The sequence below is a fragment of the Rhodamnia argentea genome, chromosome 4, assembly GCF_020921035.1.
Source record: "Rhodamnia argentea isolate NSW1041297 chromosome 4, ASM2092103v1, whole genome shotgun sequence".
Lineage (NCBI taxonomy): Eukaryota > Viridiplantae > Streptophyta > Magnoliopsida > Myrtales > Myrtaceae > Rhodamnia > Rhodamnia argentea.
Genome location: NC_063153.1, coordinates 24,384,468 through 24,525,273, shown reverse-complemented (window position 1 = coordinate 24,525,273; position 140,806 = coordinate 24,384,468). Strand labels below are relative to the sequence as shown.

The following is a 140,806-nucleotide window of genomic DNA, read 5'->3' as shown; positions in this document are numbered from 1 at the left end:
CAGGAATTGCGGCCTCATCTGCAGCCTCAACATCTGTTACCTTTGAGGTCTCCGAAGTCTCCACCTAAAGCTCCACCTCACTACTAATACCATGATATGTCCGCCTTGCTGGTTGTGTCTCAAAACTCCTCTGTCAAAGCATTGCGGTCTCGTCGAAGATTACATCTCTGCTGATTAGAAATCCGGGTGATCCGGGATCGATGCACTACAACCAATAGCCTTTCACCCCATATGCATAACCTAGAAATATGCACTTCTTTGACCTCGGCTCAAGCTTACCATCACTCGCATGAGCATACATAGGACATCGGAATACTCGTAATTCGGAATAATCAACAGGTTTCCCCGACCATACTTCCTCTAGAGTCTTCCATTCAATAGCATATGATGGAGATCGATTAATCGGGTAACATGCCATGTTCATTGCTTCGGCCCAAAATTCCTTGCCTATTCCGAGATGCGAAAGCATGCTCCGAGCCCGCTCAAGTAAAGTTCCGTTCTTCCGTTCTACCATGCCATTCTGTTGTGGTGTCCCGGACACCGTACGGTGTCTCACAATTCCCGCTCTCTTATAGAACTCGGTAAAAACTTTACCACGTAACTCCATGCCATTATCGGTTTTCGGGCATTTGATCCGTTTATCCGACCGCTTCTCAATCATTGCCTTAAATTTCTTGAACCGATCAAACACGTCAAATTTGTGCTTCAGAAAGTGTACCTATACCTTCCTGGAATAGTTGTTGATAAATGTCAGCATATAACGAGCACCTCCTTTCAAAGGAACCGGAGACGGGCCCCGGACATCCGAATGAATATATTCTACCGATTGCTTGGTCGAATGAATACATGTAGCAAACTTAATCCTACGCTGCTTCCCAACGATACAGTGCTCACATAAGTCTAACTTACTTATCTTTTGACCCTTTAACAACCCTCTATCACTCATCATCGTCATATCTGCCTCATTCATGTGCCCTAGACGCATATGCCATAAACAAATTAAATCGAAATCTAACTCACCCGATGAAACTGCAGCATCTCTTGTCATGGTCTCTCTTAGTAGATGATAAAGAGAACTCACTTTCTTCCCTTTCATCACCGTCATGGCACCTCGAGAGATCTTCAGCACTCCACCTTCAGCGGTGTACTTGCACTCGATATCATCGAGTGTCCCTAGAGAAATAAGGTTCTTCTTGAGCTCCGGTACATGCTTCACGTCCGTCAATGTGTGCACTACACCATCATACATCCGAATTCGAATCGTCCCTATCCCTACAACCTTGCAGGCTGCATTATTCCCCAACAAAACTCTACCACCATCTGCAGTCCGGTAAGGGGTAAACCAGTTCCTATGAGGTGTTATATGATAAGAATACCCCGAATCTAGCACCCATTCATCTCTTGACGAACCTGCGCAAACACACAAGACAGCCTTTGCATCACTAGTGCTCTCTTCAGCAACGTTCGCTACATTGGTTGTGGCTTTACGCTTATCACCTCTATTTCTCAACTTGGGACAATCTCTCTTGATGTGCCCCTCTTCGTGACACTCAAAGCACTTCACGCGTCCTTTGGACTTCCTATGGCGTGACTTAGATCCGCTTTTACCTCTGTTGCTACCGCACCCTCATTGTTGCTCTCTACCCCGAATCACTAGTTCTCGTGCTACATCCCGCGCTAGACTCGCATCTCACAACTTTCTCTGCCACTATTTAGAAAATAAGGCGGATTTCACCTCTTCCGAGGTAATTGTAGTACGTCCCCGCAACGGTGAATTAGTAAAGTGCTCCCATGACTCTGGTAGGGAAGCCAACAACATCATGCCCCGCTCTTCATCATCAAGTGTTTTACCAATGTTCTTCAAATCCATCATGAGTTTATTAAATTCATCTAGATAGGTTTTGATTGACGTAACTTTAGCATATCCGAACTGGAACATCATCTTCAACATATATAAGCGATTGTTCAAACTCTTCGTTACATAGAGCGCCCGAAGTTTTGCCCATAATGTTAAAGTATCTTTCTCCTCGCCTACCTCTATTAACACTTCATCCGATAAATTCAACAGGATTAAACTTTTACCTTTCCTCATTGCCACATCCTTTTCAAGATCTGTCATCGTTTCGGGCAACTTAGCCTTACCCTCTAATGCTTCTGCTAAACCTTGAGTTGTCAATATCGCCTCCATCTTGAGACTCCATAACCCAAAGTTGTTCCTCCCGTTAAACTTCTCAATTTCAACTTTCACTTCTGACATAATTATAATAACAGAATATCCAGATAATAATCAAACAAGCACAAGCCCCAAATCACAATCCGTAATATATGAACGTAGTTCTGATACCAATTGTTGAATTATAACGCGAGAAAACTAATCGGGATCTTGCAAATAAGTCAATGCGGAAGCACAGAGAAATAACGAAGAACGATAAAGGACACCAGATGTTACGTGGTTCGGTCCGAATATCGGTACCTACATCCACGGGGACATCCAGCAAGAACAATCCACTATAATCGAAGAATCGGAATTACAATCGCTCAATACGCTCATGTTTCCCACACCTAGATTATACTCAAACCTAAAATATTTACATATAAAACAACTTGATTGGATATATAAAACTCACGAAGAAATCGTCTGATGTTCAAAGCGTCACGCTAAAAGAGAACTTCTCTGCAGATTCTCGTACGGCGGCTCTAATGCATCGTCTCAAGCAAAAAACAGAACTCCACGCCTTTATTTTGCGTGCCCTATTGAAGAAGTCAACAAATTATCTTTGACTAGGCCCACAAAATATTCTACGTGGGTTTTAGATGATATCTTCAATGCTTGTGCGGTTTCTACAAGAAAGAGGTAAAAAGCAACCTTAACTTTTGTCTTCTTTTATTTATTACTCCATGGGCCCACAAGCTTATATGCCCTTCCTTTTATTTGCCCAAAAAGAAGACCCCAAAGAGAAGTCCACGAAGTCAAATCTCGTCAAATCTTGCATATTTATCTCCGTAGAAATTCAAACTCGAGATATAATTAACAGAAAGTATGCATGATTGTCTGAAAAAGAACGTATTATACTCACCATTGAAAAGAATTGATCTTTTTACTGACCAACTTTTCTTACTTTGTCGTACCAGAAAATCATAGGAAATCACATTTAGGGCGCAAATGATAATCTTTTTATTCATGGGAACAATTTTTGGCAAGAGATAGATTTTTTAATTTTTATTCTCTAAATAAATTTCTAAGCAGAAAAACGCGTTTGATAACGTTACAAATTTTTTTGTTCCTCATTTGACAACAATATAAAATTAGAAATTTGTTTAATGTCAAATGGATTAAAATCACAAAGAATGCACATATTCAGTGATTTTTCCTTTTTTTGGTCACTCATATTCAGTGATTCAAACGCATGCATATGGACCACTTTTTGTTTCACACGGCGCTTCCTTGGCTATGTGTGCTCGGTATAACTGCCTACATTTCCTCCAAAGACCGCCATCATTAGTGAAAACCCACAACGAATGTTCAGCTAAACATTTCATCAGATTCATTCCTTTTTGTTTTCTGGTGGACAGACAAGTTGTTAGTGAATCTAAAGGCGTGCATGACAACACTTCTGGAGCATTTTTTTGCTCTAGAAGCAATATTGGAGTCACTTGAAGATGTAAAAAAAAAATAAATGCTTCTCTCCAAAAGTTGATTTCTAGAGCGAGCAATAGTGTTGCCATGCGCGCCCTAAAATTCTTGCACCGAGCTTGCCACTCAAAACATTTCCTCAAGAACGAAAAGACAACGCCCATTGTTATCTCCCCCTAAAACCACACACCCCACACCAAAGACACAAGGGCCGAAACCGAGTCAAAATAAAAAAGACCGGAATAATCATCCAAGAGAGAATAATTTACCGCCCTGAGTTTCCCAAAAGCCCACCCATTGGAGACGAACTCCTTCATCTTGGCCGTCCTGGAGCGATGCATCCACATCGTTCGTTAGTGGTAGTTATTGATTAGTGCCAAATTTAGTCCACATGCGTGCTCACATCTTTTCAATGTGGGACAATGCACTGATTAGTTTGTTTTACAAACAAACTATCAATGGTTCCAATTTTCGTCGGCATGGTTAAACAGTAGATAGAAAGAAACTCTTGATTCGTTTTATGCTGTGAGTCGGAACGGGGGCTCTTTGAAGCATTGTTCATGTGACAGAGATCTTCCTTATGAAGGCAACAAGGGCGGCGTTGAAACTGCCTGTTACCTTCACGGTTGGCTGAACTAGGTGGCAAGACTTTGGCAACCATCTTAAATCTCAATCAACTGAACAGGGCAATGTGAAAAGCATTGCCATCGCTCTCGACTCAAACTTACTGTATTCGATATACAATGAAATAGTGAAAATTATGGGAACAGTGCTCGCTTCTTCCGACAGAACAAAATTAAGAGTAGACAGTCATGTTCTGCGTAAACTCTTTTCAAAAATCAAGATTAGACAAGCGCTCTTCTACAAGCTTATTGGTGGCTAGGAGGTGGCCTTTTGTAGGATACCGTGGCCGATACGACATTTATGGTTCACCGAGAAGTGCAAGTTAATTTTTTCGTAACTTGAACTATGCACAATTACCCAAAAAAGAATGTTTGTATATTCACCATTAAAAAAAATGGCTTTTTCATTGACCAATTTTGCTTAGTCAGTTGTACTAGAAAACCGTACGAAATCAATTTCATAGATATGAGAAAAGTGCATTGAAAGTCCTAAAACTTTCAAAAAAATATAATTAAGTCCTAAAACTTGTTATTCAAGTACATTCGAGTCCTAAAACTTTCAAAAAGTACAACCAAGTCCTAAAACTTGTCATATTAATCCAATCAAGTTCTTTCATTGATTGCATGTTTTGAAAATCTTAGGACTTGAGTGCACTCTCGTGACAAGTTTAAGGATTTCATTACAGTTTTTTAAAGTTTTAGGAATTGAATGCACTTTTGTAACGAGTTTTAGAACTCATTTGCATTTTAATGACGAGTTTTAGGACTTTCAGTGTACTTATCCACATAGACATTTACTCTGGGTGAAACACAAGCCTGTGACGCTCTTCTTGACCACGCTTCGATCTACAAAGGTGAAAAAAATTTGGCAATTATGCTCGGTTCAGACACAACAAGACCCAACTCAAAGTGTGGCGTCGGAACTAGGTGCCGAGACGAGGCGGTCGGACATTCAGACTTCTGTTTGACAGCTCGCTCCATGATTATAACTTCCCGTTCTTGTCTAGTGCTACTGAGACTTACTTAACTTTTGCTAGAAAGAAAATAATAGCTGGTCATGGTTCGTAATAGCCCCCATCAAGAGAAATTCAGGTTTTCGCGATGATTGGGAAGAAACTTCATTAGCTTATATAGCCCGATTTGTGCGGATACTTCCTCTAAGAGTGCGGCCGGCTTCTATATTGAGGAGCCACCATTTTGCGCAGTTGTCAATAACCTTTTTAAGGATGGAACAATCCATGCCAAGTCCTAACACTTTTGGTGAATCTGATGGCATTGGCATTAGCAACTGGGAAATAATACGCAGCAAATTGCTCTTGTACTGCATTTACTTCTTATCGTGATGACGGTAGTAGATGTCAATTTTAATCACAACTATTGATTGCTACACCAGATTTACATATATTGAAACGACGGTTTTTTTTTTTTTTTTGTCGAAAAGATACTTTATGTATAACTTTAAGAGCTCAAAGTTGAACGGCGCAACGTAGGTGCATCCAAACAAATAACATCCCAAAGGGGGATAGGGGGGTTTTGACAACCAATATGAAGAAAGTGAATCCACACAGCAGGCTTTGGCGATGAAATCACCGACCCGGTTGTCCATTCGGCTGCAGGGGGCTGAGTAAAATCCTTGTAGAGGCCGAACAGAGATTGGGCCTCCAACATAATTGCATCAATCTCCCACGGAGCCTTCTTCGGTTCTCCCCGCGCTTAAAGAGTCAGAGAACAAAGTACGGTGTGTCGTCTCTTCTAGATCTAAGGTACTTCAAGGCTTCCACGGGCTCGACGGCTTCAGCTTGAATCGGTGAAGAAGCTCTGATTTTTTCGGTAAATCCATCAAGCAAGATTCTAGTAGCGTCTTGGAGAACGCCCGCGATGGCTCCTTCCTTGCATCCAACAACGACTGGGCAATCCACGTTGATACTCAGCTTCTTCGAAGACTGCGAGCTTCGTTTGCGGTGTAGTTGAGATCTATTCCCAGAAAGTTTCGAGCTTTTAGAGCTCGATTTGCTATATAGCTTTGAATAATCGCCTCTGCCTCTGATATTAGGGTCCCTAATTTGTTTTTTTTTTTTTTTTCTGTCGGAACACATAATCGTTGCGAGCTTTACACATGAGTCAGAGGTGAGCCGCAATTTTGTCCGAGGAAGGTGCGATTCCAGGCTGAGTAAGTTGATGTTCTAGCCATTCATACATGCGCCTAGCATACTGACCTGGGTTTTGGATTTTCAATGATGGATCTCGCCATATATTCTCAGTCCAAGGGCAAAGGAGGAACATGTTTTCTGCCGTTTCAACCTCTGTGTTACAAAAAGGGTCGAAGAGGTTGAGAGATAATATTTTGCCTCAATAGATTTTCTCCGGTAGGGAGTGCGTTCTGGCATAGTCTCAGAGAAAGATTCTGACTTTGGAGGGGGAGCTTGAGCGCGCCATAATTGGTACCAAAAACTCCTTGTAGGTGGAATGATGTCGACCCTTGGCTTGAACTCTGCTTAAGCGAAAACAACAAATTTTTACCCGAACCTTATGATTTTTCAATAGAGGATGATCGAGTGCCGGTTGTTTGTTAATATCAACACAATCAATTGTCTCTCCTTCTTTAGTCTTGAGAAAATCAAACACAGTTAATGGCTTGTCGAGCAACAATCGTACTACGAGGATTAACCAGATAAATTGCAATATTTCCATGAAATTTAAATGGGGCTGTTGCGGAAAAAGGGTTTGAAGGAAAATTACCATGAAAGTCTTGATGGATGGCTTGTTCATTGCTCTAACATGTCTTTCCAACTCTAAATCATCCTCGTTTGAAATATTTACCATCTCACATAGAGAAAGACCGAAAAATAGGAGCAGCAACCGCACAAGTTCCACATTCAGCTTCATGGTGATAAAAAGAAGGGTAAAGAAAGGCTCTATTTTCCTACAAGATCGTAAGTCGGAGCACTGCAGTGAGCAAATCGCTATTCTGCAAAATGAATATATTTGCTGTGGGATGTGAGAGGGATAGACTTTCTAAAACACCCATTTAAGAGACTACGAAATTGTCTCTCAATAATGCATGTTTGCCACTTGTCTCATTCTTCAATGGTCATACATGCATAGTCATTTCCACAACCAACATTATTTGCGACGACCCAATATACATATAAACTTCAAAACTACAAATTTATTCATTAAAGAGATAGGCAGTTGAGGTTTGACCGAAAACTAGAGCATTGAAAAACCAAAACTTTTTTCCTAAATTAATGCATGGCTGCCGTTTAAAAAGATACATGTTAGACATTTGTTTGTGAACTCCTTCCACGCTCATTACATGCATAACTAGTTCTAAGGCCCATCTGTTTTCCATGACTAAGTTGTTATGTAATCAAGGTTACAAATTGAAAAGGCAAATGAAGCTAAGAAAATAGAGAAAGTGAACTTGAAAGAAGAAACTAGAGAAACGTGATAAATGACGCAAGGTTCTTCTGGGTAGGAATGGATCCAAAAGAAATTTTTTGGGAGCGGCCGGATAGGCTGACAATAGATCATGAATTTTTTTTTTTTTGAAACGAAATATATGAATTTTAATTATATGGAGACGAAGTTTTTAATGGTTTGATCTATTCGAGAAAGGGAATTTTAATTTTTGTGAAGTAGTGGATTATTTTGGAAACAAAAAGTAATGGACTGTCTAACTTACGGTGACAGATAAGAATATCCAAGTAAGTTTGGAAGGTGCTCTAACTTTTAAGGATATCGATCAAAGGCAAGGATACCAAGTGACAGTTGAGTAGCCTAGTGGCTTTGGAAGTTATAAGCGATTATAGACAAAATCGGCATGTGAATAGGAGGCTTGAAATGTCGCGAATGCAGTTGTAACCGTACTTAGTGTAATAAATCCCAGTGAACAATTTTAATTAGGGGTCATATAGATGGCGATGTGTAATTATAAAAAAGAAACATCAAACACATATTCCGAATGTAGTTTTTCAGTGCATTAATACGATCGTCTTTTCAATTTCCATTATTATTTACGGTCTTTTATCTTTAATTTCGCAATTCATCTTCATTACAACGACGGAATGAATTCCTATCCAAATCACCACGGAATCCATTCCATAAAAGCCGAAAATTTTTACTTTAGATAAACTATTGTTCGCTATTTGGGTGAAAGACCCGTTTTTGGTGAAACAATGACATATTTAGCGTGATCCTCAACATTCCATCGGTCATGAACCGATTAATCGCAACCATTGATTGTCACGTGAGATTTACATGAATTGGAATCGTGTTGATATTCTATCAAAATGCCCTTATTTGTCGATATGTCCCAAGTCCAGCATAGGCCCAAAAGAGGCCCAAGGAATCCAAATTCAGATCAATTGCTACGACTTTTTGCCCTCGCGAAACCAAGTCAATGTCAACTCAAGCGACCCATGTGTGCCTTCGACCCCCTCCATTTTTGGGTCTCTTTCAGATATACGAGCGATTCCACCGCACAATGCCTTATGTCTAAACGTAACTTTGTGCAACGGCGGAAGACGATACCTTTTCGTTCACTGCAAATGAAGGACTGTAGTCTCGGCACCATGTTTATGATGTCCAATTTTTCTGAACATTTCCCAGTTCATTCGCAGCTGCCCAACGATGTTGGATGTTGCGGAATCTGATTTAGAGTCACCCGCGCTGCTGTAGTGTTTGGACCCGGTCCGACAGAGCAGGAAAGAAACAGCTCGAGGCTTTCGTTTTGTGCTCCTTGCACGCTGCTACAACAGAACCAAACAACTACTTGGTTTTAAACAGACTGGACAAGCTATTCCTGTCGCACCAGAAATGGCGGCCTCTCTTCGTTAAGTGCAGGAATCAATCCCATTGTCGGACGACTCATTTTCGCAAACTGGGCTATGTTTGATCCCTAGTCATATTGATTTTATGCCCATGAAAGTGCCACACAGACCAGGTACTATAACTTTTGCCATCAACGGAACCGAAATATTCCTCATCATCATTCGACGCGTTAAGCAATATTATGTAGGTCGGATGTGTTGGTGCTAGCCTTACCACCTAGAATAGGTGAATAGGTGATCATAAGAACTTGTTCATAAATATCACGGAATTAAAACGAACAAGTTCAAAGGTTAATTCAGGGTGTGATCAAGAGCAAGATCGGAGATGACATCAGAATCTGATTGTGCACAATTCAACTATTACATATAAAGCACAAAGAGATTAAGGGATATAGAATTTTGCACGTATAGTTTATAGTAGTTTGATTTTGTTTAAGCTTACACCCAGTTCTTCACACCGATAACCAATCGATTTTTTAGTCAACAGACTTCCCGTCTACCACTCTCTCACTTGGATATAAACCTCTAAGAATTACAGTGTTTGGATTAAGAATATTTGAAGGACGTTGAAGCTTTCTTGAACTTTGGAATTGTAGATTTTGGACTCTCTCTTATTATCTTTAGCCTTGAGATCTCCTTTGGTACTCATCAACCTTCAAACTAGCCATTGCAAGGTCTCCAGATGATTACTTTTGAAGCTTTTCGTTTGGACTAGTTTGTGTAGAAATGGATTCGTAACCCGTTGAGAATAATAAAAGAAAGAATCTCCCTTTAAATCGGATCGCCCATACAATCATGATTGGGGTTTCTAAAGATGAAATACTTCATTTGGTAAGTCGTCCACGCTCTTGAATGATCTTTGTGATAGATAATCTCTAAGAACGAATTCAACTCGATTTGACAGAAGTCGTGATAATTTAATATCTCATATAAATTATCTCGGGGATGTATTATAATTATATGGTCGTTGCACTTTGAAATACTCCCCCATAGCATGAGCTTTGCGACAGAATAGTAACTGAGCTTCCCAACTAAATTCAATCCTATGTAACTATTTTTTAATGATTGAATATACTTGAGGATAATTTCCAAAATAATATTTCATTGCATTAACTCAGATATTAGAGAATGTAGAATTGTTTTGTCAACTTCAAAATCAAATAAGGCTTTTCTCAATAGGATGAGCTGTTGAACAGGAATCTGCATTGACGGCTATCTCAATTACTGATCACTCGTGAGGTTTTGGAGTACCGCACCTGCACGCCTAGAGCTTGGTCTCTGATTAGTTTTTTCTTGGCAAAAATGTATCAGATGGATAAATTAAGCTCACTCAGAAAGTGCTCTCTCGTTCCACCAGAACAAAACTAAGACTAGACAATACTAGGTCATTGGCGGTACATAGGTAGTGGCAGTCCGCTAAATGACGGTGGTGGCCGATGCGAGGCAAGTTACATTTCGTAACTCAAAGGAGGCGTTATGGCCCAAAAAGATGTGATGCAATCTCACAACAAAACTATTCAGCAGAAAGAAAAGTAGTTGCTAGCTGACCAATTCTACAAAACATCGTTGTACGCGTTTACTTTCCAGTTGAAACATATGCATACGGCACCCTTGCTAGCCACTCCTCGGTCAGTTTGACTGTGATTTTTTTGTGGGTTGACCATCGATTTTTCTAAATGGAATTACTAATACCACAGACTACTGCCTCTCTCTCTCTCTCTGAGAATTTTCTTTTCGATGGCCACAACAAGTTTGTTTTCCCTCTCCAAGAAGTTAATCAAGTCCTCTGTTCTTCTCATAATCTTCAGCTGTTTGTTGCGGCAATCCGAGGCGACCAACAATCTTGTGCCTGGTCTGGACCTGAGGGACAGCAAGACTTTGGTCTCAACCAATGAATTGTTTGAGCTAGGATTCTTCAGGACTGGTGGGTCTTCCTCAAGCAACTACTACTTGGGCATTTGGATCAAGGATGATCCTTACAAGAAGCCGGTCTGGGTCGCGAATCGAGAATATCCGCTTCTTGATTCTTCTCGTGTTCTCTCCATCAGGTACGATGGGAACTTGGTGATTTCTGATCAAAGGCAGTTTCAGTATTTAGTCAATGCTCAGATGTTATCTACTAGTAATAGCACAAGCGCCATATTGCTTGATTCTGGCAACTTTGTTCTGACGGAAGGCAATAGCACAGTTTGGGAAAGCTTTTACCATCCAACAGACACATTCCTACCCGGCATGAAACTTGGGTTTTTCGATATAGGCACTGATAAGGCGAGAAACCCCTACCTAGTTTCGTGGCAGAGCCCATCTGTTCCCTCCACTGGTTCATTTGTTCTCACTCTGCCCGGAAATAATAAGACCCAATTCGGAGTGTGGTACCGTGACGAGGTTTTTCGACAGATCGGTTACTATGATGGTCGGAGATTCAGACTCCTATTCAACAGCTCGCTCGATGACTACAATTTCACTTATGTGTCTAGCATTACTGAGATTTACATAAGTTTTGCTACTGAGGGAAATGACAGTTTTTCCTGGTTCGTTATATCCCCTTCAGGCGAAATTCAGGCTTTCTCAAAGATTGGGAAGGAAATTTCAGTAGTGTATAGTCCGGTATGTGCAAATACTTCATCTGACAATGCTGCTGACTGTTATATCGAGAAGCCGCCCTTGTGTGCAGATGGTAACAACTTTTCGAGGACAGAAGGGTTGATGCCAAATCCTAATGTTTTCAATGAATCCGATGGTCTGGGCATAAGTGACTGCGAAATAATGTGTCGGAGTAATTGCTCCTGCACTGCTTTCACTTCGTATCGTGATGACAGCACCGGATGTCAGTTTTACCACAGAGATATAGAGTTTACTATAGGTGAAACCGGCCAAGGAAACAGACCCATATTTGTTCGTGGGAATTTTACTGAAACAACTTATCTGCTTCCAAGGAATTCTGGTAGGTTTGGTAACTTATTTAATATTTTTCATCTGCAGGGATCGTCAGATTTTATCTTAAACATCAAGTAACCATGTTGACTTCTAAAACAAGGATTACAAGATTATTACTTGCGATTTCGTTGAATAACTTAGCCTAAATAAGCAAGTAACCATGCTTACATCCCGTGCTATCGGCCTCCATTAGTCACACATATCTACTGAAGTTCACAACTAGATCGATCTGCCAAATGCAATAGAATCAAACCTTAAACGAAAAATGTTCGAATCAGAGTATGTCGCATGAATTTTGCCTTGAACGTGTGATAATTCAGTTTCATTTTCAGGTCATCGGAGAAAGATGCTGCTCTGGCTGATACTAACCATTTCCCTACTTGTATTCATCATTTCAGCTTTAGTTGCTATCTCAAGATGGAAAAGTAACACCTGCATAGGTTCTGATCTAATCATAAGTAAAAAATGTTGGTTCTTTTCTTTTTCCGACTCATTTCTCACTGAATAGCATAATTCTTGAAGCAGCATGGAATGGGAAAGGGAAAAAAACGAAAAGGAGCCTGGAGTTGTTCCTGATGCAACTGGAGTCTGATGTCTCATTGGACAATCGAGACAGCCACACTAGTAAACTAAAATCTGGCAGAAAGAGAGACCATGAGCTACCGATTCTCGACTTTTCTTGTGTGTCAGTGGCCACAAATAATTTTTCCCCAGCAAATGAACTGGGCGAGGGTGGTTTCGGGCCCGTTTACAAGGTTATTCGTCAGTCAGTAATGCAATGCAAATACTTTTTCTTCTCATTGTTTTGATCCTAGTCTTCTCGAGTGTAAACATGAAAATGTTCTAATTCAAGTTGTTGCAGTTTCCTACATGCAATATCTTAGACTAAATTGCCCCAGTTTGTAATGCAGGGTACGTTGTTGGGGCATGAAATTGCTGTCAAGCGACTTTCTAGGAAGTCTGGACAAGGACCAGAGGAGTTCAAGAATGAGGTTCAGTTAGTTTCGAAGCTCCAGCACAGGAACCTTGTCAGGTTGCTGGGTTGTTGCATCGAGAGAGAAGAGAAAATCTTGATCTACGAGTACATGGCTAACAAAAGCTTGGATTCCTTTCTTTTTGGTATGTCATAACTTTTCTGATTGATCGGTGCTATCAATCATGCGTCCTTTGTGATTTAGACTGAATAATATCGGCGCAGATCCTCACAAGAAGCCGCTTCTAGAATGGAAGAGACGAGTGTTTATCATCCAAGGAATAGCTCAAGGACTTCTCTATCTGCACCAGTATTCCAGATTAAGGATCATCCATCGCGATCTGAAGACCAGCAACATTTTGTTGGATAAAGACATGAACCCTAAAATAGCTGACTTTGGGATGGCAAGAATTTTTGGAGAAAATCAGGTGCGGGCGAAGACAGCTAGGGTCGTCGGGACATAGTAAGTTTCTTAAGACACAAAAAACATGGTTCTCATGTATTTTTCCCAAATGGTTAATCAAATTGTTCCAATGCAGTGGTTATATGTCTCCAGAGTATGCTGTGCACGGCCTTTTCTCTACAAAGTCGGATGTATTCAGCTTCGGAGTGATTATGCTAGAGCTCATTAGCGGAAGAAAGAACACAACCTTCACTCATTCGGATCGCTCTCTAAACCTGCTAGGATATGTAAGTTGCAATCTTTTTAGCTTGGCATTATGAAATACATATGCAAATAGCCTAAAACTTCTTTGTACACAATCCATGAGCTGACTTCAAGATGATGTATTTTATTTTAGGCTTGGGAATTGTGGAAATCTGGACAAGGGGGTGAGTTAATGGACCTTGTATCAGCTGAACCGCCTTTCTTGAGAGAATTTTCTCTGTGCCTACACATTGCGCTGTTGTGCGTACAAGAGCGGCCGCAAGATAGGCCAGACATGTCGGATGTTGCTTCAATGCTGAGTAACGGGAGTCCCAATCTGCCTTCACCGAAACAAGCGGCGTTTTCTTCACAAGTAGGGTATCGTGGTTCACAAGAGCACCAAGATTGCTTGTCGAGGGAGATAACCTATTCCACGGTGGAAGCAAGGTAGCAAGTCAAATTCATAAACAAGATCCTTGTACAGAAAACTGGGTATACAGCACCATCATTCAGCTAGTTGTTGCAATATTTTGTTCTGTTCTGATCTTAGTCGGTGTGGTTAATCAGTAGATAGGAAAAAAACGCCTGATTCTTTTTATGCTGTGAATCAAAACGGGGGCTCTTCGAAGCATTGTTCATCCGGCAGAGGCCTTTCTTATGAAGGCAACAAGGGGGTTGAAACTGACTGTCACCTTCATGGCTAGCTGAACTTGGTGGCAAGACTTTGGCAACCATCTCAAATCTCAAACAACTGAACTAGGCAATGTGAAAAGCACTGTCATGACTCTTGACTCAAACTCACTGCATTTAATATACAAGGAAATAGTGAATACAATGGTAATAGTGCTCTCTCCTTCCGCCAGGACAAAATTCAGACTAGACAATCATGTTCTGTGTGGGGTCTTTTGAGAAATCAATATCAGGCAACCACTCTTCTACAAGCTTATTGGTGGTTAGGAGGAGGCTGTCTACAGGACACGGTGGTCGATTCGAGTTTGAGGTTTATTGAAGTGCAAGTTAATTTTTCGTAATGTAAAGTATGCATGATTGTCCCAGAAAAACGTATTATACTCACCATTGAAAAGAATTGGTCTTTTTACTGACCAGCTTTTCTTATTTTGTCGTACCAGAAAATCATAGGAAATCACATTTAGGGTGCAAATGATAATCTTTTTATTCATGGGAATAATTTCTGGCAAGAGATAGATTTTTTAATTTTTATTCTCTGAATATGTTTCTAAGAAGAGAAACGTGTTTGATAACGACACAAAATTTTATGTTCCTCATTTGATAACGACATAAAATTTCTATTCTCCGTAATAGAAATTTGTTTAATGTCAAATGGATTAATCTACAGATAAAATCATAAAGAATGCACATATTCAGTGATTTTTCTTTTTTTGGTCACTCATATTCAGTGATTCAAACACATGCATGTGGACCACTTTTTGTTTCACACGGCGATTCCGTGGCTCTATATGCTCGGTATAACTGCCTACATTTCCTCCAAAAACCGCTATCATTAGTGAAAACCCACTACGAATGTTCCGCTAAACATTTCATCAGATTCATTCCTTTTTGTTTTCTGGTGGACAGACAAGTTGTTAGTAAATCGAAAGGCGTGCATGGCAACACTTCTAGAGCAGAAATTTGTTTGGTAATGCAACTTCATTTTTCTACTTCTGGAACATTGAAACAATTTTGGAGTCATTTGAAGAAGTTAAAAAAAAAAAATACTTACTCTCCAAAAGTTGATTTCTAGAGTGAGCTATAGTGTTGCCATGCGTGCCCTAAAATTCCTAGATGGAGCTTGCCACTCAAAACATTTCCTCAGGAACGAAAAGACAACGCCCATTGTTACCTCCCCTCAAACCACACACCCCACACCAGAGACACAAGGGCCGAAACCGAGTCAAAATAAAAAAAGACCGGCATAATCATCAAGGAGAGAAGAATTTACCGCCCCACGTTTCCCAAAAGCCCACCCATCAGAGACGAACTACTTCATCTTCGCCTTCTTGGGGCGATGCATCCACATCGTTCGTTAATGGTAGTTATTGATTAGTGTCAAATTTAGTCCACGTGCTCACTCACATGTTTTCAATGTAGGGCGATGCCCCGATTAGTTTATTTTATAAACAAACTACCACCAGTTCCAATGTTCGTCGGCATGGTTAATCAGTAGATAGAAACAAACTCCTGATTCATTTTATGCTGTGAGTCGGAACGGGGGCTCTTTGAAGCATTGTTCATCTGACAGAGACCTTTCTTATGAAGGCAACAAGGGCGGCCTTGAAATTGACTGTCACCTTCACGGTTTGCTGAACTTGGGGGCAAGACTTCGGCAACAACCATCTTAAATCTCAAACAACTGACCAAGGCAATGCGGAAAGCATTGCCGTGGCCCTTGACTCGAACTTACTGGATTTCATATACGTGGAAATAGCTAGTACAAACGGTAACGTTGCTCTCTTCTTCTGACGGAGCAAAATCCAGACCAGACAATCATGTTCTGGGTGTGCTCTTTCGAACAGAATTCGTCCGATTCGAGAGCGATTAATTGACCCGGCTCAAGCCCAAGTGACTCAGCCCCACCAAGGCGACCAGATTGATTTAGCTGGTATGGACACACATAAAAAGCTGGCCCACACAACATGATCAAGTCGTTTTCTTTGATGCTTGTAATGAAGGTCAATTAATGGCATTTCCCAAAGTCAAGTAATATGACTTTTGTCCTTGTGAAACCAAGTCAATGTCAATCCATGTTTAGAATGCAACTCATGAATAAAATTGCATTTTCTTCTTCTTCTTTCTTAAACAATTTGAATAACAGATTACCTTGAACCAAAAAAAAAAAAAAAAAAAGAAAGAAAAAGAGAGGCGTGCTCCAGTCGAACGCTACCTCGCTTCAATAGTGGAACAGGTTAGATTGTCGGTCACATGTTCTTGCCGCTCTTGGGAGCTACAATAACCTACGTGCGAACAATATGCTGGCGGCCTTGGCGAAGGCAGATTGGCTCTCTTGTTGCCTAGCATCTGAACGACATCGGACGTGCTCGGTCTATCTTCGGGATGCTCTTGTACGCACAGCAATGCGATACGGAGGCACAGAGAGAACTCTCCAAACGAAGACGATTTGGCCAATGTTAGAGTTGTTCCAACATTGATTATGGAAGGGACTGATAATCGGTTTTTAGGACCGATTAGTACTACACCTGCACGCTCGGAGCTCGGTCTCTGACTATTTTGCCACGCTTACTCAGACAACACACTCTCCTTCCACAAGAACAAAATCAATACTATGTCTTGTGTGTGGGCTCTTCAAGAAGTCAAGGTTAGACGAGCCCTCTTCTTCTGGCTGTCGATGCGAAGGTGCAAGCTTTACGCAGAAGCGCAAGTTAATTTTTATGACTCAAAAGTAAGCTTAAGCCCCAAAACAAATGTAATGTAATCTCATATGAAAAATGTACGTCTACATCAGAAAGAAAAATGGTTCTAGCTGACCAATTTTCCTTACTTCTTCTAACCAGGAAATAAACATGTAAGACGTGACACCCTTGTTGACCGCGCCGCGGTCCACAAAAGTTACGATATTCATTTATAATAGGAGTCAGAATGAGTTTTTGTTTTTCTTTTATTGACGAAGATTTTGATTCGGCTTGATTGTGATCTTTCTCGTGTTGAACGTCAATGTGTCTAATCGGAAATGCATTTCACGCTCTCCCTCTCGCACTTCAAAAGATTGATGATAAACGATACATTCCAGTTTTCGAAATTCAATCCTCGCCCAACTTTTCGGACAACGAGAATTCTCTCTCCGATGGCAACAACTGCTCTGTCTTCCCTCTCCAAGAAGTTAAGCAAGTCCTATGTTGTTCTTCTCATGATCTTCTTTAGCTGTTTGTTGCGGCCGTCGGAGGCGACCGACATTCTCGTTCCTGGTCAGGACTTGAGGGACAACAAGACTTTGGTCTCATCCAATAAAGTGTTTGAGCTGGGATTCTTCAACACTGGTGGGTCTTCCTCAAGCAACTACTACTTGGGCATTTGGTTCAGGGACGATCCTTACAAGAAACCGGTCTGGGTCGCGAATCGAGAGTACCCACTTATTGATTCATCTGGGGTACTCTCCATCAGGTACGATGGGAACTTGGTGATTTCTGATAAAAGGCGGATTCAGTATTTAGTCAATGCTGTGATGCTATCTCCTAGTAATAGCACAAGCAGCATATTGCTTGATTCTGGTAATTTTGTTCTGATGGAAGGCATTAGCACAGTTTGGGAAAGCTTTTACTATCCAACAGACACTTTCCTACCCGGCATGAAACTTGGGTTTTTCGATATAGGCACTGATAAGATGAGAAACCCGTACCTAGTTTCGTGGCAGAGCCCATCTGTTCCCTCCACCGGTTCGTTTGTTCTCACTCTACCCAGAAAGAATAAGACCCAACTTGGAGTGTGGCACCACGACGAGGTTTTTCGACAGATCGGTTACTATGATGGTCGGAGATTCAGATTCCTATTCAACAGCTCGCTCAATGAGTACAATTTCACTTATGTGTCTAGCATTACTGAGATTTACATAAGTTTTGCTAATAAGGGAAACGACATTTTTTCCTGGTTCGTTATATCCCCATCAGGAGAAATTCAGGCTTTCTCAATGATTGGGAAGGAAATTTCAGTAGTGTATAGTCCGATATGTGCAAATACTTCATCTAACAATGCTGCTGACTGTTATATAGAGAAGCCACCCTTGTGTGCAGATGGTAATAACTTTTCGAGGACAGAAGGGTTCATGCCAAATCCTAATGTTTTCAATGAATCCGATGGTCTGGGCATAAGTGACTGCGAAATAATGTGTCGGAGTAATTGCTCCTGCACTGCTTTCACTTCGTATCGTGATGACAGCACCGGATGTCAGTTTTACTACGGAGATATAGAGTTTACTATGGGTGAAACCGGCCAAGGAAACAGAACCATGTTTGTTCGTGGGAATTTCACTAAAACAACTTATATGCTTCCAAGGAATTCTGGTAGGTTGGTAACTTATTTAATAATTTTCATCTGCATGGATCGTCAGATTTTATCTTAAATATCAAGTAACCATGTTAACTTCTAAAACAAGGGTTACAAGATTATTATGTGCGAGTTCATTGAATAGCTTAGCCTAAATAAGCAAGTGCAAATGTTGATGCTTCCATCCCGCACTTTCGGCCTCCATTAGTCACACATATCTACTGAAGTTCGCAACTAGATTGATCCGACAATTGCAATAGAATCAAACCTTAAACAAAAAAGGTTCGAATCAGAGTATGTCGCATGAATTTTGCCTTGAACATGTGATAATTCAGTTTCACTTTCAGGTCATCGGAGAAAGAGGCTGCTCTGGCTGATACTAACCATTTCCCTAGTTGTATTCATCATTTCAGCTTTAGTTGTTATCTCAAGATGGAAAAGTCACACCTGCATAGGTTCTGATCTAATCATAAGCAAAAATATTGGTTCTTTTCTTTTTTTTACTCATTTCTCACTGAATAGCTTGATTCTTGAAGCAGCATGGAAAGAGAAAGGAAAAAAACCGAAAAGGAGCCTGGAGTTGTTCCTGATGCAACTGGAGTCTGATGTCTCATTGGACAATCGAGACAGCCACACTAGTAAACTAAAATCTGTCAGAAAGAGAGATCGTGAGCTACCGATTCTCGGCTTTTCTTGTTTGTCAGTGGCCACAAATAACTTTTCCCCAGTGAATGAACTGGGCGAGGGTGGTTTCGGGCGCGTTTACAAGGTTATTCATCAGTCAGTAATGCAATGCAAATACTTTTTCTTCTCATTGTTTTGATCCTAGTCTTCTCAAGTGTAGCCATGAAAATGTCCTAATTCAAGTTGTTGCAGTTTCTTACATGCAATATCTTAGACTAAATCGCCCCAGTTTGTAATGCAGGGTACGTTGTTGGGGCATGAAATTGCTGTCAAGCGACTTTCTAGGAAGTCTGGACAAGGACCAGAGGAGTTCAAGAATGAGGTTCAGTTAGTTTCGAAGCTCCAGCACAGGAACCTTGTCAGGTTGCTGGGTTGTTGCATCGAGAGAGAAGAGAAAATCTTGATCTACGAGTACATGGCTAACAAAAGCTTGGATTCCTTTCTTTTTGGTATGTCATAACTTTTCTGATTGATCGGTGCTATCAATCATGCATCCTTTGTGATTTAGACTGAATAATATCGGCGCAGATCCTCACAAGAAGCCACTTCTAGAATGGAAGAGACGCATGTTTATCATCCAAGGAATAGCACAAGGACTTCTTTATCTGCACCAGTATTCCAGATTAAGGATCATCCATCGTGATCTGAAGACCAGCAACATTTTGTTGGATAAAGACATGAACCCTAAAATAGCTGACTTTGGGATGGCAAGAATTTTCGGAGAAAATCAGGTGCGGGCGAAGACAACTAGGGTCGTCGGGACATAGTAAGTCTCTTAAGACACAACAAACATGTTCCTCATGTATTTTTCCCAAATGGCTAATTAATTGTTCTGATGCAGTGGTTATATGTCTCCAGAGTATGCCGTGCACGGCCTTTTCTCTACAAAGTCTGATGTATTCAGCTTTGGAGTGATTATGCTGGAGATCATTAGCGGAAGAAGGAACACAACCTTCACTCATTCGGATCGCTCTCTAAACCTGCTAGGATACGTAAGTTACAATGTTTTTAGCCTGGCATTATTAAATACATATGCAAATAGCCTAAAACTTTTTTGTACACAATCCATGAGCTGACTTCAAGATGATGTATTTTATTTTAGGCTTGGGAATTGTGGAAATCTGGACAAGGGGGTGAGTTAATGGACCTTGTATCAGGTGAACCGCCTTTCTTGATAGAATTTTCTCTGTGCCTACACATTGCACTGTTGTGCGTACAAGAGCATCCAGAAGATAGGCCAGACATGTCGGATGTTGTTTCAATGCTGAGTAAAGGAAGTTCCAATATGCCTTCACCGAAAGAAGCGGCGTTTTCTTCACAAGTAGGGTATCGTGGTCCACAAGAGCACCGAGATTTCTTGTCGAGCGAGATAACCTATTCCACGGTGGAAGCAAGGTAGCAAGTCAAATTCGAAGACAAGATCCTTGTACAGAAAACTGTGTATACAGCACCATCATTCAGCTTGTTGTTGCAATATTTTGTTCTGTTCTGATGTTTGTTGGTGTGGTTAATCCGTAGATATAAACAAACTCCTGATTCTTTTTATGCTGTGAATCGAAATGGGGGCTCTTCGAAGCATTGTTCATGTGACAGAGATCTTCCTTATGAAGGCAACAAGGCGGCGTTGAAACTGCCTGTCACCTTCCCAGTTTGCTGAACTAGGTGGCAAGACTTTGGCAACCATCTTAAATCTCAAACAACTGACCAAGGCATTGCGGAAAGCATTGCCATGGCCCTTGACTCGAACTTACTGGAATTCATATACGTGGAAATAGCTAATACACCGGTAACGGTGCTCTCTCCTTCTGACGGAGCAAAATCCAGACCAGACAATCATGTTCTGGGTGTGCTCTTTTGAACAGAATTCGTCCGATCCGAGAGCGATTAATTGACCCGACTCATGCCCAAGTGACTCACGGCCCCACACTAAGGCGACTAGATTGATTTAGCTGGTATGAACACACATAAAAAGCTGGCCCCGTGCAACCTGATCAAGTCGTTTTCTTGATGCTTGTAAAGAAGGTCAATTGATGGCACCACGCAAAGTCAATGTGAAACCAAGTCAATGTCGACCCATGTTTTGAATGCCGCTCATGAAGAAAATTGCATTTCGAACACTTCCTTCTTCTTCCTTTTTGTAAACAAAATGAATAACAGATTACCTTGAACAAAAAAAAAAAAAAAAAAAGGGTATGGTCCAATCGACCGCCACCTCACTTCAATAATGAAATGCGGGCTCTTTGAAGCATTGTTCATCTCACAGAAACCTTGCTTATGAAGGCAACAAAGGTGTTGAAACTGACTTGGTTTCTGACGCCCAAAAGAAGTCATAGTAATGCGATCACTCCTTTCTTCTTCAGCGTCACCTTCATGGTTTGCCGAACTTGGTGGCAAGTCTTTGGCAACCATCTTAAATCTCAATCAACTGAACAGGGCAATGTGAAAAGCATTGCCATCGCTCTCGACTCAAACTTACTGCATTCGATATATAAGGAAATACTGAATATTATGGGAACAGTGCTCGCTTCTTCCGACAGAACAAAATTAACACTAGACAGTCATGTTCTGTGTGTGCTCTTTTCAAAAATCAAGATTAGACAAGCGCTCTTCTACAAGCTTATTGGTTGCTAGGAGGAGGCATTTTGTAGGATACCGTGGCCGATACGAAATTTGTGGTTTGCTAAGAAGTGCAAGTTAATTTTTCCGTAACTTGAACTATGCACAATTGCCCAAAAAAGAACGTTTGTATATTCAACATTAAAAAAAAAATGGCTTTCTCACTAACCAATTTTGCTTAGTCCATTGTACCAGAAAACCGTACGAAATCAATTTTATAGACATGAAAAATGTGCATTGCAAATCCTAAAACTTTCAAAAAATACAATTAAATCTTTAAACTTGTTACTAAAGTACATTTAAGTCCTAAAACTTTCAAAAAATACAATCAAGTCCTAAAATTTCATATTAGTCCAACCAAGTCATTTCATTGATTGCACTTTTTGAAAATCTTGGGACTCGATTGCACTCTCGTGACAAGTTTAAGGACTTCATTGTACTTTTTAAAAGTTTGAGTACTCGAATGCACTTTTGTAACAAGTTTTAAGACTTAATTGTATTTTTTGAAAGGTTTAGGACTCATTTGCATTTTAATGACAAGTTTTAGGACTTTCAGTGCACTTATCCATATAGACATTTACTCTCCAGCTGAAACACAAGCATGTGACGCTCTTCTTGACCATGCTTCGGTCTACAAAAGTGAAAAAAATGGGGCAATTTTGCTCAGTTCAGACACAACAAGACCCAGCTCAAAGTGCGGCGCCGGAACTAGGTGCCAAAACGAGGCAGTCGGAGATTCAGGCTTCTGTTTGACAGCTCGCTCCATGATTATAACTTCCCGTTCATGTCTAGTACTACTGAGACTACTTCCTTAACTTTTGCTAGAAAGAAATAATAGCTGGTCCTGGTTCGTAATAGCCCCCATAAGGAGAAATTCAGGTTTTCGCGATGATTGGGAAGGAAACTTCGTTAGCTTATAGAGTTTGATTTGTGCAAATACTTCCTCTAAGAGTGCGGCCGGCTTCTATACCGAGGAGCCACCATTTTGTGCAGTTGTGAATAACTTTTTAAGGATAGAATGCTCCATGCCAGGTCCTCACGCTTACGGTGGATCTGATGGTATTGGCATTGGCGACTGCGAAATAACATGTAGCAAATTGCTCTTGTACTGCATTTGCTTCTTATCATGATCACTGTAGTGGATGTCAATTTTAATCACAACTATTGATTGCTACATCAGATTTACATATATTGAAATGACGTTTTTGTTTTTTTTTTTGGTCGAAAAGATACTTTATTTATGACATTAAGAGTTCAAAGGAGAACGGCCCAACGTAGGGGCATCCAAACAAATAAGATCCCAAAGGGGGTTAGGGGGTTTTGGATTTTCAACCTGTGTGTTACAAAAGGGTCATAGAGGTTGAGAGATAATCTTTTGCCTCAATAGATTTTCTCCGGTAGGGAGTGCGTTCTGGCATAGTCTCAGAGAAAGATTCTGACTTTGGAGGGGGGACTTGAGCGTGCCATAATTGGTACCAAAAACTCCTTGTAGGTGGAATGATGTCGAGCCTTGGCTTGAACTCTGTTTACTATCTTCTGCTCGAAGCACATTATATGCGCTCTTAATAGAGAACTCCCCTGTTTTTGTCGCCCTTCACACTAGCTTATCACTATCTTTTGGGGATTGAAGGGGATAGCTGGTATTTCATCTGCTAGATTGTCATCGAAGAGTTGTCTGATCGTCTGCTCGTCCCACTTCATTTCCTCCTTGTTAATTAGATCAGCGACTCTTTCATTTTGATTTGCTAGTCCTCAAATAATTCCATTTTTCAGTCATCCGTCTTCTCTGATTTTAATATTTTCCCCTGTTCCTACAGACCAATGAACCGAATTAGAAATAGTATCTCTCCCAGCCAGAGTACTTTGCCATCCCCAAAAAGGCCTTGTTCCTTTGTCTGCTTGCCATAACGGTTTGTTTTGGAAGTAAACGCCTTTTAGTGTGCGACACCACAAGGGGGTTTGATCTTGAGCAAGGCGCCAGGCTTGTTTTCCTAGCATCGCTCGATTGAAAGTCAACAAATCTCTGAAATCCTTCCCCGCCCCTTCATCCTTTCGTTTCTTTATTGTTTCCCAATTCTTCCATTGAAGTCCATACTTTGATTCGCAGTTCTACCACCAGAAAGATGCGATCTTCTACTCGATAGCTTTACAAATAGATACTGAGATTTTGAAAATGGACACCGCACATTGAGGGAGTGCTTGTGTTACTGTTTTGAGCAAAATCTCTTTCCCAGCTTTTGATATGAGGTTCTCCTTCCATTCTTTGAGTTTCTTATTCACTCGAGCTAGTACCCCACGCAAACATTTGCTTTTTCGAATCTCTCCAGTCAGAGGGGATACCTAGGTACTTGCCGTTTTATTCATCACCTTCACCGTTAAGGCATTGGCCATATTGTTTTTCAAGGCTGGTGGGCAGTTAGAGCTGAAGTAGATCCCTGACCTGTTTAAGTTTATAGCTTGTCCAGAAGCATAGCAATATTGATTCAAAATCATGGCAATATTCTGACATTCTGCTACCTTACCATCCAAGAAGAAAATTGAATCATCCACAAACAAGAGATGAGAAAGGGTATGACAATACCTATTCATTTTTATCCCCATGACAGTGCCTTCTTCCATGGCTTTCCTCATTAGGACCGATAATATTTTCGTCATTAATATAAAGAGAAAAGGAGAGATAGGATCTCCTTGACGAATTCCCCTTGATGGTTGACAGTACCTTAATGGCTCCCCGTTCAGCTTTGCACTTAGAGTAGCTGATGTCACACATTTCATTAATCTATCCACCCGAAGATCACAAAAACCCGTCCTTCGAAGGCACGCTTCCAAAAATCCCACTCCAATTTATCATAAGCCTTTCTCATAACTAACTTCAGGATGGCTTGGAACTTTTTCTTTCTTTTTCTCGCTCTCAGCTGGTGGAGAACTTCCTGCACAATGAGGATGTTATCTCCAATTTGCCTCCCTCCCATAAATGCACTTTGTTCTTCCGCTATGATGCTTGGGAGCCAAGGTTTTAATCTATCTGTCAACACCTTTGATATAATCTTATAAGCAAAACTACAAAGGCTGATTGGCCTAAATTGATCAAGACTTTTTGGATTTTAACTTTTGGTACCAAGGTAACATGAGTTTTGTTTAGCTCAGGACTCAGGTAACACATACTAAAATAGTCCTTTACCTCCTCAAAAATGCCCATCTTGATGTTTCCCGAAATATCCATTTAAGCCACTGGCCCTGGAGCTTTTAAGGCCCCCAATTGGAATACAGTATCTTGAACCTCTTTCATCCTGAGCTTAGCTACTACGGAGTTGTAGATCTCCTCAGTAACTGACAATGGGCACAGGTTTAGAACAGGGTTGAAATCCCGAGGACCATGTGAAGTGCAGAGTGCTTTGAAATATTCTGTTGTCATCTCTCTGAGTCTCTCTGGTTCGCGAATCCAGGTATCATCCTCCTTTTTCAGCATGGAATTTCTATTTCTCTGTCTTCTTTGGATGGTCATGACATGGAAAAAATTTGTGTTTTTATCACCACAACGCAGCCGTTTGATTCTGGATCTTAAACTCCAATACATTTCTTCTCTTCTCCATAATTCTTCTATTCGTGAAATGATAACCTGCTGTTTTTCTCCGTTTGGGGGTAAAACCTGGCTGTTTGTGATATCTTGAAGCTCAGTTTTCAAAAGGCTAATATGTTTTTGTCTATTTTTAAACGTATTTCTACTCTACTTCGCAAGAGCCAATGAAACAGCCCTCAATCTTTTAGCGAGACTTGCCTCCTGGAGGGTGGGTGAGTTCCATGCTTCCTTTATGATGTTCCTATACTCTTCATTCTCCATCCAATAAGCTTCAAACTTAAACTCTCTCTTTCTTTTTACTGGTGCAGTAGAAAGATTGAGTAAAATAGGACTATGATCCGAGCCAATCAGAAGGTGAAGATGCCAGTGTCAGGGAGTTCAACTCTCCAATCCAAATTGCTTATAGCACTATCAAGCCTTTTCTTAACAAGTTCCTCTCCTTCTTTGTTATTGGCCCACGGAAAAGCACTCCCCTTGCTCTCTAGATCCATAAAGCCACATACATTCATAAAATCTTGGAAAGCCTGAATTCGGTAGTGCTCTGAATCTCTTTTTCCTACCTTCTACCAATAGTAAAGGGTCTCGTTAAAATCGCCAATGCATAACCAAGGTAAGGAGTTCATACCACCGATCTGCGCGAGGCTCCTCCAGTTTTGAAGTCTATCTTTGAAATTTGCTGGAGCATGGATGAAAGAGGCTCTAAAGAGAGTTTTGTGAGCACTGTCCTTATATAAAACATCAATCAAAGCTTCAATTGCCAAGTTCACTGTTACTGAGATTCCTTCCTTCCACATCACAGCCAAGCCACCCCCAAATCCCCTTGGATTCACAACATAAACAAACTGAAACTTCAACTTCTTACGTATCCGATGAATGACTTGTTCTTGATTTTTTGTTTTACTCAAAAACACCAAGTTGGGCCTATCTTGAGCCACGATGGCTCGAAATGCTTGAACTGTCAAGGGATTGGCCAACCCTTAGACAGTTCCAACATAGTAGACTCATTTGTAATCCGGTGGCTTATTAGAGCCAGCCACCAAAGCCCAAAATTCAGAGTTCCTTGCTTCACATATTGGGGTGTCTAACAGTTTTTCTTCATCAATAAACTGCCCTTTTAGCAACTCTTCATCCATAAGAAGGTAAGTCTTGATTTTCTTTGCTTCTCTCCCCCTTGTTTTCGTTCTGAGTGCCCTACTTTGGGGTGAGGTTCGCTTGGTAAGAAGGGACCTCCATCATCAAAGGGGCTACAGTATCCACATCACTGCTGACCTTTATCAGTTGGGTTTTAGTTATAGCCAGGTCATCACGGTCCACCATTTTCCTTTTCCCTCTTTCTTCTTGTGATCTGCTGTCCAAAAACATTAGGCTGTCCTGGATCTGCTGAAACATATTATGGCCAGCATTAAGGGACTCCGGGATATGCTCCTCTTCTATATTTTCCTCATCTTGTGTTTCATAAAAAGACTTCCAGAAGGGGCTATGCGAGTGTGACTCAGCTTTTAACCAAGAACCACACAACATATTTTCATTCATTGCAAAGGCTTCTTCAACATACGGAATTTCCTTGCAGCTTTGGGCGTAGTGTCCCAGTTTTCCGCACGAGTAACAAAACGTTGGCAATCTTTCATAGCTAAAATCAAGCCAAAGCTCTTTACCTTTGAAACTAGAGATGATTCCTGATTCAAGGGGAGAGGAGAATTTTAAAGTGATTTTTGCTTTTGCTACACTCAGATCAGTCATGCCTTTTTGCTCCATTTTCACATCTATTACCTCTCCCACTTACTTGTTCAGCTATGTTTTTAATCACCTCCTCATTCCTTCCTTCTATTGGCAGCCCATGAATGTGCATCCAGAAAGCGCCGGAGTCAAAGAGGATAGTCTCCAGGGGGTGCTTACTTCCCAAGGCTTCAGGATCAATAGATGTCGAGAAAAAGACCGTCGCCCAGAATTCATGATTCTGTTCCTGTCCTCTATCGTAGGAAATACAAAGGAAAACAGTCCTGGTTCTTCATGCTTGCAAATAACTTTATCAGATTTCCAAGCCTTTTTCATTGTAGCTTGGAAGGCTTGGAAGTTCACTTCCGTGCTACCGCGGAGACGCCCAAATACGGTACGTTCCCCTTCCCTTAAACACTCATCCGTAACATCTAACATGCCGCCTTCCTTCTGGGCCAAGTGACTCAGCCCCGCTAAGGCGACCAGATTGATTTAGCTGGTATGGACACACATAAAAAGCTGGCCCATTCAACCTGATCAAGTCGTTTTCTTTGATGCTTGTAATGAAGGTCAATTAATGGCATTACCGAAAGTCATGACTTTTGTCCTTGTGAAACCAAGTCAATGTCCACCCATGTTTAGAATGCAACTCATGAATAAAAATAAAATTGCATTTTCTTCTTCTTTCTTAAACAATTTGAATAACAGATTATCTTGAAACCCCGCGCCGCGCCCCCAAACCAAAAAAAAAGAGAGGCGTGGTCCGGTCAAGCACTACCTCGCTTCAATAGTGGAACAGGTTAGATCGTTAGTCACACCTTCTTGCCGCTCTTGGGAGCTACAATAACCTATGTGCGAACAATATGGTGGCGGCCTAGGCGAAGGCAGATTGGCGCACTTGTTGCCTAGCATCTGAACGACATCGGACGTGCTCGGTCTATCTTTGGGATGCTCTTGTACGCACAGCAATGCAATATGGAGGCACAGAGAGAACTCTCCAAACGAAGACGGATTGGCCAATGCAGGGTCCATTAGCTCAACACCACGATTGAATTTCCATAATTCCCAAGCCTGGAGAAACAATTTGTCCTTAATGAGGTTCTAGCTAGATAATGAATTAAAGAGTGGATGGGGTAATCGATAATCAGCGAATGGAATTCGGCACAAGAACATTGTCTCTTACGTATCCCAGTAGGTTTACAGAGTGGTCCGAGTGGGCGAACATTGTGTTCTTTCTGCCACTAATGATCTCGAGCATAATCACTCCGAAGCTGAACACGTCGGATTTAACAGAGAAAAGGCCATGGACAGCATACTCCGGAGACATATAACCGCTGCCCCGAAAACAATTTAAAAGCAACTAAATTAGCCGTCTGAACGGAATTGCACCAACAACACTATGGTTTTCTCGTATATGTTTAGAGACTTACTATGTCCCGACGACCCTAGCCGTCTTTGCCTGCGCTTGGTTCTCTCCAAAAATTCTCGCCATCCCAAAGTCCGATATCTTCGGGTTCATGTTGCTGTCCAACAGAATGTTGCTGGTCTTCAGGTCACGGTGAATGACCCTCAATCTAGAATACTGATGCAGATAAAGAAGCCCCTGAGCTATCCCTTCGATTATGCGCACGCGTCTCTTCCATTCCAGCGATGGCTTCTTGTTAGGATCTGCACCAGCAATGCTTCAATCGAATTGCAAGGATACTTCTTGTGTAAGTTAAAATGAAAAGATGGTTAAATCACATACCAAACAGAAAGGAATCCAAGCTTTTGTTGGCCAAGTATTCATAGACTAAGATTTTCTCATCTCTCTCGATGCAGCAACCTAACAACCTTACCAGATTCCGATGCTGGAGCTTCAATATTACCTGGACCTCGTTTTTGAACTCCTCTAGCCCTTGTCCAGACTTTCTTGAAAGTCGCTTCACTGCAATTTCATGCCCCAGCAACATACCCTGCAGGGGACACCAGGACCATTTAGTCTAAATAGATTGCGTTTTGGGTACTGCAGATCCTAAGCACGGGATAAGAAACCAATTGCAATTGAAGTCTTGATGGTTGAACAAACCTTATAAACTGGACCGAATCCGCCCTCGCCCAGTTTGTTTTCAGCAGAAAAATTACCCGTGGCCGCTGACACGCAAGAGAAACTGAGAATCGGTAGCTCGTGATCCCTCTTTCTGACAGATATCAGCTTACTATAGCGGCTGTCTTGATTTGCCTCCGAGACATCCGAACCCAATTGGATCAGGAATAACCCCAGGTTCCTTGCCGTGTCCATCTTGTTCTTCCATGCCGCTTCGAAGAATCAAGCACTGCAGTGAGAATAAGACAGAAAGCAGCCGAACTTATTTGACCTGGCAAAGAGTAGTACCTATGCGGCTGTTTCTCCATCTTGAGATGGAAACCATGGCTGAGACGACGAGCAAAACCACTGGGGCGATCAGTACTAACCAGAGCAGCCTCTTGCTCCAGTGCTCTGAGAATGAAACTGTGTCATTTCATTGTTTCTAGCCAAAGCCTATAGATAGATACGATTGCAGTCTAGAGTATTTGTCACTCCATTGGTGTGTGCATTCCACTATAAAACACTGGAAAATTATTGCTGGATTGATAGATCTAGTTACAGGATTCTGAGGATTTTGCGAGATTAATCGATGCCACGCGTATAGTATTATCACGAGGAATGCTTGGCACATTCAGACAAATTGACTAAGATCAGTGGAGTGTTTGAACGTAATCAGAATATCAGAGATCCAATATAATACAACCCACCTGCTTTCCTTCGAACATGAGCAGCTGTTTCATTGATATTCCACCGAACAAGCATGACCGCATCCCGTTGGCCAGTCTCATCTGCGAAAAAATTTAAGTCTCCATAGAAAAATTGACATCCCGTGCCGTCATCACGATAGGAACCGAAAGCATTACACGAACAATTTCTTCTGCACATTATTTCACAGTCACTGATGCCCAGATGATCCAATTCATTGAAAGCATTAGGTTTTGGCACGGATCCTTCTGTTAATCTAAAATTATTGGCATTCGGGCACAAGGCTGGCTTATCGATATGACAGTCGCTTGAACCGCTAGAAGTATTCGTGCAAATTGGGCTATAGACTGCTGAAATTTCCTTCCCGATCTTTGTGAAAGCCTTAATTTGCCCAGATGGAGATAGGACAAACCAGGACATTCTATCAGTTACACTGGTGTCGTAAGTCAAGTACATCTCACCGGCATCAGAAACGAAAGTAATGTCATAGTCTTCGAGCAAGCTGTTAAGGAGAGACCTGAACCTGTGTTCATCTAGGTACCTTATCACCCTCGAGACATCATCTCGGTGAAACATGAGTTGTGTCTTATTCATAGTGGCCATCAGGGCAAGAACGAAAGAACCAGTAGAAGGCACAGATGGGCTCTGCCACGAAACGAGAAACTGATCTCTCGCCTTTTCCGTGCCCAGATTGAAAAACCCTAGTTTCATCCCGGGCAGGAACGTGTCCGATGGATAGTAGAAGCTTTCCCAAACCGTGCTCTCGCCCTCCAGGAGAACGAAGCTCCCCGAATCAAGAAGTCTAGCAACGGTGCTGCCGTTAGTGGCCAACATTGCAGGATTGACCAAGACTTGAATCAGCCTTCTATCAGAAATCACCAAGTTCCCATCAGACCGAATGGAAAGAACACCGGAAGAGTCGGGGATCGGTTGCTCCCGATTGGCGACCCAGACCGGCACCTTGTAAGGATCGTCCTTGAACCAAATGCCCAGGTAGTAGTTGCTTGAGGAAGACCCGCCTGTCCTAAAGAATCCTAGTGCAAACTCCTCATTGGATGAGACTAAGGTCTTGTTGTCCTTCAAGTCCTGACCAGGTAACAGGGTGTTTGTTGCCTCAGACAGCCTCAAGCAGCAGCTACAGAAGACTAGGAAAACACAGAACTTGGTGAACATATCTGAGAGTGAAAACTGGGCTGTGGCCATTGAGGATGAATTTTCCAATCTCTGGGAGGTGTTGCCTTGCAATCTCTCAGGAGGGTTTTCAGTAAATGGCATACTTTGGTCGACTTGAAATCTTGAGGGCAACATTGGTCGTTGCATAAATGAAAGCATCGAAAGCCTGAAGGGACTGTATTATCAAAACACCAGCGTGGACCGTAAATGTCTGCATCCCTGAAAGAAATGGACCGAGTTCATAGGGAAAACATACGCCAAGTCCTAAGCGGGATGCGCACGTAAAGTATCTAATATCCTTTGGACCCGCGCAATGCGAATATAGAACATGTAGAGTCAAGTGGAATAGAATTGACTGAGTGATAGAGTCGTGGAAACACCTCTTTCTTCCCTATTTTGGACCGGAACTTGTCAAATCGATGCAATCGAGGCGTTTCGTTAATTTCGTCCAATTTGGCTACAGAAAATACTAACGTGGCTAACACGACGTTTTTTTGGTCCAAATCTTTTTTTAATACAAAATTTTTAGGTCAAGTTAAAAAAAAAAAAAAAACCTACAGAAAAGGAGGGGACAAAAAGAAGGAGGAGGAGGAAGATGCAGGCAGACGGCTGTTGCGGCTGGCCCTTCCCGGCGGGGTTCCTTTTTTTACTGAGATTTACTTAACTTTTGCTGCTAAGAAAAATAATAGTTGGTCCTGTTTCGCAATGGCCCCCGTCAGGAGAAATTCAGCTTTTTCACAACGATTGGGAAGGAAACTTGGTTAGCTTATAGTCCGATTTTTGCAAATACTTCCTCTAATAGTGTGACCGACCGCTGTAACGAGAAGTCAACCAGTCCGATGGTCCGGCATTAGTGACTGCGAAATAATGGACCCGACTCAAGCCCAAGTGTCACGGGCCGGTTCTATCTTGCGTTCCCCCGACACCGTGATACAAGAGACTGAGCCCCGCTAAGGCGGCCAGGCACCATTTAATTGAGTTAGCTGGTATGAATACACATAGAAGCTGGCCCATACAAGCCCCAATCGAGTCCCTTTCTTTGATTCTTGTAATGAAGGTCAATTAATGGCGCTAAAGTGAAAGTTGGTTACCATGACTTTTGTCCTTGTGAAACCAAGTTAATGTCCATCCATGTTTTAAATTTGCATTACAACATGAACACACACACACACATATATATATATAGGCCGAAGCATGAATATAGTTTAAAACGCAATTTTCTTCTCTGTTTTTGACACTGTAGTTGCATGAAAGTGCTTTCGCTTTTTCATCTCCCGACCTTAATGGATTCGTTATTGATCTCATCTTTGAGTATATTTCTTACGGCCTCCAAACTTATCCATATGCCTAGTAATTTGATTTTTCCTGTTTTGACAATTTGTAATTGTAAGGTTCGTGAGTTGCTGTTTTCAGCATTTCAGTTTGGCGAAAAGTATCAGAAAACTTTTTCTTGGTCCATTGTGTCCAACTGCCCAGAGACCCTCTTTAGTTTGCCCACTAAGTCCTCATGATTCAGCTATGGATCATTCCAAACAGCTTTCACAATTTTGCTACCATCAACCCACAGTTTCTTTCCTCCAAGACTCGCTACCATACCGGCTTTCAATGAAGCTGATAGGAGAAACATGGAGCCAACAAGGAAAAGCAAGAACAACATCCTGGTTACTAAGGATTAGAGTTTGAAAATTGAAGTGCCGGGTCCCCATGGTAGAGTTGAAAGAGGTTTTACTTGTGTTAAAATTCATGGATCATTAAAACTCAGTAGATTTTGGAATCGGGTCATGAACTTTCAACGGCATCATCTGTTGATGTTTGTTTGTAAAACAAACAAAATGGTGTTTTTCCCTGTCCCACGTAAGAAAGATATGAGTGTGTAGGTTACTTTACAAGTGAAAGGCTTTTCTAGCCTTTCAAATGAAGACCATGGGCTAAGTGAGTGAGTGTTCATAAAGGAATTGCAACTATTTTTTATTACTTTTAATTTCGAATTCTTTAATTATGTTTAAAGGTATTGGGGTTGTCTCATTATAAATCTCATCCTCTGAGCTAGTTTTTTGCCAAGACCACCATGTTGAAGTTGTCCCAATATTCCTTATGGAAGGGGTTGGTAATCGATTTTCAAGAACAAATCAGCATGCTCAAAGCTCGGTGTCTGACTAGTTTTGCCAGGCATACTCGGACAGTGCACTCTCCTTCCACAAGAGCAAAATCAATACTATGTTTTGTGTGTGGACTCTTCACGAAGTCAAGGTTAGACAAGCCCCTCTTCTTCTAGCCGCCAAATGACGGTAGCAGATGCGAAAGTGTAAACTTTATGCAGAAGCGCAAGTTAATTTTTGTAACTCAAAAGTAAGCTTAAGGCCCAAAACGAATGTAATGTAATCTCATATAAATAATGTATGTCTACATCAGAAAGAAAAATGGTTCTGGCTGACCAATTTTTCCACTTCTTCTAACCAGGAAACAAGCATTTGAGATGTGACACCCTCGTTGACCGCGCCGCGGTCCACAAAAGTTACCATATTCATTTATAATAGAAGTCAGAATGAGTTACTGTTCTTCTTTAGTTGACGAAGACTTTTATTCAGCTTGATTGTGATCCTTCTCGTGTTGACCATCAATGTGTCTAATCGGAAATGCATTTCACGCTCTCCCTCTCGCACTTCCAAAAGATTGATGATAAGCGATACATTCCAGTTTTCGTAATTCAATCCTCGCCCAACTTTTCGGACAATGAGAATTCTCTCTCCGATGGCAACAAGTGCTTCGTCTTCCCTCTCCAAGAAGTCAAGCAAGTCCTATGTTGTTCTTCTCTTGATCTTCTTTAGCTGTTTGTTGCGGCTATCGGAGGCGATCAACGTTCTTGCTCCTGGTCAGGAGTTGAGGGACAACAAGACTTTGATCTCATCCAATGAAATGTTTGAGTTGGGATTCTTCAAGACTGGTGGGTCTTCCTCAAGCAACTGCTACTTGGGCATTTGGTTCAGGGACGATCCTTACAAGAAACCGGTCTGGGTCGCGAATCGAGAGGACCCGCTTATTGATTCTTCTGGTGTACTCTCCATCAGGTACGACGGGAACTTGGTGATTTCTGATATAAGGCGGATTCAGTATTTAGTCAATAATGTGATGCTATCTCCTAGTAATAGCACAAGCGCCATATTGCTTGATTCTGGCAATTTTGTTCTGATGGAAGGCAATAGCACGGTTTGGGAAAGCTTTTACTATCCATCCGACACATTCCTTCCCGGCATGAAAATTGGGTTTTTGGATTTGGGCACTGATAAGATGAGGGACCAGTTCCTTGTTTCGTGGCAGAGTCCATCTGTTCCATCCACCGGTTCCTTCGTTCTCGCTGTGCTCGGAAAGAATAGCACCCAACTCAGAGTGTGGCACCGCGACGGGGTTTCGAAATTGATCGGGTACTATGATGGTCGGAGATTCAGGTTCTTGTTCAACAGCTCGTTCGATGACTGCGAGTTCACTTTTGCGTCTAGCACTACTGAGAATTACTTAACTTTTACTACTAAGGGAAATGACAGCTTTTCCTGGTTCGTTATGGCCCCATCAGGGGAAATTCAGGCTTTCGCGATGATTGGGAAGGAAATTTCAGTAGTGTATAGTCCGATATGTGCAAATACTTCATCTAACAATGGTGCCGACTGTTATATCGAGAAGCCGCCCTTGTGTGCAGATGGTAATAACTTTTCGTTGACAGAAGGGTTCATGCCAAATCCTAATGTTTTGAATGAATCCATTGGTCTGGGCATAAGCGACTGTGAAATAATGTGTCGGAGTAATTGCTCCTGCACTGCTTTTGCTTCATATCGTGATGACGGCACGGGATGTCAGTTTTACTACGGAGATACAGAGTCTACTTTGGGTGAAACCGGCCATGGAAACAGAACCATGTTTGTTCGTGGGAATTTCACTACAATAGCAAATTGGCTTCCAAGGACTTCCGGTAGGTTCGGTAACTTATTTCATAATGTTGATCTGCATGGATCTTCAGATTGTATCCTAGACTTCAAGTAACCATGTCGACTTCTAAAACAAGAATTGTTATATCCTTATTTGCAATTTCATTGAATGGCTTGGCCTTAATAAGTAAATCACTGATGACACATTGATGCCTACATCCCAAATTGTAATGGGATCGAACCCTTGAAACAAGGGCTTTGCCTTAAATATGTCATGATTCCGTTTCATTTTCAGGTCGTTGGAAAAAGAGGCTGCTCTGGCCGATGGTAATCATTTCCCTAATTGTAGTCGTCGTTCCATCTTTCGTCGTTATCTTGAGATGGAAAATTCATACCTGCATAGGTACTAAATCGACTCATAAGCAAAAATATTGATCTTTTACTTTTCAGGATTCATTACTCACTGAATTGCTTGATTCTCGAAGCAGTGTGCAAGGAGAAAGAAACAAGCACAAAAAGGAACCTGGAGTTGTTCCTGTTCCAACTGGGGTCTGATGTCTCAGTGGAAAGTCAAGACAGCCGCACTGGTAAACTCAAATCTGTCAGAAAGAGAGATCATGAGCTACCAATTCTCAGCTTTTCTTGTGTCTCAGAGGCCACGAATAATTTTTCTCCAGAAAATGAACTAGGCAAGGGTGGTTTTGGGCCTGTTTATAAGGTTATTCCTCAATCAGTGATTCAATGCTAATGCTGTTTCTTTTCATTGTTCTAATCCTTTTGTTCTCTAGTAAAAACATGAAATTTCCTAATTCATGTTGCAGTGTCTGACATGCATTATCTCAGACTCAATGGCCTTGGTGTTCAAAGCAGGGTATGTTGTTGGGGCATGAAATTGCTGTGAAGAGACTTTCTAGGAAGTCTCGACAAGGGCTAGAGGAGTTCAAGAACGAGGTTCAGTTAATTTCGAAGCTCCAGCACAGGAACCTTGTCAGGTTGCTGGGTTGTTGCATGGAGAGAGAAGAAAAAATCTTGATCTACGAGTACATGGCTAACAAAAGCTTGGATTCCTTTCTTTTCGGTATGTGGTATACCTGCTCTGATTAATTGATGCGACCAATCGTGTATGCGTTGTCATTTAGAATGAATAATACTGGTACAGATGCTGACAAGAAGCCGCTTCTGGAATGGAAGAGACGTGTGTCTATCATCGAAGGAATAGCTCAAGGACTTCTTTATCTGCACCAGTATTCTAGATTAAAGATCATCCATAGGGATCTGAAGACCAGCAACATTTTGTTAGATAAAGACATGAACCCGAAAATATCAGACTTCGGGATGGCGATAATTTTCGGAGAGAATGAAGTGCGGGCAAGGACCACTCGGGTTGTCGGGACATAGTAAGTCTCTTAAGACACGAATAAACATGTGTTCTTCATTTTTTTCCTCTGAATGGCTAATTAGTTGTTTTGATGCAGTGGTTATATGTCCCCAGAGTATGCAGTGCATGGCCTTTTCTCTGCTAAGTCTGACGTTTTCAGCTTCGGAGTGATTATGCTGGAGATCATCAGTGGCAGAAAGAACACAACCTTCACTCATTTGGATCGCTCTCTAAACCTGCTAGAATACGTAAGTTGGATTGTTTAGCCTGGCATTATGAAGGACGTAACACAAATAGCCTAAAACTCTTTTTTGCACAATCCATGAGCTGACTACAAAATGTTGTGTTTATTTAGGCTTGGGAATCGTGGAAATCTGGACGAGGGATTGAGTTAATGGACCTTGTATCAACTGATCCGCCTTCCGTTAGAGAATTTTCTCTGTGCCTACACATTGCGCTGTTGTGCGTCCAAGAGCGTCCAGAAGATAGACCAAACATGTCTGATGTTGTTTCAATGCTAAGTAATGGGAGTTCCAATCTGCCGTCACCCACACAGCCAGCGTTCTCTTCGAATTCAGGGTATTGTGGTTCACAAGAGCAGCAAGATTGCTCCGCAACAGAGATAACCTGTTCCGAGGTGGAAGGGAGGTAGCAGTCAGGTTCGAAGATGCAATTCTTTTTGTACATAAAACTGAAGTGTCATTGAACTGTTTATAGAGCAATCGTTCAGCTAATTGTTCCAATTTTTTGTTTTGTTCCTATGTTCCTCGGTGTGGTTAATCTGTAGTAATAAACAAACTCCCAATTTATTTTGGGACACCATGGATTTAACTCACTCAAAGTATTATCCGTTTTGGCCCATCCCACACCGAGCCTCACGGTTTTGTCTTTTGGCTTACATATGGGAACTTTCTCAATGCGATCACCCATCCTAGTAGTGCTCTCACCTGAGTACGCTTAACATTAAACGTGACACGCATTGAACGATGAGCGACATAAAAGCTTTTAGCGTGGTCAATGTCTAATCGTTCATGCTTTGGTCTTGTGTAAATAATCCTTAGACCCGAGGCACAGTGTTGACTTGTATGTTGGATGGCTATGGTTCACAAGTGCGCATATTGGCGGTTCGTTGATCCGTCTCCGTACTTGATGGTCATAGTTCATGCAGAAACGAAATCACACATGTGCGCAAAATGGAATCTGTCTCCTTGTTACATATAAGGTATGATGTCCTATGCGATTTAATTATGACAATATATTGAAATCCTCGGTCGAGGTTGTAATCGAGAATGAAATGTTCATGTCTCATATAAATGCATGTCGATTAGATTTGTGCATATGATCGAATTGGTGACTTGACAAATATTTCATGGTCTTTGTTCGATCGGGATATAGTAAGATAGAGGGATTGAATTATACTGTAGTCAAAGCTGGCGGGTTCATTATGTTTTTAAAGCATTCATACTGTTTGGGTAGCCATGACATATTGCTAGGTGTCACTCATGGCTTATAGGATCCGGAGATTGATTGGGACAATCAATTCTCTTGGATGTGCTAATGTGTTAGTGCATATCTTACTACTAGCTCAGTGATGAACATAGGAATGTCACACACCACAACCAATTCAGGATGACGTTGAACGGGAAAGATGATATTGCAAATATGTTTGCAATCACGACTATCGAATTACTCGGACTGAAATTAGATTAAATGAGATTTTATTTTATTTTATTTTTTGGTCATAGGCGCATGTACATATGTGCACACACATGCTCTAAAAGGACATATATTGATGTATCCAAAATGTACTCGTGCGGTCGCACTATTATGCTTTTATTAAATTATATGTAGATATAATTTTTTATATAATATATATATATATAATTGTGTTGCACGCACATATTGATGTGCGTGCAACGGACTTGGTCAGCACATGTTGGGCTGACCAAGTGTTTTTCTTTTCTTAAAAAAATATGGACTTTCTAAAAACTTGGTGCCCACGATCAGCAGTTGCTGATCGCACACAACGTGCGATCAGCAACTGCTGATCGTGCACAACGTGCGATCAGCAACGGTTGCTGAGAGTGTGCATTTTTAGTTTTTGTAAAAAGACTGTTGTTCAGGCTCTAAAAAATTCTCTCCCTTTCGTGACCAAAAATTTTAAGATTGCGGAGTAATGTATCCACGACATTGCTAGGACAATTGAAGTGGTGATCATTCGCAAGTTCTTTATTCCGTTCGACATTGTGATTGGTGGTGTGTCCGAACTAGAGGCTCGACACTTGTGGGGCTCAGATCGAAGAACGTCCGAACCTTTTCGTTCCAAGCACGCTTCAAGAGGTAATCCATTAACTCCATTCATTAATTAAGATTTTCAATTGAAACACATGAACTACGCCTCTAGAGATACATGTATCGGTTTTTATTTATTTCCGATGCGTATTTTATATGTTTTCTTTGCCTATGCATGTTACGTGTATCTCAACACGAACTTGATCACCGCCTCCGACATTCTTCTTTTTCTCCTCAAAGAGAGGGAGACGAGAAGAGTTTTTGTTTCCGTTTCCTTTCCAAAAATAACGAAATAGAAAATTTCTCCATCCTGATTCAAATTTGTTTTTGGGCTTAAAATTTATTGCGGAAATAGAAAAATAAAATTAATTTACCAAATAAAATTACGTTCCAAACCTATTTTCGAGAAAATAGACAAATAAAATGATTATTACGTCCTTAGTTTCCGGCGTAAGCACACGCATGTGCATGTGACACTCTTCTTGACCACGCTTCTGTCCACAAAAGTGACGATAAGATTATGCCAACTGGAATTGTGACGATTTTTTGTTTCTTCAAATACGGCAACGTTGATTGACCTGGCCATAATAATGGGAATGCCACTATTGAAATTTCAACCATAGTGGTAGTTTGGCTCTTCAACTCCTTCCTCGCTCCCTTGACAAAGTGATTATCCGACTCTTCGTAGACTTTAGAGTTGTCTTCAATGACTGCCACAAGTTCGTCTTCCCTTTCGAAGAAACTAAGCAAGCCCTCTACTCTTCTTATCTTCATTAGCCCTTTGTCGCGGCTTTCTGAGGCAACAAAGATTCTTGTGCCGGGTCAGGACTTGACAGACAACGAGACCTTAGTGTCTTCTAATGAAGTGTTTTGAACTGGGATTCTTTACGACTGGTGGGTCTTCCTCGAGCAACTACTACTTGGCCATCTTGTTCAAGGAAATCGAGATGACCCGCTTCTTGATTCTTCCTGTGTTCTCTCCATCAGGTACGATGGGAACTTGGTGATTTCCGATAGGAGGAACATACGGTTCTTGGCTAATGCTGTGATGTTGGCTTCTAGTCAGAACAAGTTTTTGTTCCTTTTTGTTTTTTTAATAGATGATGGCTTTGATTTAGCTTGATTGCGATCCTTTTCGCGTGGACCATCAATTTTGCCTACTCTCTCCCTCTCGCGCTTTCGGAGCCTAATGATAGACGATACGCTCCAATTTTCGGAATTCAATCCTCGCCCAACTTTTCAGACAATGAGAATTGTCTCTCCGATGGCCACAACTGCTTTGTCTTCCCTCTCCAAGAAGTTGGGCAAGTCCTATGTTCTTCTCATGATCTTCTTTAGTTGTTTGTTGCGGCTATCGGAGGCAACGAACATTCTTGTGCCTGGTCAGAACTTGTGGGACAACGACACTTTGGTCTCATCCAATGAAGTGTTTGAGCTGGGATTCTTCAAGACTGGTGGGTCTCCCTCGAGCAACTACTATTTGGGCATTTGGTTCAGGGATGATCCTTACAGGAAACCGGTCTGGGTCGCGAATCGAGACTACCCACTTCTTGATTCTTCCTGTGTTCTCTCCATCAGGTACGATGGGAACTTGGTGATTTCTGATAAAAGGCTGATTCCGAATTTAATCAATGCTCTGATGCTATCTACTAGTAATAGCACAAGCGCCAGATTGCTTGATTCTGGCAATTTTGTTCTGATGGAAGGCAACAGCACGGTTTGGGAAAGCTTTTACTATCCATCAGACACATTCCTAGCCGGCATGAAACTTGGGTTTTTTGATATAGACACTGATAAGGTGAGGCAACAGTTCCTTGTTTCGTGGCAGAGTCCATCTGTTCCATCCACCGGTTCCTTCGTTCTCGCTGTGCTCGGAAAGAATAGCACCCAACTCAGAGTGTGGTACCGCGACGGGGTTTCGAAATTGATCGGGTACTATGATGGTCGGAGATTCAGGTTCTTGTTCAACAGCTCGTTCGATGACTACGAGTTCACTTTTGCATCTAGCACTACTGAGAATTACTTAACTTTTACTACTAAGGGAAATGATAGTTTTCCTTGGTTCGTTATGGCCCCATCAGGGGAAATTCAGGCTTTCACGATGATTGGGAAGGAAATTTCAGTAGTGTATAGTTCGATATGTGCAAATACTTCATCTAACAATGCTGCTGACTGTTATATCGAGAAGCCGCCCTTGTGTGCAGATGGTAATAACTTTACGAGGACAGAAGGGTTCTTGCCAAATCCTAATGTCTTCAACGAATCCAATGGTCTGGGCATAAGTGACTGCGAAATAATGTGTCGGAGTAATTGCTCCTGCGCTGCTTTTGCTTCATATCGTGATGACGGCACCGGATGTCAGTTTTACTACAGCGATACAGAGTTCACAATGGGTCAAACCGGCCAAGGAAACAGAACCATGCTTGTTCGTGGGAATTTCACTAAAACAACTTATCTGCTTCCAAGGAATTCCGGTATGGTCAGTAACTTGTTTCATAATATTAATCCGCAAGGATCTTCAGATTTTATCCTAGACTTAAAGTAACCATGTTGACTTCTAAGACAAGAATTGCTAGATCATTACTTGCACTTTCGTTGAAGGGCTTGGCCTAAGTAAGTAAATGCTTGATAACATATGGATGCCTACATCCCATACTTTTCGGTTTTGGACTCCATTAGTCACATGTATCTTTCGAAATCAATGACTAGATTAATCCGCCAATTTTATTGGGATCGAACCTTTGAAACATGGGCTTTGCCTTGAACATGTAATGATTCGGTTTCATTTTCAGGTCATTGGAAAAAGAGGCTACTCGGGCTGATGATAACCATTCCCCTAGTTGTATTTGTAGTTTCAGCTTTCTTCGGTATCTTAAGATGGAAGATTCATACCTGCATAGGTAGTGAAACTACTCATAAGCAAAAATGTTGGTCTTTTACTTTTTTGGACTCATTTGTCACTGAATTGTGTGATTCTCGAAGCAGCGTGGAATCAGAAAGAAACAAGCACAACAAGGAACCTGGAGTTGTTCCTGTTCCAACTGGGGCCTGATGTCTCAGTGGAAAGTCAAGACAGCCGCACTGGTAAACTCAAACCTGTCAGAAAGAGAGATCATGAGCTACCAATTCTCAGCTTGTCTTGTGTCTCAGAGGCCACGAATAATTTTTCTCCGGAAAATGAACTAGGCAAGGGTGGTTTTGGGCCTGTTTATAAGGTTATTCCTCAATAAGTAATTCAATGCTAATGCTGTTTCTTTTCATTGTTTTAATCCTTTTGCTCTCGAGTACAAACATGAAATTTCCCAATTCATGTTGCAGTGACCAACATGCATTAGCTCAGACTCAATGGCCTTAGTGTTTACTGCAGGGTATGTTGTTGGGGCATGAAATTGCAGTGAAGAGACTTTCTACAAAGTCTCGGCAAGGGCTAGAGGAGTTCAAGAATGAGGTTCAGTTAGTTTCGAAGCTCCAGCACAGGAACCTTGTCAGGTTGCTGGGTTGTTGCATTGAGAGAGAAGAAAAAATCTTGATCTACGAGTACATGGCTAACAAAAGCTTGGATAACTTTCTTTTCGGTGTGTGGTTTGCCTTTTTCTGATTATTTGATGCAATCAATCCTGTGTGAGTTGTCATTTGGAATGAATAATGCCATTACAGATCCTCAAAAGAAGCCACTTCTGGAATGGAAGAGACGTGTATTTATCATCGAAGGAATAGCTCAAGGACTTCTTTATCTGCACCAATATTCTAGATTAAAGATCATCCATCGGGATCTGAAGAACAGCAACATTTTGTTGGATAAAGACATGAACCCAAAAATATCAGACTTCGGGATGGCGAGAATTTTTGGAGAGAATGAAGTGCGGGCAAGGACCACTAGGGTTGTCGGGACATAGTAAGTCTCTTAAGACTCGAATAAACATGTGTTCGTCATGTATTTCTTCCAAATGGCTAATTAATTGTTTTGATGCAGTGGTTATATGTCCCCAGAGTATGCAGTGCATGGCCTTTTCTCTACTAAGTCTGATGTATTCAGCTTTGGAGTGATTATGCTGGAGATCATTAGTGGCAGAAAGAACACGACCTTCACTCATTTGGATCGCTCTCTAAATCTGCTAGAATACGTAAGTTGCAGTGTTTAGCCCGGCATTATGAAGGACGTAACACAAATAGCCTAAAACTCTTCTTTGCACAATCCATGAGCTGACTACAAATGTTGTATTTATTTAGGCTTGGGAATCGTGGAAATCTGGACGAGGGGTTGAGTTAATGGACCTTGTATCAGCTGATCCGCCTTCCGTTAGAGAATTTTCTCTGTGCCTACACATTGCGCTGTTGTGCGTAGAAGAGCGTCCAGAAGATAGACCAAACATGTCTGATGTAGTTTCAATGCTAAGTAATGGGGGTTCCAATCTGCCGTCACCCAAACAGCCAGCGTTTTCTTCACATGCAGGGTATTGTGGTTCACAAGAGCAGCACGATTGCTCGGCAGTGGAGATAACCTGTTCCGAGGTGGAAGGGAGGTAGCAGTCAGGTTCGAAGATGCAATTCTTTTTGTACATAAAACTTATGTGTCATTGTAGTGTTTATAGAGCACAATTGTTCAGCTAATTGTTCCAATTTTTTGTGCTGTTCCAATTTTCCTCAGTGTAGTTGATCAATAATAGTAAGAAACAAACTCCTCATTCATTTTGTGATGCCCTAGATTTAACTAACTCAAGGTATTGTCCGCTTTGCCCGTCTCATTTGTCATTTCGCGTATATAGATGGGCACTTTCTCAAGAGGTCACCCATCCTTTCTCAATTGAGCACGTTTACCTTTGGAATTTTAAAGCTGAGCATTGCCGTTATGTCAAAAAACGCATCAGTGAGTTAATTCCAGTTTTCACAAAAATATTCCAGAATCGCTCTCTTTCCGTTCGATGCACAATTCGATTTATTCCTATCCCATTCACCGTCCTAGAAACCTATCGGGAGCTGTTCCTTGTCCAAGCCCTCCTGCCCCGGCGACCGCTCTCTGCCATTGTTGGACAGCGTTGCTACACATTTTATGCTCTGAACTGAAACGTGGGTTCCTTGAAGAATTGTTCTTCTGGCAGGGACCTTCACAGTGTCTTAGAAGGCAGCAAGGGTGTGGAAACTGACTTGGTTTCTGAGGCACAAAAGCCATGGTGAAGCGATCCCTTCTTCTTCAGCGTCACCTTCATGCTTGTCGGTGGTTAGGAGGAGGCCCTGCGCAGGATACGGCGGCCAATCCGAAATTTAAGGTTTAATGAGAAGTGCAAGTTAATTTTTCATGACTCAAAGTACGCATAATTGCGCTCTCCCCACCCCCCCAAAAAAAAAAGAACGTATATTCACCATTACAAAGGTGCGGTTTTTCTCCGGCAGAAGCGCAAGCATGTGACCCTCTTCTTGACCATGCTTTGGTCCACAAAAGTGGAAGATAAGATTTTTCCAATTGGAATTGCGATGAGTTTTTGTTTCTTTGAAGACGATGACTTTGAACGAGCTGTTCTTAAATTCTTCCTTTGCATTCGTGTTGACCATCTTTTTTCACTTGGGGAATGGCAAAGCTATTATTGAACCATTATAATTTGACTCTTCAACTCCGTTCTCTCTCTCTCTCTCTCTCTCTCTCTCCCTCACGCACACGCTTGCAAGGACTAGTGACAAATGATACCTTCCAGTTTGCAAACGCCACAAACTTCCTCTTCCCTTTCAAAGAAATTAACCAAGTCCTGCACTCTTCTTATCTTCATTAGCTCTTTGTTGTGGCTGTCTAAGGCAACAAAGATTCTTGTGCCTGGTCAGGACTTGACAGACAACAAGACCTTAGTGTCATCTAATGAGGTGTTTGAACTAGGATTCTTTAGGACAGGTGGGTCTTCCCCGAGCAACTACTACTTGGCCATCTGGTTCAAGGATGACCCTTACAAGAAACCGGTCTGGGTCGCGAATCGAGATTACCGGCTTCTTGATTCTTCCTGTGTTCTCTCCATCTGGTGTGATGGGAACTTGGTGATTTCCGATAGAAGGAACATCCGGTTCTTGGTTACTGCTGTGATGTTTTTTTTTTTTTAATTATTATTATTATATTTATGACCGAGGTTTCGTGCGGCCGACGAGCTTCGCTCAACACAGCGGTGGAGCACGACTAGTCCTCGGGAGGGGCTAGCGCAGGAGCCCACCACCACGACCCCTCACTTAAGAAACCGGCGTCGAGAAGTTTTAAACCCAGGACCTCTCGTAAAAGGAATTAAACTCAAACTAACTCGGCCACCGATCGGTGGGTTACTGCTGTGATGTTGGCTACTAGTAATAACACAAATGCCACATTACTCGATTCTGGCAATTTTGTCCTTACGGAAGGAGGGAGCACTGTCTGGGAAAGCTTTTATTATCCATCTGACACATTCCTGCCTGGCATGAAACTAGGATTTCTCGGTATAGGCACAGATAATTTGAGGAACCAATATCTTGTTTCGTGGCAGAGTCCATCTGTTCCAGCCACCGGTTCTTTCTTTCTTGCTCTGTTCAGACCTATGTAGCACCGATACGTCGGAGGAGTTACCGCGTCGGTGTCAGATACGTCTCGGACACGGACACGCGTCCGACACGCAGTCAACGTGTGTCGGAGGTCCGACACCTGGTCAACGGGAGCGATACGCCGGGGACACGCGTGTCGGTGAGGAAGGAGGGCATGGATGGCATAGATCAGGGGGGGTAGAGATGCGGGGGAGAAGGGGAGGACGGAGGACGGAGGACTTGTCTGCCTCTTAGGCTATGAGAGAGACGAGGGAAAGAGCCGGCAATCCGTAGAGAGGGCCCGAGCAGAGAGCGAAGAGTGCCGGAGGACACCACGGGAGAGCGCTGGAGAAGAGACGAGGCAGCCAAACCAGGGTAGTCGTTGTTCCCTTCGCGAGACTGAGAGGAGAGGGGAAGAGGTGAGCTCGTCGTTTCCTTCGCGAGATAAAAGAAGAGAGAGAGAGATGTGGCAGAGATTTTTAAAAAAGTAAAGAGAGGAATGGGGGTGGATAAGACATAAGATAAGAGAGGAGAGAGAGGGTTCTGACTTGTGTCTAATCTACTGTGCAGTGTACGCAGCTAGCTAGTGCAAAGCTCAATTTTTTTTCATTTAATAGGAAAGAGAAGAAGGCAGATTTTCGGGCTCCACTCAACTAAGCGTGAGAAATTTTTTCAAAAAAAGTAAAAGAGGAGGAGGGAGCGTGCTCTGTGGGATCCGTCAATTGTTTAGACTTTTCGACCAAAAAGCAAATTGTCTAGGTATTATCCATGTTGGAAAATTTATTCTCCATTTTTTAAAAAAATTATAAAAATAATAATCATATATTTAATATACAACGTGTCCCCAACGTGTCGAAAATCTCTATTTTTCAAAAATGATGTGTCGACGTATCGTGTCGTGTCGTGTCGCGTGTTGCGTATCGGTGCAAGTGCTACTTAGGTTCAGACACAACAAGACCCAACTCAAAGTGTGGCACCGCGACGAGGTATAGAGACTAATCGGGTATTTTGATGGTCAGAGATTCAGGTTCCTGTTTAACAGCCCACTCGAAGATTACAATTTCACTTTCCTGTCTAGTGCTACTGAGATTTACTTTACTTTTGCTACTAAGAAAAATAATAGTTGGTCCTGGTTCGTAATGGCTCCGTCAGGAGAAATTCAGGTTTTCAGGATGGTTGGCAAGGAAATTTCGTTAATTTATAGTCCGATTTGTGCAAATACTTCCTCTAACAGTATGGCCGACCGCTATATCGAGAAGCCACCATTTTGCGCGGTTGGGAGTACCTTCTCAAAGATAGAAGGGTCCATGCCAAATCCTAGTGCTTTCGATGAATCTGATAGTCTGGGCATTAGTGACTGCGAAATAATATGCAGGAGTAATTGCTCCTGTACTGCTTTTGTTTCTTATCATGATGACGGTAGTGGATGTCAATTTTACTATGGAGATGTACAGTTCACTGTGGATGAAACTGGCCGAGGAAATACCACCATGTTTGTCCGCGGGCATATCACCAAAACGGCTCATCGGTTTCCAAGGACTAGCGGTAGGATCTGTAACTTATTGCATGAAGTTAATCTGGACAATTCTTCTGCTTTATCCTGAACTTCAAGATACCATATTAACCTCTTAAACAAGAACTATAAGCTCATTACTTGCACTTTTATTGTTAGGTTGGCCTAAATTAGTAAATGACTTATAGAATATTAATGCTGACATACCCCTATTTTTTTGCCTCCATTAGTTACACATATCTATCAAACATTAAAATCTATGACTAGCTTGATCTGCCAATTGTAATAGAACCAACTAACATCAACAACATCAACATCACATTTATCCCAAACTAGTTGGGGTTGGCGTAATTGAACCAACCTCTGAAAAAAAAAAGTGACTTCAACATACTATGATGTATATGGGCATCGCTTTGAACATTTGATGATTCAATTTCATTTCAGGTCATTGGAAAAGGAGGCTGCTCTGGCTGATCATAACCATTCCCCTAGTCGTATTTATGGTTTCAGCTTTTGGCATTATCTCAAGATGGAAAAGTCACACCTGCCTGAGTACTGAATCTACTAATGAGCTAAAACAAATTGACTCTTTCTTTTTTTTTGGACTCATTTCTCGCTGTATTGCTTGATTCCTGAGAGCAGCACGGCATGAGGAAGAAACAAATGCAAACAGAAGCCTGGAGTTGTTCCTGAACCAAATGGGTACTGATGTCTCAGCAAAATCTCAAGACAGCCTCTCTGGTAAACTCAACTCTGTCAGAAAGAGATAATAAGCTGCCAATTCTCGGCTTTTCTTGTGTGTCAGCGGCCACAGATGCCTTTTCTCCTGCCAATGAACTAGGCGAGGGTGGTTTTGGGCCTGTTTATAAGGTTATTCGTCAATCATGGATCAATGCCAGTACTTTTTATTCTCATTGGTTTTTTTTTTTTTTTTGATAACCGAGATTTCCCTTGTGCAATGGACTATTCCTCGGGGTGGTAGGAGTTTTGGCCAATACCACCAAGTAAGTCCCCCAAGACGTGGTCGTTGGGAGTCGAACCTGAGACGTCATCGGTTTAACTGTCTAAGGCACAGGCGTCTCACCAACTTGTCCGATGCCTCATTAGCTTCTTATCATTGTTTTCATCTTTCTTCTCAAGTTAAAACCTTGAATTTAAGATGATGCGGTTGCCGTATCCAACAAGCGGTATATTATACTAAATGGAGCAGGTGTTTGATGCAGGGTATGTTGTTGGGGCATGAAATTGCAGTGAAGCGACTTTCTAGGAAGTCCAGACAAGGGCTAGAGGAGTTCAGAAATGAGGTTCAGTTAATTTCCAAGCTCCAGCACCGGAACCTTGTGGGGGCGCTTGGTTGTTGCATTGAAAGAGAAGAAAATATCTTGATTTATGAGTACATGGCTAACAAAAGCTTGGATTCCTTTCTTTTCAGTATGCGATGATCTAACTTCTTTAGATTAGTCGATGCTATATGTCAAGCGCCCTCTGTGATTTAACTGAACAACAACTGTACAGATCCTAACAAGAAGCCACAGCTGGAGAGGAAGACACGCGTGTCTATAGTCCAAGGAATAGCTCAAGGACTTCTTTATCTGCAGCAACATTCCAGATTACAGATCATCCACCGCGATCTGAAAAGCAGTAACATTTTGTTGGATAAGGACATGAAACCGAAAATATCAGACTTTGGGTGGCAAGAATTATCGGGGAGAATGAAGTGCGGGCAAAGACCACTAGGGTAGTCGGGACATAGTAAGTCTCTTGAGATATGAAATAAACATTGATCCCTCATGTATTTCCTCCAAATGGCTAATTAACTGTTCTAATGCAGTGGTTATATGTCTCCGGAGTATGCTGTTCACGGCCTTTTCTCTACTAAGTCCGATGTATTCAGCTTTGGAGTGATCATGCTGGAGATCATCAGTGGCAGAAAGAATACAACGTTCACTCATTTGGATCGTTCTCTAAACCTACTTGGATATGTAAGCTTTTTGCCCAGGATCACAAAATTACATGCATCTATAACCTAATATCTTTCTTACATTATCCGGGAGCTGACCAAGAAAAGTAGATTGTGTAGGCTTGGGAAATGTGGCCCTCTGGTCGGGGCATTGAGTTGATGGACCCTGCATCAGCTGATCCATCTTCTGCAAGAGAATTCTCTCTGTCTCTACACATTGCGCTACTTTGCACACAAGAGCAACCAGAAGACAGACCAGACTTGCCGTATGTTGTTTTAATGCTAACTAATGAGAGTGCCAATCTGCCTTCACCAAAACAGGCAGCGTTTTCTTCACGCGAGAAGCATTGCAGGGGGCAAGAGCAGCAAGGTTGCTCATTGAATGATGTAATATTCCATCATGGAAGCGAGGTAGCAAGCCACTTCTTTTCCCAAGTAGGATTTATCTGCGATCAAACTGTTTCTAGATCACAAAATTTCGTCTCATCATTCGCAGAGGAGGGAGGAAAAACGGGCGCACAGCTCTTTTTTTCTTTTCTTTCTTTTTTTGATTAGAAGGCAGCATCTTTAAGCTAATTGTTCCGTTTCATTTTTGTCACTATGGTTAATCAGTACAAGGAACAAACTCCTCATTTAGTTCATGATGTGAATTCTAGTGTGGGTTTCTCAAAGCATTGTTGTTGGACAAAGACCTTTGTGGTGTATTGTAGAGCCAACCGGGGTTGAAAATGACTCGGTTTCTAAGGCACAACAGTCAAATGTGGTGCAATCACCCCTATCATTGTAGGCGTCACCTTCACTGTTCACTGAACTTGGTGGCAAGACTTTTTGTGACCTCTACAATTCTTGAAGAAGGAAACTTGATTAGCATGCTTCTGCTTAAGTGGTTATCTCCAATTAGAATGAATGGTAGTCCTTGGAGGAGGATCAAAAAGGCTCAATGTATGCATGCACACATAATTCAGGTAAAAGAAGCCAAACGACAGTCTACGCTTCTTTGAACTTATATTACAGAGCATGCTTGTCGCCAATAAATCATTCTTCAAAAGAGATAATCTTCTGAAAACTCATGCTGGAGATAACGCTGATCCTCAACATGATTCAAAAATACGGGATATCTATACAATGTAAAAGCGATACAGAACTGGGTTGGCTTCCAAAGCAGCAAGTAAGCAGGTAATACCATTTGGGATAATTTTAGCTTTCTCAAACGTGGTGTTATCTGTAGGAATGATCAAGTCAATCCTAAGATAATTCCAAATTCTGAAGCAACCTGACTTTGAGCCTAAAGAGGCACGACTTGCCTCTTCCCTGATATAACATACTTTCCAACACCAAACTACCCAAATTGGTGCTAATAGATTGACGAAGACCGACATATCCTCAACTAAGATTGCATTGAAAGTTCTTAAATTGCAACTTGCAGCTAAAAAACCAGAACTGAAAACTGTCAGCCTAAGTGTAGTGATATCCCACCAACTACTAGGTAAAAGAAGAATAAATCAACTGTTTTTAACTTTGCCAGTCTCTGTGTCTCCACAAAACCTCCTCTTTTTCTCCTGCTGGGTTCTCAGCAAAACTTCCACTGCTAGGTTCCTTGAAATCTTGCCACTTGTCCACTACTTCCTTGTCTGTGAGTTTACTTAATCCAAGTTCAAGGAAGTTTAAGGACTGTTTGAACTTGCATCAGTTGGCAGACTTGCCCAACAACACTGTTGTTGGACAATTGACAGTTCTTACCTAGTACGAGTTTGCAGTAATTCAATCGACATGGGAATCGACAGAAATGCTTGCCCTATTACAGCTTTTTCTATTGCAGCTCGTATTTCAGATGTACATCCTACGGCTTTCCAAAATTTGATGTTTAGTATGACAAATTGACCTGATAGTGGCAAAATGCTGGCATCTTTTGGAAAAACAGGAGTACACCTTTTGAGAGAAAAGCTTCTAATTTTGATAAGTGAAAAATGAGCAGTGGAAGAAGTAATTGAATCCCATAATAGTATTATGATTTAGTCGGTTATCAGAACTCGGAGATGAGCAGCAGATACTTAAGAAATGATCACCAGATGAAAGTCGCAAGCGAGGAACCAAAATGTCCAAAGCGGAGCGGCTGCAGTATTTTCAGAAAAGGTTCTAATCTTGAATAAACTCTGTGTCAGCGACACAAGGCTTTTGCATTGAAAGAACCGAGAAGCTCTAATGCTCATCAGACAGAAATTCAGTTTTCCAGTAGAAATGGATTCCAAACTCGGGCACCAGCATCAGTAGAACAAGATCATTGTCTGAGACAATATCAACGACGGGAGACTATTCTCTCAAGAATTAACTTTTATTTCCACAATTGGGAAACCAACCGTCTAGGAGAACTTATTCCTTCCAGAAACGTTTAGATTTACCTCAGAAATTCCATAATAACTAAAGCATAGTACGTGCTCGTTAGAAGCTCGACTCTCTTAAATTTTACTATGTTGTGATTCACTCCGTAAAAAGATCCAGTTTGCTGTTTATGCAAAATGAACATCACTAGCATATGAAGCCCAAATTGATGGATTATTCAATCAAATTCATGATCTCTGAAGGCGGAAGGAATAGCTCATCCACTATGAGGCTGAGAAGAAGCTAAAGAAATTCAGGATCACTGTGCAAAATAATCAGGATCCTGTCTATCTGGCAGATAAAAGAATCTTCAGAAAATTTTAGATGAGATATTTAAATGAATGACCTAATCTCGCTTTACATGTGAATTCTTGTCTGAATATTCACAAATGAATAGACTATAATAGCTGCGGGACATGTTGACGTGGTAGCTACAGTTGCTATCTACCTTCTATGACAGAATAGCTTATATCGTTAGTCAAACGATCTTGCTGATGAAGAGAATTAGAATAATCAATATGGGCCGAGAATGCTGGCTTCTTTGGTGGGGGCAGATCCGAATTTTCATTGCTTAATACGGTAACAACATCTGACGTCGAGGGTCTATCTTCTGGGCGTTCTTGCACACACAGCAAAGCAATGTGGAGGCATAGCAACAGTTTGCCAATCGACGATGTGTCAGCCACGACTGGATCAATTAACTCTATGCCTCGGTTGCTACTCCAGAGCTCCCAAGCCTATACCCAGACAGTTTTTAAGGACTAGTTCAGTACTTCGCTCGGGAAGCTAAGTAATAGGAGATTTGGATAAGAGACCTATAAGAAGAATGCGATCACTTACATGTCCAAGCAGGTTTAGAGAGTGATCCAGATTGGAGAAAGTTGTGTTTCTTTGGCCACTGACGATTTCGAGCATGATGACACCAAAGCTGAATATATCAGACTTCGTAGAGAAAAGCCCATGTACAGCGTACTCTGGAGACATATAGCCGCTGCTCACGAAAATAAAAAAAGAAAGGAAAACACTTAAAACATATCAGAAAACATGTGGCATCGAATTTTATATGTGCACGCGAGACACTTACTAGGTTCCGACAACTTTATTCGTCCTTGCCCTCGCTTCGTTCTCCCCAAAAATTCTTGCCATCCCGAAATCTGATATTTTTGGGTTCATGTCATCATCTAGCAATATGTTGCTGGTTTTCAAATCTCGATGTATGATCCTTAACCTAGAATACTTGTGTAAGTAAAGTAGCCCTTGAGCTATCCCCTCGATTATAGAAACTCGTCTCCTCCAGTCCAGCAGTTGCTTCTTGTTACGATCTGTAATTTATCTCATGAGTGACCAAAAAAATGAATGTGGGACTATAAAGCGATAAAGGCAATCCCAAGATCCGGTCACATACCGAAAAGAAAGGAATCCAAGCTTTTGTTTGCCATGTACTCGTAGATCAAAATCTTTTCCTCCCTTTCTACACAACAGCCCAACAACTTAACGAGATTCCTGTGTTGAAGCCTGGATATTAATTGAACCTCATTTTTGAACTCCTCTATTCCTTGTCCAGATTTCCTAGAAAGTCTTTTTACTGCAAATTCATGCCCCAGCAACATGCCCTGCAAGTTTTTCAAGGAATGTTGGAGAATCAAGCTTCCCATCATAACGAGAGTCAGGACTTCGTAACTCTGCTTCTAATGAAGGGAGACAAAATGAACCGAAAACAAAAGATAAACCAGTGTTCTTTGGCAGGTAAACTACCTTGTAAACAGGCCCAAAACCACCCTCTCCAAGTACATTCGCAGGGGAGAAATTATTTGTAGATGTTGTGACACATGAGAAACTGAGAATCGGGAGCTCTTGATCCCTCTTTCTGACAGAATCGACTCTACTGGTGCTGTTGCTGGGACCTCGTGCTGAACCCAGTTGTCGTAGAAACAGCTCCAAACTTCGATTTGTGCTGGTCCGATTCTCTTTCCACGCTGCTACTTGAGAATCAAACAAATTATTTAGGCTAAGAAGAGAAATATAACCTATGAATTTGTTCAGGCTTAAATCTTAATAAGTACCGAGACAGGTGGAACATTTCTTTCTTGAGATGAACATTGCCACAGAGATTACCAACATAACCGCAGCAATGATTCCAATCACCCAGAGCAGCATCTTGTGCCCAGAACCTGAAAATAGAACCATCTCATTTTTCTGCACCAGGAGTGATATGAACAAATAAGGGGTGTGCTACTTTAAACAGAAGATGAACGCTTAATATTGTACGTACGAGAAAAATTAACGCCAATATGCAAGCATTAAAATCTACTTCAGCCAGGTAAATTGAAAATTATGGGTCAGAATTATCTGTTGCTTCTTGACACGACTTTGAGATTCAACACTATTCCAAGAACTAAGATGAGGCCTACCTGATCTCCTAGGATTCTGGTGAGCAGTTTTGGTAGCGTTCCCGCGGATGAATATAGTCGCATTCCCTTCGCCAATTTTGTCTAAGATAGAGCTAGCGTCCTCGTAATAAAACATGCATCCAGTCCCGTCATCACGGTAAGAAGTGAAACCAGTGCAAGAGCAATTGCTTCTGCACATGATATCGCAGTCGCTAATACCCAAACGAACTGATTCGTTGAACACATTTGAATTCGGCGCCCCTTCTATCTTAGAAAAGTTATTCCCGTCGCGGCAAGACAATGGCTGCTCGATGAAGCAGTCAGCCGCACTGGAAGAGGAAGTATTCTCGCAAATCGGAGAATACACCATCGATATCTCCTTCCCGATCATAGTGAAAGCTTGAATTTCCCCGGAAGGCGTCAACACAAACCAGGAGATGCTATCATTCCTCCTATTAGCGAAAGTAAAATATCTCTCATCCCCACCGGTCACATAACTGAAATTGTATTCATCAAGCGAGCTGTTGTAGAGGAAACTGAATCTGCGGCCATCCCAATACCCGATCACCCGCGAGACCTGGTAGTGCCACACCCCGAGCTCGGTCAGGTTGTTCTTATCCAGGCCGAGAACAAAAGAACCAGTGGAAGGAACAGATGGGGTCTGCCACGAGACCAGGAATTGATCCCTCACCTTGTTTGTACCTAGATTGAACCACCCAATTCTCATCCCGGGCAACAACGTGTCACACGGATAAAGGAAGCTCTCCCAGACAACGCTCTCGCTCTCTCCCTCTACAAGAACGAAATTGCCAGTATCAAGAAGCCTGGAACGCGTGCTGCTACTAGTGGCAAGCCTCTCAGGATTGACCAACATCGGAATCTGCCTCCTGTCGTTGACCACCAAATTCCCATCGGACCTGATGGCGAGAACACCCGAGGAATCCGGAATCGGGGACTCTCTGTTGGCGGCCCAGATGGGTTTCCGGTACGGGTCGTCCCGGAACCAAATGCCCAGGTAGTAGTTGGCGGAGGAGGAACCCCCGGTCTTGAAGAATCCGAGCTCGAACACTTGGTTGGGCGATATTAAGGTCTTGTTGCCACTGATGTCCTGACCAGGCAAGAGTGTGTCGGTTGCTGTCGCAGACAAACAGAGCGAGAAGGAACAAAAGAAGAGGAAAGAATGGAGCTTGCCCGAGTTTCTTGGGAGAGAGAGCGAGGCCATGGCTGAAAAAGCTTCAGTCTTTGAGAAAGATGGCACCGTTCTAGACAATTTACATTAGAGAGAGAGAGAGGGAGAGGGAGAGAGAAGATTGAGCGAAAAGTCATATCTTAATTGGTTATGAAACGTTAGCAGACAAACAGGAAAAGTCGCCAGAAGAGAAGTTTCCGTCTTTCCTTTTCCCTTCCAGAAGGGACCATGGGGCATGGGTGTCCTACTTGAGGATTTCCAAGCTGGAATCATATCGACGATTGAAGCCTCTGCATTCTTTTCATGAAGAAGAACAACGAGGTCTCCAGTTCACAACTTCGGGATCAAACATCTTGAATGTGGGAGTTGCGTTGCTCAGTCAAGAACTTGGGATCAAACATCCGTACGGAATGCGACCTTTCCCTGGATGTCACGAGGACATTAGGTGAACTGCTCCTTTTCTCAATCACTTTTGGCTCAATTACCTCGTCTCGAAATTCCTTCCACAGTACTATTGTCGGATCAGGAGCCGGTTCTTGGGTAGAACCAGTGCCAATCTTGGAATCAGGAAACGAATTGGACCTGTAGCAGTTGTAGTGTCCCGAAATCGGGAACCAAATCAGTTCTCCCTTGAACCGGTCTTGAACTTGTCGATCCAGGTTAGTTCGATTCCTTCTCGATTTAAACCAGTCAAATGACTTAGGAGCCTTGAGTAGGGGCATTGTCAATGCAATCCATTAGTCATGAATGGTGACGTTTTAGCTACATTTCATGGTTGACTTTGCTAGACTTTACTGATTGCATTAGCTTCAGCTTTATAGATGGGCAATATCTATTCTTTCAACGATCTCATCAAATGGGTGAGTTGGATTAGATTTGAGTCGGCTTGGTCCAACCCAAATTGGACCCATTTAACTGTATGAACCCAATTTCAGACAGTGCGATTTTTGCGACCCTTATGTGACCCAACACGAGCACCAATCCTTGGCAATTTTTCTCCTTAAATTGTTATCTTTGAAGAATGTGTGGATCCAAAAATCAGCTCACCAAATTGGTGAGGGAGTTCAGGTGCTCAATTCGTCCATGGACCTAGCACTAGCATCGTTGGACCGCGGGCATGGAAACCGAGGACGCAGGCTCGGCCTCGATTTACCTAGGCCTAACCTCGAAGGACTTGCGCCTTGCCTAAATGGACCCGAAGTCGAGAAACCAGGCTAGGCCTTAATGGAACTAGACCTTTCTCGGTGGTCCCAGGTCGGGAGCTAGTGACTTGCGTGCGGAAATCTTCCATCCAAGCATGCCACCGAGGACCTAGGCATGAGCACCGAGGCCTCAAGTCCGACCTTGAGGGACCTAGGCCGGCTACCGAGGAACTAGGCCCGACAACAATGGACTTGGGTTAGGCACTAGTAACTTGAGCACCGTAGCCAATTACCTAGACAGGACCACCGAGGCCCTAGGCACGAGAGTCCCAACAATAGGCACGAGCAAAGGGTTTCGAGCCTGACCTCAAGGGACCCGTGCCCGACCTCTATGGCCTCGAACTCGGCTATCGAGAAACTAGGATATGCCTCGTTGTACCCGGGGGTGGGGGCGGGCGCCAATGCTTGGGCAGGGGAGAAGAGTACCCAATCATGGTTACTAGGGATGCGAGCACGGGGCCTCAAGGGCCAACTCCCGGCCTCGAGGGACCCAAGCCCGACATTTGTAGAGTCGATCCCGACCTCTGTGGACTAGGGCATGACTACGGAGGTCTCAACCTAACTTGAAGCCCGGCCTCAATGGACCCAAGTCAGGTGCTAGTGCCTTGGCCAGGGAGTCGAATACCTAGGCATGACCACGAGGGACCAAGGCACGCGCTGCATGGACCTAGACACGGGAACCGGGTCTCGGGCTTGGCTTTAAGGGATTGGGCCCAGTCTTTGTGGACCTGGACCCAGCCACCGAGGAACTAGGCACAATCTTGATTGATTCGGGCAGGGTGTTAGTGACTTGGATGCGAGAGCCCGATAGCCATGCATGGCCCATGAAGACTCAGGAATGGGCACGAGAGGTTATTGCTCTCTGATTAAATGGGTTGAAGTTGTGTGCTTTGCAAACCCCTTAGAAGCCATTCTTAATTGGGGTTTGCTTTGTTAGACTCATTCTAACTCATATTTTAAATTGAGGAACCATAAATATGAGTCTAAATATATGGGTTCACAACTCATTTTGCTACCTCTATTAAGTAGTAGGCGCGGACCGTATTAGTAATTTGAGCCTGTGATATCACCTTCTTGTAGGCTAATAAACACATCCAAACGCACCGAAAAGTCCGCTGTACAATTAAGTCTTCATATGAAGAAAATGAGAGTGTCAATTTGACTATCGCTTGATCAACGCCCTCTCTAATCAATTAAGTTGTGTTTGATCTGCTTAGTCAGAATGAGATATCTAAATAAAAAAGCAAAGTTAGTGGGAAATGGTTCTTTTGAAACTTATTCACCGTTCAATAGCTTGGAAAAATGAGAGCTGACTCGAGCAGATTGCGTTGACGGCAATTGTTCTCCACGGAGTCCTAATCAAGTTTGGTATTTGACAATTCCTCTATCCTAGTAACTTCTCGGAAGAACATGATAATAGAATGAGCATGAAATTCGATGTCGTCAACGTGGAGACTTATTCAAAAACTTTGATCGCAACTAGGTCTTGGAATTGGACTATCTGAGTTCGACTCGATTTCTCTATCGGGAGCGAGGGAAGCTTGATTCACGTTTCATGTCTAGGTCGGCTCAAACTTTGACGAGTGTTACGTCAAGCTCGAATAATGTACGGTACTTATATGTGAAAAATCAAGAGCTCACAAGAGCTTCGCTTTATCGTAACCTCCTGTCGAAGCCATCACATCTATCATAGTCTTAGTCTTAAATTTTTTGTATTTGTATTAATTAAGTTCATCCGATCAACTTTCACCGGCCAACGCTGACGAAGGCTTAGCCAATGCTGATGTGACAATTTTTTTATAATAATTTAATATTTTTTAAATTATTTAATATTTTTTTCTCTTTCTTTCTTTTTCCTTTTACTGTTCATCTTCTTCCCAACCTTTCTCCATCTTTCCCGACCTTTCTTCCATGTCATCTTATTCGTCCTACCTCCAGACTGGAAGCGAGGGCCGGCGAGGACATAGCCCACCACCGGCGTCGGGTCGCTGGGAGAGCTCGCATCGCCCAGCCATGGGTGCCTCGGGGCGAGCCCGGCGAGGGACCTTGCCGGCCATGGGCGCCGCGTCGCTGGGTGAGCTCGCCTCGCACAGCCATGGTTGCCTCGGGGCGAGGCCGACCTCACATGATGCTGTGCCTTTTAGTCAAATTAGAGTTCTTGTCGAGGAGTTTGAGACGATTAAGAGGAAGACTGGCCAATGGAGATTCGAGGCTTGTCTGCTTTTCTCAACATACAGGCCAGGCCATTACTCTCGGTCATTGAATGAGTTTGCTTATTATTGTGCATATACAGCGAATGTCGAACCAGCTCATCCACGATCTGGGCGGCCATGGGGTGGCTCGGCCTCGCCAGATCTGGCGGAGGCCGAGCTCCCCCAACACGGCGGCGTCCGTGGCCGACGAGGTTCTCGTCGGCCCTGGCTTTCAATTTGGAGGAAGGAGGAAGAAGACAACGGGGAAGAAAGGATGGCAAAGGAGATGAACAATAAAAGATAAAAAAGAAAGAAAAGGAAAAAATATTAAAATAAACAAATAATTTGAAAAAATATTATAATATTATAAAAATTGCCACATCAGCACCGACTGAGTCCACATCAGCGCTAACAAGCGAAAGTTGGTTGAATGGACTGAATTAGCATAAATGCAAAAAGGTTTAGGATTGAATTGGCACAAAAAAAGATTTAGGACTTGGCATAAATATAAAAGGTTTAGGATTAAATTAACAAAATTAAAAAAGTTTAGGACTAATGGGTAAAAATGTAATAGGTTTAGGACTTTTTTGACAATTTTCCCATTGTCTCGCATCGAAGCCATCACATCTATCTAGTATAAGATTTGCATAAGATTTTAATATGCATGCTCAAATTTTCAGAATTCAAATCTAACGGTTCTAGAATTGAAATGTCAAGTACCACCCCCATAACACTAACAAATTTTTTTTTTTTGGTCTAAATAACACTAACAATTAAATAGGTGCTACTTCATCACTAAAATTTCGATCTAGAATTTATAGATTGTGACATTGAAGTATGTAGTTCCGGTCATCTCCATTGTTATCGTGAAAATAATTTTTTCAGGTGAAGAACTGCATTTATACTTAAAAAAAAAACATGTTTATAAAAACGTGACTAAATTACATGTAAGTAACCCTTATAAAAATGTAACTAATGGTGCGTTTGTTTTAAGGATAACTCAAAATTTGAGAAATATTTTCTAAAAAATGATCGCTTTTATCGCTTACAATAATAAATGAATAGGTACAAATTGTTGTTAATAGGATTTCCGATGACTAATCTTTTTGAGCAGTATAACCAATAATATTTGGAAATTTGTTTTTCAAATCTTAAGATTTTCATGAAACAAACGCACCATAAATAACCCATAAGTAACCCATAGTGATGCTATGGTTAAATTAATACAAATCTGTAGTGAATCTAGTGATAATAAGGTGTTCTTGACACAGGTCGAGACTCCTCTCATGGAGCTTCTCAAACTTTTCTAAACCCTACATACTTTTCTTGGCTTGGCTTTAGTTTGGGGCAGAAATAACTTAGGATGCACGGACACTCTCCGGAGGCCTCTATGTCGTGTCGGACGAGTGTTAGACACCGACATGTGATCAACATATGTCAAGTGTCATTCGTCGGACATATGATCAGCATTACAAACAATCCAGCGACACGTGAGTTTAGCATTTAGACACGCCATTTCAACATGCACGGAGTTAATTTTAAACATTTTCTTAGGAGTCAAAATGTAAAATCAAGTCATTTGCACAGCTATCCCAAAATTAATATACCCAACCAACCCCCAAAAACCTAATTGTGAATCCCTAATAGAAGAAGAAAAAGGAGAAACTCATAACTAATATATATACACGATAATTTATCTTGTATATATCAAAATATATATTTAATATAAAACTTATCCCAACGTGTTGAAATTCTCTATCTTTTGAGAAATGACTTGCCGGCGTGTCGCGTCGCGTCGCTTGTCGATGTCGGTGCTACTTAGAATATAACAGGAAAAATTGCTTACCTTCGAATTTGGGCTATTTAAATGGTTGAGGTCATCGATCCACGCCCGACTCGACTCGACTCGAATAAACCTATACCAAATAGCCATAATTCGCGTTTGGAGAAAATATGGAGTCTACAACGGAAAAAATTAGGCAAAATGTGGATGCAAGAGTAACATCCTAGCTACTAATGATTAGGGTTTGAAAACCGATGTGTTGGATACCCTGGTAGAGTTGAAGGAGGATCTATTGGTGGTAAATTTCATAGGCAATCGCCAAACTTAAGTAGATTCTGTAATCGAGTCATTGAACTTTCAACTTAACCCTTCAATGCATTGAACTTCTGGTCTTTCTGCGATTGATGCACTTTCACTCTGAGAAGAAGCTAATGAAGTTCAGGACTAAGTGCAAAACAATCAGGAATCTGTCCATTTGACAGATAAAAGAATCTTGAGAAAATTTTATCCGAGATGTATAAAAGAATGATCTAATGTCACAGTACATGCAAATTCTTGACTGAATATTCACAAATAACTAGAATATCATAGCTGCGGGAGCTGTTGACATGGTATCTACAGTTTGCTATCTAGCTTCTATGACAGAATAGCTTATATCATCAACCAAAGCCGAACGATCTTGCTGACGAAGTGAATTACAGTAACTGACATGGGCCGAGAATGCCGGCTTCTTTGGCGGGGGCAGATCCGCATTTTCGTTGCGTAATGCATTGACGATATCCGACACCAAGGGTCTATCTTCCAGGCATTCTTGCACGCACAGCAAAGCAATGTGGAGGCATAGCAAACTGTTTGCCACTCAACGATGGGTCGGCCACCACCGGATCAATTAACTCTACACCTCGGTCGCTACTCCAGAGCTCCCAAGCCTAAATGCAGACAGTTTTCAAGGACTAGTACAGTACTTCCATTGGAAAGCCAAGTAATAGGAGATTCGGAGACAGAAGAATGCAATCGTTTAAATATCCAAGCAGGCTTAGAGAGCGATCTAGATTAGCGAAAGTTGTGTTTGTTCGGCCACTAATGATTTCGAGCATGATGACTCCAAAGTTGAATACATCAGACTTCGTAGAGAGAAGCCCGTGTACAGCATACTCCAGAGACATGTGACCGCTGCTCAAGAAAAGCAAAAAGAGTTCAAACATATCAGAAGACATGGGACATCAAAGTTTACATGTGTCTGCGAGAGACTTACTAGATTCTGACAACTTTATTCGTCCTCGCCCTTGCTTCATTCTGCCCAAAAATTCTCGCCAACCCGAAATCCAATATTTTCAGGTTCATGTCTTAATCTAGCAATATGTTGCTGGCTGTCAAGTCTCAATGTATGATTCTTAATCTAGAATACTTGTGCAAGTGAAGAAGCCCTTGAGCTATCCCTTCGATTATAGAAACTTCTTTCTCCCGCAGTTGCTTCTTGTTAGGATCTGTAATTTATCTCATGAGGGTCCGAAGAAACGAATGCAGGACTATAAACCGATAAAGGCAATGCCATGGTCCAGATACATACTGAAAAGAAAGGAATCCAAGCTTTTGTTCACCATGTATTCGTAGATCAAAATCTTTTCCTCCCTTTCTATGCAGCAGCCAAACAACTTAACGAGATTCCTGTGTTGAAGCTTGGATATTAATCAAACCTCATTTTTCAACTCCTCTATTCCTTGTCCAGACTTCCTAGGAAGTCCTTTTACTGCGAATTCATGCCCCAGGAATGTGGCCTGCAAAGGTTTTCCGAGGAACGTTGAGAATTGAACTTACCATCATAATGAGAGTCAGGACATGGTAACACTGCTTCTAATTCAGAGAGACCAAATGAACCAAAACTACAATGTAAGCCCACAAGCAACCAAGTGTTAGTAACCGAGTGTTCTTTGGTGGGCAAACTACCATGTAAACAGGCCCAAAACCACCCTCTCCAAGCTCATTTGCAGACGAGAAATTATTCGTACATGTTGCGACGCAAGACAAACTGAGAATCAGGAGCTCATGATCCCTCTTTCTGAAAGAATCGAGTCTACTGATGCTGTTGCTGCACCTCGTGCTGAACCCAGTTGTCGTAGAAACAGCTCCAAACTTCGATTTGTGCTGGTCCGATTCTCCTTCCATGCTGCTACTTGAGAATCAAACAAACTATTTAGGCTAAGAAGACTACTATCCTGTGAATTTGTTTCAGGCTTAATCGATACCTAGACAGCTGGAACATTTCCCTCTTTAGATGGAAACTGCCACAGAAATTACCAATATAGCCGGAGGAATGATTCCAACCAACCAGAGCAGCCTCTCGTTCCGAGAACCAGAAAGTAGAACCATCTCATTTTTCTGCACCGGTGGCGAAATCAAAAAATAAGGGGATGCTACGATAACTTCGAAACAGAATGATGAACCACTTAATGATGAGCATAGGATGAACGTTACTGCTGATATGCGAACATAAAATTCTACTTCAGACAGGTAAGTGCAACACTGTGGGGTCGGAATTATTTGTTGTGTTCTTGACATGATTTTGAGATTCGACACTATTTCAAGAACTAAGATGAGGCCTACCTGATATCCTTGGATTCTGGCCAGCAGTTTAGATGGCATTCCCACGGATGAATATAGTGGCATTGCCTTGGCTAATTTTGCCTAAGATAGAGCTAGAGTCCTCATAATAAATCCTGCATCCAGTCGCGTCATCACGATAAGGAGCAAAACCAGTGCAAGGGCAATTGATTCTGCTGATGATGTCACAGCCACTAATGCGCAAGCGATCTGATCCATTGAACACGGTTGGCGTCGGCACCACCCCTTTTATCTTAGTAAAGTTATTCCCGTCTCTGCAGGACGACGGCTGCTCGGTGAAGCAGTCAGCCGCGCTGGAAGAGGAAGTATTCTTGCAAATCGGACTATACACCATCAATATCTCCTTCCCAACCATTGTGAAACTTGAATTTCCCCCCGAAGGCGCCACCACAAACCAGGAAATGCTATCATTCCTCCTGTTTGAGAAAGTGAAATATGTCCCATCACTGCCAGTCACATAACCGAAACTGGAGTCATCCAGCGACCTATCGAAGAGGAACCTCAATCTGCGGCCGTTCCAATACCCAATCTCCCGTGAGAAGTCGAAGTGCCACACCCGGATCTTGGTCTGGTTATTCTTATCAATGCCGAGAGCGAATGAACCAGTGGAAGGAACAGATGGGGTGAGCCACGAGGACCGCGAGCTGTTCCCTCAACTTGTCTGTCCCTAGATTGAATCGCCCAAGTCTCATCCCAGGCAACAATGTGTCACATGGATAAAAGAAGCTTTCCCATACAACGCTCTCGCTCTCTCCCTCCACAAGAATGAAGTTGCCAGAATCACAGAATTGACCAACATCGGAATCTGCCTCCTGTCGGTGATCACCAGATTCCCACTGTGCCTGACGGCGAGAACGCCCGAGGTACCCAAAATCGGTTCTCTCTGTTGGCAACCGAGATGGGTTTCTGGTACGGGGTCGTCCCGGAACCAAATGCCCATGTAGTAGTTGGCGGAGGAGGACCCCCCGGTCTTGAAGAATCCGAGCTCGAACACTTGGTCGGGCAAGACTAGGGTCTCGTCGCCTCTGATGTCCTGACCAGGCAAGATCGTGTCAGCTGGGGTTGCAGACAAACAGAGCGAAAAGGCACCGTGAAAAGAAGAACTAAAATGCAGAAGTTGCACTGCTTTTCTCTTGAATTGGGATCAGACGTCCCTATATATTTCGAAGACTCGTCTCGCATTGTTCTTGTGTTCGAATTTTTGGTTCTCGGATCATCCCATTTTCTCCCCCAAGGCAATGTCATGGATACTATTGAAATGACTTAAGCACCTTGAAGCAGAGTCATCGACACGAGGAACCATTGGTCTGGAGTGGCAACGGTTTAGCGATCAAATGAGCTCGAGCATATACTTCGGATTAGGCAGTACTCATCGTACAACGATCTAGCAGGTACCGACAATGTCAGCTATCCGGGCCAATGATATTTGCCCTGCTTTGGAGGCTAGGAAACACCCGAATGCAAGAAAATGCTTAGATAAGCCAGTCCCTCGTGCAGCTAATCTGGACTCATCATGAAAAGGAAAGGACTGATGGGAAGTTCTTTATGTTTCAGACGATGAAAATGAGAAGTGCCCTCTCAATCCATTGATTAAGTTGAGTTTGACCTGCTTGGTCATGATGAGAAATCTGAATAGAAAGCGAAATCAGTGGGAACTGGTTCTTCTGAAGCTTATTCCTTTCTTGGTTGAGTTTCGTATTCGATTGACCAACTAACCAACCGGCGAAATGACAAATTGGTTTCCTGGTAACTTAATGGAAGAATCCGAGCATAACATGAGAACGACGGTTGATGCCATCAATGAAGAGATTATCTGAGAAGACTCGATCCGAGAGATGCTCGAGCGATTCGTGTTTCACTTCAACTTTGGCTCAAATTATGACGAGTATCATGTCGAGCTTGAAAAACTAATGCGTGCTCACGAGTCAAGAGCCGAGCTCACCACAGTGTCGGCGTCATTACATCTATCCGTATAAGACCTGCCTAATATGTATGCACAAATTTGCGATTTCCAAACGAATGGTGCTAGATCTCTCTTGTCAAGTACCACCCCAGAAAACTACAGGTGCTATTTCATGACTGAAACTTTAATATGTATGCGAAAAACCCGACTCTTCAACTCTGCAGGGGCCATACCCTCAAGCCTTCATCAAAAGGTCAAGTTTGTAATTGAAAGAAAAATTAATCCCTGTCTGTGGCGAAGGATACTTCAAGATCTACCATGACACTGCTATCCCGTCCATCGAGCCAGACTGCAAGGCTGAGTCCAGTTATCAATGGTTCGAGCTTGTTTTCGACCATCCATGCGTCTCGAGGCTCTGCTCCACCTAAGCCGGAGGTATCCAAAAATGCATTCATGGTAGGGAAGCTAATGGCCGCAAGTGGTTTCACTCCTGATGAAGAATTGGGAAGAGAAGGCCAGGACCCCACACTACTGGCTTGGTATACCGAGGTAGTGGTGGCCAAGATCGAAAGAGGAAGAGGAAGAGGGAGACCAATTCGCTGTCCCTCACATTAGGACAACTTTCCCTGGGCTGCAAGGATGAGCATGACGAAGAAGAAACAATAAGCACCTTGGGGCAGCCAAGCAGCAGACTGAGTACTGAGTCAAATATTTGAAGCCACCAAGGGACTATATCGATTTCCGAGATGTCGTCCCGGACTGGATGGGATAATTTGGACGATCCTATTGCTCCTCCCAAGCAAGAAGGTGAAGAAGACGTGCTGGAATGGATCGTTAAACTGTCACTATAAAGCTTAGTGACACAGAAGATGCAAAAGAAATCATAATTGGGGCAAACCTTGCTGAAGGCGAAGCTGAACGCCTGACCCAGTTGATATATGTCGCTGAGACCCATCTATCGTGAAGCATTGTTTGCCGATCGATCCGAACTTGCCTCCTAAGAAGCAAAGGCTGCGTAGAACTAAACCGGAGCTCCCCAAGAAAATAGAAGAAGTCATGAAGCTCCTAGATGAGGGATTCATCGAAGTTTCCCAATGCCCCGATTGGGTAGCAAACACAATGCATGTAATAAAGAAACACGGCTGAGTTCGATTCTGTGTCGAGATTTGTACAATGATAGTCCGAAAGATGATTCTCACCGCTCCACATCGATGTTCTTGTGCATGGCACTGTCGGATTCAAAGTCTTCTCCTTTATCAATGTATCCTCCGGATACAATTAGATAAGGAGGAAAGAAGAAGATAAAGATCAAATCGTGTTCATAAACTCGTGGGAAACTTTCCGCTACAAGGTCATACCCCTTAGTTTTAAAAATGCCGAAGCATCGTATCAATGTGTAATGGTCGCTACAAGGTCATACCCTTTGCTCTTTTCCACGACATGATGAATAAAGAAAATGAAGTACATATCGATGATGTAATCGCCAAATCCCAACATGGGAAAGATCAAGTCGAGACTTTGAAAAAGCTATTTGATCGACTCCACTAATTCAAGTTGCGCCTTAACCCTACAAGGTGCATGTTTGGATCAACCTCCGACAAATTGTTAGGCTTTGTTAGAAGCAATTATCGAGATCGACCCCTCAAAAGTCAAGGCAACATGCAACTTGCAACCTCCATCTACGATGAAACAAGTATGGAGCCTCTTGAGAAGATTGAATTATATAGCATGGTTCATTTCCCAACTTTCTGAAATTGCTACGCTATTCTTGAAACTGCTCAAGAAGAATGCACAAATCAAATGGGATGACGAATGCCAAGAAGCGCTCGAGAAGCTAAAACATTACCCGATGAGTCTACCGGTTCTTGTTCCGCCAATAGTCGAGTAACTTTTGATTCTTTATTTCACAATCAATAATGAGTCCATAAGGGCAAGGATAGCTCAAAAGAGACCCATAGACGAGAAGGAGCCCGCCATTTGTCGTTTGAGCAAAAAATTTACAGCACTGAAAATGAACTGCTCCGAAACTGAGAAGACTTGTGCTGCCTTGCTTTGGGTGCTGACAGAATGCATCAATATACCTTGCACCACCAGACGTTCTTGGTTACCGAGAATGATTCCGTCAAGTACTTGCTCGAACAACTAGCTTTGGTGGGAAAATTAGCAAAGCGACGGATCCTCTTCTCCGAATTTGATGACCAGAAACAAACTGTCATTTGAACTCGGATTTTTGTACGGTTCGGGTCGCGAATCTTACATATTATTCATGTTCGGTAAGATTCGAGTATTTTTGGATACATTACAACCCGTTGACCCTTACCAGTTACATCGGTAGTTTGGGCTGGGCAATGATTTGACCAGCTTGTAGGCTAGTAGACCCACCAATTGCACGGAAAGTATTTAGACAAGCTAGCCTGGATGATGAAAATGACAAGTGTCCATCTGACTGTCGCTTTATCAACGCATTGAGGCTAAATTAAACGGGTATTTCGAAATGTAAATCGTGTTTGGTATATAATCTAAAAATGTATTGGCAAGTAACTTCTATTTAAACAGCGATGGTAAAAATCACCCATGTAAATGACTTTTGTAGTCAAGTTGGGTCAGGGCATAAGGCAGAGCTTTTTCCCAAGCCCATCCAACGTAATCACCTATTTAACTTTGAAGCTAACCCATGCTCAAGAGCCCATTCGAATGAGGGTTTGGCTCATCGAGCACCCCAACCCACGAGTATGGGAATGTGAATTCGCATGTTGCGTACCGTGTTAGTGTCAACTAGTCTTATCGTTCATGTTGTTATACAAATGTTTCGACATAATTGCCTAATGATTTTCATTAAAAAAAATGAGTGAATGACTAGTTGGGAATGGCCACCTTTGCACGATCAAGCCTGCTAACGGCTAAGCCAGTCCTTAAAAAAAAAAAAGGAAACAAAAAAGCCAAAAGCAGCACAATTCCTAGTTGGCGACCAGAGTCCTAAAATTTTACTCGAGAAGAAAGATGAGCTTTTCTCGTCTCGCTCGAGTAATTAACAACCGCATTTCGGGCAAATGACTATAATGCTTGTTAATTGTTGAATATGCCCTTAGGATCAAACGATAATTGAGATCCGAGATATATTAGCAATATGTGAATTATCAAGGTAAGATCGGATACTTTTGAGAGAAATTATGAACCTAACCTTCTCGAGATATGTAAAAATTGATTTACTATCTAACCTTGACATAATCCAATATCCGCAATACTATCCTAATTTTTCTTATTCAGGACAAGAACGACATGTCTCCATCACAATTCACAGCCTAAAAAAGTAGACAAGCCAAATCAAACGTGGAGCTTTTGTCCGTATACGCAAAATATGCTTGAGTGACTTCCGAATTTGATGGACGAACCACCATCCCATCGCTCCACATAAGCTCCCAACACGTGGCTGCTCGAAACCGGGCCACCGGGCTGGCTTCCACGTGCCGACTCTGACCCTGGGACCCACGGCATGACCCCGGAGGGGAGGGGGTGGTGGCGGCTCAGGGATGGGGAGGGTACACGTGTCGCGTCGTTTGTGGTCATAAGTGAGGCCCGATCACGTGGGCCCCTAACGGGACACAAATCCCCAACCAAAGAGGCTCACCTGCATCAGCTTCTGCGGTCTTCAGGTGGAAAAGTTTAGTGGTCCACGTCAGCACGAGAATACCAAAACAAACTTGATTGTGAAGTTATCTTGCTATTCTCTTTTTTGACTCGAATGAGAACGCGCGCCTAACATGCCGACCTTAAAGTGCACGTTCATTTTTTATTTTTATTTTTAAATACATCCCTTGCTAGCAAATATTCCAAATTAAATAATTATCTATGTAAGATGCGCGTTATTATTTGATAAATACCTTAATTTATACTTGCTTATTATTTTCAACCTTTCTAAAAAAATTGGAGGAGAATCCCTTCGACAGTGGATCCAAATAGATACGCGTCTATGTTTGGTTACAATGTCCGCCACAAATCCTTCATTTGAAGAAATAAAATAAAAATAAACATCCGGGTCGTGGTTTTATTTTATAATCACATTCACGTGATACCGATAATGTCTATTGGAGTTTACATGGAAAATTTAACATGCAAATACAGGTGTTCAAAAAAGAGACACGTGGCATTTTCTTAGCTTCGCTCGCGAGAGATGGTAATCTACAGCGGAAAATGGACATGACGGAACCTCCTCTCACGGATTGAATCTCCATCCATGGCTTCACACCCTTTAACTTATACAGGCAGTTGATAGTCTTAAGACCTATTTGCTTCGAATCCTTTCTGAACATAGGCCTGCTGATGGACTTTTTGTGTTGGAATTCAAAATATTTTTCGCATTTACAATCTTATGAAATCAATTGCCTATTACTCTTTCATTGCTAGATATTTGATATCCGAGGAGAATATGACAAATTATGCGGACATTTTCCTTGATTTTTTTTTTTGTCAAACCTCGGTTTATCAGTACATAAAAAAAACTATTCAAAATTTTTCTTGAATTTGAATCGATAATTCTACCACTCCACCAAATAAGCAGCATGTATATGTTTTCGAGATATTTATCAAGCATATATTTGATAAAGCTACGTAAATTCGAATACCTAACATATATAACACAACAAAGGAGATCTATCGGAAATCACAAAAAGTTCTTATTTTACGATTTATAAAATATCATAAAATCAGTTCCATTTTCCCTCTCAGCACGTGCTTTTAGTTAATGATTAGTGACGCCACTCCATCATATATTATAATATTGCACGAATTTTTAGACGGTGGCATGTCTCCTTCTTTCTTTTTTTTGGGGCCCACATAATGTGCTAGAGGACAAAAATCCGCGCGGGATTTTCACTATGAATGGAGCGACCAACAGCCGATTACCGACACACTCGAATAATTTAAATACTTCCAAGCATTTTTCAACCTTTAATTACATTCAATACCTCGGGCGGGCCTAGGTTCCGTAATTTTACACGAAATTACCACTTATTCTCACAACGAACTTTGCAATCGCACCTCGAGATTTAAACGGTGTCAACGTGAAAAAAAGTTACTTGCTGCAAATATTTTCTTATGAAAAAGACTTGCTTGTGAAACATGCTCGAATTAGGAAATTTCCTATTTTGCATCGATTTTTTTTTTTTTTTGGGCGGCTCAAATTCGGGATATATTTTGCGGCAGGAGACGACGTGATCATGCACCGGAGCAAAAAGAGATCAACTGGTCGAGATAGGTTGGTTCGTAAATCTAATCGTTCTCGAGGGCAATTCAGACAAATCCTCTCATAAACCCCCTGAAACATCTCATCACTATCCCCCTCTTCTCGCAACTACAAACTCTCACTTCTCTCTCTCTCTCGCTCTCGCCACCCGAGACACTCTCCGTCTCTCTCCATGAAAGAGCCTCCGTCTCTCTCTCGCCTCCGGAAGAAACCCCCCGCCGCCGTCGCCACCGCCACCGCCTCAAGAATGCTCAAGCTCGTCTGCAGCTTCAATGGCGCCCTCCAACCCCGCCCCCCGTCCGGCAACCTCCGCTACGTAGGGGGCGAGACCCGCATCGTCTCCGTCGATCGCAACGTCTCCTTCTCCCGGCTCGCGTCCAAGATCGCCGATCTTTGCCCCCGCATTCCCTCCGGCTTCTCCCTCAAGTACCAGCTCCCCGACGCCCGCGGCGACGCGCCCCTGGTCTCGGTCGCCTCCGACGACGACGTCAGGTGCATGATCGAGGCGCACGACAAGCTCGAGGCGCGCGGTAAGCTCGCGAGGCTCTGGGTCTTTGTTTTTAGCGACGGTAGTGATCGTGGAGTTCGTGAAGACGGTGGGCTCGCGAAGGATCGTGATGCGCGCAGGGATGTGTGTGGAGGGAATGAGTTTTCCGGTGGGAGAGGGTTCGAGGGTTTCGATGGTTGTGGATTCGAGGTACAAAAAGATCAGGAGGCCCGATTTCTCGGCAGTTGGGTTGGTTGCGGGGTTGTTAAGAATTCAGTGACTGGCGTTGGCGGGACGGGATTTCGTGATGATCCTGTTAGGAATGTGGGGTGGAACGAGCCAATTCTTGTGAAACAATTGGCTGTTTACAATAATGTTAGAGATGTTTCAAATACAAAGATGGAATTTTCTGCTCGCCAAGTGCGCACAAAGTACCATCAGTCACATGTTGATTTGGCTTCTGGAACCCGAGCTGCAACGGACATGTTAGACCATATAAAAGTGGGCGCGCATTGTCCGGGCAGTGAGAGTCATTATAACGTTGTTCGATTTCGAGTAGCACGCCCACGCCCTCTAACTCCAAGAAACGGGAATCTTCCGGTGCAAACGCATCTACCTGCACAGATTTTGTTGTGGAAATGTAGTCACGAGTTGGGGATCTGCAAAGGATGCTCGAGTCACTATATTACAGTACCTCAGGATCCAATGCAACGGGGCAATCCCACAGTGGTTTTGAAGGGTGATGGTGTTGATGCTCCGAAAAACTTGAGAAGGATCGAGGCAGGGTTGCACAGTCATTTGAACAGGGAAAACATTGTACCATCACCTTGCACCAATCCACTCACCGGAAGAAGAAATGTTCAAGAGCCTTCAGCTATGGCTAGCAGGGCATCGGGAGTGATCCAGAGCAGTAATCGCAGCCACAGATCTGGTGCATCTGATGCAAGATATCAGAGGGTTCATCCATATCATCTCCGAAATCATCGTTATGATCCTGCTGAGATGGAGAACCACCTAACCGTTAAAGCTGAACGGAGGCTCTCACTTGGAAAAAGTTATCCTGGTCTCAGGCCTCTTCCTAATATGTCAAACCAGGAGCAGTTAACGAGAACACATCAGACAGGGCACAAGGCATGGACTGGATTTTATAGCTGTTTGTCGAATGGAAGTGTGAGTTTGATGAACTGCTGTTCGAATTGTGAGAATCCTTGCATTTATGCTCAAGGTGATTATCCCACCTTACTATGTGCTAACGCAAAGCTTATAGAATGCAATCCAGCTTATCGGGGCATCTCTGCAGGTGTGGATGGGAAGCCAGCCGTGCATAATGATTCCATATGTCCATCAACATGCCTAGAGGTGATGAATGCTCAAGAAGATGTCAAATCCGCATTAAATGAGTATAAGAACACTGTAATACATCAAACCTCCCCTGGAAATATCCTTAATAGGTCAAAATGTGATTCTAACATATACAAGAAACCACTTGCTATGGATCTTTTGGAGAATTCCGACGTATGTCTCTTGCCAAGTGACAGCAAATGTAGTGACAGCACAGGCATGAGATGCAATGGCAAGTTTCCCAGTAGATCAATGGGGATTAGCTTGTCTAGCTATAATAATAATAATAACATTTCATCATCAGTTGATCTGTCGTTACATAACCTCTCATTGTCGCCACATAACCTCTCATTGTCATCATCCAAAGAAGTTGAACTATCTGCACATTCTTCTCATGCAACTAGTGACATTTCTAATGCTTTGACCAAGCCACAAACCAAGTCTATAGATCTGATGGAGTTTAGCATGGGTCCACAACTTGATGAATCAAATGGAGTTCAATCTGATTCGTCTTCAGAGGCTGACCTTAAGGTGGAAAAAAATCATGTGTGTGAAGATAATCTGGAGGAACTTTCATCAGGCTTAAGCATTGATGGCAAGGTAATACTCGATGATACTTTCCCATTTGCCCAAGGAATTAGCAAGTGAGAGTTTCTTTAGCATATGATATTTTCCGTTGACTTCACTCACAATGAGCCTTTCCTTTGACAGGACGAGTTTAAAGGTAGTCCCAAGTGCTCTAAGGTAATCGGTGCGATCTCAACGGACATGGCTGCATTTTATGCACACCTTGCTTCTCAAGGGCTGCAGGTTAAATCTTCAATGTTGCTTTGGTGCCTTCCCTTCCAATGTCAGAAGGATTAAAGGTTTCCATTTTCTCTGCAGACTATTAAAACAACAGATATAGAATGTATAAAAGAACTGGGATCAGGTACATATGGAACTGTATACTATGGGAAGTGGAAGGGATCTGATGTTGCGATTAAGAGGCTAAAATCTTGTTGCTTCACAGACGGTGCTGCTCGGGAAGATCGTCTGGTAATTTCTCCCAGTTGCAACATTTAAATGTCGCACCCTGAATGTTTGGTTACTCAGTAGAATTGCAGATTCAGTGTGGTTACCAAACTTTTTATCGTCCACCTAACCTAACTGTTGGAGAATTCCATGTATGGTTTCGTTTTGATTTCAACTGCCTGCTCTGTCATAATGAGATCTCCTAACTGATGTCTTGTGAAAATATCTCCTTTTCGTTTAAAATGAGGCCAAAGCCCTACAGAATGTACTCTTGTTCCCTAATGATTAACTAAATGCTTATTTGAGGTACTACTGAAAAAAATAATGCTCATTTGAGGTAGGACAACAATTTGATTGAATTCTTTTCCATGATCATTGGACTCCAGAAGTGGCTCTTCCCTGGAACTGCCACCCTTACTGTTGTTGTCTCTCATTTATAACTTTTGCAACTTCAGTCATTATTGCACCCTCGCTTGCTTAAGTATGGAAACACATCAAATGTATCAGTTTATAAAGCAACACAGAAAGATAGTATAGGTTATACGAATCACTTTTGCATGTCAGGATAGTATACGATTCAGCATGCATAACTCGAGATTGACCTGTGTAACCTGTTTGACTTTTATGAGTCGTGGAGTGTATCCTAATCAATGATCTGAAACTTGATTTAATTGAGTCCATTTTTTAGGTATTTACTTTTTACTGGCAATAGATCATAGATGAGTTATAGGGCATCCATAATTGTGCTTTAACTTTCGGTTGTAATTTTAAATTTCTATCTAGGTACCTCGCAATTCCTGCAAGTTGTCAAAATGTGATGTAGAACCTGTAATCTGTTGATTTCATTTATAAATGGTTCAGGATGCTCTATATATCCTCCATTCTTTTGCTGTCGATAAGAAACATTTTATTTATTATTCATCATCTTTTCCACCCAATCTGCAGCAGCATTCAAACCTCTTCCTATACTAGAGAACAATGTTTCGTAGCCTCTTAGCTAAATCAACACACGTTAGAAAGGTTGGATACCCTTCTCATGCGAAGCACTCGTGCCTTTTTTCATTTGCATTCTGGGCATCTGCTTGCACCAATGCTCATCCTCCGACTACAAGCCGTCCCTTCACATTGAGTGCATATTATTCACAGTGGATATCTACATTTAAGACTCTGTATCAAAAAGTTAATTGATGTTGTATGGGTGTTGTTCTGGTTGCAGTGATCCAATCTTCTTGTCTGAAAGCTTTTTCCCTACCCCATTCCTTCCCTCGGCACTGTGGCGACCTATTTAGTAGACAGATTAGTCAACTCGATTATTATTGTTTTATAATCATGCTGATTCAGCTTCATGGTCTGACATGATAAATGAACTTATACGTGGAAAACTAAAGGCTATTAGATGAAAAGATCTTCTCTAATTTGTCAATGTCGTTACAATATTGTCCAGGTTGCTGACTTTTGGAAGGAAGCTCACTTGCTGGGCCAGCTTCACCATCCAAATATAGTGGCGTTTTATGGAGCAGTTTCAGATGGGCCAGTGACAAGTTTGGCAACTGTAACGGAGTATATGGTCAATGGCTCCCTCAAACAAGCCTTGCGAAAGAAAGATAGGTACAAATTTGTATGAATTATATACATGGAACTTAATATCATAAGCAGATAAACCAATAAGTTTAATGTCAATCATTTGAAGTTGGAAACTACCTTTTGCTTTCTGTGGATTCCCATGTAATCAGTATTAAAACCAGTTGGTGTGGTTTAGTTGCCTTGACACCCTGGAATTCTGAACTTTGTGAATTATCACCAAGATCATAAGGGTTTTAAGTATTGTTGCAGGCAGCATATGCCTACTGAATACTGACTAAAATAAAGAAGCCGATCCAACTCTATGCTCATTAAGAGAGATGAAACAAAATATGTGATTAAGAACGTCGGCAGGAAAGGAAAAAGCAACTCTCCCCCCTGCAGGGTCTTCAGTCTGAAATTCAGAAACTGAAGTAGTAGAGATATTCTGTAAAGCGATATGAGCTGTGGCTAGTTGTACCTCAGAAATTTCCTCAACCTAAAACCAATTGTGAAATATCAGAGTTCACATGACCGTTTCATCTTTGTTGTGTGGACAAAGTCCTATTTAGCCAGTTATGGAATTTAATACTTAAGGCCAAAATTTATGCTTGGTTATATTTCTACTGGATGACAGGACAATTGATCGCCGGAAGAGGCTGATTATAGCAATGGATGCAGCCTTTGGGATGGAATACTTACACGAGAAGAACATTGTTCACTTCGATTTAAAATCTCATAATCTCCTCGTGAACATGAGGGACCCACAGAGACCAGTTTGTAAGGTGATTAATCAATTACCTTAGATGTCCCGCCTTTGTTAATGCAATCGAATTGTAGATTCCCTGTTTTTAAGTGCGTGAGCCTTTATTTGCAAATCCTCCATTGTACTTGAGTAAGGTGTAACTGTGAGTTTGAACTTTCCTCAGATTGGTGATCTTGGCTTATCAAAAATCAAGCAGAAAACGCTTGTCTCTGGTGGAGTACGAGGGACGATACCATGGATGGCCCCTGAACTTTTCATCAATAAGAATAACATGGTGACGGAGAAGGTATCTTTACTAATTGGACAATATTACAATTTACAACTCCAACGCCAACATTTTCCTTGCCCCATTCATAACATTGTAATTTTTTTAAATTGTACTGACAATGTAGGTTGATGTCTACTCATTCGGAATAGTCATGTGGGAACTTTTGACTGGGGAAGAACCCTATGCAAACTTGCGTTCAGAGGATATAATAGGTATGATCCCAGACTAGGAATTCTGATCTGTTATAAATCATCTATTGTACTCTTACATCTTCAAAAGAGCACGTAAACATTAGTTCCAGAATGCCACTTGTTTTGTTTGGTCTTCTAGGCTTTTTCATTATTTTAGAGCAAAACCGAGACGGCAACTTTTTCTTGTTGGCACTTTCTATTCTTTGCACTCCTTCATGTTGAATCGATGTCATGCTAAAGCTTGTGTTGCAGAATTGGAGACTGAATGCTCTGTGAATTTCGCTTTATTTTCCCTAACTTGGTTTTTCTAACTTTCCTTCTTGTATATTTCTTGAGGGAATTGAATCAGAGTAAGCATTGTCAAAGGAAAGCCTTTTCTGACTTTGTTTCTCTCCTAATGATGATTCAGCCAGTATTATCAAAGGAACTCTGCGACCTAAAATCCCAAGTTGGTGTGACCCGGCATGGAGATCGCTAATGGAGAGATGTTGGTCCACTGATGTGAACTCAAGGCCAACCTTCTCAGACATTGCTAAGGAGCTACGAGCCATGTCAGCTGCAATGAACATAAAATGATGATATATGTAGGTCTTCCAGTTCTGTTGTAACTAAGTAACTTTAGGAACACCAAGAACAGGGCATGTTGGGACGTTGAGTAGTTTTTGCCGTCCACTGTCTTAAGAGGACTGTTGTGAAAATAGAGACCCTTGTAAGGATCCGTCGACAACGGTGAATTAATTTTTGCAGTCACTGCTGTGATGCGATGATCCATGCTTCGGGAGCCATATGTTGTGAGATGAACGTGTGCAGGACTTTGAGTCGAACTGTTATTTTTCTTGCTGGGATTGCAATTGACGAGTATTGACTCAAATCATGTTTATCATCTTTATTCACCTGATTTAAAATTTGTTGACTTTTGACGTTGAACTTCGAGGACATTTTGATAAAGATATGTGATTGAATGTTATGGATCGATGGAGCAATTGAAAGAAAACTGTAGGTCTTGATTCTACTGCTGTGGATCCAAAACAATGGATTGTTTGTTTGTGCCAGTCGATTTCAGAAAGAGTTGCAAGTCTAAAAAATTGTTCGCAAAATTTTTTCGATAACTTGTTGATGTTGTTTACCAAATTACCAACTCTCGTCGCAAGTTTACAAATTACCACTTTTTTTGTCTTCCTCAACACTATCTGAATTTTTTTTTTTTTTTGGTCGAAAAATTCCTTTATTGAGATAAACTAAAGCAAAGCTTTTGTCAAACTAAAACAAAGTTGAAGATCCCAACAGTTTGGCTTCGTTACGAGTGTGACTGTCTTAAATTTAAAAAAGGTTGCTAAGTTAATAAATTTGAAGTGTTCAATAAGTCTTGCAAAATAAAAGTTGGTAAGTAGTCACATGAAAATTTCTAGTCTATAAGTTATAAGAAATGAGTAGTTCATAATACTGTTAGTATGTCAACGACAATTTTCCTAGAAAAAAAAAATCTTGAGTCATTCCTTTTAGGGCTAATAATACGAAAAATCCCAAATTAGTACATCTGTAATAAATTTATCCCAAACTTATATCTGGACCACCAAATAAATTTTGTATGCACGCGACAAATTTAGCCTTCATTAGTTTCTGTAAATTTGAGTTAACACCATGAAAAGCCGTACATTTATGACAAATGGAGAGTAAAAATCCTAAATGTTGTATTTGGTTATCCGAATTTCTAGTCAAGATAAGACTTGATCGGACAAGAGATAAGAAATTCAAGGATTATGTTATATCATATATGTTGTTTGGTGAAGTGCGGATATAAAGTCGGATAAGTAGAGGCAAGACGCAGTTGAGATCGACTTTGTTTTACCGAAACATCATAATGCTTTAGAAAGTAGGCAGTGATAAGTTCTTTTGGGTGAGTTATTATTGAGCAAAGGTTTGTGTCATCTAAATTCGGGCACGCAGACCCATTAGAACTAGAGATCTTGATTTGGAGTCGAATCCTTTGAGAATATTCGCTGATTTTGCTCTTTGTATTGTAGAGTGGGTAAACAAGTGCTGAACAATAGAATTATTCAGCTTCTTTTCACAAATCGAAAATGCACCCATGTAGGTTGTCCAAGAGAGATATCCTGAAAGTCAATGATCAACCTCAAGTTCTTCATTACATGTGGAGACCCCTCTTGAATGTTGAAAAGATTCAAGCAATTAAATAACTAGGGATATGATCTCATATCATGTCAAACTATCGATTAAAGAACGAAGTCGTAGATATACTCAACTTTATTGACTACCGGACATGCGGCCACACATGATAGTCTCCACCGCCGGAGAGGCAACCCAACGTAGAGGAGAGGCTGTAGCAATGAAAAAAATCTAGTTCTCCTTCTGTCTGTTTTTTTGAGAAATCCTATCTAAGTCTATTCCACCCTCTCCCCTATAATATTTTTATTAGGGCTATATCTCCCCGTGTCCCCGTTTCTTTTATTCTAGACATCTACCAAACATAGGATGAAATAAAATATACCATATTCTGATTTTTATCATGACAATCAAACGTAGCCTAGTGTGAAGTATATATCTGTACTTTTTGGACCCATATAAGTAGAAGTATGCCTATTTCAAAGATCAGTTCTTGCTCAAAAAATGTGGGTATGCATACTAACAAATGAAATTTGGTAAAGTTGACAAATTTTTTTTTTTTTTGGTCCTTTTTTCTGTTAGGGCTTGCGGGAGGCCACGAGGTGAGAACTGCGACCTTCCCCACGGTTAGCAAGGACTCATAGCCACCAACGGCCACTCGGTGGGGATTGCGAGTTGTCGCCCGCAACTAGTGAGGGCTCGTAGTTGCTCACCTAGTGGCCGGTGGCCGACGGCCTCCTTCCCGCCCTAACCCAAAAACATAAAAGAAAAACGAAAGAAAAAAATTATTGAAAAAATAATTACAAATAGTTAATTTTTTAAAATATTTAAGATATTATTAAAAATTACCTACGTCAAGATCGACTAGCCAAATGAACTGAATTGGCATAATTATAAAAAATTTAGAACTCAATTGGCAAAAAAAAAAACGTTTAGGATTGAATTGGGTACAATTGCAATAGATTTATGACTTTTTTGATAATTTTTCATTAATAATAAAACAAGATCCGAGAACATGGAATTTAGATATTTAAGATTTTTTATGATAAAAAAGAATAAATTATATGTCGATCAATGACTGTTATAAATCGAATAAATTATCAAAAAAATCTTAAACCTATTATATTAGTGCCAATTAAATCATAAACCTTTCAAATTGGTTAATTTAGTTCTATACCTTTTCACAATTCGTCAATTCACTAAACATTTCAATTGCGCCAATTTAGTACTAAACATTTTAACGATTTATTAATTTAGTTATTTCAACCAATTATGGCTAAAAATGACTTATGTGGCGGTCTAGTCAACACCGACTATCTATGTGGCATTGCCGCTACTAACGTGGATAACTTTTTAAATTTATTATTTGTTATTTTTTCTTCTCCTTTCTTTTTAACTATAGGCCGACCACTCTGGCTTGGTTTGGGCGAGGGCCTCCGTGCTCTCCTTGGCCATAAGCAAGGGTGTTGGGCCCTTGTCCGGATCTAAGCAAGGGTTGTCCAACCTCGCCGGCCTAGGATTTGGGGAAAAAAGAAAAATAATAATAAATTAATAATAAATTAAAAGGAAAAAGGAATTTAAAAAATTATTGCCATCACGCTGGCTGTGCCACGTTGGACGGTTGGCGTTGACTAAACCGTCACGTTAGAATTTTATGAGTAAATTTTCGAATCATCAAAAGATTTATAACTAAATTGTCACAAGTACAATCACCGCGATTGTCCTTGTGCCAATTCAGTCCAAATAGAATTTGTGGACATTCAAAAATGCAACTTTATAAGTATCACGTTTCTCTCTAATCCAACGGATTTTTGTCAACATTGACCCATTACATTTGTTACCACACCGCGATTGTCCTCGTGCCAAATTCACTTTCGTAATGTACAAATATGGACAGGTGGATTCCACGATGCTTGGATGGTACTTCCAGTTTTGACTGGACAGAAAAATAAAAATAGAAACGAAGAAATGAATTTGCCATGACGACAAAAGTTGCGTTTAGCTCATTGGTTTATTTGTTGGGGTGTCTACTTGTGCTAACTTTTATCCTTGTCTTTGACAAACATACTTCTATTTAGACCTCATCGATAGGCTGGCCCCCCATACTAATTCGCGAAAAGGGCAAAATGACTTATTTCTTAGACTTTGCCCGTCTATCATGAACCTTCCACACCTTCCGGACCAGGTTAATTCTATGTAGAAAATTGAATTGTTCTTATCAAGAGCAAATTTGGTAGGACAATTTTAAAGTCTAGTAACAGATATGGTACATAGGTTGATTGGGGGTTTAACTTGATATGGTTGAGATAGTTTTGCTCTATAAATCGGATTAGTTCTCTCATGGCAGTTGAAGTGGAGTTAGGATTTCTTTCTTGTGCCGAAAGAACAAATGCCCTCAATGGAAATGAACGAAAATGTGAAGGCCTGATGTCCGAAATTGAGTTAGTGCAAAAAGTTAGAGGACTAAAAAAAAAAAAGGGAGCTGAAAGCAATCTCTTCATTACAGACAAGATGTATAGTGACTAATCATGTCTTGATTAGAGTTAATCCTCCTACGCTGCCCCAGATTATTGCTACTGCGTATTACCCTTTCTATGTTCCATTCCCTCTCAACCGGAAGGTCAAAACTGTCGGAGGGAGACAGAGAGAGCCACCCGTGTTCCGTAGGCGACTCCTCTCTCGTCATATTCGGTTTTATTCCTTTTCCGCTCGAGACTCTTCTTCTCTTCTGTTCCTTCGAGAATCCAAAACCTCTCTCCCGCTCTCGGCGGCCGGAAGAGAGATCTTGGAGGCTGTGAATCTTTGTTTCTTTCCTTCCTTTTTGGTTAACGGATCGAGTGACACCGATCTAGGGTTCTTGGTTTTCGTGGGTGTCTTTCGAATTTGAAAGAGGAAAACCAAAAGAACAAGGGGGAAAAAGAAAAAAAAAAATGGGAGCGGAGACCACCTCCGGATCGGGCTCGGAATGCGAGACACAGGTGGTGTTGAATGTCTACGATCTCACGCCCATTAACAATTACACCTGCTGGTTCGGCTTCGGCATCTTCCATTCGGGCATTGAAGGTGAGTTTGCCTGAGCTGATGACTTTCTTGCTTTGTAAGTTCGAGTTGTCTTGGCTTTGTTGGGGGTGTTTTTGTGATCTGGGTGTTTGTGATTTTGCGGGCATTAGCTCTGTGGAGTTGAAAGCTCGGGTTTTGTTGTTGATGAAAGTGCCACGGAGGTTGCATTTGTGCTCTCTATTGATATGAGTTCCAAATTTGGGAGAGACATTTGGTGCGATGTTCGCTGATATGATCTGATGCTGACTGAAAATGCAGTGTGTAGAATACTCATTATGAAGTTGGACGCTCCTTAATTCCTAGACTTGTGTACATCGTGAACTACTGAATGCAACTGAATTTTGTTACTTGAGGAATGCTTGTTGACTGTTTACTCAGAGTTCGTTCCTTGTGACCTTGTGGCTGGACCTCAGATAAATTAACCTCAAGGCCAAAGGGTCAAGGCATGGTGAGATGGAGAAGACACTGTCGAAAGTTATGACCTTATTGGCTCTGGTTAGCCTGTATGTCATTGAGTGGTTCGGCTTCTTTTGCAATTTCTTGGAGATGATCCTAGAGGACTTTACTCTCTGTTAAGGAGACATAATCAAATAGCCAATAGTAGGTCATCGGGTGTTACTATGCAACTTGCATTGCTTAATGGGCCACATTGTTCGTATTAATTGAATTCTGAAATCACTGCTGATGTACTTATTAACCGTTAGGCCGATTCAAGAAGTCACTTATAGAAGTTCTCTTCTCTTTCCCTTTTCTCTTCCTAAATTCTTATGTCTTCATTTGTCGTGATAACCTGAAACACCCGACTGATTATGTGTGAACAGTTCATGGCAAAGAGTATGGGTTTGGTGCCCACGACTTCCCAGTTAGTGGGGTTTTTGAAGTGGAACCAAGGAGCTGCCCGGGATTCTTATATAGGTCTTCCATATCGTTGGGACGCATTAACATGTCTCCCTCAGAATTTCGCACATTAATTGAGAATATGGCATCCGAATACCACGGAGATACATATCACCTCATCTCCAAGAACTGTAATCATTTCACAGATGATGTCTCATTGAGATTGACGGGCAGACGGATCCCTGGGTGGGTAAATAGGCTTGCTCGGTTAGGTAAGTTCATGAAATTTCTTTTGTATATGTCTTCTCGATCTTTTCAGCTTGTTTGTTTTTGTTTCCCTGTTGTAATCACCCTCATGCAAGATTGAAAAATAAGTTGACTTGACCTTTTATAAGATGGGCAAGTTAGAAAAATGAAGTGAAGCTTGATTGCTTAAGTCCATTTCCTCTCCTTGTTAAGTGAATTGAAATTTACAAATATATGGTTATCTTGATGTCAGTGTAAATGAACTAGCTATATCCATCGCACAGGGGTAGACATATACTTTACATGCTAATTCTTCTAGCTTTCTCTGTGACTATTCAGGACAAAGAACTGACGTGATTTATAGTTGTTGGCATTTTGTGCATCTTACCGTGTATTTTGGTGGCATATCCAATCTATGAAATGACATGTATGGAAAAACTTAGATGTATTGATGGGTATAGCCTTAAAGTTTTCTTTTGCTACCATTATTTATATATGGACCACTCTAGAAACTGTCGTAATTCCTAAACGGAACCACTGAAAAGTGTTGATGATCACCACCTTGCATTATATCTGTAGGCGCTCTCTGCAGTTGTCTGCTTCCAGAAAGCTTACAAGTAACTACAGTTAAACAGATGCCAGAGTACCATGAATGTTCCGGTAATGATTCTCTGCATTTTTCACTCACTCTCGTTAATGAATATCATTTTGCACACTGGCCATTAAGACCTGGATGTGATTGCTGTTCATGCTTTTTAATCTCCAGAGGATGAAGTGACGGAATCTTTTTCAAACGCCACGCCTTGCGAGTCGACTGAGATAGACGAAAGTGAACAAGAAAAGCACTTGTTGTCACCTGCGATGGGAAGCGGAGAAGTAGTATTTGTTAAAGAGATTCAGAAGTGATACGCGAGTGCCTTCTCAATGAAGGGAGGACAAGATGCGTCCCTGCAACTGGGGTTGTAACATTGTTAAATTTGCTTAATCAAAGAGAAAATGATATGGCCAATTCATCATTTGCTATTTTCCATTGGTTTGGAGCTCACAACTCTTGTTTTTTACTTGCAATTGGAATTGTCCTTAATTTGTTCACCTTCCAACGTGTATGATTGACTTAAAATTTTCTGATTTTTTTTTTCTGTTTTTTGGTCCATCTTGCCAGAAATTGTGTGATTAATGATTGCTTGATTGGAGGCAGGGGGCTGTTGATGTACATGCTCCCAGACAAGCATTTGCTGCAGTCTCTCTCTCTCTCTCTCTCTGGAGTCTGGATTGTAAAGTCGACAGTGACCAAGCACACATGAAACACTGAGAACACTAGGGTCAAAAATCGCAAGAAACAATGGAACGGACACAGTGGACGGCGCAGATTGAACTTGACTATGCTCTGAGCCACTTCAAAGATGGCAGGTCTTTGATTCGATAATTTAAGAATCATTTGTCCGTAGAAATACTGTTTTCGAAGAATTATTTTTTGGTTTTTTTCGTGTTTGGACAGCGTAAAACCAATCGAGATTTATAGATTCATTTTCCACGTACTGAAAACAAGTTTAGAACAAGAAGGAAATCATTTTTCATAAATCACCAAACAAATAAAGGCTAACTATTTTTTTTTTGAAAATATTTGTCAAAAAAAATTTCATCAAGTTTTTAACGAAATAAATGCACCCGCTTATGTTATGGTTAAGAAATTTTAGTCCATCGCAAGTTTTAAGTCAAGTGAGCTATGTGCTGAACTGTTAAGGCTAAAAACTTTGTAAAAGGCTAGCAGCCTTCATATATCGTGTGACTTTGGGTCTTCTAGAGATTTTACCAATAGAGGTTTTTCCTTTTCCATCTTCCTTCTAGGTATGGTTTTTATGAGCTTTCCCATTCCTAAGTCTATGTAAGCTTGTATCTGCGTGCAGCAACTTGAATCAATCATGATCACCCTTGGCATTAGCAGGGAGAGCAAATAAGCAATAATGAGACTTGGTTTACCACCCTACTCAGTTGGTATGCGAAATCTGGATTCGGGGCCAGACGGCCATATACGCGCTGGTTCGCGGGGGGAAATCAAAGGCCCCAACCTAGCAGACAATCCCTTCCAAGTGTGTACTTGGACTCTGAGATCGGATCGGATCAACGGCACTTCATTGTTAAATCTCGCTCTTACCTTCTGTGTCCCGTCTTTATCCTAGTTGTCCTGGCTTTCATACTTGCAAGTTCAACTATCTACTCGGAAAAGTTTAATCTAGGATTGCCCTAGCAAAATGACAACTTGGAACCAATCCGCTTAAAAGACCGAGTCAAATGTGCACTTAAGCAAACATGAAAATAATATTTCCAGAATCCTGGTATTGCCACCCCAAACCGTATGTCTACATGAGACCCCATGAATCAGCATCGTAAATCCATGATGTTCCAATTCCATATGCGCCAAATAATACGAAAAAGACAGCAGGAGAACCAAACTCATAGCCAACGTGTACGTATACCATTGAAACCACCAGCACAAACTATGGGTTGCCCAATTAAATTGTCCCAATCATTAATAAATCTCCTTCAACACTGGCTCTTCCTTGGCTGTCGTTCTCGAAACTTGTCTTGTCACATTATGATGAGCCATCGAGCCCCAAATTTGAAGATAGCCATGAGCACACCTGATCCATCTCTTCAGGAATTGTGAAGTGCCCAAGCCTGCACAGACGAGGAAATTATAATAAGACAGTCACACATTCAATCTCAGAATCAGTTCCTCCTAAGTAGCGCTATTAAGGGTTGCTGCAACATACCCACTGTAGGATTTGAATGTCACATTTTGGAACCCAGCAGATTTCAAGGTCACTGAGGATTTCTCACCAAATTTGTAAGGCACCACATCATCACCTATCACAGCATATCAACAATTATTTGATAAGTTACTTCTGCAGGTCAGATAGTGATTAGCGCTGATTTGTCAAGTGAGACATGTTTCAGAAAAATGGTTGTTTTATCATTTTTTTTTTCTCTGATAGATGACAAAATTCATCTTGACCAGCAGCAAACTCGCAAATATGACCAGCATTGTCAGCCTTGTAACAATAAGAATAGCAAAAACAGGAAACGAAAGCCATAGAATGACTACTCAGATCAGATGTCTCACGGTGAAAAAGTGAACGATAAAGATGGTCAAAGAAAGAATTGAGTTTTACAAGTTATGGTAAACTTTGTAAATCATGCATGCAGCTAAACTAAGACCCTGGGAAACTAAACTCCGCTTTTCTGCAACCATCACTTGAAAATTGGTTGAGATGACAAGAAAGGTTGGCAAGCTTTCATCGAATGAGGTGGCCATGGTGAGTAAAAAAGATGTGAGTTACCAATTAACTAGATAGTTTACAGCTAAGCTTCAGCGTCTCATCAGGTCAGAAGGGATTAACCTTCTATTTACATGTAGAAAGGAAAATTAGCAGTGTGCAAACAAGATGTGAAAAAAGTAAACCTACATTTCTCTTGTTCATTGCTCCACATACGGAGAACTCATCAAAGTGAGGAAGCTGTCTAACTGTTTATACAAGTCATTCTACTCCATTGCACCACGCAACAGGCATACAAAAGAGCTTCCATGGCTTAGTATCAATTAGTCATAAAGCTGAACATAGAAGAGATATACTAAGAAAACACTGAACAGTGCATTCTCATGCAAAGGTAGTTCCATACTTGTGCCATGGCAGAGAAGTATGGGCAATGAAGCAGCACGTGTCACAGCTTCATTTTCCACTTCTAACTTGCTTTTCAAAGTCCTGTTGAAGAAAAGAACTAGTTATCTCAGCACCAAGGCCCCACCAATTCAGATAAGACAAAACATAATGAAAGTAGCCAAACTTTGAACATGGAAGCCAGCCACTGAGCCCAACGACTGTACTTATTTTGGCTGGGTAAGGACTGCCATTCCCGTATTTTCCCAAAGCACAGCATGATGCAGAGTATAGGGCAGTTGCTGCTCCCATGCTGAAGCCTCCAACACCAAGTTTGACTGCCAAAGGCGAACAAAGTAACAATTACTGGATTTGTCTTTCCATTTTCACAATGTATAAACCACTTATTGAATTAACCTACTGAGAAAACAAGAGCTAAAAACTAATAGAAGGGATAGGGAAACTTTTTCATCCTTCAAGGAAAGCTTCTTCTGTCAAGGAATCACCCCTTCCAAGACTTCTTCAATATAAATTGGTATCAGAAAAGGTGTTGCCATCACATCAGCAATACGAAACTTACTATCAGCTGGTTCCGTTGACAACAAATTTGCAACATGTGCAGCAGAAGCATCCAAACCCTCTAAATCATCAGCAGCATTCTCAGAAAAGTCTCCAACGTCAAACCCTGAATTAAATCGTATTAGTATATACTCGATGATAGTCAACATGATCTACCTTCTCCAAAAGGCCATATCTCAATTTACCTTCTTTGAAACAAGCATAAAAATCCTAACCAGGAATAATAACTATAGTTTTTCCACGACACTTAGTAAGGATATCTTAATTGTTTTCATACAATAAGGTGTTTATTGTCTCCTTCTAAGATATGTGTTTATATTAAAGATAAGCTGTTTTTATTTATAATAAAATTCTACTTCCTTATGGTATGACTGTTCCTTGCAAGGCAATGGGCGTACAAGCAGTAGAAGGGAAGCCCCCAAAAATGCTGACTGGTCGTGTAGGGGAAGTTGGGCATATCCATTTTATCTGAGATGTAAAGAGTGAAAAGTTATGAAATCGTATAAGGAGAAGAAAGAAACCACACAACATGCAATAAAGTGTGCCTTCACTATAAAGTCTATTTCTTACATTTGGAAGAGGCAGGGTCTCCAACAGCTGCGACCAGCTGCCAAAAAATATCAGAGTGTAAACAAGAAATCTACAATAACCCATTAGTAAGAGGTATTTGACAACCCACTAATAAGCTACATGTTATATGTGCGGATAAGAACTTGAAATAGACAACATGAGCTTGGTGCTTGACATGAAGAACGAACACAACTATTTTTTTGTGATGGTGATTGAAAACTGCATATCAGATAAACTCTGCTAGACTGAAAATGTCGTCATTATAGAAACTTGCTGCCAAACAGATTAATAAGTAAAGCTACATTTGGTAGGCCAATGTTGATGTTAGATATTACCTTGAACCATTATCCCCAAGGCCATGCAGCCAAACAACAGTTGCTTGGTGTTTACCTTTGGGCCTGACCACATATGTCCTTCCAAAGTTAACTGCCTTTCTAGCTGCTGACCCACCTGTAATAAAGCAACAACCATAGATAGGATATTGATGTCAACATATAGCACTCAAAGAATTTAGCCAAATCATAAAGGACCATTTGATAGATTTCAGCATCAATTGCACTAGAAAATTGCTCGATAAAACATACTTACAACAAGGAGAAAAAGGGAAAAGAAGATCAAACGGACCAGAACTCATTGAAGGCCCTGTAAAGCTCATTTGGCTCCTCGAGAGATAAAATCAAACAAGATTTTCTGCGCCGTGCGTGCGAGCAGACACCCTGACAGAAACAAACACCAAAGTTCCATAATTCATCAGAATCCAGCTCCGACAACAGATAATCCAGGTTCAAATCCTACACCGGCTAATTCCCACTCTAGGTAAGGCTAAAGCATCAACAGCATGAAAGAGAGATCTTGGTGTCAGAGCAGCCACCAAAGTTAATATGTATGAACTTCTGTCGACATCCCGAGCAGTTCATCCTAAATTGCTAGTCAACACTATTTCATCGACACACGGCGCAAGTCCAGTACATCATCATTGATACGAGAATGTTGGGGTCCTGCTACTACGCTACTAGTACAAAACACACAAGTTGTTCTCCGACAAGGAGAGCACGGATGCTTAGACAACGCTCCACGATCTACAACACATTGAAAGTAACCGAAACTGGGACACCAAATGCGTCATCTACACATGGTAATCTCAAAACATCCACCAAAAAAGAGGGAGCGAAAATGAGCATCAAAAGTCAAGACTTCACAATTACGGGTTCCTAAAATGGGCAGAGGGACTCGCAATCAATCAAAATTAACACGAAATCAAGAGCCAGAAAGGCTAACCCATATCATTCCGCAGGACCAAAAATAATAAAACATCCTCCGTGACCTCAACACATGAAAAACAACACAATGCACGGAACTATCGCAAACAACGACCCAAGCCAAGAGCGCAAGGAACATAAACGATCCAATCCCGACGCCGCGAAACTCGAGACGAAGAACGAGCTCGTCGCGAAGAAGCACGACGACCAGGAGGCGCGGAAGGGGGGAGGAATCAGGCGAGATTCTAGGGCTGGGAAGTAGAGTCAAGGACCAGTGCTGCGTACCTCGATCGATCAGTGCAGATTGCAAGGGCGAGCCACCACTCTCTTTCTCCTCTCTCTCTCTCTTCTGCGTCTCTGTTTCACCTAATTTATGTCTGAGCTACGTCTTTCGTCGTCATCTGCCGTTCAGAACTTTCACGGGGGAGATGGTCAATCTGGTCAAGAATTTAATTTGCACTCGGATGTCGAAAATTACACAAATGTATTTTGAATTTTAACTCAATTAAAATGTGCCCCCGAACTTTTAATTTATTCAATATGTTCCCCGAACTTTAAATTCAATATGTGATATCGTTCCTAAATTACTAGGGTTGAGATAGTCCGGGCAATAGTTACAGCTTAAATCGAGTGTTTAGATCGAGCGTGAGATTTTTACGGTGAAATTTTCAGAGTCATTGTAAGTGTTAATATCACAAAAAATCACAAACTGATACACTCATGATAAACTTACTCTGAATTAATTTTTGGGTTACCAATCCAAACCGATACACGCGTGAGGCATTCGTCTTCCGTTAGCTTCGGTCAACTTTTATAGTGAAATTGTTGAGCTAAATGATGCATGATAATAACTCAGCTAACTTGGCAAGTGCTCGATCAAAAAACAAAAAAAAATGGCAAGTGGAACAGTATATCTATGTGTTTTTCACTTGTGTTATTGACGAAGGTAGGGTAATAGTCCTCCGATCATTATGCTCTATGAACTAAACTCCACCACCAGTAGAAGTTCTTCTCATATATGCCCGGAAATCTATTTGTCCATGTCATGGATTTTCACGTGGACTTATTAGGTCAACTCACTTATTTCCACATGTCATGCAGCTCAACAATTGCAATGTAAAATTGATTAAAGCTAATGGAGGGAGGGAGGAAGGGAGGGTAAATGTGTCATGCATGTATCAATTTGAAATTTTTGGTGACCAAAAAATGAGTTTGGGATATATTTGTTATAGGTGTACGAGATTGTGATTTTTATGATAAAAAATTAGTTCCGAGTAAATTTGTCACATGTATATCAATTTGGGACTTTCATGGTATCAACTCTATTTGTAATATGTTAATGGATTAATCACTTAAGATATGGGTGAGCATGGTTCCAAGGTAGAACCGAGAACCCGGAACCTAAACCCGTTGGATCCGGTCCGGTTTCGGGTTCCAAGATATATAAGGTAGGTTCCAAGTTTCAAAATTGAGGAACATGTTCCAACCGGTAGGTTCCAGGTTCCACTACCTGGAACCCGAACCCTAGATCTTGAAATAAATTTTTATATTTTTATTGGTATATGTTTTTGCACGATCTTACAATGTTCTATGACGTCCAATGATAAGTGTATAATCTAGAGCCAAACAAATTTTTAGGTTTCGGGTTCCAAAAAATGATAAACATGTTTCAATGTATTGGTTCGGGTTCTAAATGTAATATATACGGAGCTTAAAACCATTCATCTCTATTTTCTCTTAGATGTTGTAGCGTTCACTCTTATTTTGCTTAACAAAAAATGAAAAAATAAAATAAAAGAAATTGATAGGTTCTCGGGTACCTTGGAACCGATCCTAGAACCCGTGACATGGTAGGTTCTAGATTCTAAGATATGACGGGTAGGTTCCGGGTTCTAAAAAATGAGGAACCTGTTCCGAATGGTAGGTTTCAAGTTCCAGGTGGAACCCGTAAGGAACCCGGAACCGCTCACCTCTAACTTAAAAGGGTAAAAAGGATACTTTTAGTGTCAAAAGTTATATACGGAGATCACTTTGGTGCTAAAAGTTTCAATAGGATCACTTTAGTGCCAAGTTTTTTGAAAAAGATCACTTAAGTGCCAACTCCCATATTCTTCGCTGGAAATCCGACGTGACACTTTTTTTATTAATATATGTCGCCGATGTGGCTCATCGGAGGTCCACCGTAGCATTTTCTTTTTAAATTTAAATTTTTTATTTAAGATAATTTGAAAAAAAGCTGAAAAAAAAAAGCATAAAAAAGAAGGGAATGTCTGACCAAGCGATGAGAGTTGTAGCCTCACCGCCACCGCCCCACTACCACCGATCCTTGCTTGCGGCCGGTGAGGGTCACCGGTCCCTAGCCAAGGCTCGGCGACCCCCGCTAGCCATGCTCCACCATCGCTAGCCATTGCTGGCGGCGGCGAGGGTAACATCAACCCTTGGCGCCTAATTTGCTTTTTTTTTTTTTTGTTAGTTTTTTTTTGTTGATTTTTTTAGCTTATCATTTTAAATAAAGTTTTTATTTTAAAATTTTTCTGTTAATTTTTATTTTTTAAAAATCTAATTTTATTTTTAATTTTTTTTTCTAAATTTTGAAGTCCACGTGGACTTCATTATTTTTTAAAAAATAAAAAATAATTAAAAACGTCACGAATTTTTTTTACGAGAAATTTTCGCCAAAGACACTAAAGTGATCATTTTGTCTCCGACTTGGCACTAAAGTGATCTAATTAAAACTTCTGGCATTAAAGTGATCTCTATATACAACTTTGGCATTAAAAGTGTCCTTTTGCCCACTTAAGAGCTTTACTTCGTAGGGTAACTGATGTGTTAAACACGACTTTAATACTTTCTTTTACTAGCCTATAGTCTAGTTAGGGGTGAGCATAGTTCGATTCCCTAAAAAATCGAGAATCGGATCGGCGGTCCACCAGGGCCTGACCGGAGGTTCCTGAAACTGGTCCAATATGGTTTCCAAGTGGTCCATAAAACCTGTAAAAGATCGCAAAATGGCAATCATAGTCCCAACTTGTACATTAACAGGGCAAGTGTGCATAGAACAACTTGGGGTTGTAACTGCCATTTCTGACATAATCCACCACCACCCCCCAACCACCACCCCACCACCCCACTCCCCATCTGCATTTCTTGAATCGTCCATCACCCATCAGCACCAGTTGAGATATAAACGAAAGTTTAAAATCAATAACAAAATGATCCCAGATGAAGGAATTCAGTCTTTCAATCGAACCCAATAGTCAACTCCTCATTTCTTAATTCTCTGTGCTCGCGGAAGCCACCTTCTCTCCGTTACAAGAACCCGTAACCAGAAACCGGACCACCCGAACACCGGTTTCACTTTCGAGAACCGAAACCAGATCGGAGCCTTTCGGAATGGGACCAAATTGGCCAGTCCGGTCCACTCGGTCCATTATCGTCAAGACCGGCCTCTCGATCCTCCCCGCTCGATACCACAATGTCGGGACCGGTCCCATTCTAATTTGTGAGGGACCGTCCTTAATCCCAAGCTCTGATCACGTTCTAATCGCTCTCAATTTCCGAAGCCAACTTTCATTTCATCATCCATAACTTGTAATATCACATGACATAATATCAATCCTCAAACTCGTATTTCATTTAACTTCATATAATTCCTCATTTACTACATAACCGTAATCACAACACTTGATTTACTCACTAATTTTTTTTTGTCGAAAGAAAAATCTTTATTTTATATCAAAGAGACATACATCACTTCAAAATAAAAATGAAAATCCCATAAAGCAAGTAAATCTGAAAAGTGATTTACTTACTAATTAAACCGGCGGAAAATTCGGGTCCTCACAGTTATGCTCAGCCCTAAGTCTAGTTAAGGAATTCATAGTTAAATGCGGCTATGTAGAGCACGAAAATTGACTCAACCAAATTATTTGGTGCTGGGCCTCGCAGTCCCTATCAAAGCATGCATAATTAGATGGACCGGAGTCTAAATTCAAATGCTTTACAAGTTCAACCTAGGACAAATGAAGTACAAAGATATTCACAAGTTCTTGTGTATAATACACGGTATAAGGATAGGAAGACGGACCGTCGAAGTCAACCCAAGTACGGCGTCCTAGGATCTGTGAAAAACGACAGTTGCGAGAGTAGTTTCATAGGAAATAATTCGATCAGATGTTTACTGTTTTATAAATCATCGTATATTCATCGATCGAAGGTCAGCATTTTGTACGGTGTTTCCGAGTCGAACTCGCGAAGCGGTTTCGGAGACAAGCTTCGAGAGGCCGAGAAAGTTGCACGAATCCAGCACTCCATATTAAATTTGGACAGCTGAGAGCGTACATTGTAGACCCACTTGACCAGGAACCCTAAATTTTGTGGGACCAAATGAAGGCAACTTGGAAAATGACTTGCCAAAAAATATCATCCCTGGAAAAGCCACTCTCCTGGCAAATTCATCTAGAAATTGCCAGGAATTGTCAAGTCGGTAAGAAGGGACATGATCTTTCCCTTGTTCTAATGTTTGCATGAGCTTTGCTTTCTTGCTGTTTAAGGATTTCTGCAGTAAAGTAAAAGATTATGCCAATTGCTCAGATCAAAACCTCGATTCATCCTTTGCAGAGAAAGAGATCGACAGTTGAATGGTTTGAAAATAATTGACAGAAAGAGGCAAAAGAATCAGGAGTTCCAACCAAAAAGCAACCAATCCTGTTTTTGATGATGGCACATTTCATTGGAGCTATCTGGGAGAGAGAACAGACATTGCAAATGAATTTGAAGAACTTGCAACATTAGACTCCACAGTATGTGCTGTTAATCCAGCAACTTTAGGGCAATTCGGATTGTTTTGCTCCTCCTCGTCAACCGATAAGAGGTCGACCACGATCATCGCCGTATCAGGGGGTTCGTCGAACGCCACGCGGCCCTCGAGCATCTCAACCACCCGGGCCATGCTCGGCCTGAGTCTCGCCCTCTCTTGGATGCACCATAGGGCCACGAAAACCAGCCTCCTCACTTCCCTCTCATCGACGCCCCCGTCTGCCAACAGCCGGCGATCGACCGCCTCCATGAGCCTCCCTTCCCTCAATTTCTCGGCGACGATCTTGGGGAAGTATCGCCACTTCCTCCCTGCCCGGCTGTTCCCTTTCTCGATCAAGCACACGTTCCTTTGCCCTCCGATCATCTCAAGTAGGACCATCCCGTAGCTATAGATGTCCGACTTCTCGGAAATTCCGTGCTCCAATAGCCACTCCGGGGCCAAGTACCCTCTTGTCCCTCTAATAGTAGTGACGACCCGGCTTTCATCTTTCCCCATCAGTTTCGATAGGCCGAAATCGGTGACGACAGCCCGGTAATTCTCATCAATGAGTATGTTCTCAGGCTTGACATCGAGGTGTAGGACGCAAGACCGGCAATCGTGGTGGAGGTACGAAAGCGCCTTGGCCACGTCGAGCGCCACCCGATACCTCTGGTCCCACGACAAGCAGCCTCCTGGCCGGCTCCTCCGGCCCGACTTGGGGAAAATCCAGCAATCCAGCGAGCCGTTCTGGATGAACTCGTAGATCAAGAAGCGCGGCCCAGAAGGGACGCAACAATAGCCGATCAGGCGCACGAGGTTCATGTGCTGCACGCTGGCTATCGCGGAGACTTCCGACCGGAACTCTTTCTCGCCACGCTCCTGGCCATCAATACGCTTGACCGCTACGGCTGTGCCGTCACTCAGTATCCCTTTGAAGACCGACGCAGAAGCGCCCCGGCCCAGCAGGGCCTGGAAGCCGTCGGTCGCCTCCTCGATCTCCTTGTACCGGAACTTGGTCGGGACACCGGCGACTTTGCGGAGGAAACTGTACTCGATCCTGAGCTCACGGCCCTCGGCCAAGCGTGACTCGAGCAGTACCCGCCGGTGGTTGTAGTGCCTCCTTACCACAAGCCAGACGAAGACCGAGAGGATCAACGCAACGTCCACACCGACAACAAGGTAAAATGCCTTGGAAAGCCGGAGGGTCGCACGGGCAACGGCGATCACGGTGATCAGAGCGAGAACCGATGAGCAACCGATCCAGTTTGCTTTCTGGTCCTCCATCAAGACTTCATCTCTGATTCACGATTGCGAATCCACACGGCGGTGAAACATTTTCCTGGAAATGGCAGGCTGAAAGTTTCCAACATTAAACTCAGAAGAAAACCCTTTTTCGTGTCCAGGTTTTTGGCAAATGTTTGAAATTTTGGAGGAGACTGGACTTGATCAAGGTATGAACAGGAGAACACCAAGAAAGGTCGCAGGCTGTCTCTTTTTTTATTTATATTAGTGACTCCCTGTGGAGTTGAACATATTACTTCGTAGCCATTAATGTATATAGGGTTGTTGCTGTCTTATTGGCCACTTGCTTAGTTAATTCAATCTCTCGTTTAAGTTTCAATCAATCTCTCCTTTCTTCAAAATTAATCATGGTTAGCAACGAGTATTAACTAAGGTTTCTGTCTCCAAAATCTTGACCGAGCCAAGGCGACTCCGTATTCATTAGTCAGCTTTTCCGAAAACCATATTCATATATATTAAAGACAAGTGTACTGAAAGTTTTAAAACTTGTTAGGAAAGTGCAATGCGAGTCCTAAAATTTTACTTGTCACGAAAGTACAATCAAGTTCTAAAACTTGTCAAATTAGTGAAATAAAGTTCTTTTATTGATTGCATTTTTTGAAAGTTTTAAGACTCGATTGCACTTTCCGACAAGTTTTAGGATTTAGTTGCGCTTTTTGAAAGTTTTATAATTCAATTGTAATTTCGTAACAAATTTTAGGACTTCCAACGCATTTATCCATATATATCAACCGATGGAGTCTTTTGAAAGGACCGACTACCCAGTGCGAATCCTAGAGTTTGACCTGTTCATTAATTTCTCCGTCTATACTTCTTTCTTGCAACTTTGCTGTAAGTCGCAGGTTACCAACTCGCCATCGACACGAATTATTTGTTTATGCTAATGTCCACTAGATTTTGACCCCCCCAAAAAAAAAATTGTCCACTAGATAAGTGAGCGGATCCGGAAGTTCTTCATTAGGAAATTTTTATTGCCGGATTCGAAGCTTACCCTCTGGTTCGTTTACTTGGTCGCCGAGGTTAACCTGTATGATTAATTTAATCGTGTCTTTTTGTGTGTACATATAACAAGAATTATTAGGGTTTTGACTATTCAAACTTTGGAATTAGGCCAACTAATGATACTGATGAGATGGACAAACACAATCAATTTCGTATGAGATCGGTGCTGAATGCGCAACCAACTAATCTCTCACAAATGACGCGAGAATAGTCTTTAGGAAAAAAAATAAAGACAGTCACAAAATTAAAGAGTAGCATAAGAAATGACATGAGAGTACAATACCTCATTCAGATTACGTAAAGTCGAGAAGTTTCGTCACCGTTGACCAAGATGTCTACTCATCGTAGTCGTATGAGACTTGGTATATACGTACAAAAGTTGTCAGCAGTAGTATTGGATAGGTTGAGGGTGCGAATGACAACCATTCTCTTTCCGGACTATATTTCTGATCAGAAATAGATTTTTCCATTTCTATTTCGTGAACGAATTTCCGAATAGAGACACGCGTTTGACAACGAAAAAAAATTTCTGTTAAATTTCTGTTCCCGGAGCACGCCCTAAGCAATAGTAGTTTGGTAGCAGGGAAGCAAATTCATCCGATTTCATTCATTTTTATTTTTATCTAAGTCCTCTCTTCTATGTCATGTATGTACGGTGCTCATGGAATGTAACATCGGACCGATACTCTTTTGGGCCGCCCCCAATCCCTTGAATAGAGCAGGTAAAATCTACAATCCATAAAATTGTGGGCCTCGTGTGAGGTCGGGACGAGGATGGATCTGGCTAAACTTGCTAGCTGCCTTAGCCTGCCCTGCCCGCCTTTGTGCCCCTAATCTTCTATATATGAATTAAAATTAGCAAATAAAAAATATTTTTATCATCTAAATAATTTATATCTAAATATTTTTATAAATAATGAAAATATTATTCTTTCATTCATTTTTGTAAGCAATATAAATGATTATTTTTAAGGAAGCATTTTTTAAATCATTTATCTTCGATGAAGCAAATAGGGTCTTACCAGCAATTTTCTTCTATTGAGCATTTCTCATAAATTTCAAGGGGGAAGTTCAAACGTTTTCACTTCACCTCCTACGAGTTCCCCTATACATGATTACTACTATCAAACTATAAATGGGAGATGATATATTTAATTTTGTTCCTTTCCTTTTCGAAATTTGTTCATTAACATTATTTATATTTTTTGTCTTTAAAATTATTGTTAAAATCGAGTAGGATTACCCAGTAGTAAGCTGCAACTTAACAATTTATGCAGGCATTTTTTGGTTTAATTTTTTTTAGCCGATTAGCCAAAATTTTTTTGGTCGGAAAACACGGTTTTATTGCTAAGTTGGAAGACATGTACAGCTGGGATGGGCCTTGAGAAGAGAATGGCCATGAGTATAGAGGGCAGTGAGTCAAACCGGTCGCTAGATAAAAACCCACATTCTTGGGCCCGACAAAGCCAATGGGCAGCCCGATTATGCTCCTTAGGGTAGTGTTGAAAGCCCAAAAGTAACAAAGCCCGGTCCATCAGCTGGAGACAATCGTACAAAATGGGAGTGGATGACCAAGACGACGCATTGTTGTCACTTCTTTCAGTGATACCCTCGGTGATGGCGCTTGAAGGCGAATGACGAAATTGCTCAAGATCGGCAACAATGTGGCCGCAACTTGATTCAATAATCACCCGCGGAGCGCTGGAGGCAAAAGGATCTTGCGATCGCTGTTGATCAATACAAAACTGGAGGGTAGTTTGACAAGCTAGGGCTTCCACTTGCTCCGGTTCGATGGCATGCACCGTTTGTGTAACACCCCGAAAATTGGGTGATCAAAATAGTGATATCTAGTCTATGGGATGACTAGGGATTTTTTAATTTGATGCCCAAGATCGGATATTAAGAAATTAGAAATCAAAAATTGGAAATTTCCGGGATCGTTACTCGAATTGGAATAAATTCCAATTAAATGAGTAATCGCGTCCTAAAATTAGAAATGTCATATTAAGCCTCGTTCGGGCTAAATTGACTCGAGTTCGGGTTAATTAACCCTCCATCGGATTTCCAGGCGCTCGAATTATCTAGGATATGAAATTACCAAAATATCCTTGGCCAAAGTGGAAATTACAAAAATGCCCCTAGGGTTTTATTTGTTAAAAGACAAGGTTATTAGTGAGATGGGCCCCACCTTATCATCTTAGCCTACTTGGTCAAAATTTCAGATCTCTCTCTCTCTCTCTCTCTTTGTGCCGCACAAGTACACATACACCCCTCTCTCAACCGACTTGCAAAGACCCTCCTTCTTCCTCTTCGTTCTTCATTTTTTGACCATTAGACCCACTGCACGAGCTACTAGGACAAACTACGACACTCATAAAATCCCATCGACACCACCGGACCGTCGCCGCACCGCTAGAGTCGCCGGAGAACCTACTGGAATCATGTTGGGTGGCTCGCCCTATTTTAGGCCAAATCCGCTATTGCAGCTGCTCGGCACTTGCCGCTTGAGTCCCGACCGCCATCGCCGCCTTCCACGGCAACTCCAGCCTTCCCCCGATCGCTATCAACCATCCTGCGGCGCCCGCGGCCGTCGCGAAGTCGCCCGCGGCCACCACGAAGTCGGCGAAAAGGTTGGAACAACCTTGAACCCCGGCCCGCTCTGTTTTGAGTTTCTGTGACACCGGTTACGTGTCCAGCTTCCAACCGCCGCCTTTCTCCTCCCACCTCCGGCCATCATACACTCCCCGACACTCCCTCAAACCATCGCCACCGGTCCCACGAAGCCCCGTCACCGCCGCAGCTCCGAAACGGCCCCCGACACCTCCCCCGTTTCTGCTCCCTTGCACCCGCGAATCGGCTCGCACCGGTTCTGCTTGTTGCCGACGCTTGCTCCGGCCACCTCAAGCCACCGCCGACCACCTCCAGCTACGTTACGGTCTCCCCAAGCTTCCTGTCACCCTCCGCCGCCTCAACGTCCGCCGGAAAAGCCGCCACAGCTGCGAACAGCCACCCCACCGCCTGCCTTGCCTGCCCTGTTTCTACTGTGGGTGCCCTGTTTTGGGGGTTGAATTGAATCTGTTGAGCCCAATTCTGTGGGCCCTCGAGCTGGGCCGAGGCCCAATTGATTTGGGCACAAAGTTGGGCCTTATATTAGGACCATGGACCAATTTAGCCGGAAGTTGGACCCATAGTTTGAGGATTTTGGATTGCGGACCGTTCGAGCCCCAAAGTTCGTGTCGAGGATTTTTCCGAGAACCGTCATCGACCTAATCTCGCTCAATTAATGGTGAGTCGACCTTTAATCTTTGGTTAGGTCATTAATTACATTCGGATTAGTTTATTTAGATTATTAGGTGTTTAGGTAGCTCAATTAGAGCCGGTTTAGATTAGAAACTTGGTTTAAGTTCAATGACCCTAATTGGTTAAGTTAATCTAATTAGCTAGGATTCTATGGCTAATTAGATGAGATTGATTGATTGAATGATCGTTATTGATTGATCGAGAGTGAGCAATGGATTAGAAACGAGCGTTCGATCGATTGACTAATTGAATCGGTTAATATTAAATTGTCTCTTGAATTCAACATAATTGCACATAATTCGGTCAATATTCATTACCGAATTCATTGGTTTGCTTGAATCGATTGTCTAAATCGATTGTCCGATTGAATATTTTGATTGACCATTGGTGGATTGGATGTCTAGTTTGGGGGTAAATAGCTTTATTATGCATGTGGAGTTTAGTGGGTAGTTTCATACATTCGTATGACTATATTTGGCACCAATTGCATGTATTGATGTGAAAACGGCCTTGGGTCTAGGCTTTGTGCACATTTGTGTGAACATCCGCCTATAAGGAAAATTGATAAACTAGCTTGATCGATGGGTATGCTTGTGTGGCCATGTAATGGTTTTCGTCGGCCCGGAGGTACTAGGGGGTGATGCCTAACATACCTAATGTATCCGTCCCGGGGGTACCGGGAGGATCATTATCGTTGGCCTGGGGGGTACTAGGGAACGATATCCATTATATCTATTATGTCCGGCCCGGGGTACTAGGGGAATTATGATCGTTAGCCCGAGGATACTAGGGAATGATATCGGATATGTTCGTCTCGGTGGTACCCGGGGGATTATCGGTTGCCATGGTTGAAAGAAATGGAATGATGCCTTGTCTTACCAAAGAGAGCATCGATTGACTAGAGCATTGGCACCCACCGACTAGTGTGCCTAATTAAATAGCCCTAATTATGTCGACCGAACCGTGTGTGGTATTATGTGAATTGACAACCGTATGATATTCCGCTAGCGAATTGATTTGGGGTGACCGACGTATCAAGTTGTCCTTATATGTTGTGTGGTCCTGACGGGTAAATTACATGTGATTGATTAATAGGATGTTCCGAATGAATCAACGCCCAAGTCGGGCTTAGACGTTGACTCATTGGGATTTATTTCTCACCCCGTCGTGTTTAACCTTTTTCAGGTCCGAAATGATGGAGTTTAGGGTTCCGTTGAAATTGATGTTGAGGGCTATGTTGACGTAGCCCCTTACCCGGAGTAGATACGAGTTGACCCTACCCACTCCAAAGTATGTAGTTAAATAGTGTATTGTCTTGATTGGATAAGACGAGTCTGTCAATAAAATAATATTTTTGCATTAACACATTTCCCGCTTTTCTATCCCCGTGATATGATATTGTCTAGGAGTGTTATACGTTTCCGCATGCATAGTTGATCTCAAAGGTCGGTAGCGTGCTTGAGACGTTATCCTTTATGACCCGAGGGACGAGTTAGCGAGGATACCGCGTGCTCAAAGATCGGGGCGTGACGGTTTGGGCAAATCCGCCGCAATAGCGTCCCTAGTGGTCTTGAAGAATACCCGCTGCTGCACCAATTGTATTGCCTTGACGGATGGAGCCATCAACATTGAGTTTGAGGGTACCATACTTGGGGGCCGAGAGGGGGGGGTAGGTAGGTCTTGTTTGGTGTTGGGTGGCTTGTGTGTTTTAGCATTCCATCGCTAGTAGCTTAGGGTATGAGCAAATGCTGCATTAATCGTATGCCGAGGATTAGGGGCCGATTAGCCAATTTGATCGATGAATTTTGTAACTTTTACGGGTCAAAACAAAAGAACAAATAATAATATCCGATAAGTTCGGAGAACTCACATCTTCAATGTCCTTTTGACAAATAGCTCGAGGCAAGCTTACAAAAAATGATTGTTTTAATGAATTTTCTTTGGTATTGATTAACTAATTAATCCGAACTAACTTAATTTTAAAAGCATCGATTATGTACGGCACAAAACAATTAACATTTTTAGAAACCTTTTCGTAATTACTTACTTAATATGTATTTTTTTTTGTGCAAACTTTTCTTTTTGGGTCAAAAATGCAAACTTAGTATGTACTTTGTGGGCACTTTTTAATAATTTTTTTTATTTGAAAAAAAAAACATAGTTACTAGTGGTAAAAAAAAAAAGTTATATCATCCAAAAAATAAAAGAGAAAAGAAAAGGAAAGTGGAACTTTTGACTGCGTGAGGGGGACATTGTTGCATTGCCGCCGCAATCGCAGCGACGTTGCCCTAAAACCCTTCCAGAAAAACCTCAGCTCAACCTTTGTTTCTCCGAGTAATGGGCAGCTTCGGGAATGGCCCCGCCGGCGACCGCACGGGCCCCTTCGGAGGCGTCGCGGCGGTGGACAAGGGTGTCGACTTCGCGAATTACTTCTGCACCTACGCCTTCCTCTACCACCAGAAGGAGATGCTCTCCGATCGCGTCCGCATGGACGCTTACTACAACGCCATCTTCGAGAACAAGCACCATTTCCTCGGAAAGGTACGGTCTTTCCGGGTTTACTGGTGGAAATGTCTCTGCTTTAGCTCCATTCTTGTTTGTTTGGTTTTTTTTTTTTCCTTTTCTTATTGTTCTGTAATAGGTTCAGTTGTGTTGTGGGTCGGGTCAAGTCGAGTCTTCGTATGTTTTTGGATCCGGTGGATGACTAGTGGATAAAAGCTTAAACTTTAGTGTTTTTTTTTTTTTGCTGCAGTGTTGTTTGCTTCGTTAAGAAAGAAGTGAGTTCATAGTTTGTTGTCAAGTGAAGCTTGTGCTGGTGCTTTCAAGTTCTGATGTGTCTGAGAGGAATTTGGTTCGCGCATTGGATGATGTACAATTTAGCATATGCAAGAAAGTATCTGTTCACGCTGGTGAGCTGAATTAATGGCATTTTGATTGTTTGGGTTTCTTCTTGTCCTTGGGGGCAGAGTTTAGGAGTGTTGAATTTCTTGCTTCTAATCATGAGCTCAAACGGCACTGGAAAACATATGAAGTTCTTCTTCTTTTTTTTTTTTTTTTTTTTTTTATATATGTTTGAACAAGCACTGACTTGATGAGTTGGTCGAGAAGACTGTGCTGGATGTGGGAACAGGAAGTGGTATTCTTGCAATATGGTCGGCACAAGCTGGTGCAAGGAAGGTTTATGCGGTTGAGGCGACAAAGATGTCAGAGCATGCCCGAGCTCTTGTAAAAGCAAATAACCTTCAAGATGTCATTGAAGTGATTGAGGGTTCAATGGAGGATGTTAGTCTCCCTGAGAAAGGTTAGAGCTTGGCATCCTATGACTTCATACTTGTTTTTCATGCCATGTATCTTTAGTCTGAAGTAAATATGCGTCATGCCTAGTTATCCTGAACAACAGTATGAAAACCCTTTGATTGCAGTTGATGTGATCATATCAGAATGGATGGGATACTTCCTTCTGCGCGAGTCTATGTTTGATTCAGTGATTTGTGCACGTGACTGCTGGCTGAAGCCAACTGGAGTCATGTAAGTTTTTTTGGTAAATCCAAATGGTTTTTAGTTAAATTGCTTGACTTACATGCAAAGTAAACTCCCCTTGTTTGGTAGTAGTAGTAGTCTGGGCCCTGGGGTAGGCTGTTGTGCCCTCTGCCCTTTCATTATTTATCCGAGTTTTTACACTTTTGCCCTGGTTGGAGTTGCAGAAACCACATATGTAACCATCAGTCTGGGCATTCCTAGTTTTCTTTGGTTTATGACCTTCATTTCGGAGAACTAGCCTTACATAAACTGAAATGCATCTTGTCAGATGCCTTTGCTTTACTTGCTTTAGGTCTTCTGTTGATTTTGGGATGTTACATTTACGTCTGTGCCTATGTATAATCGTTTTGAGTTTTTACAAGTTCATAAGAACTCAACCCAAAATGTGTGGTTGTGTTTGAGGGCTTTGTCCAGCTGGTTTTGGAAAAAATCAACGGTGCTTTCTGTTTCCACACACTACATTTTGCTTTCCACTTCCGCACATTGCTTCGTGCACCTACTGCCAAGCCTAGAGTACGTGGCATGTAAATAGAAGCTCTCCTCAACATGTTCAGCATCCTTTTAGTTTATTCTGTGGTATATGTGCAGCTCTTTGCCGCATGTGCTATGAAGCATTAAAGAAGAGTGGTTGTATCTTCCGGCCTCTTGCAGTGGCAGAGCCAGGGTGCTACCATGTGACTGCACATATTGTGATTCCACCACCCCCTCTCAGAATTATTCATTGTCGAACACGTGCACCAGAAAAAATAGGCGAAAAACAAAAGATGGATGCAAAATTAGGCACTGTATACTATATTTCTTTGAGAAAAGAAAAGGCTTAAACTGGGTGTTGACAACCTTGGGCTTTAGTATGCATATCTTTATTTCACAAAGATGGTTATAAACGTTGCTTTGTCTGATCATTTATTCCCTTTTGGCAGGTATCCTAGTCATGCTCGAATGTGGATGGCTCCAGTGAGGTCTGGGTTGGCGGATCAAAAATCGAATGACTACGAAGGAGCGATGGATGACTGGCACTGTTTTCTGGAGGATACTAGGAATTGCTATGGCGTCGATATGAGTATCTTGACCAAACCATTTGCTGAAGAGCAGAAAAAATGGTATCTCCAGGTGTGTCCTAGTAATTGTGGTCCTTTGGATGTCACATCTTTCCTCTTTAGCGTGTTCCGAGTCCAATCATAGCTATGCCCTATAGTTTAATCATGCGCTATACACTAGGATGGACAATAAGAAGATCCACTCATTAATGAATTCAATAGGCAGGTCATGTGCTACAATTGCATGCGTAAATACATCACTCCGATGTGCTTGTTTCATGTATACATGCATTCACAAGCATATTCTGATGGCCTCGATGCGAGCATGACTAGTACTTTGTATTCCCAGTGACATCTATTATGCATAAAATCGACCCTTGCCTCCCTTTTATTCACTCTGCTTTGTATAGCATTTTGAGTAATTCATCCACTTTTCCAGCTTGGTGATGATGCGTGATGGGAGTGAGAGATTATTAAACGTGTTTTCTGTGCCAAGTATATGGAAGGATGTTTACTGGAAATGGTTTATGGAAGGGATAAATGGAGCGTGTATGAGTGAAAATAAGGTTGGGATTGATGAATTTCATCACCTAGGCAAAAAGGAACATGCCACCAATCAAGGATACAAAGCTTTTGATCACCTCCAAAGGAAAATCTAATGTATTTGAGGAACATGCCACCAGTCAAGGATAAAGGACCGAAAATAGAAAGTCGCTCACTTGAGGAAAATCTCATGTATTTGTCGAATTCAAGTCTGCCTGTACATGTGAGATGACTCCTCTATTTGTAGAGAAACTTTGTTTAGGGACTAAACAAATGTAAATGACTCTTGGAATCAAGCAAACCATAATAACTCTGGACAGTAGTGTAGACACATTATGATTCATGGAAACTGACAACACTTTTAAGATGCATAGTAACTAGGACTTTGCTCTCCCAATTCGTCCACCGGTCTAGGAAGCCGAAAAACCCCCTTGGAAGATCGACAAACAACCATAGGAATTGACTAGCAGTCACTTGGTAGTCGATCAGCAGCCTCGAAATTGACAGCTAGTCTTGTGATTCGATGTCTACCCAAGAATTGACATCTCCAACCTTGGACCCATCAAATCAAGTTGTGCTCAAATTTTCTTGCATGAGTGATCACTTGGGTTGGACCAATCGATGAATTAGGAGAATCAGGTTAACACTGATCAATATTGATAATACAACATCGTTCTACAGATATTCATTCTTCTGACATATACTGAACACAAATCTCGTATACTTATGTCACTAGATGAGCCACTTTCATGGAGACATGAACTGTGATTGTTGCTAAAACTGATTGCCTTGTTGGTTGACGTATGTTGTTGCTTGGAACTCAATGGGTTAAAGTGTATCTTGATGCCAAATACTTTATTTTGCTGTTCTGTTATTGTTGCATAAAGAATGTCAACATGTTTCTGTCCATGTGCACGTTTATTCAAAATATTATTGGTCTTCCCTATTAAAAGAATGCTAAATTATGCAGACATCCTTGTGGAACAACCTTCATCCGAATCAAGTTATAGGGACGCCGGCCACTGTGAAGGAGATAGACTGTTTGACTGCCACTGTAAATGATATTGCAGAACTTAGATCAAATTTCTCATCAGTGATCAAATGTAATACGAGGCTTTGTGGTTTTAGCGGATGGTTTGATGTCCATTTCCGGGTAAGATGGTACTCGTGCGTCCATGACATTTATGAATGGACTATGACTGACTTCCCTGTTTTGGTTACCCCCAGGGAAGAATGGAAGATCCAGCTCAGAAAGAGATTGAGTTGACTACAGCACCTAGCGTGGACAATGGCACTCACTGGGGACAGCAGGTTGTATTCCTCTGACAAATATGTGCAGAATAACAACAAACTAACCCTTATGCCACTAAGTGGGTAGCCTATTAATGTCTCAGTAAATGGCAAATTTAACATCGTGAATGTGCATGGGCAAAGTATTAAGTTAAGCCAGAACGGTTCTTCTCCAAGCTTTTTCCATTTTATGAGAGCTTCGCCATCCATCGCTTAGATGCTTGAATATGGTTTTCCCAAGGTTTTGCCTCTGTTAGAGATGATATATGAGAACCGCCGCACGATCATTTTCCACTTTGTCTTGATTGCTTAATTCTTCAATCATACCATCCCTTTCTCATGTACTTTTGCATGTGCAGGTTTTCCTATTAAATCCCGCCATTCCAGTTTATGAAGGGGATGATGTTGATGTTTCGTTTGCTATGACCCGTTCAAAGGACAATCATCGATTAATGGAGGTTGAGCTGGATGGCAGAGTCAAGCAACCCTCTGGCAATCTTTTTCAGCCTTTCAGAAAAACGTTTTTCGTTGAATGAGACGATGAAAGTTACAAAACAACTATCCGGTTTCAGCTTTAACCACAGGCATGTACTCCGAGCACTTCCATTCATTTTTTTTTTTTTGGTTGATTACTTCCATTCATTTGAGAAGGCTGTTGGCGCCTGATCTTTTTCTGATCTACTATGACACTGCCATCCCTAAAATATTTGTTTGCTTATGGTTTTCCAGAGCCTGAGTTTCGGGATCATGTAACCTACTGTGTTTTGGAGCACAGGTCCTCGGTTTCTGGGTCGACAAAGCTCTCTTTGGAGTGTTTTGCTGTTTTTTTGACTCTCAATATTCCAAGTCATATTGTTGTAACCTCTTTAATTAAGCAATGTACGATTGTTTTGGGAGAAAGCATGCTCCTACTAGAATTCCAGTGATTTTCTTCTTCTGGAATCTGTAAATAGGTTGTTGCTCCAAGGGAACAATTATAAATGTGGTGTAGATCTTTCATTCCTCTGCAAGCTAATATTTTCATGGTGAGCAATATTTTAAACTGCATGCATTCACTACTAAGTGTAGTCTACTGCCAACTAAATGTACTAGTTTATCTAGTTGATGAGCCAACTAAATGTACTAGTTTATCTAGTTGATCTTCATTCTGAGGCTAAATTTGCAGCCATGAGACGTTGGTAATTGATATGACGGTGTAGCGAGTAGCGAAACCGCAGTTGTGACTTCTGTAATAAGCTGATGCCATAGGAGATCAAGATATTACAGGGGTGTGATTCTTAGCTTTGCCTGATGTGACTAGAAGTCTGGTAGATGGGTTCGACTTCTGCCCTGAAGCTGGTGGATTTGCACAAGCAATCAAACCCGAAATATCGGAGGGTTTTGAATAGACGGTTAATTCTATTCGAGTGTTGCATTTTATGTATCTGAGTGTTCAGTTGTGAATGTGAAACCACTTGATGAATAGTTCTGATCTCTCTTGGTAGAGAGAAAGAGAGAGGTCATACGACATTGGATCAAGCATCTTCTGCTCAGTTGCAATCCCCAAGCTTAGATCCAATTATATCATTGCTTATCTATGTAGTTTATAAGTTTTTTTCCAAGTGTTGAAGTTAATGCATCACAAGCACATGCATGCCTTAATTACTCTGGAAGCAGCTTCCAGCATACGCTGACATCCTCACATTTTCTCCTCCTCCAAAATGCTTTTTCACGTTAAAGCCACCTCACCCGTCTCCTCTACTTCAGGCTTTTCCCGAAGCTTAACATTGCCAAATTGCCTCAAGTCCTATGCCTCTTATAGCCTGTAAGAGTCTGGCGATTTTTGAAGAGTGAGGTAGAGGATTCAAACTAAGTTCCGAGTTCTCTCGTTCTTCCCATCTCCAGAAGGATGCACAGACTGTCGAGCTTGTCGCGGGACTCGGATGAGTTCTTGGTGAACTTGTTGCCGGCATCGGCGGCCCTCTCGGCGCTGAGGAATCCGTCTGCCAATGACTTGCCGCTGTTCCGTCATCCCTCGTCCGATTCGACCAAGAAGGAGAGTGGTGCTCACCTCAAGTCACCAGGAGAGAATGCTATTCACCTCATCCCGCTTCTTCTGTTTCTCTGTGCTCTTATTCTCTGGCTTTGCTCGCACTGATAAGGAATGCGCAATTTAGTTTGCTTCTTTTCTCTTTCTTGGGGAAAAAAAAAAAAAGAGTGATTATGTGGATGATATACCTTGGAAGGAAGAATTATAGTAAATGGCTTCTAATTCTGACACATTGCCACCCAAATTGCATTTTTTTTTTCCATTTTGGATAAGCCAGGTGATGTCGGGAGAAATAACAAAAAAGTCATAAACCCATTGCATCGATACCGATTCACTCCTAAACCTCTTAATTGGATAAATTTAGTCTTAAACCCTATGCATTTGTGCCAATTTAATTCATCCGACCAATGTTAGCCGAAAATCGATGACATGGACGCCGACGATCTTACGTGACTACTAAAGAAGATGATTAAGGAGAAAGGCTTGACTGAACTAGGTGCAGGCGGACCCAGAAAGCCTAATCTAGTTAGGTTTAGAATTGCAACCCCACCTTTACTTAACCGGTCCACGGGATCGATAATCGAGATTATTAACAACTTAAACGCGGACAAACTCGTTGTTAATCTACGCCTCTCGGCGTGCGACTCGGGGTGGTCGGAGTCAGCGAAAAAATGCATTCTCAAAATCGAGCTCTCGACTAAAGCACGGATAGAATAACAAGTTACGAACACGATTGATTTTAAGAACACGGAGTTGTTGACTCGATACTCAATCGTATAACCTCACAGGTTTTGGCTTTGCGCAGCCTCTTTCTGAGAAGACGTGGGGGTTTTTGCTCGGTCTCTTTTTGGTTAAGTCTCTAACTTATTAAGGAACGTGGGAAACGTGGCCGTGACTCCGAAGCAAATCGCCCCATCCTGGAAAGGAAAAAAAAAAAAAGCGATAGAGCTGCCAGATCTGCTGTATAAACAGAGCGAACCATCGAAGAAGGATCGACGAGAGACGTAGAGAATTTATAGATCCAGCCATCGGCTTTTTGCCCCGCCCCATGCGTCAAAAAGTGTCGTCTAATTTGCACTCGAATACCGGGAAAATTGCAAAATATATATAACCATCCTAAACTTATTATAATTGTGCCAATTTAAACTTTTTGTATTTGTGGTAATTCAGTCCATCCGGTCAATTTTGATCGGATATCTCTGATGTGGCGCCGCCGACGCAGACATGATAATTTTCACTAATATTTTTGTATTATTTATCTATTTATTTATTTTATTCCCTCGTCTCTACCCGGTCGCCGGACACTTCACGTGTAAATATTTTTTTTTTCTGGTTTTAACCTAAATCTTCCTTCAATTCCATCAAGCCCCCATGTTGAGACTCAAAAGGGTTGAAGAAGGGGTCCCTAAGGGTGCCGCCGACACAAATGAGTGGGTCACAAAGAAGAAAGTATGTAGCTAGCTAGGCCATTTGGGATGGCATTCTTTGGCGGGTCTATGAAGTTAGCGTTGGATACTTCATCGATCGGCAATTTAAGGATTCGGATGAACTCTTTCGATAGCGAAAGCAGAAAGAAAAAGAAAACAAAATTACCCGTGACGATGAACTTCCTCTCTCTCTCTCTCATTCTCTCTCGCCCTATTTCCTTTCCTGCATCCTCTCGCCCCGACCAGAGTTATTGGGTTGGGGCTGGGGTTGGGGTTGGGGGGAGGGGTTGGTTATAATTGAATACCACAAATATAAATTTTCTTTGAAAAATATTGTTTTCCTTAGAAGTGGGGGCCATTAACGCCTTTGATGTTTTGATATTTGCAATGTCCTTCCCCGATAAGTCAGAGTTTCTTAGCAGTGTTCTCCCTAGCGTCGACTCTAGCCCAATTCGAGTCCGATTTCCGGTCACGTTCGGCGCACGACTAATTAAGGCCTGTTTGATAACGTTTCCGGTCATCTGTTTTCATGTTTTTTTTTTCTTTGAAATAGTTGATTTTTTTTTTTTTTGTTCTCGGAAATGACTAGGGAATAGCTTTGGAACAGAAACAAGAAATAAGAAAGCGAAGTAGCTTCTTTGTTTTTTAGAACAAAAAGAGAAATAATATCATTTCAGAAAAATACGCTCAATGTAACTTAATGCTCATCTTTGCAATCATGAGTCCATCACCAGTTGCCTCTGCCGCCACGGCTCGTCGATCCCCACCGCCTCCGCCGGAATTTTTATAATTACATAAAAAATTTGGGAATAGATAGTTTTAGGATCGTACCAAACGCATTTCTATTCTTATTCTATCCCGTAAATATAAATTTTGTATAGTTACCACATGCTCGGAAACTATTCCCGAGAACATAATTTTTAAAAAAGAAAATCGTTTCCCCGTAGAAATTATTTCCAGGAACAGAATTGTTACCGAGCAGGCCCACTTCCATTGAGGAGTGCACATTCATCCTTGAAGTAGATGAAACGACTAGTTTCGCACAAAATCCTAAAACATTGAATGATTTTTTTCCTTCTTTTCCAAATTTAGCCCAAACTTTCCAATTTATCATAAAAAAATACCCTCTTCTTTTTTTCTTTTTTTCCTTTTGCCTTCTCACTTCTCTTTCCTTCTCCTTTGGTTTGGATGAACAACTGAAATTAGGTCTTCCCCAAAAAAACTTGCTCTTTAGAAGAATCCTCGAAGCAACATTCAGAAGAGTCGTCCAAGCATATACGCAAGTAATATTCTATACCAAACCCTAATGAATTCGATACCTAAACACCTAAATCATGTGCCAATGATACTTCCAAATCGAAGTTTGTTATAACAAGACAACTCATCCTCATCTTCCAATGTTTATGGACAATAATTAATAGTGCCCCGTGTTGAACGCTTCTAGGTCAAACGAGAAAAAAACAAAAATAAGAACAAAACAACTTTTACAAGGGACCAGAAATTTTTTTTTATCGTTCCCTACTGTTATGGGAATGACACGTGGACCTATGTGATCCACTTATAGCAATTTCACAAGTTTTTTTATTTCCTTTTTTTTTAAACCCAATTGCACAAATGAAAACACCCCCCATGGAATAATTATTTATGTATTACTAATATATGCGGCGACGACGATGGACTTGAAGATGCTAAGGAGCAGAGCTGGAGGCGAGCACCGGGCCTAATTCAAATCGAAAACCCACCTAGAACCGGCTCGGTTTAGGAATTGACCAGTTCACTGCTTGGTTTCAATTTTTTGGAACAGATAATCGTAAAGTTTCTTATTTTATGTTAATTTTATGTTAGGAACTTAACCTACCTTAAAATAGATCATCCATAAATAGTGGGGCGGGGGACCTACACTACTCCTTACGTCGCCTTGCAAATTATTCTACCTCCCTCACTAAATCTTGCACCATCGCAGCCCTAACGAGAAGGTAGTTTGTGCAGTAGTCGTGGCGAGCAACAAGAGCGTACGAAGAAGCTTACGAATATCAAAGAGGGCTCGAACATCACAGCATGCGAAAATTGGTTAAAGCCGCAGATCAATCGGGGACATCAGACTCGAAAAGCATCTGCTTGGTTGTGCCACGTCAACCGTATAATTGACTGAAAACCTATTGTTTTCGGCCACACGCATTAAGGTTTGTCCCTAACCTTAATGGGAAAAGAGATTGCCTTAGGAATTTCCTGGGTGGGTTTGACATAGAGGTTTGTCTCTATGGTAGGCTGCCAATTGAGGAAAGTGGCAAGTGAAGAGACTTTTTGACTTGTACAAGGATTCTTTGCCACAGTTCTTAAATCAATTTGTCTTAAAAAGATGATCAATTTTATGGTAACAAGGGAAAGAGAAAAGGCGAGAGAGAGGGAATACCTCAGAAAGATCACATTTTGCAGGTTGGAAGAGCTTCCTCTAACTCTTTTTCTTCCTTTTTGTCCCTTTATCTTTGCAAAACCGTAGGAACTGTTTTTTTTTTTTTTTTGGCCTTTATCAGGTGGCAAGCCAGATCAACCGAAAAAAACATGTGACATGAGGCTTCATATAACTAGAGATTTACATTGAGCGGAAATCGAAAAGTTTATGGACTAAATGGAAAACAGAAGAAAATTTGGAGACGACATCGAACATCGAATAAGAGTTCAAGAGCGAAAGTAGCCAAAATTCACTGACGAAGTTGAATGTCGACAAGGGCTCTGTTGTTTCGTGGAAAATTATTTGCTTTAGAAAATATTTTTATAAAAAACGATTGTACGTATCGCTTACAAAACTTGAACGAACAAAAATGTTTTCATCGTCCGTGAAAATGCTTGGACATAAATTATTGTTGATAATGAAAATATTTTTCACTAGTTAATTATTTTAAGTAATATAAGTGATTGTTTTCTGCAAAATATTTTGTAAATTATTTATTTTTCGTGAAACAAACGGAGTTTTAAAGTTGAGAGACTATCCATGCCATTATCCTCATATTCAAAGTGCTGGGACTAAAGACGTAACAATTTCATTTTGGGTTAAGCATACAAGAGGTCCCTAAACTTTTTTTGGAATTGTCAAATCTGGTCCTTGAACTTCTTTTTATTTAATTGAGTCCCCAAACTGTAAATTCCTCCGTTCGAGTTGATCATTTTGTTAAAATTATAGACCGAAGTTGACATGTTGTCCAATGTGGCATTGCAAAAAGTGAAAAAAGAAAAGAAGAAGAAATGAATAATATTAAAAAAAATAAGTGTTCAATTAGGGAAAAAAAAAAAACAGAAACTCGAACCAAAATAAGGAGATTTGACTCGGGTCAGGCGACCTAAGCTAGGTTTGGCTCGCAATCAACAGGAAGACCCTCAATGTCACCTTGCCGGAGTCGTGAGACCCTAGGTAGATCTTGCTTGGGGTCATGTGACCCTGGCCAAGTTTGTCTAGGCCGAGTTCGCGTTCTCTCTCTCTTGTGTGCGCTCCAATGGAAGTAGCAATGGTCCCAGGGTGGTTGCCGTAGGTCGACAAGCATGCGGCGATCCTCACCATGCCTCGGTGATGTAACGATGCGGCCACCCTTGCCCGCCCTAGCACTCCCTTCCTAATGGTTGTGCGAGAATGTTTGTGATGGTCACGGGCTTTTTGGGAGCCTGAATAATTTTCTTTTTCTACTTATCCAGATCAAGCGCTAGGTTAAAAAAATGCCATATATTCTCAATTAGTATCCGGTAGTGCTGACGCGGATCATATACGATAAAATGATCAATGTGCAAAAAATAAAACTTCAAGAACCTTATTAAAAATTAGGTAAAAGATCATCGTGTTTCAATACCTTTTATCTTTTACTTTTAGATCTCATGCTACCAAATCCCTCTCTAAAACAAATTATCCATCATGTCCCATGAAACCTATATTTTCGCTTTTAGGGACAAAATAACCTCCAACTGCAACTTGTTTTGGGGGCAATCTTCATATGTTTTTGCGAAAAAGAAAACAAAACATCCCATCAACAGTGAGAACTGCTCCTCCTCATCAAATCAAAGCATTCATCACAAAGCCCCCCATTAGAGCAGCATCAAGAAGTTTCCTGCACAGTTTAGCCTTCAGCATCGAGAGGAGGAGAAGGTCAGTCAAATTTCCACCCTTCTTGCAGCTCTTTAACCTTACCTTCTTGGAGGTTCATTCATTGCCTTGGGCGTTTAATCTCCCGGGTCGTCTTTCTAAGGCTTTTTCATCAATGTGTTTCTGTTTGTTTCCGTGGATTATTGGTTAAAGTTCAATCCTTTGACGTGAAAGTTGAGAAATTGCCCAAATTTCTTTGACTCTGGTTTTGTTGCTTTGACAGCAGAGGGAAACAATGAAGTATTTGATCATGACTTGAATAAATTTTTCTCTGGCAATTTTGATTGCTAAACAGGCCCATCAAGCGGAGCAGTCATATTTTGCTCGATTGAGTTGTTTCTCTTTCCCAACATCTGTAAAGTTATGAAATTTACAAAGTGGGATTCTCTCTCTTTGCTTGGATTCCAACCAAACAGGGGCTCTGAGGAAAAAATACTGCTAATGGAATTTTCTTTGCTTAGATATGTAGAAGCTTCTTGTCCTTTTCATGGTTACATGGAGATGTTTGTTGTGAGCTTTTCCAGTTAGATGCTCTTTTTGATTGTCGGGCAAAGGAAATAATAGATGGGTGAAGCTGAGACACTGCCTTGAATTTGTCATAATCTCGATTATTCGACGTTACATCCAGTCTTTCTGTCCCGGTCCAGTTTTATGCATTGCAAGTTTTTTTTTTCTTTTCTTTTCTCTGGAATTGATCTCATCTTGATGCCTGCAATCTTAGCTTTTGTGTATCCTTTTCGTGAGAGGACACTCTGGATAGGTCCTCTTAATGTCGTGTTCTGCCCTTAATCTCGTTGCTCTTTTGATGCCTTCTGGTGTTGGAGTCTGGAACGTCATATTTTCTTGTGAATGTTAATGCTTTTTCTTTTATGAGATGAATGCTTTTGTTAAGCTCTACTTCCTATGAATCCATGTCCTTGATTGTGAGAGGCTGATGTCTGCCATCTCTTCTGTTTTGATTCTTATGTTGGTCAACACTAGCTTCTTAGGCGTGGCACCCAGCGAACGGTAGACCCCAGTTATGGTAGTCAAGATGGGATATAAGAAGGGCACTAGAGTGGAGGTATTGAATATGAAAGAGCTTCCCTCCGGCTCCTGGCGAAGTGCAGAGATAATATCTGGCAATGGCTGCAACTACATGGTCCGATATTATAATTACAATGGTGCCGCAGTAAAAAATACTCTGGAGAGGGTATTGAGTACGGCCATCAGGCCTTGCCCACCTTTGCTGGATATTTCGGGCAATTGGGTTCCCGGTGATGTTGTTGAGGTGTTCGATAGTTTCTCTTGGAAAGTGGCTACAGTTTCAAGGGCTTTGGGAAAAAACTACTATCTGGTTAGGTTGCTGGGAGGCTCTCAGCGGTTAAGAGTTACAAGTTCTGACATCCGGCCGAGACAGTCTTGGCAAGATGGTTCATGGACTTTAATCGGACAGGTAAACCATTGAAGGTTCAATTATGTTTAGTCACATGATATCTTCATTTGATCTGCATAGTTATCTGTGTGAAACATTCAATTGCTTGCATGTGCTGCACTTTGTTCAGTCGGTTTTCCCCTGTCATGTTCATTTTTTTGCTAGTTAACAAGTTCTACCAGCAAGGTCTCTAAATAGAATACCCGAAGTTTCTTTCTTCTGGTATACAGATGAACGAAATCATATGGACCGTCTGCAGTCAAATCTCTGAGTTAACAGTTAATTAGAATCCTGTCATATGCTAGTCATTATGTGAATACTGATGCGTGTATATTATGATGGGACAATGCCAATCAGTTGAATTAGAGATGTGAACACTTGTTTACTTATGACAAATGGGACAATGCAAGCCAGTTGAATTGAAGATGTGAGTACTTGCTTTGCATTTGTTTATTCTCACTTTCGACATCGTTTCTATATTCAGGATTCTGCAATTGTCTGTGAAGGAAAATGCAAGGAAATGCCTTTGTTGAAGTATGACAAGAATCCCAACCTCCCAGGTAAAGAGGAACATGCAATGCAGAAGCTGTCTCAGAAAAACAATCTATCTACCGCTGAGAACGGCGTAAATTTGCAGGATTATCGTTTCAATGGACATATATCTTTGAAAAGGCCATGCTTGAATGGCTCTTCTGTACCAGAAACAACTTCTGGAGCTTTTACGAGTTATAAAGTTACTGATAAAGAAGGAAGATTCCCAAATGTAACTGCTGCAGATACACCTAAACAACTGAAGCAGATCAATGTGGCTTCCATCCGAAGAGACACATTGGATCAAGAAACCTTACAGTCTTCTTTGAGAAGAAGAATAAGTGGATTTACTGACGCGGATGCGAAGAGGATTAAATCAACTGATGCGGATGGTCGTTGTTTTGCATCACTCGCAAAATCCAGTCACAACGATGGCGATGAATGCTCAGTTGGTAGTTGTAGCATTGGCGGAAATGACAGTCACATATGTCCTCGTGACTTCTCTGCTTCTCCTGTTGAAAATGTTTGCGCTTGTACAGGTGATGCTCAATCCACTTGTCACTGGGAACATGAAGAAAGGAGGAATCTCCTTTTGGCGAAAGAAAACCTGGAAGCCGAAATACATAGATTGGAGTTGCGAGCTTACCGTTGCACAATGGAGGCCTTGCATGCATCGGGACCTTTGAGTTGGGAACAGGAAGCGCTGGTGACTAACCTTCGTCTTTCACTCCACATATCAAATGATGAACATTTGAAGGAGCTGAGAAGATTAGTTTCTACAGATCATAGTTTCTAGTTTCTACAGATCATAGCTTCTAGATTAGTCGAAGAAAGCACTTGAATATGTCTTCTTTCTTCATTTAAACTTAGAGTCATAGACCGATTCCTTGTCATTTACCTTTGAGCAGTTGCTGGGAAACAGGATCTGATGGTTTGCCTGATTGCTTTCAGTTTTATTTTGCAAACTCTAGTTTCAAATGTTCATACGTGGACTTCAAAGCATTGGTCGTCAAAGATAAGCTTGTATTTTGCAGTACTTACCATCGGTTGCTCTTTCTATTGCTTGGAAACTTTTTCATACGTGTACTGTAGTCTGCAGACATTTGTGAAGTGCCAAGTTATTGCCTTTCAGATGTGCTTAAGAACCATGCAGCAGAATCTTAGCTCGATCGATGTGCCCTTGTTCATATCAAAGCTAGCAATTCTACCCTGTTTTGGTTTAGCATTAGCTAAAGCTGCATCAGAGAATCTGTAACACCAAATTAGTTGCGCTCTTGATATTTTATGCAGACATAGTGAGGAATATGAAAATGGCACATATGAAGCCAACTCTTTTGCTGATCACTTGGCAATCAGATTTCGATCTGTAAATTCGTGTTTAGTATCCACTTCAGGTTTGAAACAGGAAGAAGCTGCTGAAGCAACATAGTTCCTATTGGACTAAATTCGACTGCATCTCTTTTTAGTCCAGGCAAGAAGATGATAAGTCAAGATGATATCTCAGCCTCCAGTTAGAGTGAAGCAAGTTAATTAACTCATTCTGAATCTTGTCGAGTTGTGTTCATTGCAAAGTCGATCGGTCATCGAAGTGGAGGTCATGTTCAGCATCTTGCTAACAGTGTAACCAAATGCATTTCTACTGACTGTAGCTTTCTTCAGGAGAAAGAGAGTGAGGCTTTCATTGCATAACCACATATTCCTATGGAGCTTGTCGTAAAAAATAAGCTCATTGGGTATGTGATCCACCAGTTCAGATCTTTCGACAGCAATGGAGCTCGTCGTAAATTAGTTTTTGCGTACCAGACTAAGTAAATGCATCAATCATCTCGATCTTTCAAAGGTAGACCGTTTACGAAAATTCATAGGAAATTACTTTTGTGCGAATTGGCTTTAATGGGCTAATCCATGATGAAGCAAAATTTCACATGAGATCTGGGCTTCCTGAGATGCACATTCAAGTCCTCATCGGAAAACCACTGAATGAACGGCACTGTGGTCAAAGACCAAAGGAGGATTTAGCTCAGTTCTTGATGAAGGAAAATATTCAAGTTGACTTATATTTTTTAACTGGGCCCTAGAGTTCAGGCCCAATGATTGCAGAGGGTGGATCCATTACATTTTGGTGATCCTAAGCCCGTGAAATGAAGGGGCATGAGGAGCAACTGCTGGAAGTTTACTACAGTAGTGTGCCAAAGAGGGATCTAATGTTCTTGCTCAGTTCGCTAAAGATCGAACTCGGAATTGACTTATCAGTTCGATTAACCACGAGGAAAAGCACGACATTCTTACCTTCTGTTTTGTTGGAAATCTCTGTCACTACAAAGCACCAAATTGCCAACCAACCGTCGTTTATTTTGGTCAAGACACCTCCTTAGTTGATTCCACATATAGTGATGACCTTGTTGCTGCAGATGGAGTTCATTTTAAATGGCTTATCTGATGTAATCTGAGAGCCTACCGTTTAGATTGTGTAGAATTCGGAATCGTTCCTGTTAATGCGAGCCGGAACCGAACAAACTGACAAGTCGTCTCTTTCAACTGTTATTCGGCATAAATTCTTGTGACAAGCATCCCGTTTACCCGGTAATCACAACCATATGCAAACAGAAACAGTAACGATTCGAGTTGTTTTTCAACCTTGTGATGTCACAAGGCCAATTTAATAAGTTCCTTAGTAGGGTTGTCACCTTGCTGTACTGACATGCACTTACCTAATTAAGATTGGGTTCAGAGGAAAATAAAAAGGACCAGTGGGATATTGGAGCACATGAAGACGTTACTCTCTTTATCATCAAAACAGTGCTCAAGTATTGTTCTCTGTGTTTTTCATCTTGTCGCATCCTTATAAACTATTTGGTTAAAGATTCAATCTGGGTTTGGTTTTCTGCCATCTTTTTCAAAAGGCAATTTTTCCAAGAACCTTTTGTGAGACCATAAAGAGAGGACTGCACAGGTGCCACTGTCTCTGGAATCACCAGCAAACCCCACCTTGGTGTCATTCCTAGTTACAGTGCATACTGCGCAGAAGAAATATTTAATGTAATTGAGACAACTTCAACTGTGAAAATTCATTTGAGGTATTTTTCTCAGTGTTTTGTTTTTTTGTTTTCGTTTTATCTGATAAAATAAATAAAATGGGGGTTGATGATTTGGAGTGGTGTCTCTCATTTTTTATCACCCAAAGGGAGACTGATGGATGGGAAGCCTATGAATGAGTTGGTGCATTAATGTGGCTCCACCAAATCACCCCCCCAGCCCCTGTCTCATTAGCATCTTTTCATGATTGATGCTGCCATGTGATCATGCCTCTTTCATAGAGAGAGAGAAAGAGAGTTGGGTTGTTCTTGTGCTAGCTCCTAGTCTTTATGATCCCTCAATTTAGGTCCACTTTTCTCCAGGAATTTCAATTCCCATGGAAAGGACATTGAGGGAGTAACTAATGCTAGTGTTGTCTTCTTGTGGGGGAGGGAAAAGGGTTCTGCATTTTTTTTAACTTGTAATGTAAATCTGTGATGATAACATTGGTGCAACATTTAGATCTTTTCCTTATATTGCTTAAGAGATCCCTTCAATGAGAGAATGTTTGCCCACCTTTTCTTCCTATTTGGTTGCTGTATACATGTTAGAGGAGCAATCAATCTTCCCCATTTAACCCAAAAAAAAAAAAAAAAACAGAGTTATGCATCAATTACTGCTTTTGTTTGCATGCGTTTCTAGATTGATACACAAAGTTGATGTGTCACGACTTGGACAGGCAGATAAATGCAATCTCTCTCCTAAAAACACTGGGGACACCTGTGTAATTTCACAAAAAAATATATATGCATTATGCAGTGAGCTGATTCTGCTGTCATGACCTCTGGAGAAAATAAAGGGGGGAAAAAAAAGCAGGGTTAACTCCAAGTATCTGTGATAATACACTGAGAGGATGATTGAACAATGAAGCCCCCCATCTGTCAAAATTGATAGTTTGTCATCAATAAAAGTTGAATGATCAATCTTAGATCTCATTGAAAGAAATGACATGGGCAGGTAGAGATCAGAGGGCTGAACAACACTGAGATGTGTACAGAGACAGAGACGGAGAGAGAAGTGCCATTTAGCCAATGCAAACAAGTGGAGGATGGCTCACTCATTTGAGCATGAGATGGCCAATCATACGAAGATAGGAAAAAAAAATCTAATTTTGAGAAAAAAAAATGGAGAAAAGGGGAGTCCTTGGACATTGTTCTATGACACCCCGACAAGGTAGCATTAATCAAGGACAGACAATTAGCCAGCTCAATCTCTTTGGCGTTTGTGCTACTGTTGGGGACATTTTGTGATTAAATATGACTGCATTTATACTATATAAGCGACTCTCCTCCCAACCATATGGTTTCATACTTTAAGTAAGCCAAATGTTGTGAGCTGGCCACCACCAAGATCTATCGGCCCTAGTCGGGCTTATCGAGTTTCCCGACCCAACCGAACCTTTGTGTCGAGTACCGGGTACTAATTACTAAGTAGGGCTCTAGATCAATATGTGAAAATTTATATTATATTTATAGAAAATCAAGCAAACTAGAACCGATTTTTTTAGCATATAATTTCAGGAAAATGTTCACTTCCTTGATCTTATATTTCTGCAACTAAGATTGCAAGTGTAGCTCATCTTGCATGATTGGCAGAATCTATAAATTACCCAACATAGGTGCATGGTTCTTGAGTGGGATTTTAAACGTCACTTTTCAGAATCTCTTTCAATATCCATATGTTTTTATCTCCCTTTCTCTAAGCATGAATAAAATGGATTAGGTATGCATATTTCCCTTCATGTATCCTCATCTACCCCTCCTCATTATTATTTTATTTAAAGGTACCTTCTCTTTTTAAAGATTGAATACATCGGAATGTTGATTTTCGTCGTTTACTGACCTTGAGGGGACACTGCATGGATGTTAATGAGGAGGCTTGCTCAAGACAAAGCACAAACGAAGAAAATCCTCTGTTTGCACAGCAAGTATACTATTAAACTACCCACCATAAGATGAGGACATGGATCTTGTTTATTATGGAGAAGTGCATCATATCATAGTTTAATCACCAAAAGGGCCTTAAAAATATTGCCTTGTTATGTGGGATTTGAGGTGGTCCTGAGAGGTAAATTATGCCCCCTTCTGATGCCCTTAATTATGTGACAAACCCTTGGTTCAAGTTATTAATAATCAGGAATGCCAGAACTCCAAGATTAGTATGATAATTATGGCTTTCTTTTTCGGTTCATGGGTTCACCTTAGCACGTTCATCAAGAAATAAAAAGGAATGAACACACTCAGAACAATCATCTCCATCACTGCACCAGGATTTGTCTCCCCCCTTCCAAAGAGATCATGCACGAGAGAGAGAGAGAGAGAGAGAGAGAGAGAGAGAGAGAGAGAGAGAGAGAGAGCCCACCTCAAAACCCTAACCAGAAACAATGTCATGGGACTTCAAAAGTGAAGAAAGATCATCAAGAACCAGCAATGAGTTCACACTGTAATTATAGATGAGATCTTCCATCACATGGGCTTCATGGGCATGCTTTGATTCGTTTAACAAAAGCAAGAGAACACAGTTAAACACACGAGGATCAAAAGTGGGGAATTTACCCTAGCCACATGCTTCCTCCTGGGGACCATCAAGGCAAAGCAAATGATAAAATAGGTACAGTAATTAATTAACAGGTGTAATAATAAGAGCATGAGAAGATCCCAAAAAGCTAGTGCTATAAAGGAGAGGTTGGTTACTCTCAATGACACTGCTTACTATAAAACTACACATACCAAAGCCCCCGAATCCCATAAAAAGATAGGAGACATGTTCATTTAAAATGATGATTTGCATGGGGGATTGCACTCACCTTCTTTTGCTTCCAAAGAACATTTCATGCTTTGGGAAATGTTGGTGTTTTTTTGTATGTGGTTGCCTACGATTTACAACTATTTATGTTGCATGTACAAGAGTTTGGTCCGCGCACATTAGCTATCATGCGCGTGTCATGTTTGCACTTAGGCTCCGTTTTGTTTCATGAATATTGGATGATTTGAAAAACGTCTTCCTAAAAATGATTTCTTGTATCGCTTGAAATAATTAGTCAATATTTTCATTACCAACAACAATTTATGTATAAGCATTTTCGTAGACGACGAGAATATTTTTCATTCGTTCATTTTTGTAATATATACAAGCAATCCTTTTTTAGAAAAAATGTTTCCCAAACCATTCATTTTCTGCTAAACAAATTGAAGCTTAAACTCAAAAAATTTGATCTCAGATGGCAAGAGAAGAAGTGGAAAATTGATCTGGACAATCCAATACGCTAGTGGTAGTGATGATATGTTCATATCATAAGGAGGTAAGTGCACCGTGTACGGTTATTGCATATATTTAGAGGTCCCAATTCCAAAAAGGAAGATCGTTAAGTGCCTTTTTTTTTTTTTACGTTGCAAAAGGTAAAGAAGGAAAAAAAAATTCCATTGCAGAAAGGCAAAAGAAGAAAGAACTGTCTCCTAAATTCACCCAACAAAGTCAATGGAACGTCGATATTGACAATAAAATTAACTAGTTAACACAATGTTTAGCAGAGCGATTAACCCCTTTGTATGTCCAACTAAATTAAGGTTAATAATATCTCGAGAAACAAAGATATCCGCAATAAACCCTAGAAAAACAACAGTTCTTTTCGATATATTTCTACATTGTAGGACAATTACAATCATGCACATAATTTTTTCGCTTTGCGTTGGTTGACATAACATGAACAAAATAGCTGATTGTGAGCAAAATGATGAATTAGAAGCTGGCATAAATGAGGAGAGATGATGTTCCAAATTTATGATAAGAAAAGAAGAAAATTATAGGAAAAGAAATATAAAAAATTTCCAAAACTAAATACAGCCAATTTAATAAATATCAACATGTCTGTCACATTGAATCTCGTAGGCTCTGATTCATAGTTAGTTAACTGACACAGTCCATTCTTAATGGAGCGAATGGATGGACCAGGGTTGGTCCAAATCATCTTAAGATTGGAATATGGCATTGGATGGACCATTTCCACAGTTCACTTTTCAGTTTTCAAGGAACAACGTTGCAACCTCCTTTCGCTGTCACTCCCCATATCTGTCGTGGTCGAGCTAGGAATGGCCTGCTGGTTTGTGACTACAAGTTCCTCTGAGAGTAACTACATGACAAGCTCTTTAGCAATAGAATGGGGGAAAAAAATCAAGATCTGTAAATGGTTATATTGACATAGATATGTTCTATATTAAGTACGTGCTAGTAGGCGTGAGAATTGAGACGACCCTCGAAGTATCGGTAGCTCTTGACATGGGCATTTTTTGTCGGCCAAATTTGAAACTAAGTAATGGAACGAAACTCGGGTCTTATGTGTGGCTCAAGATGTTCATCGATGTCTTGTATCTTCTACCGAATTTAGTTTTGTACCGAGGTACATAGATGTATCAGGTGCATATACTTTATTCACACATACTACATTCAAAATGGGTTGCACGCGTGCGCTTGTAGATACTGTAGACTTGATTACACTAAGCAAGAGACAAAGACTCTCTAAACTGACTTCATTAGTTTCCTATGGGGTTTTGTTACCCAAATTGAAGAGTCAAACTACATTTTGATATTGTGATAAAAAAAAAAAAAAACCTAGATAAGTAACTTTTTTTTCAGTACATGGTCCATGCCCGAATGTCGTAGAAAGGTCCAATACTTGCGAATATGTATGTTGTTTCGTTCCAAATTCATATTGCCTCTCTCATGACATGGGGCCTAGTAGAGATTTTTGTGAGCATTGTCACAAATATTATGCGCCAATCAAATCGAAACATTGCACGATGCTCAATCTCAAATCAATTTAGGTGCAGCTGTTATATATTACTTCATATATCTTCCCCATGAGCGCTAGTGAAAAGTTATACGCAATGTCTAAGTACATGATATTTGTACTTTTCACTCCCATTCCCTACACCAATTAATCGGAAACATTACTTTTAACTATATATTAGACCTATGCAACGTGAGTAAAATGGCAAAGATTAACTAGGTACTCGTTAAGCTTTGTGAAATTTGCTACATGAATGTAAAAGTTTTTTGCATTTGATGTAGATACTTTTCTTTGCCTTTTCAATCTTTGAGGGTACCATGGAAAATGTTCGTGCCATGTTCTATTGCCTTGAATTATCTTCTCAACTCTATCGTACCTAACATGATGAGTAAGTTAATTTTGAAGGTAACTATGGGTAGGAAAGTGAGTATTTCCTTTAAGGAAAAGAAGCCGAAGGGTCCTATTTCGCAGTTAGGCGTTGCAAAATGTACAATCTCCTCCTTTCCAAGGCCTAGACCCCGAAAAAAGAATGCACTACTACCTAGTAGTGCCTGATAAAATCATTATAGTTTAAAGAATATTCCACTTTAAGCTGCTAAATTTCCATTACTACCACCATATAGTGTGCGACGCCCTAGAACGTCACGGGCGACACGTGTCCTTTCTTTTTCACTTTATCTTTTAGTTAGAAGCACACCAAATTTTCTCATTCGTCCCGTACAAGACATCGTACGAGTTTGATTAATTTACTTACAAGAGCTTTTGCAACTTCAGTACATCATCCAAGCCAAATACAACATACAAAAGTCTTGGAAAAAGGTTTGGATCAACTAGCCCCACTACTCCAACGGTTAACCCACACATTAACCAAGCTATCATCCAACTCGGGGGTTGATGGCTACCGGCATCATCTCATCCCCTCCATCGTCATGTCCAGAGGACCATCCTACACATCTGAATAATAAACGAATGAGCCAAAGTCCAACAAATGAAACTTCTAGGTTTAGGGATGGAAGCTTACCACTCAACTTGTTATCAAACAATATGCGCATATGACAATCAAGCATGTATGCCGAGTGTATGAGCAATTATCTTACCTTTTCTATTATGATATGACAATATGACACAACATTATTTCACTCGGATGCCGGATTTAGTAAGCGTTTCAAACTCAGAAAGCTATTTTAGATTCAAAAAACAATTTCAGACTCGGAAGATATTTCCAACTCAAAAAACTATTTCAGATTCAAAAGCTATTTTGGACACATAAAATCATTTCAAACTTGGAAAGCTATTTCAGACTTAGAAAACCATTTTAGCACCCCGGACATCAAACTCAGCACATTCGACTCAGCACATCAGATTTAATACATAAGATTTAGCACATTGAATTCAAAAAATAAATTTGGACGTAGAAAGTGAATTTAGAATCAGAAAGCGTCTTCAAAACTGGAAAGCGTGTTCAAAACCAGAAAGCGTGTTCATAGTCAGAAAGTGTTTCGTGAACATAATATTATTAATACCATACTTCCAAGTTCAGACTCATCATTCTTACATGCGACATTTCACACCCCATGCAAATAAATCAAACATTTGTTAGGCGTGTAAACACTCATCAAAACAATCAAGCAATCACAACATCTCCACATTATTATTGCACATACTCGTACTTAACATTAGATTCAATTTCTATTACACCTATCAACCAACCAAGTCAAAAGTCCTAAGTAAATTAACATAGCTTAACGCCTAAAGATTTTACTTACCTCGAGCGAGACTTGAACAACCAAAGCTCTAATCATATTGATTTCCCTTGAAAGGTGAAGTCTTCGTCTTTAGTCTCAGAAGTAAAACAGAGTTTCGTCGTGAAGATTGAAGGTAAGGAGAGTTTTTGGCTATGGTAAGAATTTTTGCTTCTGAAGTTACCAGTAATCAATATGATGATTTTTTGGAGTAAGGATTACAAAGTGTAGATTTGCATAATGATGATTTTGAAGTAAAGAAAATCACAAGTTCTGTTTATGTGGATTACCTAGTGCTCATGGCAATCATGCCTAATCAACGAGTATATGTGTCTTCACCTTAAGAAAACAAACGTTCACTCACGCAAAATAGAGAAAAGACGTGTGTTCTTTCATGCAATGCATATGGAATGCCAAGACTTACATGTGGCTTATGAAATTAACAAATGTCATTTGAAGATGAGTTCATCTTACTCTGACCACGTAAGAAAGGGAGCTCTTCATCAATTCTTAACCAAAGTTAAGATAATAACATAACTTATAAACATCCTTAGAAATTAAATCCCATGGCGTATACGTCAAAATGTTTGATACGAAAATTTTTAAAGAAGATTTAACACGTGAACGTGAAATCCAGTGTCCATTCTAAATAGTGCAAATATATTTTTAGAATCCATTAAAATTGTTTGCAACAGTACCGGATATTAGGAAAATGTCGATTTAGTTAACTTGAAAAACTCGATATTCACATATTTCGGAAAAGACACATGCCGTCCCCCCACCAACCACTAAGGCGACGCTATATTAAAATTAACGTCACCGTACACGTCGACATTTGTCGGTATAATTCCGGCGCGTCATGTTCGGAGACGATCACGGTCACGGCAAAATCATCCGACGCATTTCTCCCCGCCTCGCAAGATTACGGTCCACTAAGATTTCTACGTGTCGGCCTCGAATTATAAGCTGAATAATACTTATAGCATTATAACCTAAATATCATTTACCTTATATGGAAAATTTCCCGGATGTCCCGTGATGTCCTAGCCCTTTGGATTGTTTTTTTAAGCACATTAATCTATTACCGTTCTTTTTTTTTCAACTAATTTTGGCATTAACAAACGAGTTTTGTACGTGGCATTATGTCTTGCCAGGCATGTGGTGCTAGCAAGAGAAGGGGGGGGACAGGGGCTTGAGCAAAACATGTTACTTCATGTTCATAAATGCATAACGTTACAAAAATGCTGGGGGTACTTGTGCAAAATGTACATTACATTACATACACATATGAGATGGGCTACTCCTATTCGTCAGCAAATTCCTACCTACAACCTTAAAAAAAAAAAAATGCCATTAGGCACCTACTTTCTCTTTCCTCCTTTTTTTTTTTTTTGCTTTTTTTTAAAAAAGAAAATAAGAAAAAAAAAATGACTATTGGGTCAGAATTTCAAAACGCCTTTCCCATAATTTTTTTTCGCCTTCAATTTTTCCCCTCATTTTGTTCCCTCCCTATGGCTCCACCCCGACCAACAATTCCCCCAATCCGTCATCACGTACGCTTAAGCTTCGATTCACGCCGTTGATCTTGTGGGGCCGGAGGGTCGGTCAACCGCTTAAATATGATGGGCGCGCCGTGCTGCGGGTACAAGAGCATCAGCACCGTCGGGGCGTGCCGGTAGCTGGGCGCGAGGGCGAACGAGAGCCGCTGGATTATGATCGCCAGGGCCAGCTTGGCCTGCAGGAGGGCCAAGTTCTGGCCGATGCAGTTCCGGGGACCCAGGCCGAAGGGGACGAACGCCCCCGGGTGCCTCGCCGCCCGGGCCACGCCGTCCGCGAACCGGGCCGGGTTGAACTCGTTGGCGTCGCTCCCCCATATGGCCTGGTCGTGGTGGAGGGCCAGGATCGGGATCAGGATCTCGGTCCCGCGGGGGATCTGGTACCCGTTGAGCTCCGCGTCCGCCCTCGCCCGCCGGATCATCGCCACGACCGGAGGGTATAGCCGCAGGGATTCGTTCACTACCATGGTCAGCTGCACAGAGGATCACGAACGTGAAACATCTGATGGACTGAAAATCTCTATGCGAGCAGTGTGGGGGTAAAAAAGGAAAGCAAAAAATAAGAAAAAGACAGAGACGAGCGATACCGTCTTGAGCTTGACAAGGTCGTCCTTGGTAGGGACGTCACGTGACCCGCACACCCTGAGGACCTCGTCACGTGCCCGGACCTGCCACTGCGGGTGCATCGCCAGGAGGACTGTCGTCCACGTCAGCAGGTTCGACGTGGAGTGCTTGCCGGCGAAGAAGAACCCCTTGCACTCCTCCACGATGTCGTTCTCCGAGACCGTGTCCGACGAGTTCGAGGCCTGGATCATCAGCCCCAGCAGATCGTTGGGTCCGCTCCGGCTCCGGCTTCGGCTCCGTCCCTCGAGCGCCGCCTCGCAGCCGCCGCCGCCTTCGCCGTCGCCGCTGCTGGACTCCTCTTTCCGGCGATCGATGAGCTTAACGAGCGACTTCTTTATTTCCCTGTCCAGCTTCCAAGAGACTATGTTCCTCTTCGTTGGCAAGAACCTGCCAGAAAGACCAGAAGAAAGTGAGTTCAATGCATTGAATGAATTCCGGGTTTCTCGCCGCCAGAGCCCCGGCACGCCAGTCACTAAAAAGATTTAACGGGTGGGCGATGATGGGTAGTCGCTTGATCAGTTTTTTTCACCTGTAGCCAGGGATGAAGACCTTCTGGAAAACGTCGGCGGCGAGGAGCATCTGCCGAGCTTGGAGCCTGAAAATGGCCTTGCCATCTTCGTAGCTGATGCCGAACGCCGTTTTGGTGATGATGTCCTCGGTCAGGTTCTGGAGCCACTCCGAGACCTCAAGCTCGACCTCTCCCGATTTGGACATCAATGCCTCCCACTTCTCCAACATGCTCATCACGCTGCTCGCCACCACCGGCACCAGCAACTGCCACCGCACAGCAAGAAATCCGACAAGAACAAGACGCGAGTCAATCGATCTGCGTTGACTGATCGAGCGTTTCTTGATGTGATTGAAAAAAAAGGAAAAATTTCCCCTGTGGGGGATTCTCTCGGGGAGGGAGCCTTTTTTATTTTTATTTTTATTAAATTTGCTTACTTTGAGATTCTCCATGTAGAAGGTGGGGAGGATGATCTTGCGGTGGTGAGCCCATTTCTCGCCCCTGAGGCTGAGGAGGCCGTCGCCTTCGAGCTGCTTCACGAGGGGGTGCGACTCGCTCTTCTCGTACAACTCCGACTGCTTGGAGGTGAAGATCTCCCTGATCAGGTCGGGGTCCGAGACCGTGAGCCGGACCGTGGGCCCGAACCACACCAGAAACGTCGACCCTGCGAATCGTTTATTTTCCACAAAACAAGATTAGCGCGACGACGAAGATGATAATGTGGGCATTAGGAATTTTTTCAATGTCAAGGCGTGGAAGATGTATAAGTTAAGAACAGATGGAAACAACAGCCAAAAGGGCGAAGGGGGGGTGGGGGGGTTTCTTGCACCAAGAAGGAACTACCACAAGGCCTCAAGTGGTAAGTGGGAAGTTTTGCTTAAAGAGGAATGAGCAGGATTACACGACAACCATTAAATTCAGAAGGGGGAAGGGGGGCATGGATAGTGTAGACCCTACCACCACCACCACCCAGAAAGACAGACAACTCAAGAACAGTGTCACTAACAAACACAAAGGGAACTTCATTGTCACATTCAAAACTTCCATGATAAACCCAAAAAGAAAGTGGACAAGAAACAGCCAGCGCGAGAAAGAAAAACGTAGCTCCAGCCCCCATTTCCTCAGCAAAGGAAAGATTGAATTTTTTGCAAATTCCTAACCCTTTGAAAATCGAAGTGGGGATAGGGAGGGAGAGAGGTGAAAGACTGGAAGCAAGATGCATTAATAAAAAGAAGAAAGAACCCCACCCAAAGAAAGGTCCAAAACCTCAACAACTTCAACATCAAGAAGAACACCCAAAACTCAAAAGACCCACAAACCCCAAAAGATTAGAAAAAAAAAACACAGAAAGAAAGTAAGGGGGAGGAGGCGAGAGGATTGAAAAGCCGTTAAAAGAATTACCCTGTAGAGAGAGAGAGAGAGAACTCAAAAGAGCAAAACAGTAAGCTGCTGAAAAGGAAGGAAAAACCTCAAAGGGGGCCAAAGGAACATCATCTCACTGAAGTACATTTGCAGTCACTTTAATCATCAACCCGCACCAGAGGGGAAGCTTACCCAAAGAGCCATTCCTTGCTAATGCAAAACGTTTTGAAATGAATGGAAAGGGGGAAGCTTTTTCTTTTTCTTTGTTGCGAGGAAGTAAAGTACCGTAAATCTTCTTCCAGTGGTGGTAGAAGGAGAGGACCCTGGGGAGGATGTTGTGGGAGAAGGGGGGCGCCATGGGCTGCGACGACGCCTTCATCATCATCCCCACGAGCTCCTTCACGTTCCCGATGAAGAACCGATACGGCGGCCCCCTTATGCCTTGCCGAGAGAAGTGATCCTCGATCCTCCTCGGCCCCCACCACAGCACCGCCGCGACCCTCAGTGCAGCCCCCGCCAGGGCCGCGCATATCACCGCCAGCTTCAGCCACCGGAACGCCTCGTCCTCCATGCTTAGAGAGAGAGAGAGAGAGAGAGAGAGAGAGAGAGAGAGAGAAAGAGGGTCTCGTTTCTTTTTCTTCTTCTTCTTCTTCTTCTTCTTCTTTCTCTTGCTGTTGAGTGATTTTTTGTTCTCTTATATGACAGAGAGCTCTGGCTACTTGTTAGTGTCTCCGCTTTTTAATACCACGCGAGAGAGAGAGAGAGAGAGAAACAGAGAGGCTTTCGTATTATTCGTAGCAAGAGCAACGGCGTAGGGGCCGCCATTGGAATTCTAAGGGTCAACGAATTAGGTGCTTCTTTTATTATTTTTTCTCTTTTCTTCTTGACCCATCTTGGACGATTTTACCCTTTTGCTTTTTTCTACCTTGGAATAAAAACAAAATTTGGCATTTCATTATTCCGGAAAAATATTATTGCTTCCCATGTTTTAGGGTCAGCATATCCCGGAATCATATGTTTCCATTGTGCTATAAGGTCTTATTAACAAGTACTCACGGGCACTTTTATACCGTAACAAACGAATAAGTAATTTCATTTCGTTTTCAATGCATGATCGTGTACAGCACGAGAAAAAACAATGTTTTGCAAAGCGACAAAATGTGCAACCAATGTCCTTAACAAAACTTGTTAACAAAATCCGCGATAACTTGAGATTTGATCCGATATTATCATTGTATAATCTTCCAATTAATAACCCCCCTATCTCTCCTAATATAAAAGTACTAAGTACATTAAGTTTAATGATTAAGAATATGGCCATCCTCAAAGAACAACATAGAATGTACTTGTTGGGCATGTAAGTTTATAATTAAGTGTGACATTCCATTTGTTTTTTTCAGGGGGTGCATGTGTTGTGCTGGTTACAGCAAAATGAGGTATGTTATACGTTAATCATTCATTAATACACACGCGCTCAATAAACAGGACGGGCGACGGAGTTTTTAAATAATCATCTCTCTATGCTGCTCTCTCCTAGAGACAACAAGTTCAGAAGCTTGGCCTATTTCAGCCAAGATGATTTAAATTTGATAGTAGGAATGTGAATCGTAAATGCAAAAAAGAAAACATTAGCCAATGGAAGAAGAATTCCACATTGTTGTACATCATGGAATTAGTTTAACGATACTTTCGAGCATAAAACGAACACACATGGAAAATCGTCACCATTTTGACTATAGTTGAATTTTTTTTCCCTAAGTTCATTAGAATAAGTTTAGCATGTATGAAATTTTTTGTGAACTCCATAGTATCTAATAAATTGACGGATAAAGAGATCCTTTCACGTCAGGTCATGCATTAATTAATTTATTTATTTTTTGTTAGGATTTAATTGGGATTATTTGCACTCAAGGGGTAAAACTGAAAAATTAGTGAAATCAACCTCAAGGTCATTGACATATCAATATCGCACTCGACAAGATCCGCAGTCCGATGGTTATGCCGCTATAACTTGTTGGTTGGGAGGACACATTCGGGCCTCCCATTTTCTCCCACAAGTTGACCTGATTGAATCCTTGGTCAAATCATAATTCTCATTGGAATCTGATCTTATCGAGCTTAAATGCAAGAATCGTGCCCAATTTCCAATGATCCAAACCAAGCTTTGACCACTTTCTAATCATGTAAATCCGATACGGTCAGTGGCAAAAGGAAGACGAACAGTGAGAATGCGTTGGGGGCTTGTTGGTCTCTCTCGTTGTCAAATGTAAAGTAGATTCGTTCATCATCTAGTCACATGAAAATGTGAATACAATTTCCGAAGCACGGGATTTCGCCACTACTTCAGCTGGTCATTTTATAGCTTAGGAGTGTTTTGAATATGGATTTGGAAGATGTCGGAAGAATATGTAGAAATGAAGGAAAAAAAAAACTGCAAGTAGGTGGTTGAGCAATAATAATTGTTGCATTTATGTGTGACTGACCTTACCGTTATACATTCTAATAGAACACACCGACTCGTCAATCCAATATTATATTGGGCAACCGATAAACAAACATTACCGACATAACTTATCTCTAAGTGTGCCAGCTTATACGAAGCAAGAACAAGTAGCACAACGTAAAAGTAGATTCGCTGATCATTTTAGTCACATGAAAATGTGAATTCAATTGGCGAAGCACGGGATTTGGGCATTACTTTAGCATGGTCATCTTATAGCTTAGGAGGATTTTGAATATGTGATCGTCCTGTCAGAATAGACCAACCACTAAATAGAAAAAAAAAATGACAATTAGATGGTTGAGCAACAATAATCGTTATATTTATGTATGATTGATCTCACCGTTATATGTTCTAACCGAATAGACCCACTCACCAATCCAAGATTAAATTGGGCAACTAATAAATAGACATTGCCAACATAACTTACCTCTAAGTCCGCTAGCCTGCATGTGTATTTATAATGTAAGAACAAGTAGCATAATATTAAAGTAAGTTCATTTTTGCTGGTCATCCTATAGATTATGAGGATTTTGAATATGTGGTGTGGCCATATAAATTTGGAAGATGTTCGAAGAAACCACACCGTTTTATGTACTGACGAAACGGACCGACAACTAAATAAAAAGGAAGAAAGAAAATGCGAGGTGGTTGAGGAATAATAATTATTACATTCACTGGTGATTAACCTCACCGTTAGATGCTCCGATTGAATAGACCGACTAGTTAATCCAAGATTAAATTGGGCAATCGATAAACAAACATTACCAATTTCAAAAAAAAAAAAAAAAGACATTACCAACACAACTTATCTCCAAGTCTATCAGCTTGCGTGTGTAAAAGTAGATTTGTCATTCATTTAGTCACATGAAAATGTGAATTCAATTTGTGAAGCACGGGATTTGGGCATTACTTCAATTGGTCATCTTATAACTTAGGAGGATTTTGAATATATGGTGTGGCTGTATGGATTTGGAAGATGTTCAAAGACACCACACAATTATATATTATGACGAAACAGACCGACAACTAAATAGAAAGGAAGAAAAAAACTTCAAGCAGGTGGTTGAGCAATAATCGTTATATGTTATGACAAAACAAACTGACTTGTCGATCCAAAATTAAATTGGGCAACTAAAAAGTAGACATTATCGACATAACTTATCTCCAAGTCTATCACCTTGCGTGTGTATATACAGAGTAAGAACAAGTAGTGTGACGTAAAAGTAGATTCGTCGTTCATTTAGTCACATGAAAATGTGAATTCAATTTGCGAAGCATAGGATTTGGGCATTACTTTAGCTGGTCATCTTATAGCCTATGAGGATTTTGAAAATGTGATGTGGCCATATAGATTTGGAAGATGTTCGAAGACACCTCATAGTTATATGTTATGACAAAACAGACCGGCAACTAAATAGAAAGGAAGAAAAAAACTTCAAGTAGGTGGTTGAGCAATAATATTCATTACATTTATGTATGACTAACCTCACCGTTATACGTTCTAATAGAACAGATCGACTCCTCAATCCAAAATTAAATTGGGCAACCGATAAATAGACATTACCGACATAACTTATTTCCAAGTCTCGCGGTTTGCGTGTATATTTACAAAGTGAGAACAAGTAGTATGACATAAAAGTAGATTCGTCATTCATTTAGTCACATGAAAATGTCAATTCAATTTGCGAAGCACGGGATTTGGGCATTACTTCAGCTGGTCATCTTATAGCTTAGGAGGATTTTGAATATGTGGTGTGGCCATATGGATTTGGAAGATGTTCGAAGACACCACACAGTTATATATCATGACAAAACAGACCGACAACTAAAGAGAAAGGAAGAAAAAAAAAAACTTCAAGTAGGTGATTGAGCAATAATAATCATTATATTTATGTATGACTGATCTCACCGTTATACGTTCTGACAAAACAGACCGACTCTACAATCCAAAATTAAATTGGGCAACTGATAAATAGACATTACCGACATAACTTATTTCCAAGTCTGCCAGTTTGCGTGTGTATTTACAAAGCAAGAACAAGTAGTATGACGTAAAAGTAGCTTCATCGTTCATTTCGTCACATGAAAATGTGAATTCAACTTGCGAAGCATAGGATTTGAGCATTACTTTAGCTCGTCATCTTGGAGCTTAGGAGGATTTTGAATATGTGGTATGGCCGTATGGATTTGGAAGATGTTCGAAGACACCACATCGTTATATGTCATGATAGAACAAACCCACAACTAAATAGAATGGAAGAAAAAAACTGCAAGTAGGTGGTTTAGCAATAATAATCGTTGCATTTATGTATGACCGACCTCACCGTTATACGTTCTGATAGAATAGACGGACTCATCAATCCAAAATTAAATTGGGCAATTGGTAAATAGATTATCGACATAATTTATTTCCAAGTCTGGCTTTTGTGTGTGTTTACAAAATAAGAACAAGTAGCATGACGTAAAAGTAGATTCGCCATTCATTTAGTCACATGAAAATGTGAATTCAACATGGCGAAACACGGGATTTCGCTGCTACTTCAGCTAGTCATCTTACAGCTTAGGAGAATTTTGGATGTGGGGTGGCCATATGGATTTGGAATATGTTTGAAGTAACTACACCGTTATATGTCGTGGATGAACAGACCAACTAGTAGGTGATTGAACAATAATGATCGTTACATTTATGTATGACCTCATCATGATACGTTTTGACAAAACAGACCGACTCATCAATTCAATGAACAACGATTTCCACGGATTAGTTCAAAGGTGATCACAAAGATATTGTTACCCATGTATGATACCCACTCTTTATTGGAGAACTCATGGAGTGTAGATAATTTGACCATACACGCTATATGGCATGAGATAAGCATTTCAAAAGACCCACGAACGCAGCTCTTTCTATTCCTTACACATGAAGCCAAAGCCAAAAGCTACAACACATACACGTTCATGCTCAATCACCCCTCTCTATCTCTCTCCCTCTCTGGCCTTCAATTGTTACCTTCTCTCTGTCCATGCATACTCGTCTCACTCCCTTTAACCGCTAGCGAGAACACAAGAGAGGAAAAGAAGGAGATGGTGCGTTGAACGTCCAATTGCAAAATCGCACATCAACTTATATTAGACCGATTTTTGGGGAAAGAAAATGGAAGAGGGGATAGATTGGAGGAAGGGGGGGCACAAAGGGGGTTGTTGTCTTGGAATGTTGCTCTTAAATTTTGGTCACATGGGAACAAAATGGCCGTCGAAATTAGGGTTTTTGTGGCCCTTAGGTGGGGAATACATGCCCTCCAGTCGACCCAACAGCCAGTGCCCCACCCCAAAGACACTCACTTCCTAATCTTGTCCTAATACACCCAAGACATGCTGGGGCCTTGTGCGCTTTCACGGGTCCTACGTAAATTTAATGTCAAGTCCTACTACATGTGTTTGTTTGTAGTAGCCAAATTAACTCATGTTCCTACAACATGGTCTAATGGAAGTTTTCCCAAGAATGATCGGATGCAACTCGATTCCTACTTCTTCTTCTCCTTCTTCTTCTCAGCCTATTAGGTCACTCGCTCATGACGTGGGTCTGTTCCTCTCTCGTTCTTCTTTCCCCCGCTCTTTAATAAGGGAAGTAGCTTGACCACAGAGTCACCGATCAACTTGTCCGATGGCCACGTCGTAGCATGTGCATCCTCGTGGTCTAAGTCTCGAAGAAGCATACCCGAAATGATGTCTTTCGGAACATACATCCACTCGGGTATGGCTTCGGATTCTACTGAAATATAAGAATATCAACTCATCAATTGTCAATACACAATTCGACCAAAAAACAAAAAATAACTGTCAATACACAAGATTTGTAATTAACTTGTCCTAGGTTTTTTCTTTCTTTCTTTCTGTTTTTTTGGGGGTTATTCACTCTGGGTGATCAATGTATGGTGGTGGATTCTTGGCTCTGTACCACATAGAGTTGAAGGGACGATCTGAATTTGTCCTTCACTGCCTGTTTGCCCTGTCTCTTTGCTTCAGTTGGATAAGGCTGATGCATCTAAAGAGGAGACTTTTAGAAAAGGGAGGAGTAAAAAGAGAATCTGACCAGGCCTGGACATGATAAAACAAGAAAGGGAAAATAAATAAGAGAAAGAAAGGATGGATTTTCTCTTTATTTTTCTTAATGAAAAAGTACAGCAAAAAGAGCTAAAGGACAAAAGTATGTGCAATCACACAACAGGGCTGTGTGGTGTTTTCGAAAATGATCAAAAATCATTCAACCGAAAAAGCCTGCAAATGATGGTGATGATGATGAAGCCCCCCCTCCTCCTCCTCCTTCCTTTGCCAATTTTCATATGTTTTCTTCCTCCTCGTTTCTTTTCTTTTCCCTATCTTTTTCAACCCATGTTGTTCCTTTTGTGCCATGTGATTTCTATAGAAATTAAAAGGGAAAAAGATATATATATATATATATATATATATATATATATATATATATATATTGCTTGCGTGGAAAAAACAGATTTAGAAACCTCCCATCTAATATCAAAATGGACTTATTATTTCAAATCTTTTAATTTTCTCTGTATTTTTACCCAACTTTTTGTGATTCGAATTTTCGCGAAATATCAACCTACTCTATGAAGGGAGGTATGGAATCATCTACATAAATTCGTTATTCGAACTTTATTTTGGATGGACTAATTATTGATGGTCTCGCTCGCTATGTAGTTCCATGGAAGGAGCAATAAATCAGGCGCTGTAACACTCATTGAAGACTAATGAGTCGTTCATTCGAGCTTGAAATTTGGATGAGAGTGCATGTGCAACGTTGAAGGGAGAAACAATGTGTGATCTTTTTATTTGCGTCGGGTAAAGTGATACGTGTGTACCGTATATGGTGGATTTTCTATGAACGCTTTTGTTTAATAGCTTGATTGTTTGGAACAAGCAGTAATAGTCCCACGCAAATCTCACATTATATCTAGACACGAGATACCGTGTGGATCAAATTGAACAAGGGACTTGCAGTATATATAACAAACATTTGACCCTTATGACTTGTCAATATGTATGTATGTATCACCAAGGCATGCATTATCTGTGAAACCATTTTGTTCACACCAGACGATAGCTAAATCTTTTGAAGCGACGTACGGTGGGTTTAGTTAGGCTCTGTTTGACAGTGATTCCGTTCCCAAAAAATGATTTTGATCAAAATCACTTTTTTTTTATTCTGTTCCCTGGATGATTTTTTTAGAATCAGAACGCGTTTGGTAACTATTTAAAATTTTTGTTCCTAGAATAGAAACGCGTTTGGTAGCTGCACAAAATTTCCGTTCCCAATTTTTCATTTAAATCAAATAATTATATAATCACATTTGATGGCAAAGAATAGGGAAAATAATCAAATAGTGATTATGGAGCAAAAAACAGAAAAAGAAAAAGCAACAAAATTTGAAAATAATCAAATAGTGATTATGGAGAAAAAAAGAGAAAAAGCAACAAAATTTCCGTTCCCAATTCGTTTGTCGATTTGTCATCAATATGCAGTCGTTTATATTATTTGAAAAGTAATTCGTATTACATTTACAGAATTTGTCTAAATCATTTGTTTGTTATTATTTCTTGTGACTTTTAGATTGATTACAAAAAAAAAAAAATGAAAGAAAAGGTCTTCATTGTGCAACCGCCTATAATTTTGCACTCTTGTAATTACACATCATGCAAGCTTACAAGACCCGCAACTCAACTACATTGATTTTTTTTTCACTTGACTCGACAAATTTTTTGTGCGGCTCGAAAAATGGAGAAAAAATGGAGATTTAATTCGCAACGCGGAGGGTTGGGTCCACTCTTTAATAAAAAAAAAAGATAAAAGTTGAAAAAACACAATAGGAAATAAAAAATACAAACTTAATTATAATAAAAAATAAAATAGCTAAAAATTCGAAAAAAAAAAAACATGCGTATTAGAGGTCCCTTAATATAAAAAAAAATAGATTTAAAATTTTTCTAAAAAATAATTTTTTTAAATATAAATAAAAATTTAAATTGAATTTAAAAATAGGCATAAAATTTTACAAAAAAAAAATATTTTTTTTTAAAAAGGGGGAGGGGAAGAATCTGGTGACGAGAATTTTTTTTCAAAATTTTAGCTTTTTTCAATCTTAATTTTTTTAATTATTTTTAAATTATTGAATTAAAAATCTAAATATTTTTTTATTTCCCCCATTTCTTAAATTTTAAAATTTTTTATTAAATTTACTTTAAATAAAATTTTTAATTTAAGAAAATTAGTTTTTAGCAATTTTTAAAATTTGAATTTGAATTTATTTTAATTTATGTAAAGTTGAAAATCCACATGGATTTTTTTTTTAAATAATACCATTTTATATTAAAAATTTAATTATAAGTATGAGGGATAAGTCATAAGTATATCGTGCAAAAAAGTGATCCCCAAAAGTGTTCCAAAACACCAAAATTATCTTTTTTTTGCTTCTAAAAAATGGTCCAAAAGTGTGCCTAGGACCAGAATCAAAATCATTTTTTTTCATTACCAAACATGTTTCTGATCCTTTTTTGTTTCTGGGAACAGTAAAAGAGGATCAGAATCACCGGCAAACAGTGATCGGCACAATGTGTTCAGCATTGTTATCGATATGTGTATGATGCAAAAATTGACAATTGCATAACTACTCCATCAATCACCACAATGTGTAGCCCTCAACAAACACACAATACAGCTATCGAGGAGCGACGAAGTATAGATCAACAATTGTATGACATGAATATCGACATCTACAAAGGAGAGTTATCAACGGCCATGTGGAATCAACATTGACAAGTAGCCGAGACTTGTTCAACAAAGTTCATCGACCGAGCAAGCAAATGCTTGCCATTTCAAAATCTCGCGAAGTGTCCGAAGCAAGGGGAGGAAACGAGAATAAGATTATTGCCTGAAGGCACGGATAGCAAGTGACAATAGAGTAAACCCAATAGCCTTGGAAGTTGTAACCGTATGCGAATGAGACCGGCTTGCGAATAGGGGCCTAGTGTTGGGGTGTAGTTCATATTCTCCAATGACAGGAAAGCACGTGGGTCTCGCTCATGAACAATCACTATTGTATATATTCTTTTTCGCTTGTAATTGAATGATGCAACGAGAGGTGCAATGTGCTAATTATAGCGAAATCCTCTGCTAAACGTAGCCTTAATTTAAGGATGAACCAGGATAAAATTTCTTGTTTGGATTTGTCTTTCTCGCTACGTTTTGCTTCATTATGATTGTGTGTCGAATCCTAATGGTTGGAGTCTTGAGAGTGCGGTTATATTGAGTAATAAATGCTAGTGAACGGTTATAATTAGTGGGGTTATGTATACGGTGGCATGTAACAATGGAGGGACACTAACAACACATACTGTTGATGTACTTATATCGGTTTATTAATTTTGTTGTCGTTTTAGCTTTCATCATTACAATCTTTTTGCCTTTAAATTTACTATTCATCTTCGTTGTAGTGCTGATCGAGTGTCTATTTGAAATTACCCGTGAACCCATTTCATAAAAAATCAAAAATCAACTTTTGGTGAAAGATTTTTCATTATTTCAGTCGATACCCATTTGGATGAAGCAAACTGATTTAGTTATTATCGATCTAAGGGCATGAGCATAGAGGTCGAAGCTACCCAGAAGCCCATAAAACACTCTGTAAACTTCATGAAATTGTTAAGTCCGGACATTTGCCCCATGCAAGTGGCCACGACACAAAGTTGCTTGATGGAACTGGTAGGATCTGAACTCAAACAAACTATGCTCATCCAATTTTATTATTAAAAAAAAAAAACAGGGCAAACAAAAGAGAATTTCACGCGAGAGATGGAGGGGCTGTTTAACCTTTGGATTGTTAGTGACATCTATGTATCCCAAATAGTTGGAATCTATGGCTTTGTCAAGAACCGAAAACAAAACCCAAGGAGGAGAAAAACAGTGGAAGAATTCTTCTCCACTATCATCGTTATGAGGATTAACTTTTTACCTTTTCTTCGCGTGATGAGATGGGAAAGAACAAACATTCTGTGTAGGCTGTAGCGAGAGAAGAAAAGATTCTACATATGCCAAAAGCTCTTTTTGCCATTTATAGAAAATTTCTCAGTCAAATCAAAAGGGGGTAACATCAAGAGTTCGTACCATCTTCAATCATTCGAGTTTTTCAAATTGGTAATTAGGGTTTAATTTGTCACTTCCAAATTCAAACAATGAGGCACTCCGCCGAAAGCATTTGGGTGGGCAGGTCTTGACTAGGACGTCAATCAAATATTGGTGTGGACATGTAATTTTCCATAGCCGTGCCGTACAAAATAATGTAAATAAATACCAATGATGGAGACAAATATAATGTCTTCTAAGCTCATTTGTTTGACTCGATATATTTTCGAGAGATCGCAACTCTTTTTATTTATATTTTCACATTGCATTTTGACTAGCGATGGCCATTGAGCAGTGTCGAACCCGGGCACGGTCGGCTCGAGCCTTCAAATCTATTTAAGATAAATTGAAAAAAAGTAAAAAAGTTGTATTTATAAAATGGTGGGATTCAATAAAATGTCAAAATATTGAACTATAGTAATAGATTAAGAGAAATAAAACAGTACATAATACGTTCAAAACAAACGTACAAGTATGCTAATAACATTTATGTCATGGTATACCATGTCTTTGTAAGCATAAAACGAAATTTCCCATGTCAGATTTTCGACGTAAACATTGACTTTTCCGGCTTCCACGTCAGATTTCTAATTAGGCAAATCGTCAATGGCACTTAAGTGATCGATTTTTTAAATTTGTGGCACATAAGTGAGCGAAAAAAATTATACCACTCAAGTGAGTGCCGTACGAAAGTTATAACACTCATGCTGTTTTTATCCCCCAAATGTGTCGTACAAAATTCGTATTCTCTTCATAGGTAGATTGGGCGGGTTTTTTTTTTTATGGCTCCATTATCAACAATAGATTTTTATTTTAATTACTAAAAATAATTCAAAATTTAAATAGCAAAAGTCATCCAAAAACCTTCATCCAACTACACAAATAAAATAGGAAAAGTATCCAAAAAGTCATAAACCTTTTGTATTAGTGACAATTTAATCCTAAATCTTTCAATTGTGTCAATTTAGTCCTAAACATTTTGCATTTGTGCCAATTGAGTCCATCGGGCCAATTTTGATTGGAAATTGCTGACGTAGTCGTTGGTCGTCCCACGTAGCATGGTTAGTGCTAATGTGCATATTTCTTTTTCATAATTCTGTATTTCTTATATAATTTTTTTTTGTTCTTCTTTGTATAGTTTTGTTTGTTTTTAGACTAAGGGTCAGTGAGGGTCGCTGGAGATCCTCAACAGCACATGGCGAGGATCTAGTCCAAAAACAAAGAAGAGTAAACACAAATTGAAAATCACTAAAAGAAAAGTATTCATGTCGGCGTCGACCGTGCGATATAGGATGATCGTCATCCATGTCTGCGTTTTCCGACTAAAATTGATCAAAAGGACTCAATTGGCACATATACAAAATGTTTATAACTAAATTGGCACAATTGAAAAGTATAAAACTGAATTAATATCAATGCAAAAGGTCTAGGACTTTTTGGATACTTTTCCCCAAATAAAATACTAGTACATTTGCATATTCAAGAAAGAAAATTTGAACTTACAATTCCTCTTCGACAACATCTAGAGTTCCTCGAACAATGTACTGACTAAAACTACATTACCCAAAAGAATGTCTAATTTGTTCAGTGTGTCCACCGATGTGTTTCTAACCATGACTCGGATGTTAAAGTTGCTGGGAAAGCATCGTTATGAAATTTTGATGATTTGAAAACTATCTTTGGTATTAATATCTAACTTATCGAGTGCATATATGAAGTCAATTTTATAAATGTCAATGTTCCTTCAGATCAGCAAAGACGAGAAACTAGGTTGTGATGATTAGGGTGAACAAGCACTAGTGTAAGTGGTATCTCACCGTGACTTGGCAGTACCTATATCAAGCTAGTCTTCTTGAAGGTCTTTGGGTACGAATAAAGGTGGAAGGATCATTGATCCTATCGTCACGTGTTATTTCATTCGTATTATAAAAGCACCATTGGACGGTGGTTCCTCTCTTTCCACTTTAACCTCAAACAAAAAATAGAGAAAGACAAGATTAATTGATGTTGTTCAAACAGGCACATGTCGTCAACCTATTCACTCACAATCTGCATGAACCGACAATGAATATTGTATCATGCTGATGAGGAGTTAGCACTAATGATGGTGAGATATGCATCTGAAGATCATTGTTAATGGTCTAGAAAAGATCCATTACAAGCATGGACTCCATATTTGAAAAACCAAGAAAGATATCGGAAAAGCAACCGACGGGTTTCTACTTTAGTGAAATGACAGTTGCAGCATACTCTATTTTGGGAAACCTGCGAAAGTTAGAAGAAACGATTGTATGGGCAATCTCAATTCTTGCACAAGTTTCCGATGACTCTCAAATGGCTAGCTGGAACTCTTTGATGGTCTCCAGACTCCTATGAATAAGGATCACGAAGCCTAATAGAATTGAACTTGAGAATTGTTATAGTTGTGCTTTAAGCTTGAAATCTTCTCTATTG

At 41.1% G+C, this 140,806-nt stretch overlaps 11 protein-coding genes and 2 pseudogenes across 30 annotated transcripts; 7 read left to right on the top strand and 6 right to left on the bottom strand.

Moving 5' to 3' along the window:
* Positions 1–10,820: 10,820 nt before the first annotated feature.
* Positions 10,821–20,767, top strand: LOC115754951 (receptor-like serine/threonine-protein kinase SD1-6). Its single transcript, XM_048277127.1, has 8 exons — positions 10,821–12,033; positions 12,359–12,466; positions 12,552–12,781; positions 12,938–13,145; positions 13,225–13,462; positions 13,539–13,689; positions 13,800–14,099; positions 20,749–20,767. The coding sequence occupies exons 1-7, from the start codon at positions 10,827–10,829 to the stop codon at positions 14,094–14,096; spliced, it is 2,439 nt and encodes an 812-aa protein (XP_048133084.1). The 5' UTR covers positions 10,821–10,826; the 3' UTR covers positions 14,097–14,099; positions 20,749–20,767.
* On the top strand, positions 17,359–37,293 carry LOC115754950 (receptor-like serine/threonine-protein kinase SD1-8). 6 transcript variants are annotated; one of them, XR_007198044.1, is made up of 7 exons: positions 17,359–18,678; positions 19,009–19,116; positions 19,198–19,430; positions 19,587–19,794; positions 19,874–20,076; positions 20,187–20,337; positions 20,448–20,588. XR_007198044.1 is itself a non-coding variant. In XM_048277121.1 (7 exons), exons 1-7 carry the CDS (start codon positions 17,391–17,393, stop codon positions 37,151–37,153), a joined length of 2,520 nt encoding a protein of 839 aa, XP_048133078.1. In that variant the 5' UTR covers positions 17,359–17,390; the 3' UTR covers positions 37,154–37,293. The 6 variants fall into 6 exon arrangements, 5 of the variants coding, with proteins under 5 accessions (XP_048133078.1, XP_048133077.1, XP_048133076.1 ...); XM_048277121.1 differs by lacking the exons at positions 19,198–19,430; positions 19,587–19,794; positions 19,874–20,076; positions 20,187–20,337; positions 20,448–20,588 and adding exons at positions 35,612–35,841; positions 35,994–36,201; positions 36,283–36,520; positions 36,599–36,749; positions 36,857–37,293; XM_048277120.1 differs by lacking the exons at positions 19,587–19,794; positions 19,874–20,076; positions 20,187–20,337; positions 20,448–20,588 and adding exons at positions 35,994–36,201; positions 36,283–36,520; positions 36,599–36,749; positions 36,857–37,293.
* LOC115754922 (G-type lectin S-receptor-like serine/threonine-protein kinase CES101) lies at positions 28,014–31,419 on the bottom strand. Its single transcript, XM_030694107.2, has 7 exons — positions 30,033–31,419; positions 29,632–29,736; positions 29,326–29,555; positions 29,005–29,212; positions 28,688–28,925; positions 28,441–28,591; positions 28,014–28,328 (listed from the first exon to the last, which is right to left on the bottom strand). The coding sequence occupies exons 1-7, from the start codon at positions 31,360–31,362 to the stop codon at positions 28,032–28,034; spliced, it is 2,559 nt and encodes an 852-aa protein (XP_030549967.2). The 5' UTR covers positions 31,363–31,419; the 3' UTR covers positions 28,014–28,031.
* Positions 37,294–40,002: 2,709 nt separating the features above from the next.
* LOC125314570 lies at positions 40,003–49,677 on the top strand (annotated as a pseudogene).
* A 1,721-nt stretch (positions 49,678–51,398) lies between these two features.
* LOC115754923 (receptor-like serine/threonine-protein kinase SD1-8) lies at positions 51,399–54,886 on the bottom strand. 5 transcript variants are annotated; one of them, XM_048277123.1, is made up of 7 exons: positions 53,585–54,886; positions 53,237–53,344; positions 52,929–53,155; positions 52,579–52,786; positions 52,258–52,495; positions 52,014–52,167; positions 51,399–51,910 (listed from the first exon to the last, which is right to left on the bottom strand). In XM_048277123.1, the coding sequence occupies exons 1-7, from the start codon at positions 54,783–54,785 to the stop codon at positions 51,614–51,616; spliced, it is 2,433 nt and encodes an 810-aa protein (XP_048133080.1). In that variant the 5' UTR covers positions 54,786–54,886; the 3' UTR covers positions 51,399–51,613. The 5 variants fall into 5 exon arrangements, with proteins under 5 accessions (XP_048133080.1, XP_048133081.1, XP_048133082.1 ...); XM_048277124.1 differs by having other exon boundaries at positions 52,929–53,152; XM_048277125.1 differs by having other exon boundaries at positions 52,929–53,149.
* Positions 54,887–60,554: 5,668 nt separating this feature from the next.
* Positions 60,555–63,854, bottom strand: LOC115754948 (annotated as a pseudogene).
* A 5,963-nt stretch (positions 63,855–69,817) lies between these two features.
* LOC115754935 lies at positions 69,818–76,233 on the top strand. 3 transcript variants are annotated; one of them, XM_030694129.2, is made up of 9 exons: positions 69,819–71,408; positions 71,484–72,124; positions 72,236–72,334; positions 72,410–72,562; positions 73,983–74,146; positions 74,736–74,883; positions 75,028–75,150; positions 75,257–75,344; positions 75,733–76,233. In XM_030694129.2, exons 1-9 carry the CDS (start codon positions 69,869–69,871, stop codon positions 75,897–75,899), a joined length of 3,123 nt encoding a protein of 1,040 aa, XP_030549989.2. In that variant the 5' UTR covers positions 69,819–69,868; the 3' UTR covers positions 75,900–76,233. The 3 variants fall into 3 exon arrangements, with proteins under 3 accessions (XP_048133837.1, XP_030549989.2, XP_030549988.2); XM_030694128.2 differs by having other exon boundaries at positions 69,820–72,124; XM_048277880.1 differs by lacking the exons at positions 74,736–74,883; positions 75,028–75,150; positions 75,257–75,344; positions 75,733–76,233 and adding an exon at positions 74,372–74,719 and having other exon boundaries at positions 69,818–72,124.
* A 3,739-nt stretch (positions 76,234–79,972) lies between these two features.
* Positions 79,973–82,706, top strand: LOC115754956 (deSI-like protein At4g17486). Its single transcript, XM_030694157.2, has 4 exons — positions 79,973–80,510; positions 81,329–81,616; positions 82,170–82,250; positions 82,357–82,706. The coding sequence occupies exons 1-4, from the start codon at positions 80,378–80,380 to the stop codon at positions 82,494–82,496; spliced, it is 642 nt and encodes a 213-aa protein (XP_030550017.1). The 5' UTR covers positions 79,973–80,377; the 3' UTR covers positions 82,497–82,706.
* A 1,159-nt stretch (positions 82,707–83,865) lies between these two features.
* On the bottom strand, positions 83,866–88,080 carry LOC115754936 (acyl-protein thioesterase 2). 5 transcript variants are annotated; one of them, XM_030694130.2, is made up of 10 exons: positions 87,943–88,080; positions 86,987–87,114; positions 86,734–86,848; positions 86,399–86,435; positions 86,227–86,296; positions 85,830–85,934; positions 85,437–85,587; positions 85,272–85,354; positions 84,365–84,458; positions 83,866–84,269 (listed from the first exon to the last, which is right to left on the bottom strand). In XM_030694130.2, the coding sequence occupies exons 2-10, from the start codon at positions 87,051–87,053 to the stop codon at positions 84,185–84,187; spliced, it is 807 nt and encodes a 268-aa protein (XP_030549990.1). In that variant the 5' UTR covers positions 87,054–87,114; positions 87,943–88,080; the 3' UTR covers positions 83,866–84,184. The 5 variants fall into 5 exon arrangements, with proteins under 5 accessions (XP_030549990.1, XP_030549992.1, XP_048133885.1 ...); XM_030694132.2 differs by having other exon boundaries at positions 87,023–87,114; positions 87,943–88,078; XM_048277928.1 differs by lacking the exon at positions 87,943–88,080 and adding an exon at positions 87,773–87,792 and having other exon boundaries at positions 87,023–87,114.
* A 4,155-nt stretch (positions 88,081–92,235) lies between these two features.
* Positions 92,236–93,939, bottom strand: LOC115754963 (probable receptor-like protein kinase At5g20050). The gene has a single exon (XM_030694163.2). The coding sequence runs from the start codon at positions 93,737–93,739 to the stop codon at positions 92,396–92,398; it is 1,344 nt and encodes a 447-aa protein (XP_030550023.1). The 5' UTR covers positions 93,740–93,939; the 3' UTR covers positions 92,236–92,395.
* A 6,370-nt stretch (positions 93,940–100,309) lies between these two features.
* LOC115754937 (protein arginine N-methyltransferase PRMT10) lies at positions 100,310–105,511 on the top strand. The gene is made up of 8 exons (XM_030694133.2): positions 100,310–100,600; positions 101,168–101,360; positions 101,482–101,587; positions 102,520–102,709; positions 104,150–104,332; positions 104,407–104,490; positions 104,829–105,053; positions 105,199–105,511. Exons 1-7 carry the CDS (start codon positions 100,397–100,399, stop codon positions 105,003–105,005), a joined length of 1,137 nt encoding a protein of 378 aa, XP_030549993.1. The 5' UTR covers positions 100,310–100,396; the 3' UTR covers positions 105,006–105,053; positions 105,199–105,511.
* A 6,313-nt stretch (positions 105,512–111,824) lies between these two features.
* On the top strand, positions 111,825–115,122 carry LOC115754955. Of its 5 annotated transcripts, none has more exons than XM_030694156.2 (3): positions 111,825–112,057; positions 113,044–113,489; positions 113,953–115,122. In XM_030694156.2, exons 2-3 carry the CDS (start codon positions 113,076–113,078, stop codon positions 114,793–114,795), a joined length of 1,257 nt encoding a protein of 418 aa, XP_030550016.1. In that variant the 5' UTR covers positions 111,825–112,057; positions 113,044–113,075; the 3' UTR covers positions 114,796–115,122. The 5 variants fall into 5 exon arrangements, with proteins under 5 accessions (XP_030550016.1, XP_030550013.1, XP_030550012.1 ...); XM_030694153.2 differs by having other exon boundaries at positions 111,825–112,109; XM_030694152.2 differs by having other exon boundaries at positions 111,826–112,057; positions 113,036–113,489.
* A 10,029-nt stretch (positions 115,123–125,151) lies between these two features.
* On the bottom strand, positions 125,152–128,243 carry LOC115754946 (cytochrome P450 734A1). The gene is made up of 5 exons (XM_030694141.2): positions 127,938–128,243; positions 126,728–126,954; positions 126,312–126,556; positions 125,746–126,169; positions 125,152–125,631 (listed from the first exon to the last, which is right to left on the bottom strand). The coding sequence occupies exons 1-5, from the start codon at positions 128,221–128,223 to the stop codon at positions 125,152–125,154; spliced, it is 1,662 nt and encodes a 553-aa protein (XP_030550001.1). The 5' UTR covers positions 128,224–128,243.
* Between the last annotated feature and the right edge of the window lie 12,563 nt (positions 128,244–140,806).

Bases quoted from the DNA above. Each gene is read 5' to 3' on its own strand.
- LOC115754937 (XM_030694133.2), top strand. From the start codon at position 100,397: ATGGGCAGCTTCGGGAATGGCCCCGCCGGCGACCGCACGGGCCCCTTC. The intron at 104,333-104,406 runs GTAAGATGGTAC...GGTTACCCCCAG, and splicing joins GGTTTGATGTCCATTTCCGG to GGAAGAATGGAAGATCCAGC. The intron at 104,491-104,828 runs GTTGTATTCCTC...TTGCATGTGCAG, and splicing joins GCACTCACTGGGGACAGCAG to GTTTTCCTATTAAATCCCGC.
- LOC115754923 (XM_048277123.1), bottom strand. From the start codon at position 54,785: ATGGCCTCGCTCTCTCTCCCAAGAAACTCGGGCAAGCTCCATTCTTTC. The intron at 52,496-52,578 runs GTATGTGACCGG...GATAAATTACAG, and splicing joins CTTGGATTCCTTTCTTTTCG to ATCGTAACAAGAAGCAACTG. The intron at 52,168-52,257 runs GTAAGTGTCTCG...TATTTTCGTGAG, and splicing joins AATAAAGTTGTCGGAACCTA to CAGCGGCTATATGTCTCCAG.
- LOC115754956 (XM_030694157.2), top strand. From the start codon at position 80,378: ATGGGAGCGGAGACCACCTCCGGATCGGGCTCGGAATGCGAGACACAG. The intron at 80,511-81,328 runs GTGAGTTTGCCT...ATGTGTGAACAG, and splicing joins CTTCCATTCGGGCATTGAAG to TTCATGGCAAAGAGTATGGG. The intron at 82,251-82,356 runs GTAATGATTCTC...TTTAATCTCCAG, and splicing joins AGAGTACCATGAATGTTCCG to AGGATGAAGTGACGGAATCT.
- LOC115754955 (XM_030694156.2), top strand. From the start codon at position 113,076: ATGGTAGTCAAGATGGGATATAAGAAGGGCACTAGAGTGGAGGTATTG. The intron at 113,490-113,952 runs GTAAACCATTGA...TTCTATATTCAG, and splicing joins CATGGACTTTAATCGGACAG to GATTCTGCAATTGTCTGTGA.
- LOC115754922 (XM_030694107.2), bottom strand. From the start codon at position 31,362: ATGCTTTCATTTATGCAACGACCAATGTTGCCCTCAAGATTTCAAGTC. The intron at 29,556-29,631 runs GTACTACTCTTT...GATTCTTCGAAG, and splicing joins ATGGAGAAACAGCCGCATAG to CGGCATGGAAGAACAAGATG. The intron at 29,213-29,325 runs GTTTGTTCAACC...TGTCCCCTGCAG, and splicing joins GATTCGGTCCAGTTTATAAG to GGTATGTTGCTGGGGCATGA.
- LOC115754935 (XM_030694128.2), top strand. From the start codon at position 69,869: ATGAAAGAGCCTCCGTCTCTCTCTCGCCTCCGGAAGAAACCCCCCGCC. The intron at 72,335-72,409 runs GTTAAATCTTCA...TTTTCTCTGCAG, and splicing joins TTGCTTCTCAAGGGCTGCAG to ACTATTAAAACAACAGATAT. The intron at 72,563-73,982 runs GTAATTTCTCCC...AATATTGTCCAG, and splicing joins CTGCTCGGGAAGATCGTCTG to GTTGCTGACTTTTGGAAGGA.
- LOC115754946 (XM_030694141.2), bottom strand. From the start codon at position 128,223: ATGGAGGACGAGGCGTTCCGGTGGCTGAAGCTGGCGGTGATATGCGCG. The intron at 126,955-127,937 runs GTACTTTACTTC...AACGATTCGCAG, and splicing joins CCACTGGAAGAAGATTTACG to GGTCGACGTTTCTGGTGTGG. The intron at 125,632-125,745 runs GTATCGCTCGTC...TCCTCTGTGCAG, and splicing joins ACCTTGTCAAGCTCAAGACG to CTGACCATGGTAGTGAACGA.
- LOC115754951 (XM_048277127.1), top strand. From the start codon at position 10,827: ATGGCCACAACAAGTTTGTTTTCCCTCTCCAAGAAGTTAATCAAGTCC. The intron at 12,034-12,358 runs GTAGGTTTGGTA...TTTCATTTTCAG, and splicing joins TCTGCTTCCAAGGAATTCTG to GTCATCGGAGAAAGATGCTG. The intron at 13,690-13,799 runs GTAAGTTGCAAT...ATTTTATTTTAG, and splicing joins CTCTAAACCTGCTAGGATAT to GCTTGGGAATTGTGGAAATC.
- LOC115754936 (XM_030694130.2), bottom strand. From the start codon at position 87,053: ATGAGCTTTACAGGGCCTTCAATGAGTTCTGGTCCGTTTGATCTTCTT. The intron at 86,849-86,986 runs GTAAGTATGTTT...GCTTTATTACAG, and splicing joins TTTCCCTTTTTCTCCTTGTT to GTGGGTCAGCAGCTAGAAAG. The intron at 84,270-84,364 runs GTATGTTGCAGC...TCGTCTGTGCAG, and splicing joins ACATTCAAATCCTACAGTGG to GCTTGGGCACTTCACAATTC.
- LOC115754963 (XM_030694163.2), bottom strand. From the start codon at position 93,739: ATGGAGGACCAGAAAGCAAACTGGATCGGTTGCTCATCGGTTCTCGCT.
- LOC115754950 (XM_048277120.1), top strand. From the start codon at position 17,391: ATGATAAACGATACATTCCAGTTTTCGAAATTCAATCCTCGCCCAACT. The intron at 19,117-19,197 runs GTTCTGATCTAA...TGATTCTTGAAG, and splicing joins GAAAAGTCACACCTGCATAG to CAGCATGGAAAGAGAAAGGA. The intron at 36,521-36,598 runs GTAAGTCTCTTA...GTTTTGATGCAG, and splicing joins ACTCGGGTTGTCGGGACATA to TGGTTATATGTCCCCAGAGT.